The sequence below is a fragment of the Embiotoca jacksoni genome, unplaced genomic scaffold (genome assembly GCF_022577435.1).
Source record: "Embiotoca jacksoni isolate LCO1_2020_lvr unplaced genomic scaffold, fEmbJac1.0.p SCAF_11, whole genome shotgun sequence".
Classification (NCBI taxonomy): domain Eukaryota; kingdom Metazoa; phylum Chordata; class Actinopteri; family Embiotocidae; genus Embiotoca; species Embiotoca jacksoni.
The window spans coordinates 17186585-17306584 of record NW_027185241.1 but is presented as its reverse complement, the minus strand read 5'-3'; the positions used below and the strand labels follow the sequence as shown (position 1 = coordinate 17306584).

The 120000-nt window shown below is 41.3% G+C and overlaps 2 protein-coding genes across 2 annotated transcripts in view; one reads left to right on the top strand and one right to left on the bottom strand.

Moving 5' to 3' along the window:
- Nucleotides 1-20374: 20374 nt before the first annotated feature.
- On the bottom strand, nucleotides 20375-98318 carry me1 (malic enzyme 1, NADP(+)-dependent, cytosolic). Its single transcript, XM_069143397.1, has 14 exons — nucleotides 98114-98318; nucleotides 70591-70724; nucleotides 67018-67167; nucleotides 42039-42114; nucleotides 40324-40485; nucleotides 32906-33009; nucleotides 24124-24233; nucleotides 22811-22908; nucleotides 22453-22566; nucleotides 22112-22217; nucleotides 21761-21903; nucleotides 21475-21648; nucleotides 20964-21062; nucleotides 20375-20841 (listed from the first exon to the last, which is right to left on the bottom strand). Exons 1-14 carry the CDS (start codon nucleotides 98240-98242, stop codon nucleotides 20674-20676), a joined length of 1767 nt encoding a protein of 588 aa, XP_068999498.1. The 5' UTR covers nucleotides 98243-98318; the 3' UTR covers nucleotides 20375-20673.
- A 19172-nt stretch (nucleotides 98319-117490) lies between these two features.
- Nucleotides 117491-120000, top strand: part of prss35 (serine protease 35) — a 5235-nt gene continuing 2725 nt past the window's right edge. Inside the window, exon 1 of the mRNA XM_069143394.1 lies at nucleotides 117491-117626. The gene's annotated coding sequence lies outside the window, so the exon portion shown is untranslated. The remainder of the gene's footprint in view (nucleotides 117627-120000) is intronic.

Genomic DNA, 120000 nt, shown 5'->3' with positions numbered 1-120000 from the left:
GCTATAAAATGGATTTAATATCCATCAGCTGGCCGACCGGCATTCTTATCAGACTGGGGCTTGTTTACTGTAATTTTCTGATGACCTTCTCTGGTGTGCTTTTGTGTGCTACCATGAAGAGGAGAGGAGAGGAGACAGTAACAAGCCTTTGTCCAACGGGCACACCAAGCACACACAAAGACGTCCCACTCGGAGAGGTCCCGGACATATTTGCTCACATACCTCCATTATTGCTCTCTGAAACATGAATGATTTGATTATTTGATGACATCTTATTTCTTAAATCTGTTTCGGCACCATATGTGTCTAATATGCGGCTCGCCCGCCATATGAATGCCTTGCCCTGGGGTCTGTGTGAGGCCAGTGCAGTTTTCAAACCTGGAGGGAGGATTGGCTTGTGAACTCAGACAGGCATACAGCTCTCTGCAAAAGCGCAGCGGACTGGATTCAAGTGCATGTTCAAGGAAATGTCTTCCTCTTGCTATGCATCTCGTGTTCGCCCACTTTCTCCTTCTGTTTTTTTTTTATTTTTTATTATGAATTACTAATGCTGCTTAAGGCTATAAGTGCTGTTTTTGAATATCCGGGCCTTGGCAAACCAACCAAATCAAGCAGAACAGAGCGACGGAGAGCTTCTCTTTCATTATTTCCATTGCCTTCCTGAGGAAGTATTCTTGTTATCATAATTGGTCGCCCAGTTGTTGGTTTTTTTCCCCTTGCAGGAATTTTAAAACACGACAGCCCATCATGATTCAAACTAACTTTAACCTGCTTTGCAACCTGTGTGCCATCACTCTAATTGGCTGATGTGACTGGACGATAGTGATGCCCTGATGGTAGATCCTGGCAGACTGCCCATACTATTGGCATGCATGTCTGATTAATTGAATTATTTTCAACTTCTTACAGAATTTAATAACTATGCAAAGACAAAGCGGTTGATATTTTTCTATTAAAGCTGATGCCGTTTCATAGAAAGCTAAAATTTATATATTTTTTTTCCCCAAAAAGATGCAATCTTTATGTTTTAGTGCAGTGAAGCGGAAGTGTTATGACATAGCACATCTGATTTCCATTACATTAAGAAAAATATGTTCTTTTAATACTCCAAAAATAAACAACAAAAATTAATGTAATGTAATTAGTGTCTTCTATATATTTACACGTGCACCACAAAGCACCTTAAAAGAGCAGACTAATGAGAAATTTTATTTCATCATCTCTTACACATCTTATTATCATTCAAACCTTGACTGAGACTGTGTGTGGCATCAAAAAGTCAAATAATATTTGAATAATGTAATCCCTCCGATAGTAAACTGGTTTTGTGGACCGTGTCAACACCCAAGTGTTGCCTCTGGGGCGTGAAGAGTCGTGGCTGCTGAACGCGGCGCCGCAGCAGAAGGTCATGGAGGTCAGGACACGGCGGTCAGGACACGGCGGTCAGGACACGGAGGCCGCCGAGAGCTGCTCACTCTAACGAGGCCCCCATTACGAGGGTCCGTCACCGCGTCCCCACTGTCATTCACACCTCGCGCAAGGAAGAACCCAACGACTCACCATTAGAAATCACTCGACTGCAGGGATATCAAAATACTTGACAGAAATACTTGACAGAAATACAGAATCTTACTGACCTGCAAACAGACAGGATTGGCTCTGAGTAATGCAAATGACCTCAGTAGCACTCAGAATCATGTAAACACATTCATGCCTATTGAAGCCTGCCATACAGCGGAGGGAATAGTGGTATAGACAAATAGCCTTAAGAATTAAGAAATTGTAAGGTAAATGGAACATTTTGATTATTTTTTTGCTCTCCCAAAGAACATTTCCAACAATTGAAATATACTGGCCTTGCTAATTCTCTACTTTTGAATAAAATCAATTCACGAGCTATAAGGGAGGTCACACTGTGGTCTTGGGATAAAAGTCTTCCTTTATCTAACTGCAAATAAAGCGTACCACCGCTTCAAGGTTTGTGCCACAACAAAAGTTTTGAGTGGAGAAACTACAAAAAGGGCAAATTCAGATATTTTTGACCACAGCCAAAGATTTTCGCAATCAACTTCACAACGCATGCAAAAATCTAGTTTGTAGGCATCATTAAGGTGAAGGGAGCTGGAGATGGCCTGAGTAATCCTGTGTAAACATGTGTGCGTGGTGGCGGTGAGGGGTTGAGTGGGCTTGCTGTTGTGGCTGCTGAGATTCTTCCCGACCATTTAGCACTGCCAATAGCCTCGATGCCACAGCAAATCACCCTCCTCTCCAAATATTCAGACCTAAACATCCCCTCGTGGGACAGGGAGAAGCTCTTTAATTACTGTGCATCCCCAAACCTTTGAGTTGGGAGGAAGGAGGAAACTGCTGTAAATAGAAGAACAAAAGGTCACAGCACAGGAAGAAGGATTTATCTTCTTGTGTGCACTGCTGGTGACACACTCGATGTCCTTGCTGTCTCAGATCTCTGCTGAGGAGATAACGCCGGCTGTGTCCTAACAAGGCGTACAGTTATGGTTGGCTTCATTCCTCTCAGGTCTCTTCTCACCAAGGCCGAAGAAGACGACAGAAGTTACACACTTTAAACGTGATAAGGAAACGTAGCGCTTCATCTATCTGCTTCTTTTTTTGACATGTACATGATATAAACATGCCGGCAAAGAAAACTCAGACCAAAATCACCAGCAGGAATTAATACACTGCCTTTTTAAAAAAAAATTATATACAGACTTTGATTTGGATCATCGGCTTTTCTGTGACTATTTAACGTTGCTTATTACTGGGCGGTAGTGAAGCGCATGATATTCATCCCTTCAATAACCTCTGAGCCATACGAGATCTGTTATGTTTGGAACAGAGCACAGCACGAGTGCCACTATGCTCTCTCACGGCAGGTTGTTTTACTCTGTCTCTCCAGCAGAAATGAATAAGGACTTTATTTTAAAAAGAAACAAAGTGAAGGAGGGTTGTGGCAATTATTTTGATACACATAACAATTAGCTTTTCTGTGCATAGTATGGAACAGGCTAATAAGAGGAATTGCTGAATCTTGTAATAACTCCCATATAATGTGATTCAACATAATTCAAAATATGGATTAATGTTTTCCAAGGTATGTTGAGTTAAAGATTTTATTGTGTGTTTTGAAATGATTTGTGTGATGGCTACTATAATGCAGCCTGGTGATGCCAGACTACTGCTCACAGCTTCAGTTTTCTTCACAGTAAATTGTAGTCTGGAAACCCTGTTTGCATCACATTTACACAACCACTCCGAAGTAGTCTGGCTGCTCCGACTGTGGCTCACCGCTGGAGTTTTCTTCACTGTGAATACAGTTTGGTAACTCGGTCGTATTAGTGTTCGCAGTCACTTTGAAAGGCGAACACAACGCAGCGACCAGTGTCGGTGCTTAAACGAGTTTGTCCCTCCCATTCTTCACGATGATTTTACAGCTGGTGACTGAACTGTACTCAGGAAAAAACACTTTGGTGGACACGGTTGCAGTGGTGGCAGAGTGTCGGCTGGTTTCGGCGCATGCTGATTGGTTAAAATTAAACCGAGGTCTACGCCCGGAAGGATGGAACGACTGCAAACGATTCCCGACGATGGCCAGATCCATATTGGTTTGCACCAGGCTAACTTTGAAGGGTGGACCAATCAAGGACCAGTGTCAGTAGCTCAGTGCAATGACACTGAAGTGTTTCTGTCTAAATGTATTTGCTGCAGTGGTGAGTTTCGATGCACATGGTGGTCAATGCTGATCGGTTAAAGATGCTGTGAAGTAGAAATGAAAATTAGTTTTAAGTTCATCACACCACAGAAGCATGGGTTGTTAGCTACCCATCCAAATTTGAATGAAAAAAAACACAGACAAGTTTGTTAAATTGGGCTTTGAAATAGTGAGAAAATCATCAGTCTTCTCTGCTCTGAGACTGTGGGGGCGTGTCCTGAAGGAGCTGAAGCTCCGCCCCCTCGCTGGAAGGTGTTCAGTGTTCTGTATGACAGTCCTGTGGCTGCAGTTCTTTTCCCCACTAAGCAGTACGTCTGACATCCAACCTCTCGGTGACTTTATGCATGATGTCCCACTGGTACTCTGTCTCTCTGGTGGACGGAGCAGCCTGCTTTATGAAAACACAATAGAATCAGAATTTATTTGTCCAATGAGTGAGACATACAGATGCAATCAAATCCAGCTTGTCCCCCTGAACTGTAACACAGGAGTCAAACTGGACACCAGAGACAGCAGACAGTGAGTCTCCAACTACTTCTAACGCAGCTGCATTACAATAGTGGAGATATTAAGAGCGGAGGAGTTGATTTAGTTCTGTAACGACTGCAACATGAACAACGCTGCATTACATCACATGTTAATTCATTACATCACATCAATTCAAACTTTGAACCTGCTCAGGTCGAGCCGAAAGTCTTTCTCTTCCACTGATGTCCCTCCACCTTCACCTCCTCTCTGCACATGTATTTGGGCTCGTTTATCCGGACCGGTACCGGTACATGTAACCGAGAGGGTCGGTGATTGTAACGTTACACCGGAGTACAACAACAACAACCCTCATTAATCAGGAGGACTAGATCTCCTCTGGTCCATGTTTACCATCACCCCGACATGTAAAATACAGTTACATATATTATAGTTCCTTATCGGAGCTAGATGGACACGCATAAAACAATCCGCGGTTATCGGAGCATTTTCCTCTGAACTCTGCTCGGCTACGAGCAGGAGGTTCTTGCTTCCAGGAAAGATTCTCTTGCAGGTGGAGGGAGACGTCCTGTAGCAGCTCGCTGATGTACAATAACAATCTGACTACGGCAGGAGTAGCAACTGACGTCCAGTGGGATGACCTCTTATGCAAATGAGCTCCAGGCTTGTATAGCGTTTCACCGTGTGAGAGGAGGAGCCGTGCAGGAGGTTATATAAACCGTCTGTGCGGTAGCTCGGTGACGTACTGAAGCTAGCTTTTAGCCCCGCCTAAAGAAACCTGAGCTGAAGACGGATGAGAAACTGTTTAAGGGTGAAACTCCACATTTCAGTGCGACAAAGTTTTCAAACTTTGCACATGCTTTCAGCAACTCATTTCACAGTTATATAATGTACTGAGAAGCAAATCTTGGAATTTGCTTTGCAGCATCTTTAAAAGCTGCTCCAGCAGTTTCAAAATTGACCTACGGTCTACGCCCAACAGCATGCACAGACTGGACACAGTCCCCAGTGGAGGGTGGCCAGAACCAAATATCCACACCACGAATTTAGGTCTGGAACATCAGGCTAGTAGATCTGACCTTTTCTTTCAAGGTAGATTGTGGAGCCTTCCATATATTGAGTCATGATTCAATAGCTACATAACAGCCACTTCAAAACACACATTCCTGTCAATGTTTCTTTTATTACATACATTTCAAGATTATCACAGCCCACAATAAGCTTTGGAAGAATTTGATTAATGCTGATGATGTAAGCAACTGCTTGGATCAATAAACCCTGATCAGTTTTTGGGGAACAAAATGGGAACACCTTAACTGGTGGGTCTGTCTGCAGTTAGTCACCAAAGACACAAACTGTGTCCCGAAAGATAAGACTAACTTGGGTCAAGGTTTCATCGCTTGAACAAATCTCAAACGGAAATGAGGAGGTGGCTGCAGAGGTCTGGTAAATCCACATCTTTGTAACATCACCAGAGGGTTTTTGTTTATTTTCAAACTTCACCGACTCATGCACACCTGTCGAAACCTGTAAACAGATTTCCTGTTTAATATCCAATTTGACAGAGCATTCTAGATATCTTAACTTGCTGTTGTTTCTTTTATTGCCGATCTAATAATCTGTCTCCTAAAATGAGTCACCACTCAGTTGTATTTTTAGGTTTTTAGCTTATAAAGCGGTTAGAAACCTTATAGTAATTAGTAACAATGAAATTATAAAGATGTGTTTTTGTTTGCAGATGGTTCAGGATTACCACTCTGTTGTGTGTGCATTGTGATGGTGAGAAGTCGTCACCCCCCACCAACACGTTGCTCTTAAATATGTATTTGCCCCCTGAAGGCTGAAACAGGTCACAGTGTCAAAATGTTCATTTGAAGATGAAGGGCCTGCTGTATTTTTCACACTTTGACACGTGCTGGCTAATTTACCATAATTGCCAAATTAACTGGTCAATAATTTAATTTTAATTAAGGTTTTCTTTTTTACTTCTCATCCCTTCTGTTGCCTCCATATTGGTTGATATAAAGATGAGGCTTGTTTCGAGTGTCACATTCAATAAAGTGGGCCAGGATGGGACCCAATTAATACCATGTAGCTGAACCCTCAAACCGGAAAGAAAAAAAAGATCCTAACGGGGACATTTCCTCAGGACGTAATTGAGTCTGATTACATCAGCTTTAATTTGAGTGATGATGCCTGCAGGGTATAAGTTTGTCTTGAAGGTGCACACGTTAAACGAAGAAAACGTCTGAAATACTAAATATCTCTGATCCTAAACCAGGCACCTGTGAATGTTCTGCTGTGAGCGGGAAAGACTGAGAGGAACACTGAGAGACTGGAATATGGAAAATTAAAGGAAATGTTCACTGAAATCTCCAAAAGACGCATTTTCTTCCTCATTTCTGAGGTTATTTGTGATGATATTGTGAACTCCGAGCTGGAGCTTCCAGAAGCATTTTTGGATGATCCTGATTTGCAGATAGTCCCATTTCTGTAGTAGCAAAATTAAAAATTAAATCAACATACATGGCTAGACCCCACAAAGGATAACTTGATTTAGACTTATTGAAGTACGAGAGGAAATGTTTTAATATAATTGGCTTTAATATCCAATTCACTCATATTTACTTATTACTTACAAATTTACAGAAGAAAACATAAACTGATGAGATATGACTGATAAAACTACTTGACAGTATAAAATACAACAAATTTGTCCTTCTCGTGGTGGTCTAGAATTACTGCATCAGCAACACTAATTAATATAATATGGAATAGTTTTTATCGGCAATGGTTGCTTTCAAAACAGTATGATAAATTGATTGGCTTAAGTAACATTTTTAATACAGGAACTTTTCTTGTAACAGAATACTGCTATTTTGTGGTTTACTATATTTTCTAAAGAAAAGGAGAGCAACACTTCTTTCACTATTGACAAATACAAGGTTGCTCAAACAAAAGACAAAGTCTATAAAACTCACACCCACTGTGATTGTGCATGTAAGTGAACAGCATTACATACAAACAAGCACAATCATTATGAGACATGCTGAAAGGTCCCAGAGCCACATTGTGCAGAAGTTTGTATGAATGTTTCTCTGCTGTCCTTCCACTCTCAGGCCTGAAGAGTACTGTCACTCCCCAACCCGCCTGCCTCCCTCTCTGTCTGTCACTCTGATGGTCTAATAGCTCTTCTACTCCGTGCTAGTCTTACGAGTATCTCTGCACTGCGGACCTTCGGCTTGCATTACCCACGGCTAGTCCAGAATCATGAAATTGTAACCTTATGATCCTCCAGGTCAAAGTTAATGGGACACCAGAGTCCCAACCCGCCCCAACCAGCCCAGTGGATTAGTGCTACTCGGATCCGATCACATCCAGGCCTGTCACAGAGGCCCCTCACACCGACCAACTGCAAATCTGAGGCGGCAACTCTGGGCCCAAGACCTGCCTGAGTTTATCCATAGCCTGAGGTAGTGGTGCTTAGCTGACCAGCCTCGAAGGCCTCAGGGAGCTGAAACAACAGCAGCAAAGAGGGAGCGAGCGAGCGAGCGACCCAGAAAGGCCAGCATGGTCAGACACATGATGGTCACATGATCACCCCTCCTGGTCCTCTGTGGGCAAAGATCTGGACTAAAGAACATCTGGAAGGCATCGCCTCAAGCATCAAGGGGCGTGTCTACGACTTGAGTGGGAGCTGGTCAACAGAGGAAGAGGAGGGAAGGACAGAGACAGAGAAGCAGACATCAACACAGATTGTGAGCGGTATTTGGTACTCAAATATCAAATTTAACATTCGATATACGTTTGGAAAAATCTGCCCATCCACAAGATTTATTGAACGAATCCTGCAGTTTAGTTATTGTGTCAGCTGAGAAACTCTAACCCTTGTTCTTTTTAGTTAACCACGCAATGCCTGTCAAGGTCCGCTCTCCAGGCCAGTCAGAACATGTACAGTTTACAAAGCTAACAGTGATTCTTGAAACTATGAGTCCAATGGGTCACACTCACACAACAATGGTGACACAGCTTCCGTGCAAAGTGCTACTAACCTCATGACTAGTGGGAAACCCACTCTACCATCTGAGCTACAGCTGCCATGAGCTATCATTAACTTCATGAGTTGGTTGAAAAGTCCAGTTGACTCATTTTAAAACAAAAATCCCATGAGAGGGTTTTAAATATGTATTTGATAGCTATACATGATGTGGCACTAAAATAGTGAGGCAGAGAGCTAGCATCCCCACCAGCTGATGATCCAAGAAGAAGACATGGAAATAAAAGAGCATCATTGTTATTGAACTTGTATTATAAGCAGTACACGATGATATAGAGAGATTTAACAACAGGCATTACATGCACATTTATCTTGCTCTGATATAACCCTGTTTCAATGCTCACCGTACAGAAACCACAGGCTGAGGACAACTGTTAAAATTGGGGTTCGGGAAACAAAATCTCAGTTTGACCAAACTCTTACTGAACTCTGGTAGCATCCAAAGGTTCATTAATAGCACATAGTTGATACCACTAATCTTTTTTCTGACTACTGTATCTTATAATTTGTTAATAAATTGTTAAATCCATTCCTTGGACTTTTGGAAAGGCGTTAAAAATTGGTCCAGAATACCCACTTAGCATTTCCTCTTAATCCCAAATTTGAATACATTGTGCTGTTTTTTTTTAATGCTTCTTTCGTGTCACGAAAGCAACTTTAATCTCAGTAACATTTCTAGCTTTTACCTCAAAGTAAAAGAAAAATAGAAGACAATAGAAGAAGTATATCCAGGCTGTGAAACAAGAACAAATATGAACAAACGCAGGAGCCCCTGTAAGAAAGAAAAAAGATACATTTAGAGAGTATGGAGACCGAGACGGAGAGAAGGACGAGGCTTTTTATTGTGCACGAGAGGAAACAGAGGCACATATCTCAGCCTAATCGCAAAACTCACTTAAAGACAGCGTCAGAAGAATTAGGTCCACAACATCAGAGCTCAGCGTAATGGAAGCCAACGGGTTGACAGGGAACTAGTGAAGTGGTGGTGGGCGCGCAGCGGCTGAAATATCCGGCAAAACTTGTATGTTGACTAGTCTTTTATCTGATTGGATTACTGTTACTTAGACCACATGCAGTGAAGCGCGAGTAACGCCAAGCTCTTTTTTTAGATTGACTCGCTCCCTCTCTCTCTGTGTTGGAGCTCCTCGTGGGTGGAGGTGACGGATGGATGTAGACTGAGTGACCTATATGAAGGCCATGTCCACACTTGTCATTTAAAGGACCATACACGACTATTATATTTCTGATTTCAGTGCCTTGAGGCTCATATTAGGGCCACATTGTACAAAAAATATGGGGCTTAAATGCATTAGTGAGCTCATGCATACCATTTTAAAAGCCAGTAAATCAATGCTGTGTGTCATCTGATTCAATATTAGATATGATTCATATCTAATACTGCATATATGGTTATCTAAAATGAGCGGTGTCAATACATCCACTTTGAAAGTAGCAGTGATAAGAGCACCAGTAGTTTGGGAACCAGTCAAAAAATAAATAAATCAGACATGTATGAGGTTACTCACTGCGTTCACTATTCATTTCTGAAAACTACTCCCACCTTTCAACTGATAAAGCTTTTCCTTTTAAAAGCCCACCTCCCTATTCATCAGCTTTGTCATTGTCAGACAACATGGTCATGCTAGACTGTGTTTTCAATTAGCTACTGGCTGTTTACAGGTATTGTGTTCAGGGCTGTTGGGCCAGTACAGCCTGGCCTCCAGGCCATTGTGCCTGCTCACAATAGATAATGAGCTATCTACCCATATGCAGCCAGCACAAGATTGACACACTCATATACACACATGCAGCATGATTTTACGAAGACAGGGACACAAACACTCAGCCACTGTTGTCCACAGATTTCATTGATTGATCTATTCTGCTTGCTTTTATTTGCTGACATGAAATTATCTGACCTGAGCTACTTTCTCTGAGCGTTTGGATGGAGATTTGGATCTGGAGTGGAGGAAAGCACATGGAGCATTCAGCACAAGGTCAAGAGCCTGATCAGGTGCTCTTCACAGGCCGGCGAGACATTCAATGACTGGCACAACAGATTACTATTTCAAACAACCTTTGGGGTACAAAAATGGTGACCATGGCCGTACATTTGTAGACTATACTTGAGGAAGTATAGCTGCATTACGAACATGGTAATAGGACTGTCTGCTTTTATGGTGGTGGTCAATTGGTGAGACTGTCTTGACTCTGGTCTATAAGCCAAAGTCATCTTAATAACTTAAACCTGCTATACTTGACTTGTTTTGGTCACTTGGGGACTGATGAAACAAAATGTTAACACGACACTGGAATGTGTCATCTTTTAAGTTGCTATAGCGAACTTCCTCATTCATTCAACTTAGAGCCTTTAATTGAAGTCATGCTTCTGGCCACCATCCTTTCAGCTCTGTTTTGGTTGGACCACTGAGGGGAAATTTTGGCTCCGCTTTGTTCACGAGCTTGTTGCTAGTTCTGTCTTTCTGCTGTTAGTTCAATGGGTTTTCATATGGCTGACTGGTTTTGGAAAATGACACTGATGAGGACCGTAAGAGTAAACCAAACACTGAAGTTATGACCAAAACAATTCGCTGAAAGATGCTGAAGTAATTGAGCAGAATTTTTGAAATGTGTGACATTTCTCTGTGGGTAACCTTTGTAACATTAACCACACGGTCAAGGTTACAAAGAAACGTAATAAATCTTGAGGCTTGATAAACAAAAAAGGTACTATCAAAGAACAAATCAGACCTTGTGCCACGTGACTTAACCAAACTTGTTGTCTAGCTTGTTAAGTAACATGTTGTCTGCAACGTTAGTGCTCAAATTATCTGCAATAATATTCCAAATTTGAAGGAATAACAATATGTGCTTACAACATAAATTGTCAAATGCCTGAACAGCAAACATACCATAACTTAACTCGTATGAGGTTATTACTGTTTGATGACAGCACAGCAAATGGCCCAGAAAGGATCCACAGTACTGCAGGCTGCCCTAACTACACCTGACTTGGAGGGAGGGAGGGAGGGAGGGAGGGATGGAGGGATGGATGGATGGACGGCTGGACGGATGGATGGATGGATAAACAATGCAGTTACAATATCTGATGGTAGACACATGCACTTTGACACCAACAGTTGCAATCTGTACCTGCATATCCTGTCATAACATTTTGGGATTCTTGAAGACTTCTTCTGAATTAGATGGTATAGATTAGATAAATGGACCGGCAGTCGTTTGCCATCGACACCACTTGTAGAAGTTTTGTCTGTGGAAGGATCTATTTCTATTTGGCGATCTTTTAAAATCCCTTGCCACAGTTACCGGCATCCACAACCTGAATGCTGTTCTGCACAGTTCTACCTGCATACTCTCAGGAGCCTTCCAACATCAAACTGGCCTCAAACGACCAGCTTCATCAATTAAAATGAGCTTTCCAGCGTTCAACCCGAGCAACCTTTCACACTGTCAGACCAGACTGCTATTGGTGTGCTACACAACACTGTGACATATTGATCCAAAATAAGTAATTCAGCCTTTGTGGGTTCTTTAATTTCTCCATCAGGTGGACCAACTCAGGTGAACCCTTGAGCCGTTAAGGAGATAATACAGCAGGCGGATTTACATGCCGCAACTGATGCAAAAAGGAGGCCACCTCACTCATGGTGGCCACATCAAAGGCAACCCGGTTATTAATGGGCAAGGAGAGCACTAAAGGCTGCATTACCATCACATACAGCTCGCAGTCCTCATTTACAATCAGCCACACACACACACACACACACTGAACAGACCTGCGTCAGGACGGACACCCACCATCACCACACAAGCCAAGAGGGACAAACTACTTTCTATACCCATAACAACCAGAAGCTGTTGTTGCCTCTCTCAATTAATTAGGCAACTTATTGAGCTCAAGATGCAATATGCATGTTAATTTAATGGGTTATGTCTGGTTTCAGAAAAAAGGGAAAATGCTTTGATGTTTACAAAACTTGGCAGTAAATCACTGGCAGCAAACAATCGCAGAATTAATGAAGATCGAGAAAACAATAGCAAAGGCCATTGTTGCAAATACATGCATGTTAATAAGTTAAAATGCATGCATGCTAAATGTCATCTCAGCCAATAGTGTGCCTCGGAGCATATTCAGGCTCACCATCAATGCTCTCTTACTGGTCAGGAGTGCATCAAGTGTGATGGTGGGCTTAGCTTTCTTTGTTCCTGCGTTTGATTTATTATGAAAGATAGAATTCTAACTTTAAAAACATCTATTCATCACGTACAATACAATTACATAAAAAGACATAAACACATGCATTTACATTGCATTAAATTAAACAAAGCTTTAATTATAGGCGTGTTTGTCTCTACCTTGTCCAGTCTGGACACGAGTCCAGTCAGGCAGATACAAAAAATATCGCAGACTATTGCTGTTTTCCACATGGCGTCCTCACCTACTAACTTTCACTGTCCTGAGTGCATATGTGTGTTCACACTGTCAAGTATGGAAACATGCAGATACAAATACAAATACAAATACCCGGATGATGCACTGAAAACGGACCAAAAATGTTGTGTGAAATGCTGGAAACTTTTCACACTCAACGCTCACCATTTTGGAAACCTAGCAGAAAGGGAGGCACCACCGACAGAAGGATTTTCAAATTAAGCCGTCTGAAGAAGCTGCAGCTGATTCCGAACACCTCACAAACGTGTTTATTTGTTACTAACTACCACCGTACTTCAGTTGGTAAAGAAGCCATTAGCGTATTTATTGTGTGCATTAAATAAAGGACATGAAAACAGGTTAATTTATGGATAAAAGAATCAAAGCTGCAGATATGTTGGTAGGTGATACGCTCAAATGTCTTGGGTATTACAGGTAAGCGCAGAACGGCAGTGTACGGTTTGAAACAGTACGCTGGCAAAATTCAAGTACTACAAAAGTAAGAGTACTAACATGTAAGAGTACTATATTTTAGTGTACTAAAGGAAGAACGCGATTTGGAACACAGTTTAAATGTCACTTGAGAGTATCACAGGTGACTTTCACTTCCAAATGGAGTTCACGATATCTTAGTCTTGTCACAAAAGCAGTTAAATTTGAACCAACCTATTTGCTTTGAGTGTACAAGAATGTACATTTCAAACTAATTGACCGAAAGCTGCTAATTTGAATGTTGCCAAATGTGGAAAAATGTATTTTCCAACACAAACGTTCTAATCCAGGGTCGTTAAATAATGTCTTTGGACTGACTTGTTTGCATGGTGGAGCAGAAGTGAGTGATTTAGGTCACATGCAAATGTCTTGCTTATACTACTTTCAGCATGTGTTGATCCATCTGGAGCTTGCAGCAGAATAATAAGCACAAGCCTGCCCAGCATGTGCCAACATTCAAAAGGCGGCAAAGACATGCTCAAAAGCTGAAGGCGACGTGCTGTAAAAGAGCTCAACTAAACGAGGTTAAAACATGCTACCTTTCTCTACTCCTGAGTCTGTGGATAGGTGAACAGTGTCTTTGTCCTAACGACCACAAATCTGGACCCATCACTTGTTGAATTTCTCCTAAAATACAGTTTCTACACAGCAAACCTGCATGCGATGCTTCAAAATGATACAAAGTGGCCTATTTTACATGTTTATTTTTTCATTGGTGGGAGCTGCAGGGAACGATGTCTGTGCGCCCTGTGTTGCAACAAAAATTAATTAAACACGACTTTGGGTCGTGATCACGCATGTCATGTTAGATTCCAGTGCAAGAATCCCCACGCCGAGCGCGAGGCCTCGTCTAATTATGGAAAAGCTGTCAAGGCGTTGGCGCTCCTGCTTGGTATCTGTGCGTGGTACCCGCCCGAGAAACAACAGGCTGTCGGAAACCTGTGCCCACCACTGCCTCTCAGGCTAAAACCTGTGCGACGTGCAGGCCTCACGGACTGTCTGCGAAACAGAGACGTCTCCCTAAATTACACACAGAGTCCGTCAGGAGGACGGCTGGACGGCCGGACGGGAGGACGCGGCTCAGCAGGGGTTGGTTTCTCCATCACAGTACTCATTCATTCGACCACCAGCCAGGCAGGCAGGCCGCTGGATTTGCGGAGAAAAAAAAAGGTCACTGTGTAGCAACTTGTGTCGTCTCACACCACAAACAAGACAGAGACATCCATGGAGTCATTTCATTACTACACCGCTCTGTCGGTGTCATTGATCCCAGGGGGTTAAATCTCTTTTTGTTAGTGATCGATCTGTATAGAGAGGTCAGAGCCAAGGCTGATTATGTGCTGCTCAGGTGCACTTCGGCAAGGTTATTCAGATGAAACACTGTCCACATTATACCTCCCTGAATTACTAATTCAGATCTGAGATTTAAACCTGCAAATGCCAAAAGAAAGCATCGAAGAGCAAAGATACTGAAGGCAGACAGTTGGTCAAAAACCCAAAGATTTACAGTGTGTTAGAGAAAAGTAGAGAGTAGAGTGTCATTAATGTCTTTTACACACTGCTCTCTTAAAGCGAGCTGGATAACCGAATTAAAGGATACTTTAATTGTTTCTCCCTCCAAATAAACAATCAATCATTTCACAAATTGATCTGATGAGTATCTTGCAGGTCAAGGGGGAATAAAATATAATATTTTATATCACAAAAATAGCTTAAATAACCTGAATAGAAATACTTAATAAAAAATAACTACACAATAATCCCGAGTGCTTCAGAGGTTTTAACATGCACATCTTTGCAGTGTGATCTACAGTATATGACTGCTTTAGCTCAGCTGTGATTAAAGATGCTCTCCATACACAACCATCAAGATTTCTGTCAGGATTTCTCTGACATGGCAGCACTCAGCCAGAAGAAAGTTTGAGGAGGAGAATCATTTGTGAAAAGTGTAGACAACTCGTCGTTGTTTATCTTTCAGGTTTGTTTTAGTGTTCGAGCTTTTGTGCCATGATCCTTTCCTTGAGGTTGTTTCAAGCAGACCTGGAAAAGTTACACATCAGCCGCATTCCATTCATATTTACTGGTTGTACTCTGCAATCAATACGTTTGAACTTTTCAGGCGGAAGCCTTCAGCACAGATACGTGTTGGTCTTTGTGAGCGAGACCAAAGTGGGGCATACTTGGTGTGTATAAAATCCTTGAAGTGTAAACTGTAGTCCGGCGCACTGCAGCGCGGCTTTACAATTCAAAGAGCGCACGTTGGGCGGCTGAAACAAAAACAGGTTTTAGAGACCTTCTTCCAAATAGTTAAGAATTTCTTTCCTTTCCAAGGCTTGTGGCTCCCAGTGTCACCACAGCGCTTTACACAGTTTACTCGCAGTTACTTCAAGGCTTTTGGAAAAGAAAATACCAAAAGCATCTTTTAATTGATTTCTTTCTCTTTTTGTTTTGCCTTCATGTCTGGTAGATTAGGTCGAACCTTCAGGGAAGCCAACAGGTCCAAGTTATTTGCATTAATGTGCACAAATGTACAGCATCATCTGAATTCAAATTTGAATGTGAAACCTAGAAACACAAAATAATCTCGTAAAAGAGTCGAAACATACAAAATACCAAATAAATGTGGTTTCTGTTGATATAAGATATGTTGGTTTCATAAAAAAATTTCAAAAAGAGTTTAAGTCTGAATTTCAACAAAACTCTGGGAATATTTTAGAAAAATATTTCAGGAGTAAAGACCACCAAGAGGCAATAACATGCTGAAATAATGTAATGTACTCTATTTAGGCAATTATTACCCATCATGTCATCCACATGGGTTCAATTTAACCATCATGGTGTCTGGCTATATTGCAGCTATAATTCCCATCCATGTGCCCGGTCATACATACAGCCGGAACAATGCAGGAGTCCATTATATGTACATAAAGACAGAGCTGGTGAAATTAGTGCAGAGTGAATGCAGTGAGTTATAGACTGGAGTATTGATAGTAGTTGTTATCTTGTGTCATTATAAGGGTACATTAGCAGCAGGAGAGTTAGTGCAGGAGACACAAGAGGAAATGTAATGACGGGAAACAATGTGGTGGTGGTAGTAGTTGCACTACATTGGCTCCTTTTACTGATCTATGTTTAAGCAATATATTAGAGCGCCCTCTGTTGGTCTGTTAGAGGAGTGCCTCAGTGACACTCATTTCAGGACAGTACGTTTTAATTTTTTTTTTTTTTTTTTTTTAAATGTATCTGGGCCTATAATGTCAAATCCTGGTCTCAAATGTTGTAGCTTTACTATCATTTTACTGAATTACCATTATTGATTGATAGAGAAGGAGACAAAACTCAACCTAATAGCGTTTTATGAAGTCATTTAAAGGCTAACTAACATGTTGAAAGTGAACCAAGATGCAAACAAAAAGGAGGAACTGTGTGTGCTGTGAGGAGTGAGCCCTACGCTGACTGGTTGTGCGGTGTGGTGCGCCAGCAGATGGGTGAGAGGGGTTTTGGGGCAACATGTCAGACAGGCGAGCTGGAGGAGGAGGAGGGGTCAGACTCACACAGGCGACTTTCCCTCGGGGGCTTTCACTGATTGGCACTGATCAACAGGCCTTAGCAAGGTGCCGTTTAATGTGAGACTGTAAACAAGGTCAAAACGATGTCGGGTTACAGCTGCCAGGCACCCGGCCTGTCTGCGACCAGCAAGGTGCCACACAGGGCTGCAGGGGGAGGCGGAAATGTCAGAGACGCACACGGGGAAGTTCCAGTATGTTTACACAACATACTGAGAGTCAGCTTTAACAAAGGAGCATTCATAAAACAGCCCCGGTCAGGCTTACACGGGCAAAAAAAAAAAAAAAAGTCAATAGAAAATAAAATTTAGGGTTCGATTGAAAACAATATCAAGCCAACTGGAACAACTGGAACCCATGTTGTGTTTGGGAACACGTGTGAAAACAATTAAAATAGTTGATTTAAATTATAGATAAATGGCTGAAATAACTTAAATTAATCAACAAACAGGTCAAATAATGAATCGGATTAATACAGTGCATCCGGAAAGTATTCACAGCGCTTCACTTTTTCCACATTGTGTTATGTTACAGCCTTATTCCAAAATGGATTAAATTCATGTTTTTCCCTCAAAATTCTACACACAATACCCCATAATGACAACGTGAAATACATTTTTTTTTTTTTTTTTTTAGAAATGTTTGCAAATCTATTTAAAAAAATAAAAATAAAATAAAAATAAAAATTACATGTACATAAGTATTCACAGACTTTGCCATGACACTCAAAATTGAGCTCCGGTGCTTCCTGTTTCCACTGATCATCCTTGAGATGTTTCTACAACTTGATTGGAGGCCACCTGGTACATTCAGTTGATTGGACATGATTTGGAGAGACACACACACCTGTGTATATAAGGTCCCACAGTTGACAGTGCATGTCAGAGCACAAACCAAGCCATGGAGTCCAAAGAATTGTCTGTAGACCTCCGAGACAGGATTGTATTGAGTCACAGATCTGGGGAAGGATACAGAAAAATTTCTGCAGCATTGAAGGTCCCAATGAGCACAGTGGCCTCCATCATCCGTAAATGGAAGAAGTTTGGAACCACCAGGACTCTTCCTAGAGTCGGCCGCCCGGCCAAACTGAGCGATCGGGGGAGAAGATCCTTAGTCAGGGAGGTGACCAAGAACCCGATGGTCACTCTGACAGAGCTCCAACGTTGCTCTGTGAAGAGAGGAGAACCTTGCAGAAGGACAACCATCTCTGCAGCACTCCACCAAGCAGGCCTGTATGGTAGAGTGGCCAGACGGAAGCCACTCCTCAGTAAAAGGCACATGACAGCCCACCTGGAGTTTACCAAAAGGCACCTGAAGGACTGTCAGACCATGAGAAACTAAATTCTCTGGTCTGATGAAACAAAGATTGAACTCTTTGTCCTGAATGCCAAGCGTCATGTCTGGAGGAAACCAGGCACCGCTCATCACCTGGCCAATACCATCTCTACGGTGAAGCATGGTGGTGGCAGCATCATGCTGTGGGGATGTTTTTCAGCGGCAGGAACTGGGAGACTAGTCAGGATGGAGGGAAAGATGAATGCAGCAATGTACAGAGACATCCTTGATGAAAACCTGCTCCAGAGCGCTCTGGACCTCAGACTGGGGCGAAGGTTCATCTTCCAACAGGACAACGACCCGAAGCACACAGCCAAGATAACAAAGGAGTGTCTTCGGGACAACTCTGTGAATGTCTTTGAGAGGCCCAGGCAGAGCCCAGACTTGAACCCGATTGAACATCTCTGGAGAGATCTGAAAATGGCTGTGCACCGACGCTCCCCATCCAACCTGATGGAGCTTGAGAGGTCCTGCAAAGAAGAATGGGAGAAATTGCCCAAAAATAGGTGCCAAGCTTGTAGCATCATACTCAAAAAGACTTGAGGCTGTAACTGCTTCCAAAGGTGCTTCAACAAAGTATTGAGCAAAAGCTGTGAATACTTATGTACGTAGTATATTTTCATTCTTTATTATTAATAGATTTACAAAAATTTTAAACAAACTTTTTTCACTTTGTCATTATGGGATATTGTGTGTAGAATTTTGAGGAAAACAAATTATTTAATCCATTCTGGAATAAAGTTGTAATATAACAAAATGTGGAAAAGGTGAAGTGCTGTGAATACTTTCTGGATGCACTGTAGCTGAAAGTCAAAAGCAATGAGTAAACAGTTGACATAGATTCATTGAATTACAGAAACAACTAAAATAGTCACGAGTAAACAGTGGAAATAGTGAGATAAAGCAGTGAATAAACACGTTAAGTCATCTCAAAGTAACAGAGAAATGGCTGACATAGTTAGAAGTAATGAATAAAGGTGAAATAGTGAATAAACTGCTGGTTAAAGGTAATAGATAAAATATACAGATACAGCTCATTGATCCAGTCCATGAGGTGTTATGTGGACTCACAGGGAGAACCATTCTGAGTAACACGACACCCTGAGATCATCCTTCGCGTCACTTAGTCCGCCATAAAGCAGAAATATTAAGATATTCATTTTGATATTTGCAAACACAACTGATGGAAAATAATGAATGTGTTGGAATGATACACCCCTTCCAGTAAAGACAGCTAAAGTGACAGCAGGATGGTTGTTGACATTGAGACATATTGATCATCAGGGCAGAGCAGTGGCTGCCTGCGGCTGATTCAGTAATTTAAATGGAGAAAACGAGGGAATGTTGCCCGAGGTGGGACGCTCAACACTGGACGCTGACTGGTCTGGGTTCCTCTCTATTGATTTCAGACTGGGAAGGGCAGCGGGCCAGCCGAGGCCTCTGGTACTGACTGTCTGGCCAGTGATTGATTACTTAATTAATGTAAAATCATCCTCAGTTTAAATCAGACTCAGAGACACAGAATACACCGCTGGACTCCCCTGCTGCTTTTATTGTGGCTCTCCATTAATACACACCCCATAATGCATGTGTGTGACTCTGTTTTATGGGCTGTGTGTTAGTTTGCTTTGAGAACCGCAATAATTAGGACTGTTATGTCTGATAAGACTGTGGTTTAAATATAATGATAAAAATTACATTCTTAAAAACACATAAATGTGTGCATAGAGTTGATTGTAAATCTACACTACAAGCTGACTGTTGTATTACAATGACGTGACGTCGCCTCTGGAGGGAACCAGAGCACCATAAAAGAGCGAGAGAGAGAGAGAGAGAGAGAGAGAGAGAGAGAGTGTGTGTGTGTGTGTGTGTGTGTGTGTGTGTGTGTGTGTGTGTGTGTGTGTGTGTGTGTGTGAGGAACTTTTATGGTGTGTTCAGTAAAATTGTGAAGTGAATTATTCCCGTGAAGCGATTAAATGCAAAGTCAATGCAAAGACACAAATGTCCACACAAATTCGTGTCTGCGTGAGCTGAAAATATTTAACTTGAGCATCCGAACTCGCACAAGTAACACGAGGCAAACATTTGCATTGAGTTCACTCTGAACACGCTATCAGACTGGACTTCTTTGAGAGACTCAATAGACGCTACTCAAAAACATCTTTGTCAAAGGTTCCTTTTAAATCCAAATTGGTGCTTGTTTCCCGTTTGTCAGTACAGATTCAATAATAATAATAATAATCAGACACAGAAAATATTAATCAAAAGCAGGTTTTATTTGACAGAGTTTCAGGATTTTAGACGGCAGTCATAAATTAAGTGTCTATAACAATACGATTAACAGTGACCTGTGGAGGACCTTCACAACATATATTCATGCAAAAATAATAGGATAACAGCCACTGGTGCAACATTATACTGTTCACAAGTGGAGAGGGAGACAACTCTACATGTGTTGTTACCAACAGTAATGTCTGTTATGTAATTCTATACTCTATATTGCACATCAGTAGTTACACTGCCTTTCCAGGGCTCACTCTCTCTTTCCAGTGCATTAAAGTTTGCACGACTGCACTATCATACTGTCCTCAGGCCAGCGGTACGAGTCAACAGAAAACTCATCGTAATCAGTGCTGTAAGAGAGCGAGTGCACGTGTGCTTCTTTGTCAGACGGCTCAGGGCGGAGGGCGGCCATGTTGTGCTCGTAGGCGTACTCTATGATCTGTAATGCACAGGTTTTAGGGAAAATAAAGACCCAGACACGATCAGCGACATCTACTGTGCATGGTGTGTGTGTGTGTGTGTGTGTGTGTGTGTGTGTGTGTGTGTGTACGGAGCTCTCACCTTGACCGCCAGTTTGACGGAGACGCCTCTGATGGCGCTGAGAGGAGGATACAGTCTCCCCTCTGCCAGGTCCTTCTCTGTCACCAGCTCAGCAAGAGCCTGTTTAACAGTGGACACACAGCTCAGGGTGCAGCAGTAGAAAAATGAAGTGTTTACATGGCGTTACATGAGTCAGATTACTCTCAGCAGAGGTTTTTTTTCATTAACTTGTACCTCAAATCTATATTGAAAGCATTGTATCAATTGAAAATTAGAAGATACAAACAAGTAACTGATATGACTTTTTTCAGCACAACTGTCTGATTATGTATGCCTGTTCAAAGCCAAATGATATACAAGTAGTTCAAGTAAATAATGTTCATTTTTAACAAAAAATAACTATGTAGGTGTGTTTAGTTTCTTCTGAGTTTTAGCCGAAGGCCTGAGTAACATCCGAGTTCCTGGAATCCAGTTGAAACAATATAAAAGACTTGATAAGGGTGAGTATTCATTGTATGTGTCATTACGTCACCTCTGCTGCAGTGAGGAAGATCTCTTCAGTAATATGTCGCACGGTGCAAGCGGTGACGCCCAAACCCACACCGGGGAAGATGTAGGCGTTGTTTCCCTGTCCGGGGTGGAGCGTCCTCCCATCGGGCAGCGTGACGGGGTCGAACGGACTGCCGCTGGCAAAGATGCCCCGCCCCTGCAGCACAGAGGGGTTAATTCAAGTGTTTTTCACCCATGTTTTTATTACAGATGAGCTATAAAATCATACACAGCCATGTACTAGGATGTAACTGCACAATCCTGAGCACCTCTGTGAACTTGTAGCACTGCTCTGCGGTACATTCGGCTTTGCTGGTCGGGTTGCTGAGGGCGAAGATGATTGGGCGTTCATTGAAGGAAGCCATGTCCCTGATGATCCGCTCGGAGAACACGCCGGCAACGGCCGCCACACCTGAGATGGAAAACTATTACTATGCAATATGTTCCATTTTACACAGCTGCTTTACAAGTGTTTCTAACCTTTCTAGTCTCGTGACATTTAAAATTCTGTAGATCATCTTCAGATTTTCCCAAATGACCTAAAACTCTACCTAAAGTCTGCAAATCCATCTCTGTCCTCTATCTGACACAATGAGACGCATGAGTGCTTGTTGTTTTACCAATGATAGCTGTTGGTCTCAGTTCCCGCACCACATCCTCCAGTTTCTTCATCTCTGGGTGCTCATGAGCAAACCTCTCCTTCTCATGAGTCAGGTGGTCCCGACCCTAAACGAGGATTCACAGATTAAAGACCATCAACCATCAGTGGAAACACCAGAGAAAAACGTGTTGGACTTCAATATGTGGAGTTTAATTTCTGTCTGCCTTTTTTTTTTTTTTTCATTCTACTTCCTGAAATGTTTTCAAAGATTCCAAGACAATTAAAACATTCCTGGACCTTTCACTTTGACCAGATTACAGTAGATTAGTGGATTCGTGCCTGCATGCGTTCGTTCGATACCTTGACAATGAGACCCTTGGAGTCAACCATCCAGATTTTTTTCAGGCTCTCTTTCTTCGCGAGGCCCTCCTTCTCCATTGCCATGGTGATCAGCTCAGCAATCCCCATCGCTGCCTAGGAGGAAGACATAAAGGAGGGATAGAAGAGGAGAGAGGCTGCATCATGAAAACCCATGAAATACTAAATGTGGTGAAGAGAAATAAATAAATCGGGCAAAATGTTCTCTGCTTACAACAGAACTATATACTCTACGTTCGATCACCATTAATAGTCTGTGTCTTTTCTTTAAGGTGAGACATGCAGATGTTTACTTCATGTGCCTCAATGGTTTATTTTGGTGAATGAATGTCGCACCTACCTCCCCTGCTCCTTGGAACACGATGGTGTGGTCGCACATTTTGCTGTTGGTGATGCGGAGGGCGGCCAGGAGTCCAGCTACTGCGACTGCAGCGGTACCTACCGAGTGGGACGCAGCAACACCAACACGGTTAGCGCTAGAGCTTAAACCTATAGTTTTCCAATGCGCTCTTTAAAGAAGACCTTTGTGAAAGCTGGAGAGGAAGTAATGTTCCACTGACAGAAGCTGTATGTCTAATAACATAAGAAAAATCCTCTGTAATGCCAGAACTGTATATTATTCATGCTCATTCAAGGAAAATAAGACAGAGCAAAGGTTTCTTTTCAGCATTGTAGTCGGGCTGACAAAGAGCCACAGCTCTGTTGAGGCTTGTATTCCTTCAGCTCTTAGCAGTAATGACTTTGTAAGCTTCTTTACAAATATAATTGTAACTATTAGGAACAAAATTAATTAAGCTGTCACGGATGTATTGTCAAGTACAGTAGCTTTAGAAACGTCTGGAAGACTGGATGTATATTTGGATCTCTGAGCAAGCTTCACCAAAAGCTTCAACGTGTCTTTTCGCAGTAAAGAAAGCTAGCCTGACTTCGCTCAACAATTGCTCACCGCTTCAGTTTTCTTCGCTGTGACTTTAGTCTGGGAACCGTGTTCACATTAATGTTAGCACAGCTACGATAAACGCCCGACCAATCAAGCACGAGCGTCTTTTGATAAATGCGATAATGTTGAAGTCAAGTGTTGTTTTTGTTTATGTTATGTAGTTGCAGCGGTGGTATTTTCTTGGACATGGTGGTCAGTGCTGGTTGGTTAAAGGCTGCTTGAGTTGTGTGAAAAAAAACAACCAAAAACAGGTGTACGACCAGTAGGATTCAACAACTGGAAACGATTCCAGATGGAGTCTGGACACACGCATATATTCACACGGTAAATCACGGTCGGGTAACACCAGGCTGAAAGAACACCTCTGCTTGAATGTTGCCGTTGTATTATTGTCAGACCAAAATGATAAATCACTGAATATTCAATCTAATCAAGAAAAATAAATAAACGACAGCGTCGCAATGTGATAATCACAATCAGTGGTGAGTGGAAAGCGGGTCTGGCTCTGAGTTCTTTCTCTGCTTTTTAATCAGCAATACTGGTGAGATATGAGCCTCATGTACCTGTGAATGGAGATCAATGGAGAGGATGTCCATTTATGTGAGTGTGTGTGAGTTTGTGTGTAAGAGTGTGTGTGTGCATGTGTGAGAGTGTGTGTGTGTGTGTGTGTGTGTGTGTGTGTGTGTGTGTTGGTGGGGGGGGTGGAGTGTTACCTTGGATGTCATCGTTGAACGTGCAGTACTTGTTGCGGTACTTGCTCAGCAGACGGAAAGCATTAACATTTGCAAAGTCCTCAAACTGAATGAGACAGTCCATCCCGTACCTGAGAACAGAAGAGCTGCATTTAATGTGACTGAACCACCAGAGGACATGAAAAGGAGGCTCGTCATTATCTTAACAGTGAGCTCGGATTTGATCAAATCTGCCCCACATAATCAGAAAGATCAGACTCTGCTTTCAAAAATGTTATTCCAGTCCAGAGGGGGGTGCTCTCCACCTCCACGGCACAGCGCAGACTGAGATTCAGGCTTCTCAGTGCACAAAGTTCAACTGCATTCAGGTTTGTGAATATGTCCAGCTCATATCAGACAGAAAGAAATACTTCTTTTGCTGTAAATAATGTCTAAAAATAAACTTTTGTTTGATAGTCATTTGACAAGCTGACACCTGTTTCCAAACTTTACGAGCGCACCTCGCAATGAGTTTTAATGAGGGAGGTCAAACATCTAATAAAGGAGCAGAATCACACAAACACCGTATCTGAAAGGAAGGAACACAGAAGCCACCCAGTAAAACAGCAGTGTTCAATTTTACAAGAAGCTGCTCAGATCACCAATCACATCCAGCCAATTCAGCAACACAGGAGCTCCTACAAAAACATTATACAACAAAAATAAGTCCACAATTATAAGTCTGTAAATTAGATTTAGCAACGACAAGAAGGAATCCCAGAACAGATGGATCTTTTGTTGAGGAATTTACTGGATGTTTAAAGAGGGACGGCCGCTGCTCCGGCTCGAAGATGAAAGACAAGTTTTCAGCAGTAGGAAAAGGAAAGAATGAGCTGCTGTAGGTGTGCAGGATAACGAAGCTAGCGTGGATTATTAAAGATCAGTATCGAAATCCAATTTCCCAAATGGAAAATCAGTCGTTTCATTGCTTTTCAAATAGCCCCGCCCCCTTCTTTTGTCCTGTCGAACACCCCCCGCCCCATTACTGCGGGTCCCATAATGCAGTTTACAATGTGACAGATTAACAACTCAAAAGCTTCTGGATTTCAGAAAGATAAAGGCAAAAGCGGGTTTCTTCATTCCTTGTAGCTGGCAACTGTCAAGTTTGCCACCAAACTTTTGCCAACCTGATAACCGTCACAAGTAGATTTAATCAGCTCTCGCTAAATAGATATTCAGGCTAACGTTGGTTTAATTACAGTTTCAAGAAGGATGATCTCAGATTTTAACACTGCAAGCTGGTTTATTTGAAAATGAGAAACGTGTTCCCAGGCAGAAATGAAGGATTCATACCAGTGATCCCTGTACAGGAAACATAAATAAAAACAGCAGCTTTGTTTTTGTATTGCAGGTTAGTACTGCAGTAAAAGTTTCACAATTATGGAAGAACAAATGTAAGATCAGACTCTAATTTTTCAAACACAGCATTAACCTTGTTTGACTGCTTGTAATTCATAGTTGGGTAAAACAGATATTTGATGACTTTACTGTTCATGCTTTTGAACAATATTTCACCACAGAGAAGAAGCTTTGAGATGACAACTAACTGATGTTTATTGTAAACATAATGACACCAAGTATGAACAAGTTTAGCAACAGTTGGTGTAGTGTAAACAATTGAGAGCAGGACACAGCTGGTAACTTTTCTCTAAACTCTGTCAGCATTCAGAACTGGTGAGATATATAACGGAGAAAGTCCTAAATTGTCTAAAAACTGTTGCTATGGTGTTTGGCTTTAGTTTAGTTTGCTGGACAGGTTTTGCCGAGTAAAATAAAGGTTAAATACAATTTTTAAAACGATGACTGCAAGAGCTAAATATTTCTGAACTAGTGCTAACAAGAAGAGAAGTGAAGGTCATTAAACATTGAAATTTAAAAGGAAAGAGGTTAGCTAAAGCTTAGCTTAATAACACTTCCATTGGTGCTTTCAGCAGGCAGACAAAGGTGAAGGTAGAATAACAATTGTTGACAAAATGTCGCTGACGTTTGTGTCATTCTATTTTGTTTTATTAAGAGTGAATCAATCAAGACAGCAGGAATCTCCAGTGATGAGTGTGAAGCAGTAACGAAAACAAAGCGGCAGCTGATGTCCCGAGCTGTCAAAAGACATGAATGCTCGCAAGCTGTCAAGATGGGAATCACGACCTTCCCTCCCATAACGTGAATAGAGCTGTTCTGTTTGAAGAAAATGATTCTACAAGGTGAAGTGAGCTTAATAACTGACACTAGTCTTCGTTCAACACTCATTAGAATGCAGGAGAGACGAGAGAACTACGCGAGTCTACTACACAGCTCCAAACAAAGGGAGGAAAGGGCGAGGCCGTCTGAAACCTGTATTAAAAACACCAGAGCTCCTTTTTAAGTGAGTGAGTGAGGGAGGAAATTGAGGACAGGCCAAGCAAACAGAGCGAGCCGCCTCCAACACCTGCAGCCCTGCCAGCTAACAGTGAGAGGGGCCGAGGGGTTTAAAGCCTTCATCGTCACTTCTTTCTTTTCTTCTTCCCTTCACCATGTTCTAACTTTGTTGTTTTCTCTGATTCCGTTTCTTAAAACACCACCTCATGCCTCAAAAGGAAAATGACTGGTGTTTATACTGTTATTGTACAACTCACTAAAGCTGTTTCCCACTTGTTACAGTGGCTGTGAAACTGCTTAGATTTTCAGTGAGGAGGAGGTTGAAGCTGAGCGGAAGCGAGGCAAAGGAAAAACAACATCCAGGATGAGAAGCAACCCGAGTTCAGCTGTCATAAAACTTAACTTCCTGATGTGAGAGTACCATCGCCGGGTCAGTGTTTACCCTTCTCTCTGCTGCACTGCAAGACACGGATGCCTAATACAGAGACTGACAGCGTGGCTGACTTCCTGCCAACACTGCAGCAGTGTTGATGAGAGAAATGTGTTTTCTATCAAGCGGTGACCAGCACTAAAGCGCAGAGAGCCCGAGCGAAGAGGGAGAATAATGAGGCCAAGAAGGGAGCTGTAAACTTTTCATTGTGTTTGGGCTTCAGGAGACGCAGACAGGCGACAGGCGAGGATGGATGTAGCTCTGCCGGATCGCCAGCGCAGCGCCCTCTGGTAGGGTTCGGTGCAGCTCGCCACAGGAGGGGTCATGCCAGTTCACGGAAAACCAAGATGCTCATGCAGAGAGTCCAGAGAGGATTTAGGAGTGTGGTCCTCTACGAGATGAAAATCTTGCTGACATGCTGCAACTATTCTCATCATATGGCGAAAACTGAGGTGGATGTGGCCCGAAAGACTTGAATTTATTTGTTTTCTTTGATCAGACAGTCAAGAATGATCTTTTGAGAGACATTTGACATTAAGGACAGAGGATGAGCGAGCTGTGAATCTCTTTATGGAAATCTGCTGACCATAAACTACAGTCACCATCTGTGGTTGTGGTGTTGCAGAAAGAAAGGAACATCTTCCCGCTGCAGAAAGCTCTTTGGTCCGTGGCCTGTGCCAATAAAGATAGGGGGAGTGCTTTTGACAAATGTGTGTGTGTGTGTGTGTGTGTGTGTGTGTGTGTGTGTGTGTGTGTGTGTGTGTGTGTGTGCGTGTGTGCTCTGCAGGAACAAAGCTCCTGTTGGCGGCCATTTGTGTTCGCTGTCTCTATTCTGCCTGGGAGTCTGTTGTCTTTCCTTGACGAGCCGCTGAAAGGAACGCCGAAATCTGACAATGAACCTCTTTGCCAGCTGAATACAAAAAAAAAAAGGACAAAGAAGCAGGATTTGCTTTAGTCTCAATGTTAACGCATGAAGGGTGGCAACCTAAGAAAGCCAGGGCACACCCAGGAGATGAAAAACACTGACCGTATTCCTGACTATGCTGTAAAAAGTGCATTAATCTCTCACAACACGGATTATACTCACAACACAAAATGGATTGTAATTGCAAAAAAACTAAATGCAGCTGAGAATTTCTCTTGCAGATGCTGTGCCTGAGGTTGTTCTAGATTGGCCAGAGATTGAAAAAGTTACATATTGAAGTCTAGTGGTAACACAGATGTGTAATTACTAAGAATATATAAAAGAAACACACACAGTGGAGCAAATAGCCACATGGAAAGAGAACAAGATGTCAGGGATTTACTTACTGAATACCTAATATTATATACCACTATATACTGATACTGCTGTGAAAGTAGGTATAGTATCCTTTATTTCACAATTGTATGTGCGAACATAATTTGAGAAAATCCCATCTGCTTCCATCCAGTCATGATCTATACCTGCTTTTAACCTGTACAGGGTCACAGGGGCAAAGGCGGGGGTGCAGCCAGGTCAACAGTCTATCACAGTGCCAACACAGAAAAACACACAACCATTCATGCTGAATCACATAAGTACTCCATATTATAATGCACATGGCCATTTGGACCCTCGTATTCTCTGTATTACTTGTTCTGCATTTACTAATAGGGACCCTGCGATCTAATTTATGGCTGTTTAATATTTATTTGTTACTTATTTCAAAGTAACCTTTAAAATATAGATATGACCTTAAACTCAACAAACGGTTCAGAACTTGTTGAGAAGTCTTGAGAGACTTTAGAGTTACTTTGCACCATATTTCATGTCAGTTATTAAAAAGAAACAGCGGCTGTGTGACCCTGTCATCTAGATTTGGCAGTGAGATCACTTTTCGTCTCTTTGTCCTGTGTTTTGTCAACAGCAGTGTCTGTTCAGAGGGCTCCGACATCAAAAAGAGACGGGTGGGAAAGTAAGCAAAATGAGACAACGGGTGAGAAAAATCACTGCTACACCTGCGTAGGAATGTAAAACGTGAAGGTGAAAACTCATATGACCACTCAGGTTTCCCAGTTTGAAACAAAGGAGCAGAAAAAGTAGAAAAGCACAGAAGAGTAACGATACAGGATTAGGGTGAGTCTTAACTATTGCTAGAATAAGGAAACAATATCAACCTGCTGCTGATCCTTCTTTGTTCAGTGGGTGAAACGAGGGGAGCGACTCGGTAAAGAGAACCAAAAGATTTGTGGTCGGGCATCAAACGTTCACGTGGAACATGTAGGTGCTGCCAGCACAAGCACAGCTTTGCTAACATGAAAACTCAGAAGAATTCGGCTTTATCAGTCAATATAGCAACACTGAAGAACATATTGCTTAAGTTTACTACATTTACGATCAACACGTGCAAGTTAAATTTTCCCTTCAACAAACTGATTCATATCAGTGTCTTCATTTCCACTTCAGTCATTCACTCGTGTCTCCTGAGCCTCCATGTCACACTTTATCCACATACACCCTCACTCTTCCTCGGTAAAGAGAATCCTATCTGACTTCAAAGGTGCAGTTACTTCTTGAATCTTAAATCTTGATTTGTGCTCAGAAACGAGCAAACAAACTAAACTGCACACACATGAAACCAGTGAGAAGAACACAAAACAGTCCAGAAACCTCACATAAGAAATAATACAAACCGTTTGCAAACTGTCAGAAATCGATTCGTTTAAAAGAGACGACATCACTCAGTGAAAACCTGACCGAGAAAATAGGTTTTTAGGCCCCATTTGGAACTTCCATATTAGTTCTCTCGGATCATAAATTATCATTTGGAAGCAGGTGTTTTGATCGATTTGAACTCTGGAAACTTTCAGAAACGGAAAACTTCAGCCAGGCAGACAAGGCAGCAGTCGAACCTTCCTTGCTCCGGGACTGTTTAAGCTATCTGAGCCAGTCAACACAGACCTTCTTTGTGCCTAAAACTTTTATTTTCCTGTGATTTATGATTTCCCAAAATAACACAGCCAGCAGAAGAAAAGAAAAGACTCTTAGACTCGTTGTTTTCTTGGTCCAGTGCTTAAAGGATTTCTTCGCACTTACTGCTAAACCCGTCCAATATACTGTGAGTAAATGCTCGTGACATTATAGTTCATGTTTGATAGACTGAACAAAATAAAAAGCGTAGGACATGAGACGTTTTCCCATGTGGAGAATCACTCAGACGTTTGGTGTTATGTCTATGAGCTAACGAGTGCCCCGGCTCCTTCAGGAAACCCAGTCTGACTGCATCTGAGACCCGATGAAACCAGAACCTCCAGTGAAGAGAAAGTAGCTGCATGTCATATATACTTCCAGCGCTGAGGGGAAGACTAAAAGCCGAGGAAAAGGTATGAAGGAAAGGTATGAAGTGATTCTTTGAGGGCTGCAGAGAGCCAGGGAGCACCTCAGCAAAGAAGGTCACAGACAAGGGTGCTCTGTCCAAACACAGCTGTCCAACCTGTGTGCATACATGTTTGTGCGCACACACACACACACACACACACACACACACACACACACACACACACACACACACACACACACACACACACACACACACACACACACACAGGCTGCCTGTTAGCTCCCCTACGGGGCTTTGTGGCTGAGGCCTTAATAAATCCTCAGCCCCCTCTCGCCCTCCAAAGAGCCAGCATCTCTCAGCACACATTATTTCTTAAATTCCCAAACAGTCATTAAAGAGAGACGTATTCTGCATTCTTTCTCCTCTCCTCTATTACTCTGTCCGTCCGTCCGTCCATCCGTCCCTCCATCCATCCATCCTCACTTTCTCACACCCCTTTTAGGGTTAAGATTATAATTAGGTTTGGTTGGAACAGGTTGCTGTTTGCTTTTCTTTTTCTTTTCCTTTTTGATTTGTTGTGTTTAATATATTAAATGATTAATATTATATATTACATTAAAATGCTACAGACTGCATCTAAAAACACACCAACTTGCTTTACTTTTTGTAAATACATTTTCTGACTTACCAGCACTAATGAAAATTCATGAATGAATGAAATTAATTTTTATTTCCCAAATGTTTATTTAATTTTCAGATAATGTATACGGCATTCATACATATTTTCTAAAATGTCAAACTAATCTTGTAAAATATTTCAGTTTTTTTACATGTATCTGGAAAATATAAGTTTAAATCCAATTCCATCCTTTTACAACAATAAAACCTGAAGAGTTGCATTTGAGCAGGGTTGTTTAAATGTAATAAATACAAAGTGATTTGAAACGCTGCAGAGAAGCTCAGGATTACTGACCTCCAATGCTCAGTATTTAAAACTATATGCTATTTGGGCGTTAACGCGGCAGCCTAAATAGCAAATAGTTCTGCCAAATAGTTCTGACCAAATAGTTCTGCCAGTATGAGATAGTGACAGAACAGTGTTTTATTACTGTTTGATCTGAACACCGTCATGCAGAGGGATTCTTGGAGAAATCTGCACACACCAACAAAAGTACATCAGAAATGATGTGTGAGAAAAAGGTGAGTGAGTTTCTAAACCACAGCAGAGTATTAGTTCACTCTTTTTAAAGAATGATATTATTATATAATTTCTGCCTGAAGACTGGAGATGAGAGCCCGGCCTGAAATCAAACACCGGGTTGCATCACTGACCGTTTGCATTCAACTGAGAAGTATTTTTAAGTGGTGGATCAAGAAATGCCTCCAGCCTTCAGCTCATCGACGATGAGTCAATGTGGAGTATTTTAGTTCATGTTTAGTTTCTTAGAAAACTAAACATGAATATTACTTAAAAGACTGCAGAGCTGTAATCATTCGTTGAATGTCTGAGACCATAATTATTCATTTTCCGCCAATCTGGCTCCTTTGGGGAAAAAGCATAGCTGTTCCCTGCATTTGGGAAGCTACCCGGTTATTAGAGTCATGGCTTCCTGTTGCCAGCTGGAGGAGACCCAGACCCAGACTTCTCCCAACGGACTCCGGAATCTCTGGGTTAGGACGAGGTTTAACCAGGCCCGTGTGTGTGTGTGGCACAAAGACACAGAGATGTCGGCAAAGGAAAGGTTTACAAAAGTCTGAATCAAACACAGGACTGCAGTAAACACACGCAGTCCCAACAAGAAGCAACATGTCTCACCTAACGTCAGCTCAGAAAACAAAGATAAAGATCAGCTCATGTAAACCAAATACATGAAAATATTGAATATGAACTCTTCGGTGCCTTTCTGTGTCTCCAAGTCAAAGAAACCAAAGCTAACCGCTAACAAGGCTAAGCATGTCAACATGACATCGCAGCGCTGAATTACATGTTCTGTTTGATCCGGGATGATGTGACAAGATACTTTCCCTGGACTGGATTTGTGGAGTCAACACAGAAAAACATTCTTCCTCAAACCAGAGGTCTCCCACTATTTCTGTGAGCATCTCCGTTTACATGCTTAGTTATATTCCCTATGTATTCAATATAATCAGATTTCTAAATATCCTTTTACAACCAACAAAGAAGCTCTCCTATTATCCCTGGAAAAAAATAAGAATTGACCCTGTATCTGTGGATTAATAAACTAGTCTGATCATTGCAGATAGTTTCCGAATGTTGCCTACTGACAATTCAATCATCTTCCAAATATCTGGTCAGTGTCGTTCACCGTCTGTCTGGAGAAAGCCATGCCAGTAAAAATCAATAGTTCCAACGGTTACCAAAGCTCTGATCACTTTTAAATAAGACGATGCTGCCTTTAAGACAGCGAGCAGAGTTTTGATTCATAGTTCTTAGCAACCAAAAGTTCAAAGAAGGTAAAACTGAGTAAGCGGTGAATTGATCTCCAGACCCCTGAATGCCACAGAATTTGTGTGCGTCGCGCTGCATGCACTGACCATGCTGAAGTGCTTAACATATTTCTGTGAAGAGCAGGGCAGCTGTCTGGACTGAAACGACAATAGCAGACCGCAGAGAGGAAGTGGGCAAATGATGAATCGAAGGTGTGTGCGATCGTACCTGTCTGACACAGCATTCATAAATTCATCCAGCAGGTCATCGTATTCTTGGCCTCGCACTCTCTTGTGCCTCAGCCCAATGTAGAGCGGGTCCTTCAGCAGAGCCTGCAAAAACACATGGAGGCAGAAGTCAGAGAGGAGCAAAGAAAACTAATAGGAAGACTGAAGCTGCACTCTGCAACTGTACCAATCAGCAACCGTGTATCAAATGTATAAGAGGAAATGTTTAAAATAGTTAAACTAAACTGACGCAAATAACTATTATCATCATCAGTTAATCTGTTGATTATTTTCTCAATTGATCGATTAGCTGTTTGAGCTTTAAAACATCAGTAAATAGTGAAAAATGCAGACGAGTGTTTCTCAAAGCTGAAGGTGCAGCATGACGTCTCGTTCCGTCTCAAACAACTGAAAAGCAAAATATATTTCATTTAAAATCATGGAGGATTAGAGGAGCAAGAAAATATTCACATTTAAGAAGCTGGAATCAGGAAATTTTATGAATTTTGCTTCAAGAAATTTCTCAAAAGATTAAATGATTATTGAAATAATTAGCCATTCATTTTCTGTCCCTCAAGTAAACCATTAACTGACTAATCGTTGCAGCTCTAGATGCTGCAGAACCAGGGATATCATATTCTTCTTTCTAGTCAATCTTTAAACTTATTTAGAAGTACTACTCCAACATCTGAGGATCAAAAAGGGGAGTTTGGTGATGAAAACTACAAACTAATTTACCACACAAATTTAGACTTAAGTATCAACCTTTATGACTTCACTGTATCTCTCCTGCATTCAGCTTCAAGAGACACTCAGGTCAGGTACTGGAGATTGAATTAAATTAGATCAAGACTTGACAGGATTGTTTCATTGTACAGTTATTCGTGCTTTCGTGTATGAAACCAATTACAATGTATGCAGCAGAGGCAAAGATCAAAAATCTTTATTTAGTGGTACAAACCAAGCTTCAAACAAAAGATACTTCACTTCCTATAATATAGCATTATAATATTTTTTCAGCTCAGAGCAAAGATTTAAGATTTGCCAAAACTGTTTTCGAGCACCGCAGGGAAAAGTTGCTGCCGGCTGATCTGACCCGTCTCAGCTCGACTCAACGAACTCGGCCAGTGTTGTTGGCTGCGATTTAGCTGGTCACGTCGCAAGTGGGCAGTTTAAGAATGGAAAGCAGGACACACACAGAGACGGACAGACAGAGACAGACAGAGACAGACACACAGAGACAGACAGAGACGGACAGACAGAGACAGACACACAGAGACAGACACAGACAGACAGACAGACAGACACACACACACACACACACACACACACACACACACACACACACACACACACACACACACACACACACACACACACACACACACACACACACACACACACCTGTGGACCTCTGACCTCTGCTATAATGTGAACCATGTGTTATGCTACAGCGCCGAGAACCAATCTGCAGACACGTATCTGTGTACAGAACATCTTGACCCTGTGGTGTATAATTTTGCATTGATCTGAGCTCATACATTCCTACAGAAACGTTAATCTGAATGAATTTTGATGTTTAAGTTCATCAAATTCAAAACTTCCGCCATGCTATTAAAATAGAAGAAACAATACATGGCAGTTAAAGAATAAATGAGAATAAAGTATGTATACTGTAATATATGTATAAACTCTGTGGGTTACAGGAAACCAACTGCTTTTCACATTTACATCGACTAAACAATCCTTCAAAGAAAAACTCCAGCCCGAGGAGATGAAGGAGTGACCTTTGACCTCGACACCACAGTATTTTAAAGAATGAGAGGGATACGGCACTGAAGTGTGAAAATTAAGAGCGGAAGTGGAGGGGAAGGTGTGTGTGACGGAAAGACAGAGAAAGAACGGCAGACTGTGATGAATTAGGTGGACGACAACGGCGTCAAGCAGTGATAGATTGCCAACAGACTTTTGCTTTGAGGTGTCAACTCATATTTCACCTGATCTGTGACGCAGTGCACCTGCCTGACACAACATGCGGAGTCTCATCGCACGACAGCCAGTAGATTCAGAGGGAAATCTTAAATGTGCTGCACTCCGTAAACGTCAGGAGAATCTCGATCCCAAAGGTTGTGAAGTGATCCTCAGTGCTGTCACGCCCCGCCCGGACAGACGACCTTTACTTCTGGAGATGGATAATTAGAGGGTTGCCTCTGAGATGTGCGCGGCTTGGAGGAGCGAGAAGCCACCCCTCTGTGGCAGGGTCAACAGTCACCATGTCCAAGAACAGCTCCAGAAGCTTATTTGAGCCAATATTTATTTGAAGTTGACAACTCATTTCCTGGCAAGCCTTTAAATGGATTGTAATAGGCAGGAGTTGGCCAAGTTTAACTGTAACTAAAACAAGCAAAACATTTTGCAAGTGATCCCACAGGGAAGCCGGGTGATATTAGAGGGAGGTTTTTTTGGTGGTAATTTGAAACAGCGTGCGAGGAAAATAATCACAGTCGCTCTGAAGAGTGACAACATGACGCTTTGTGTCACACGGTTCTTTCAGAAACTGACAAAGCTGCTTTTCATGGTGGAAAGAGAAGAAGCCCTGAGTGACTTTTCAAGTGGTCTGACCTCGTCAGCACTGTGCTGAACTGTTGACATGAGTTGTCGTTCTGTCCCAGATTATCTGCTGCTGATTGGCTAAACTGTCCTTTGTGTTGTGCAGCGCCTCTTCTCCCAGAAGGGATTAGTCCTTGTGTATGGCTTTACAGTCACAGAAGACACAGAAGATCCATTTACGACTGTTTCCAAACTGAAGACTGCTGGACTTCAGGACAATAACATGAAGCCAGATTCAGTTGTTGTGGCGGACTGAGCATCGACAGCAGCCTCGATGAAAGAATTCATTTTAGAGAAGAGGTGGAATAAAGCCAGAGAACAGCAGCCTCGACCTGTTTGAGGTAAAAGACACCCGGCATTGAACTTGTGACAGACCACCCAGGACACACACACAAGCAGCATATTGTCCAGGATGACATCATTCTCTCATTTCAGCATGAGACAGTGTGTTGAGGTTACTTCAGGAGACAAAAGGCTAACAGATACACAGACAGACAGACAGACTGACAGATACACAGACAGACAGACAGACTGACAGATACACAGACAGACTGACAGACTGACAGATACACAGACAGACAGACAGACAGACAGACATAGTCCAGAGGGATAACAGGGCGATGCAGCAAAAACTCCTGGAGATGTTGACTTTATGATGTGTGTGTGTGTGTGTGTGTGTGTGTGTGTGTGTGTGTGTGTGTGTGTGTGTGTGTGTGTGTGTGTGTGTGCACCTCCCTTCCTGTGGATATAGCTGTGTATGTTGTGTGTGAATGTGAAAAGGAGATAAGAGCTGACCAGGTAGTCATATTTTAAAGATGCCTCTGAGATTACACAGCTACCACATTCTGCTGCAGAAAAAACATCAACTACACAGCTACCGTTTCTGCTCGTGATCTGATAAGAGATCAGAGGAATAGTTCAAAATTCTAGGAAATATGCTTTCTGCTTTCTTGGTGGAAGTTATGTGAAAAGATCGATACCACTCTCATGGCTGTACGTTAATATGAAGCTAGTCAGAGGCTGGTCAGCTTTGCACTGTGGACTGGAAACACACTGGGTAGACTTTTGTAGTGATTTACCACATATGACATGAGGTGGTAAATAGTGAACTTTAAAAGGTGCTGCTGGGTGGATTTTGTTACCTTTGGACAGAGCCAGTGCTGTTATGCTATAAGATATCCATCTGCTGGCTTTAGCTTCATATTTACAGTACAGAAATGAGAACAGTATCAATCTTCTCATCTCACTCTTGGCAAGAAGGTGAATAAGCATATGTCCCAAAAATTCTGAATTATTGGTTTAAAGAAAAAACAAAGGTATGTCTCTGTTGTGGGTCCTGCCTGCCTCTCTACCTCTGCCTCCACATCCAGTCAAGGACAAATATAATCCCATAATAACAGTCATTTTAATAATTAGCTGGAGCTACCACTCCCTCAGCCTCCCAGCCCCATCCGCTCCCATCATGCTTTCAGACTCAGCGCTGCCTCCCATACGAAGCCGGTCCAGAAGAACCACATATGCACACACACACACACACACACACACACACACACACACACACACACACACACACACACACACACACACACACACACACACACACACACACAGTCCATTTATCCCATTACATCTCATTCAGCCTGTCATCTCTTTAGAATAATAGAAAAACGGAAAGTCGTCCACGGCCAGGCAGGCTGCAGTAAAATCTATTGTATAGCTATTTGTAAGTTGCACAAGCAGCAGTATATGTGTGTATATGTATATATGTGTGTGTGTGTGTGTGTGTGTGTGTGTGTGTGTGTGTGTGTGTGTGTGTGTGTGTGTGTGTGTGTCTGAAGGTAAGTTTGCCCATGCATATGTGTATATATACTGTATAATGGTACACACATAATGTCATTTAAGTGCTGATGGACCAGTATGCCTTGTATCTAATATCACATTATAGTAATGGGTTTGGTAAATAAGCTTATTCGCTTTCTTTCCAAGGGTTAAGAAGACTGATATAATTCTCATAACCAGTGATAGGAACTCACCTAAAATATGTAAGAAATGACATAACTGCATGTTCCTCAACATGCAGCAGCACCGTCTACAAAGATGGCAGTTTCACACAGCCTCCAACCTTAAACAAAGTAGCTAAAGTTTGCAAGTCAACTAGGGAGGGAGAGTCAGTGTATAAATACAAGCGTTTGTGTTGCTGAACAACACATTTCTTCTCTTAATTGAGGGAGAATTGTGTTTCCCAACACCTGTGCAAAAGTGACATCCTGGTCCTGGACCAGTCTATCAGCTGAATACACCGAGAATAAACTAACCTAATCAACAATCCATCAAACCTGCAGTAAGACAGCAAACAAGCTGACCTCTACACCATCAACAGTAACAGAGTGTTCCTGACATTAGTAACGGTAATATAATTCAAACATTTTGAAATGTAATTCTTGGGACTAATCCTAAATATTGCATCACCGGCACAAGCTGGCTCTTTCTGAACTTCAAAAAAATATGGTAGATGGAGCTAAAAGTAACTTTTTGTCTCTTATAATAAAACAGAAATGTAAAAATACTGTGATTTTGTGGGGAGAGATGTGCTATAACTATCCGAAGTTGACCCTTCAACCAAGAACTTCATTGTAGAGACACATACTTATACAGTCAAATAAGTGTTTCTCTTGTATAAGTTTATAAAGCCAGTTTGTAATAGAGGCAAGTATGGCTTAAATAGACAGCTTGTTAAAGTTGTGTTGTGATGCCCATAAATGTCTCAAACTGATGCTGTGTGCAGATGGTATTATTATGAGAAAGAGGTCAACATGTAGAGCTATAGTAAGGAGGCTTATGAAGATAAAAATCTGAGGCTGAGAACTTGGCAGAATGAGAGAGTTTTACTCTTAATCCAGGTTTAATGGCAAGAAAAGGGCTAGTGTAGCAATGCAATATCTTTTATGAGCTTTCTGGTACACCAGCACTGTTTCTGTTGTTATCATGCTGTGAGCTGAAGCACTTTGATGAAGTGAGTATTGGGTAAATGATGTCGGGAAGTGAGCTCAGGCCATCAAAGATGCCATCACCTGCATGAACATCAAAGTTCATCTTCTCTCGGTTTCTTTTGGCAACTTAACATTTCTTGTTTAATTTTATTTGCAAACTCATCTAACCTCTGGAACATCTCATCGTTAATCCAATCGAGACATCCGCTTGGAATGAATCTGAACTCTGGGCGCTGAGTCATCTGAAGGCTGTCTTGGGAAAAGCTTCTGAAAGACGGCGCTCAGCCGTGTTGGGCACACTGGCATCCGAGGCTGCCACGCCCTTGGCCGAGGCCGGGAGCTGGGTATATATAGACATGCGCACAGACTATTCTTAGTTTGTTTCAGGCTGCAGACACACGTGCTGTCCTGCCCACAGTTTGGATCATCTTTCAGAGATGCTGACATACACAACAGGGACCATAGGTGAATGACTGCAGCTCTGTTGGCTGCTGCTGTACCTTCACAGGCTGGCGGGAGGGAAAGGTGCTTTCCCAACTGGCACCCGTCAATGGAGCTGCTTACCTCACTTATGTGAAGGGTGTTTCCTGGTTGTAAAGTGTGAGATTTGTTTTCTTTTTCTTGGCTGATTTCTCAACCAAAACCTACCTGCCTTCGGTGGATTAACCACTTCGGTCCTACGCATTGTTTTGAATTTCTGCCTGAAAAAACAGCCAAGTTCAATCAGTAACAGCTCCACAACTGTAATACCAAAACAAACAACCTGGGGTTATGGATAAAGGGCACATGGAAGAAATTTAAACTATAAAAAGCCTCCTTGTCCCCACCACTGGGCCTGAGGGAGATTAGAAAAACACTAAGTGAAATTGTTGTTTGCCTAATAAAAATAATAATCTCAAGAGTGAACAACACCCATTTAACAATGAGTCAGTGACACTGATGCTGTTGGACCAGTCCAAAAAGTTCTTAACTGCAACGCTACCAAATTAGATGCAACAGAAATGAAGCAAAACAATTCTACATCCATTTTAGTTAATACAATAAAAGGCATAATGGTCAATCTCAGAAATGGTTCAATCTGAGCAGTCAGGTTTAAAGTATAGGTACAATACAAAGGCCATAAATGAGATCCTTTTAAAACAATTAAAAAAATCTTCGTCTTGTTAAGACAGCATAAAATGCAAAATTGCTACTCTTGTTGCCCTTCAGCAAATGTTTTTTTTTTTTTTTTTAAATTCAGCTTTTTTGCTGAATGTTATATGCGAAGATGTTTGGTAAATATGAAGCTACAGCAGGTAAGCTTAGCTTAGCTCAAAGACAGCAGCAAGCCTGGCTCTCCCCAAGGTAACAAAATCCACCTGCCAGCACTTGTAAAACTCATCAATTAACATGTAATCTTCTTCATTCCATCCTCTGTTTATATCTAATTGGCAAATGTTAAATGTACGATAAAATGGTAAACAAAAGGCCTGCTAAACACCAGAATGCTGCCACTATCATTTTGAACATGTTAGCATTTAGCTCACGAGTCCTCCCCGAGCCAATAGGTCTATTGTGAACGCAGCATTGGTCCGGTTATCTTGTGGCTCGTCTACACAATCTAACTTTGCCAACTTTTTATTTTTTTGTTATTTATTTTTGTAGCGATGTAAAAAGTAAAGTACAAAAATATTTTCCTTTGAAAAAGCAGTGAAGTAGCGTGGAAGTACAGTAGACAAATAAATGTGACTTTCCACTCCTGATGGATGGAACATAAAACAAAGCATAAGCTGCTTATAGTTCTGTAAACAATCACTAATATTTAGAGATCAGCTCTTACCTCATTGTCTGTGCCCACGTCCAGCATGACAGGCAGGCACTGCTGTGGGGGCATCCCTCCACAGGCTGTGTAGAGGGCCAGCTTGCCAACTGGGATGCCCATGCCATGGCAGCCGAGGTCTCCCAGCCCCAGGATCCTCTCTCCGTCCGTCACACACACAGCCTGTCAATCGATACAGCTGTCAGCCATCAAGGATGGGAGAAACACCAGCCATCTGAACAATCATTCCATTAAAAGTCTGTGTGTGGTTCCACTACGTTATAATAAATCACAGACTTTCATATTTGAATGTCATATTTTTAAAGAATAACATTAGGTTTAATTAGAAAACAAATAAAGAAGTCGTTCCAACTACTCAATTCAATCCCTCGTCATCAAAACAAGTCCATCCTGCTACCAGGAAACATGTTTTTTCCCCTCAGTGGAAGCCAGGTACTCCCACACCCTCCTGGCTTTCCACTCACAAGTCACTTTACTGATTAAGCGATAAGTTCCTCCTCTGGGCTGATTCCACAACATGAAACAAATGGGTTGTATAACACTTAATATAAGCAGCAGGAGACTTTAATGCAAAAAAATGTCCCTAATTCTGAGTGCTTTCTTTTTCCATCGTTGGTGTGACGCAGAGAAGTCTGGCACAAAAGTTTACCAGCCGTGGTCTGCCCACAATCTGACAGGTTTAAAGAGTGCCATTAGTTTTCCCACTTGAATTTCTAAAATGCATAACGACCATACTTAATACTTTTAGCAGCTTATGTTTTTTTCAATCACTTGTTAATATTTGTCAGAGCAGCTGCCAGGGTTTATCAGTGCAGGGCTGCTTTGGCTACCTTTTGCCCTCTCTCTACTGAAATGTTAAAAGTAGGACATATTAGGTGAGCTTGTGATAAGACCACCCTGTCAATGAGAAGCAGCATGTCAGTGCTGAGGTAAATGTCCTGCTGTTGACAGCTGTGAGCAGATGGCTGAGGCTGCAGGTATATTTGACATGCCAGGAATGCCTGATGGTGTCATCATTCTGAATATGGCAGGATTATGACTTGCACATATTTTTGCCATATACAAGATTAAAGGAATAGTTCAGGTTTTTGGGATACTGGCCAATAGGTCAGGTCAGAAGAATCAACAGAAAAATCTTCCAAGTCCCAAACATTGGATTTAGTGAATTCACAATCTCAGAGACAGCCCTTTATTTAGTGTTTTATTCAGTATTAAATGAATAACTGTGCGTGTGTCATCATTCTAAACATGACCAGATTATAACCTGATTATCTTGTTTTAAAAAGTATCTTCACTACATTCAGTAACCAGTTTCTCAAGTAGGTTTTGATTACGTCTTGTTCGAAATTTCAACCACAACCAAACAAAACAACAACATCTAGTTATTAAAGTGTCAGTATGTCATTTAGGATTTACATTAGAGTCCAAACAAACATTTCATTTTTCAAAAGGCTGAATAATTGTCCTGAAACAGAGGAGGACTTTTGATATTTGCAAATATTACTCAAACAGGAGAAGGCACTTTATATGTTGGGGACTATTTTCAGTTAAGTTTGCATATGTTTGTGCAACCAGTGCCGTTTTTAGGGGATCAACTCAAAATTAACTACAGAGCCCATGTTAATTGTAATGAAGGGACATGTCATCCAGTTTAACAGTGCAGCTCACTAATGTAAAAAAGGATATATAATTGTTATATGTATTGATAAATTTACCTTGATGTCCTTTTCCGGCCAGTTCTGGAGCAACGAAGCAATATGGCCACGGTCATGGACAGTGATGAAGAGTCCCCTAGGACACAGAAAAATAGACAACACTTTTATACCCATTACATATTAGATGGTTAAAGTCTTCCTCTTTTGGACTTTTCAACTTTCATACTTTCTCTACTCAAATAAAACAAAATTTCACTAAAATAATCTTGGCAAAACAGTGGCAACACATCAACACATTGTACTTCAAATATTCTCATCTAAGATTTGGAAGAAAAACTGTTTTAAGCTGCGCCTCAATAACTGTTTAAAGTTAAGCAGCTTTTCTTTTCTGCCTTTCTTTTTTCCGACCAAAACTTGATTGAATATTGATGGCACCTGGGACTTTAATGTTGAGCCCAGGGCCTCAGCAGGGACTTCGCTTTGGACCCTTGTGGCTCCCCAAATATTCTTTCATCTAAGTATCACCCCCCTCCTACCAACCCTGCCTCTTTCCTTTCCTTGCTCACTGGCATCAACGTCCCTCGCTTCAGGACAATCCCAGGATAAAGAGATCACCTCAATGTGTGGGGTCCAGCTGCAGCATCTTTCCTACCAAAAGCACCCATCTGGTTATAGTACCGGGGTGGGAGGGGGAGGGGGGGCTGCAACAACACTTCCTCCATGTGCCAATGATAGTAAAAAATATCACTATTTGTAAGAATCCGCTCATAAAGTAAATCAAATGCAAACAGTAGGAGACGTTGTTAAACGCAAGAAGAGAATACAGAGAGATGAAGAGAAAGACATAAAAGTGTCACATTAAAATGCTCTGATAAGTCAGGGATGAGGCAGGGAACACTGTCAACATGGGTTTCCACTTAACACGAGTAACCACAGTAGAAAAATCTAAAATCAGACAAGCGGAAAACCCACATGTATACATCAAGAAATGCTTTAAAATACACTTCATAAAAGTAATATTTACAGGAGCAACTAGATCTGATTGAGCTGACAAGAAGACAATATGTAGCTTAAAATAACTTCACTATAATAGACTGGTGTAGGCCAAGAAATTTGAACTTAAACCTCCGATTTTAGGAGATATAGCTCAGCTGAGGTGCGTGATTAGTTTGTGCTACGACCAGATGACTCCAGTTAGAACCTAGAGGAGCTCCCACATGGAAACCGACATCAGTGGCCCCAGAGCTCGGCCTGTTTGTTCTCCGAGGTAAACTATGTGTCTTCTCTAATCTCGAATTGATTAGGCCGGGGCTCATGCAATGAAGATCCACTTTTAAACTTGGTTGTGCCTTTTCATCTCTGTTTTCTTCACTATGCTGGCAGCTCCAGTTTGATGTACTTTTACATAACCCCCTTGAAACAGGTGGTGTTTGTTCGTATGACAGAACACAGCAGTGCTTTACATTTTGGCTTGACAAGATCCAAAAACTCTGGACTATAACAAGGGACAAGGCTTTTTAAGACATTTATTCTGATGGTCGATTACATTTTCTGTTGTGAAGTATTTTATAAAGGTCTTCACATAAAGTGCTTCACATAAAACCATTAAAAGCTTTAAAACATAGGGCAAAAGAAAAGGAAATTTAAAAACAATTAAGAACATTGATTGAAACATTAAAAACAGTCATTAAAACATTAAACAAGCTAAAAATAGAATAAAAGTTGCAGAGCAGTTTAAGAAATAAAATACAGGAAATTGATCAACATCCTTGAATCTGGTTCAATTAAAGGCAGCAGCAAACAGAAAAGTCTTCAATCTTGATTTGAAGCCGCTGAGAGTCTCAGCAGACCTGCAGCTTTCTGGGAGTTTGTTCCAGATATGTGGAGCAGAAAAACTGAATGCTGCTTCTCCATGTTTAGTTCTGACTCTGGGGACAGAAAGGAGACTCGTCCCAGACGACCTGAGGGGTCGGGATGGTTCATGAGGTTGCAGCAGATCAGAAATATATTTTGGCCCGAAGCCATTCAGTGCTTTATAAACCAGCAGCAGGATTTGAAAGTAAATTCTTTGTTGGACAGGAAGTCAGCATAAAGACTTCAGAACTGGAGTGATGTGATCCACTTTCTTGGTCTCAGTGAGGACTCGAGCTGCAACGTTCTGAATCAGCTGCAGCGTTCTGAGTGACTTTTTAGAGAGACCTGTGAACACACCGTTACAGTAGTCGAGTCTACTGAAGATGAATGCATGGACAAGTTTTTCCAAATCCTGTTGAGACATAAATCCTCTAATCCTTGATATATTCTTCAGGTGATAGTAGGCTGATTTTGTAATTGTCTTGATATGGCTGTTCAGATCGAGGTCTGACTCCATGACAACACCCAGATTTCTGGCTCGGTTTGTGGTTTTTAACATCAGTGATTGAAGCTGAGCGCTGACTTTCAATTGTTCTTTCTTGACCCAAAAACACTTACTTCTGTTTTATCTTTGTTTAACTGAAGAAAATTCTGGCACATCCAGTTGTTGATTTGTTCAAAGCATTTACCCAACCCTTGTATGGGATTATAGTCTGGAGTTGTGTGTGTGCGTGTGTGTGTGTGGGGGCTGAAGCGTTGACCGCACAATATGACTGTTGGAAAACCACTTTATTATGACGGTTCAAAGCAAACAGGAAGGTGGGCAGTAATCCCTACTCTCTGCCAATTTAAAGGTTACCAAAAACATTTCAGGCTCCCCTTTCTATTATCCCTCTCCTCCTCCAAAACTCATTTTCTGCCACTCCATGGTGTCGGGGGAGCTGTTGACCTCGTGACCTTTGACCCTGAGGGACTCTTTAGAGCTTTCAGGAGTACTGCCGTACTGAATAATCAACAGAAACTATGATGTCTGGAGTCATGCTGTTTTAAATCTATCATCACTATCTCAAACTATTGATCTTTTCAGAGCAAGAATTTTGCAACAAAATGCAGGATACAGCAGCTGTAAAGGGGATGTGTATGATATGAAAGCATCTCTCCAAAATCCCTAAAGAGATCAGTATATGGTAGTGTGTGTGTGTGTGTGTGTGTGGTGGGGGCGGGGGTGGGGGTGGGGGGGGGGGGGGGACAGAAATAAAAGAGCCATGGAGAGAGGTGTGTTTTACATCCTCTGTTTGAACATTGTTACAAAATGAAGTCATTTTGTCTAAATTTCTTTAAGAGGTTGCTGCTAGTTTGGGGGTTGGGTTGAGGGTTATATGAGAATTCCACCCTCTGATACTTTCATGACTGCTTGGCCAACATAAAACACAAACCATGACATGTCCTGCATCATTTCTGGTCTGTAAAAGACTGCTGCTGAAGGAAACATTCATATTTCTGCATCTTTCCACAACAGTGGTTTCAGACTTCTTTTGCCAGAAGTCACCCAGAGCCCTGGCAGATCAACTCAGTATCTCCATGTGGGTAAAACCCAGACTTTACCTGGGATATTTCAAACATTGATCAGCAAACTGTTTATTCATTATTTGCAGTTGAATATTGGAACTACAGCAGATATCCAGAATATTTAGCTCGTCTGTTTTATCTATTAGCTTTAGCTTCACATTGTTTGTGTTCTGGTGTTACAGCTGAATAACTGCATATTTTTGGATTTCAAGCACAATTGCTATTTTTTTTCAAACTACTTGAGCTACTCTTTAATCTTGCTGCATAACGAAGCCTCATGATTGTTACACAATTCCCTGATTCAAATTATTTAAGCTGACTGTAATTATTTTGCATAATCATTCAGAGTCTTTTCCATTCAGTGTACAAAACAGCTGGATGACATTAACAGAAATATAATGTTTCCATTGCTATCTCCACGTCTTTTTCCGATGTGAGGTTTGATTGGTGCAGGATACAGCAGCTGCAGTTCTTCTTCTGCAGTTAAAAGGCACACGAGTGGAGAATGAGTGCCACCATATTACAATTTACGTTTGCCATTGACAGTAATTTCTATGAATGTTTTCTTGATAGTTTGTTTATTAAAGTTGATATTCATGTCATATCTGAACCTGCATAATTTTGGTTTATAGAACCTGTAAGGCAAACAGAAATGTGATTTCTATTTATATGTTCCATGTTCAATCACAATAAATGGCTCTTTGTCATAATGTGTATGTGGATTATTAAACTATGATAAGGCTCTGAATGCAAGAGTGGCATAAAAATGAACAGAAAATGACAATTAAAGTTAGCAATTTGTATGACAATTAATTATCAACTAATTTCATGATCTTGACATCATATTTTCCTCTTAATACTGATGCTGTAGATATTGTAAATGTGCATGTGTTTGTGTGTGTGCATGTGTCCGACTGCTGCTGATGAGATAACCACAATGAACAGCAGATGCCTGATTTTCTAGATGAGAGGAGGACCACAAAGCGCTGAGCCGCCGTGTCTGGCTCCTCCTGGAAGAGAGTGTGGCGAGTACACAGAGGGTAAAGAAAACAACCTGATGGCCTGAAACAGCACAACCGCTGTCCTGCAGCCAGACACAAAATGCTCCCCCGGGACGGCCGAAAGGCTGCTGGAGGCTGGCAGGAGGAAAAGCAGCTTTCCACACCGTGACCCCAAAACAAACTCTGAGCCCCACAAGGAAAGCAGCCGCCGATCGTTGACCCGTGTCCACCCAAAACACCAGCAGTCACTGTTCTTCATCCCAACTGCACAACCTTAATCTTCACTGCGCTGGACGCCCTCAACTAGCAAGCCACATAAGGTTCAACTGACACAATGGACACAAATCACTGAGAATTAGTGTGAAAATAGTGATAAAGGTCACAGTCACGCACTATGACATTTCTCCAAGTAATTAAGCTCCAAATCTGCCACGACAGACAGGTTTTTATGGATGGTCCACGTCCCCTGAGACAAACGGTGACAGGATGTTCTCCTCCATTTTTGTGAAAAGGCCTAACTGGAGCTGAAAGGAGTCAACATCTTATAGTGTTGTGTCCGCAGGGAGGAGGTAAATGTCAGCTAAGAGGAGAGGACAATTCCTGGTTTGTTACTGTGCAACTTTTTCACTTAAAAAGTAAAAGCCTGACATTTTCTAAAAGCTTCTGAAATGTCATTTGGATAGAGAGCAAATGTAATTGTAGAGGAGCAAAGCCAGAGTCACAAAACAATGGGTTACATAAAACCTACATGTCTGTCTTTGCTCTCATTTTTAGTGCCCTGCTCTGGTCAAAAACATGATTTAAAAAGGGAATTAAAGGAATGTTTCAAAGTTTAGTCAATTTATTACTGTACCTAAATATTTGGTGCAACAGAATTGTTTACTTTGAATGATTTTTTTTTTATAGGCCCAAAGAGGTGAAAGCATTCAGTGTTTCACATGAAAAAAGCAAAGTTTTGAAAGAAAGTAAAAAGAAATGTCCCTGTATTCATCTTGTGCCCTCCTGCTTGGGACACTCTGCACTCTCAGGTAAACACAAGTGGCTCGTATAATTGAGAACAAAACAATAAAATGTCATTCTGAGGCAATACTCTAGACTGTGAGTGCAAAACAACAACTCAGCATTTTCCTTTGCACACTGTATGTTCAACATTATCACATGGCTTTGTATAGACCACAAAGTAAAAATCCTTACAATAGACAACGTTTTAGAAAATCATCTTTTAGATTTTCAAGTTAAGAATATGTCAAACTGTCCAATGGCTGCACAATCTGAGAAATTTAAAAGTGCATTTCCCATTCAGCCCAGAATAACTGCATTATATATAATCACACAGTAAGTAACAATTGTCAGACATTACAATTAACTGTAAAATGATGCTGTGCTGGGCAGAAACGGCCCCAGGACGTATAGTTTATCCATTCCTGTACCTGCTCCAGCTATGATCCAGCTGGAGCTGTCAATGGGCCCAGAAGACTGTTACTGTTGGACTAATTACTTTCTCATTTACTCCAGGCTGCTTGACATTGTTCCCATGAAGAATCTTAAGGGTTATGTAATGAAAATGGTTATGCAAGTACAAATCATTGACTCATTGTGAAGCTGCATGCCTCTCAGACGGTGGTATGACAGTAACTGTACACCAACAGGGGAGACAGTGAGACACATTTAGCTCTCTGGGGGATGTCATCACACATCGCTGTCGCAGGTTGTCGCCGTGCTACACATGCACTCAATTAGCAATGACATGCGTCACACTGAGATCCTCCATGTAAAGTGGTACCTGTGCAGAATGGGCTGATGCTGTGAACATCAACTGGATATTCATTAAACTGTCGTTTCCAGCACAGTATAAAACTTATGGTATACAAAAGCAGTCTGCTTTTGACCATAAAAGAAACCAATTTATTCAACCGAAGAACTCCCTGGTGGAGATATGTGGCTTTTCAAAACAGGTTCAAACACGAGCGTCCCTCCAAAATTAACACATTGGATCCTTCTGCCAGACCAGCTGCTGGGATGCGAGGTATCATTTCATTAAAGCTGGGAAGTTCAACAGGCCTTCAGAGAAATGAAAACAGACGGTTTCCAATAATTTGATTTGATTTTTTTTTTTTTTTGATTTTATACACTTTATTAATCCCCGAGGGGAAGTTTCTTCACTACAGCAGGGGGGCTCTCAGGGGGGAGATGCTGCAGCAGGCTGCCACTAGCGCGGCGCCAGGTAACCTGACCTGAGGTGCATGTTTTTGGATAATAATAATAATAATAATAACCGTTAATATGCAGCATTTCATTAAAATAGATGATCAACTGGCAACTTCACTGGAGTTCAAATGGTCATAAACAAAGAAGAGTTAAAAACACAATAATAAACCACAGATTTGAATGTGTTGTGACTGTCTTCTTACAAACATCTGCCAGAGAGGAGATAGTTATATTTCAAATCATCATCAGTCCAGGACTAAAGTTTTGCAAATTGGATCTACAATCGGACAAAGTCTTGTACTAATGCCATGATATGGTGAGTCCAATCTACTGATGAAAAGAAATTCTTTCATGGAACACTTTCCTTACAAGTTTGCTTTTAGTGCAAACTTGGTCTCTCAGAGTTACAGACACAGTGCCAATGTTGTAGTTGTTTCCAGACTGGATTTTGGGTCACATCAGGTGAGACAACGTGGTCTTGAGGATATCATGTCGTAGAAAGATCTAGGTCAGAACTTAGATGCAAAATATAAACTGCCACGATTGTATTCTACATTTATACAACAATGAATTCCACATGAGTTGGCTGACTGGATTATATCCCATTAAAAATAAACCAAACAAAGGAAAACAGAAACAAGACTAGATGCTGAAATGCTCATAACAACAATGCTAACACGCTGATCTTGTTAGGCAGTTTTCAGTAGCATGAAGTTGTCAATACGATCTAACTACTACCACTATGACAAAATCAAAAGAACTTCAAGAAGAGATCAAAATAAAGGTGATTGAAATAAACTAGTCTAGGAAGGGATACAAATCTATTTCTAAGGCTCTGGGACTCCTTAACTCTGCAGTGGTAAATTATCTACAAATGGGGAGGTCTTGTAAATAAAGCAAACACTCCCAGAAGTGGCCAACCTTTCAAATTCCTCCAAGACCATGACAATGACTCACGGTGACACGAACAGGAAAAAACTGGAGGAAAAAGAATGGCCTTCATAGAACAGTTGCAAGCGATAACCACTGCTAACGCAGAGGAACATTACGGCTCTAAATGTTGCTGTAATACACCTTGATGCCTCTCAAACCTTTTGGGAGAATATTCTACTAAAAGTGGAACTGTTTGGAAAACAGGGGTCCCACTACATCTGCCCCAAACCAAGAATAGAATTCCAAAGGAACATCATTGTGCCTACAATTAAGCATGGACTTTGTTGTGAGGGTGCTTTTCTGCATCATGGAAACTTATATAATTGAGGGAAACATGAATTCTGTTCTCAGCCAAAATCTCCAGAAGAAGAACTTCAGGAAATCAGTTTAATGAGTCGAAGTTTAAGTACAACTGGGTCATGCAGCAAGAATATGATCCCAAGCACGAGTTTCAGTCCACTTCTGAATGTCTCAAAAGGTTTAAGATTAAAAGTTTTGAAGTGGCCTAGTCAAACTCCACTGAGTTGCTGTGGCGGGACCTCAAACCTTTCGATGTGGCTGCAGTAAAGCACTTGAGGAAGAGTGGGCCAAAGTTCCACCACGGCGATGTCAGAGACTGGCATCCACTTATCGGAGGCGTTCGGTTACAGTTGTTGCTGCCAATAATAACACAACTGGTTATTAAGTTCAGGGGGGGAGATCACCATTTTACTACAGTAATTACAATTATCATTTAAAACAAGTATTTTGAGTTGCCTCAGGTTTCCTTTGTTAATTGCAAAATTTTGTTTGAAGGTATAACACAGTAGTATGGTACCACAGAAATCAGAAGGAAGACAAATACCTTCTCATGGCATCGTATACAGTTCAGGGCCGATAAGAGTGGGACCAAGTTTGCAGGTATTGCAACATGCTGGGGAATATTGCAATTTTGACATAATGCTGATTTTAGATTTGAAAGAATCACCTCAAGACAACTTTATAGGAACACAGATATCTGTAATAAATTTCATGGCAAACCAATAGTTCCTGGCAGTTCAACAAAAACAGATTCATATCTCTACAGATTCATCCAACGTCAAGAAAATCTATCTAGTCATTGTCATTCATGAAGCGAAGCCACACACATCTGTGTCTCCCTTAATTTGGAGTTAATTTGTAGTAGTTCTTGTGTCAGTTATAGTTCTTGTGAAAGGTTGTGTGGGCCTTTGCATCTAATACAGTGAACAACACCAACCAACCCTTATTGATAGCCGAAGGAGCTTTTCATTGGCCGCATAGGAGGTAAACCAAACCTTTCAGCCGAGGCATTGATATGAGGATAAACAGTGGTTTACATTTTCTCCATTTTGAACTGAAAATCTATTTTTTGGTCATTTTACCTGACAGACATTAGTGTGGGTCTAACATTCGTCATCTTACTGTGTATGCAGCATCCTCTAAAGTGCTCCACACCAACACATGCACACAGACATTCAGAGCACTCATAAGGAGACATAGTAATTTCTAGGACTGGATGTGGTATCTAACCACGAGCAGTAGAAAAAGGACTGACAGCACAATATTTAAGCAACGAGACCACTGGTTTCTACTTTCTTGCTTCCTTTGCTGGGAGGTATTAAAAATGTTAATGGGTTCCATGGAAAGAGAAGATATAATTTTTCTTGGTCAAGTAGATTATTGTAAAGGCAGACGTTGGATTATACTTCATGATGAAACTTATTTTTTGCACTTAGATCCAAGTCAACTACTGTATCTATATACTGCAACAGGAAAGCAACTTTGTTCTTTATAACTTTGGTCGGACTGTTGGTTTCGTTCATACTTGTCATTTCCAATGTAATTAGGTAAGTGAAGCCAAAAGAAGTGCAGCCTTTGGCATTGCAAGTAACACTCATGCTGCAGCGCATGAAGCAGCCAAGCAACTGACCAAACCAATAGAGCAGAAGAAGAAAAGTCAGTGAGACCAAGGGGTCTGGCAGTGACAATCAATAACTGTGTTCCTGCCTCAGACTGAGCTGACGCAAACTCTTCCCACTTTAAAAATAACTAAATGCAATGGAAAAGATGATTGTCAAAGAAATTAAATATGCAATAGAGCTTTGGGAACAGGCAAAAGTGCTCTGTAAATACAGAAACGACAATGGGTTCCAGATAGTGGGTGAATAACATAGCATCAGCTCAACAAAAACAATTATCCAGCCCATAATCCATCACTCCATCTCTGTCTAAGCACATGTAAGCCTCCCTGTTATTTTTCAATCAGAAAAAACTTTTGCATGATGTCTGAGCGGAGAGTTATGCATGTTTCTTCAAGGAATTTATCATGGCAGTAACAGAACTGTTCATAGTCATTTTTGGTCAACACACAGCTCTCAACACTTGGAAATGAAACATGACGGGCAGGAATTCCCTTTCCTCCTTTTCCTTCTCCTTCTTCTTCTTCTTCTCCTTCTTCTTCTTCTTCTCCTTCTCCTCCTCCTCCTCCTCCTCCTCCTCCTCCTCCTCCTCCTCCTCCTCCTCTTCCTCCTCCTCCTCCTCGGCACACTCACACTTTGACAGGATTCCACCACATCACAAGTAGTCAACACATTGCCTGAATCACCCTCTCTTTATTTTTTTAACACAAGCAAGAACCAGTTCCAGGCCCTGGCCTCAGAAAAGCAGAGCGCTCCCCCATCTCATTCCACTGCAGCCCACTGAAGTCAGCCCGGGCCTCCACACAATAACTAATCTTCCCTCCAGAAGCTCATCCAGACTCTGAGAAGAGGGTTAACTCAAGAGAATTTTGAGGTAAAAGGAACACAGTTCAGCCAATCTGATCGGCCTTTCATCACTCCAGGTAACATGCTGAGGCCAAACAGAAGACATGGAATATTTGACACAGGTCAACCTGCAGATGATGGAAATAGCAACCAGACAGTGTGAGGTTCTGGGCTTTCAAAGCCTGTCGTCTACTGCAGCTGTCCAGTTGAAAGAGAGGCACTCGAGTGTGTAGACGACTGCCGTGGATGTCCAGTTTCTCTCTCTGTCAACCTTACATAAGAAACAGCAGGAGTGGAAGGCCCTGCTAAAGGAATCAGAGGCAGAGACCTGATGAACCCAGCTTTTCCATTCGTTTGCCTTTCACACACATCCTGACATTTTGAGGGATGCCAATGACGTTTTGTGTGGGATGCAAAGTCACAGTCAAAAGCAATTAGTTTTGCCTCGGCCAGAAACTGTGCAAAGACTGGTTGTACTGTACCATGTTTATTTGCAAATGCTGCTTTGTGTTAGCAACAGTGGTCGAGTCTGCATCACATGATGCATACAGTACAGCCAACAGGAAAATTTAAATCATATCAAATTCAAATTGGTAATCTTCTCATGAAAAACAGACACTGATGATGGGACACAACTAATGAGAATGTTGTAAAATCACTGAGCCCTGTATGGATGACAATGATTTATTGTATTCTCTGACATTCACAGCAAAATGTGGATTCCATTTTCAGGATGTCTGAGGTCGTGGCAGGCTAGCTGCTAGTGTCCACTATAAAACAGATGGAAAAGTGCTTTAAGACTATCCAATTCTTCATGGCTTTACAGCTGAGGAGGTAATTCATGTAGTATATGACATGAAATGAGACGTTAAAACTATTATATTTTACAATCTACTATAGGTAAATGTAAAAACAAAAAACAACAACTGTAATATCTCTACTGGTTTAAACTCTCAGGGCCATTCAAGTTGTTTGCAAGATGATCCAAGGCCTTTAAATTCACAGATATTTTCTGAATAAGCTGGAACCCTCAAGTCATCCTTAAACCTGGATAAATGTCTGGTAATGGAGAACCTAAATAAAACACCGGTGGTATTTTGTAACAGGTAACCAAGAGACAAAGCTTATTTGGTGGTTTCAATGGTGGTGTGAAATAAACAACAAAATACATCATTGTTTATATGCCCTCCAGTGCGATACATAGATCTGCTTTCTGATCTGGTGGCCCAGCCAGCGGCACAATATTATTTGTCTGTGCCTTTCAAAAGTGTCAAAATCACTGCTGCCAAATAAATCTGTTTTATGATGTGACAATATGCTGGTTGAGCTTTGGTTAGCTTCATGTGGTTAATATTTGGGGAACGTTGAGAAACAAACAGTCTTTTCCCACATTAAAGTCAGAGGTTTTGTTTAATTTGTTTTGCTGTAACCTTATGAACACATGGCTGCAGTGCTCAAACCAAGAGTAGTATTCAGGTCCCATTAGATTAAATAAACTAAAAATGAACCCTTTTGGGAAGATTTTGTCAAGATTTGCCTCAGCCATCCCTACAAGAAGACAGTGAGCTCAGTTCGGCAGAGATTGGTTAGTGACCAGGTCGCAGTCTATCTATCTATATTTTCTGCCACTTAGCCAAGGTCCTCCTGGGACATCCCAAGGTGTTTCCAGGCCAGATGAGAACTGAAATCTCTTCAGTGTGTTCTGGGTCTCCCTCCAGTCTCCTACCAGTTGGACATGCCCAGAAAACCCTCAATGTAAGGCCAAATCAGATGGCCGAACTTCCTCAACTGGTTCCTTTTGACACAAAAGAGGAGTGAATGTACTCCAAGCTCCCTCCGAATGTTGGAACTCTTTACCATAGATCTCTAAGGCTAAGACCAGCAACCCTACAGATGAAACTATCTGTGATCTCATTCACTACACAAAGCTCATTACCATTGGTGAGGTTCGAAACATAGATCAACTGATAAATAAAAAGTTTTACCTTTGGGCTCCATTCCTTAATGGTCTATACAATAATGCATAATCCATAATCGTCTTGTACAACGTCAGGTTTACTGCTGACGGTGCACCAATCTTCCTCTAAATCTTTCCCTCCATCCTTCCCTCATCCTTGAAACCAGATGACAGATGAAGTCAAGACACACAACATCAACAGTGCTAACAGTTTTACAATCATAACTGATGATATCAAATTAAAATAATTATAGACAATTTTCTAACTTCTTTGAAGAATGGTAATGGATTATTCTACAAGACGAACGTGTGCCCTGTTAACATGCAACTACCCTGAGGGGGACATTTTTCAACTCTATAACAAGGTAACTGGAGCTGCAGCTCTGACTGATGTAACGCTGCGCTCTAAATCAAAGTGAATGTTCAGGGTGCCAGAAGAAAGGTCAAGTCTCATCATGAAAACAGATCAAAGAGTCAAAAAAGGACCACCTGGGGTCAGACACCATTCCTGTAAAGGTCAGAGAGGTGCTGAAGAGTTGGTTTACATCACCTCCAAAACCAAGAATTTTACCATGACAAAATTTTGAATAACCAGAAGGTCAAAATGCCAGTTCCCTAATGATCACTTGTCCTGAAAATAGACATTAAGACCCAGTGCACTCACAGAGAGCATTAAGACACACATCAACAATCTCATGTCATAATTTCCTTCCCAGACAATATAACAAATGTTTTATATTACATAAAAGTTCATGATCATGTCATGTTTATTTACAATACATATAACGGAGTACCAACAAATTGGCTGGGATCAAATAGGTTTTAGCAAGCAAGATAGAAGTTTACTGTTATTTTATATGTAAAAATACATCTTTCAAACAGGCATCATCAACTTGCATGGAACAAACTGTGCAGGAGACTTACTGCGTCGCTTTAATACACTAAACACTGAAAAATAAGCACTTCTGGACTTCCCCTGCCAAGTAAGCCTATTGTGCATTTTTGGCTCAATGCAGAGTGATTTTGAGTGCTTACCACAATTCCTATAGAAGTCGTGTTGGATTAGTAATTAATATTTAGAAAATGACATTTTTCTAATTTAGTAAACCAATATGTGTCAGTATGAAAAGTGTTTGTTAACAGAACATAATACAGAAAAAGATACTTGGGGCAGATACAAATTTGTTGTATTTGGGTTTCTTTTTTAGTCATAATTGTTAAAATCAGTGGGAAACTTACCACTTCCGTACACTGATGTCAGTGTGGACAATAAACTGTAAAATATCCTGCCTATATTACTTATCTTTTAGTAAATGCATTTTTAGTAAATATGCTGTATTTTCATTATCAAATCAGAACTGTATGCGTAATATGCATTATGTCTATGTATTGCAAAAATTGTGCTCTTATTCTTAATGGCAGTGATAATGATAGTGCTTAACTGTTTTAAAAAAAAAATCCAATTAAACTATTGTGTTTTCAGAATCCACAATTCTGTTCAAAATCAGAAGCAGTGGATCGTCTGATTGGAAGTACCAGCAAATGTGAGAACAAGTTTTCTGCTGGCACAAGGTGCTTAAATGACATGGTTTGATTTCCCAAGAGCCTAATTCAAGGCTGTATTTATATTAATAATATGCAATACTCTCCAATATAAGCAACAGGGGAATGACCGAGGCTGCTCATAGAGGGCTGCTCATGTGCATACAATCTCACGGAGGTTTCCCATTGAACAACTAGATCACAAGAACTGATGCATTTTGGAGGCTTTAATCAAGCTAACAAACATTCAAATAAACAGTGGCTTCAACGTCTCCGCTTGAATTCAAAGTCCAATCACTAAAACTATGAAATATCTCGTACTATACCACTCAAAACTCACACGTCTTCATAACTGCATGTCAGAAGCGCGGAAAATGTTTATAGTTTGGAAGCCGTTTGACTGATTCAATAACCAATACAGCCCATGAGTGCAGATGGATTTCTTCAAGTTTTGGGTTTCTAACCTCGGGCCAAATCTCTGACAGGACAACAAGTGTTCACAGCCAAGGCTGAGCAGAGAGCTGATGGAGCTGTCAAAACAGTGAAATTAGCTTCAAGTGCTTTCTCACACATCCATAAACACAGGAGGGTTAAACTGACAAAGAAGTGGAGACATTACGAGATATTATTTTCCGAAGCTGCAAGATCTCATACTTCCAGAAGAATGATCTTATCTAAGTGCTGATATGAGAGTGGTGATTAATGAGTGATCTGTTGACTTAGCTCTTATCGGCAGTGAGGAGCGTCTTATGTCAACATGAGGCTGACCTAGTTAGAGACTCGGGTTGCACTGCTCTTTAAATAAGATTGTGAACCATCATGCCTTTTGTTCATCTGTACTGAGTCAATAGCTTTTTAAAATTTAAAAGCTTCCCATTCAAGTGTTTTCTAATCTGCCTCCACTGTGTTTAAGTTTTGGTCAGATTCAGAAAAAAAAAAAGAAAAGAAAAGAAAATTGGGTTGATGAAGGTTCAGGTCATCATAGTTCAACCTTCTTTACTAAAGGAAAGGTTTGACATTTTAAAGGAAATATGCTTGTTTGCTTGGCAGATCAGAAGGTTGATAACGGACTGTAACACCTGTAATACGATTGAGCAGGCCTAAGAAGGTGCTTAGGTTAGCACAAAGGCAGTTAGCAGTTAGCCTCACTCCTTTTTACATTGTTTTTGTTTTCATATGAACAGAACACACTGAAATGAGTGTTAGAGGTGCTGCGAGGCAGATTATGTTAACTCAGAGAGCCAGGAGACTAAATGCTTCCCCTGATTTCAGTTTTAGCCAAACTAAGCTGATCTCTTCCTAGCCTACAGCTGAATATTGCTTTGGTACAAAAACATGAAACGTGAAAAACACACAGAAGCTGATATATATATATATATATATATATATATATACACACACACACTTAAGAAATCCCAAAACGGAGATAAATATATATATAAATATATAATTTATATATAAATATATAATTATACATTTTGGCCTCCTCTCATTGTTTTAGGAGGAGTCTGCCAGTCTGTAAAACATTTTGCGCTTTCTCTGAAGAGTTTGATTTTTATTAACTTTCATAATCTAAAATAATATCAGGAGAACAATCCATACACAGGCATTGATTGGCATAGAAATGTGCAAACACAGTAACAGTCAGCTGATGCAAGCTCTGAACAGACACAGAAGATGTCCACTTTGTAAAGTACATAGAAGATATAAATATAACTTGTTTCATTTTTATATAATTCTGATCATACAAGTGATTTCAGCCTGTACTCTATGTTGGTTTGTTACATGTCATCCTATTATCTGTAATTTACCACTATATCAGTAGCCATGAAATTTGTTTTGGTCAATTTAATGCGAGGTGTCGCTCAGTGTCTAGCTGCCACACTCTTACTGTATTTCTTGGTAACAGAGAAAATAAAGTGTCATCTGTAACTGAAACTCTACCACACCTGGAAAAACAGGCATCACTGTGCACCAAACAGGCCGTCGGGCTCAGTGACCGCAAACTGTCGAGTCCGATCGACTTCACAAATCAAGTCCAAACACCTTCATCCGGCCAGGCCTGAAGTTATATTATGGCAGCATGTTTGCATCTAATGGGGTTGGTGTTTCACAATATTTGCATCATTCCATTTGGCCATAATGGGAGTTTTTATACCAGAATAGAAAGTCGATGACAAAGTGCCAATAGGGTTGGACTGGGACTCTGGGAAATTCTGGTTTGGAGTTTCCACTCAATCCAGAGGGGAACGAGGCTTGATTCAACACCCAGGTACTTTTCCACTTATGATGGCAATGGTTTATATGTCAGACCTGATATGTAACACGGATCTGTCCACTTTTGACACTTGCCTGTATACTCCATGTCCTTCAACTCCATCTATATTCTTTTTTGATTGAGAAATATTGTGCAAGGGGATACCTGATTTTGGATCTGGAAGCAGTTTGTCCAAAGTTTCTATTGCACCATTACTTTCCTTAATACGTACTGTACCTACAGAGACGATTGGATGCCATATTAATGAGGGAAATTATAATATTGATGCAGCTATCCGGCTTGTTTCCAGAAATCTGTCTACACATGCCCAAGATCTGACCTGTGACTGTATGAATGGCTCTCTAGTTACCCACATACATGCAGTATATACACCGTATTACATCACACATACCCATCTGGTCGTTACATGTCACACAAGGAATGAAGCCAGTGCAGCTTGGTGATGTGAAACGACTCTGCTGAAGCACTGGCATCCCTCCTACACTAGCTTTGGAAAAAAGCCCCCTCTAACATTTGTTACGACATCCAAGCAATACACACACATTTCGAGCATGACAGGTGTAATAAAGAAATGATATAGCTTTGTTTCAATTTGCTGTCTCCTTGTCAGTTTATAGCGATCCTGCAGCAGTACTTGTGGAGGAAAGATAACATTGTTAAAACATACAGAGCACATAACTACAGTACAGTATGCTGGAAGTTGCCAATATACGGCTATTCCATAAGGCATCGTATTTAATTCGCCAACTTCTCCACTCCACTTGACTTTTATGGTCCAACCACATTTTCTCAAGGTAGGGAGATGAAAGCTACATCCATTCTGTACTAGCGATGACTGTATGTACCCAGGTTGGGCTGTTCCGGTATTTCAGATACGTAAAGTTATGAAGAGCAGGTATATGCACAACTCTTTTGAATCGCTGTCATCAAATTTATTTCTCCAGCTTGTCCCTCTTGTCTTCATGCTCTGGGATATTCACATTAAAGCTATTAAAGAAGATCTGACCTTGTTGGCAACTTGCGTGACATATGTTGAATGCATTTTCTGCTGTACACTGTGAAGACACCTCTGGGTCGGCTCTAAAACTGCAAACCAAGCCGCGTGTGATTCACACAGAGTATCAGATAAGTTTAATGGGATGATCAGCAAGTCGTATTTTCCAATGTGGGATGGTGAAATATTTCTACTGCGCCCCAAAATGTAACCAGAGGAGATGATGTGGGGACAGCAGCCAAACAGTGCTCTGTAATTTAGTCCTTAGTGGGGATGGAGAGTTTCGCAATAATGCGTCATTCGGCAGCCCCCACTAATGCCTCACTGAAATCACATTATTCAAAGAAAAAAAGGATATGGAAAATATTAGACAAGTTCATTTTGTGTCATCTTCGGGGTGTGCAACTTTACATACTTGATGGACTGCGAGCTGTCAGATTGAATACTGGAAAAAAATAAAAATGTTCTTATAGTCATTAAAATAGAAATTAAATAAAATATTAAAATTTTATATATTAAATAAAATATATAAAAATGTATAATATATAAAATAAAATAAATATATGTATATATATATATATATATATATATATATATAAAAATCAAACTGTATCAGACCATCATCTTGTCTCATTTCCCTGGGTTTTACCTGTGCCCGGTAGGGACACTTTACTACTGCCAGGAGGTGGCGCTAATGCAGGTAAAAGCTGAAGAACGCGTTAAGACCAGGTGTCGGTAAAATATGTGGCGCTGTGAGATTAAATGTAAAAAAAGTACAAAAAAGGTGCAGTACAAACTGTGCCAGGTAAAGCAAGCATATCATAAGTCTACCACAGCTATGAAGTCATATGAGAGCGAGTCACCGTGCAGACGGTGAATCCACAGATCAACAATCAATGGCTAATTTTGTCTCCAGACGAAGTAAGGGATGTTAGACGTAAAGAGAAAAGAGCTGCCCAATTATTTCGAAGATGATAGCTAAAGACATGCTTCTCATCAGCGTTGGCAAAGCTGAGGGTTTTCCAAGTTGAATACGTTTTGTTAAGCCTGAGTTTACTGCAGGAGTGAGTGTCTCTCTCCTCCTGTGTGCACATACAGCAGCGGGGAGGGTTCCAATAATAGCAGAGAAACTATGTACATACACCTGCACTGTAGGTTACAGGTAGGCCGACAGTGTCGTGTTTGCAGTGATGCCAAGAAGGTAAGAATACAGCAGTATCTAAACAGATAGTTTACCAACAAGTCAAATAAAAATCAGTTTTTAAGCAGTTTAATGGCCTGTAGCCAACTGGGTAGCTACAAAACTTTGTGTTAATGTTTATAAGAAGGATACGAGGAGACTTTAGCCACAAATCTAATATAGCCGTTATTCAGAACCAGTGGCTCTGATGTTGTGTAGTAGGATGTGACCATCTGCCCGTGACAGAATACCAACATTACTGCTTTGAAATGAAACAATTTGAAAGGCTGTTCTAAACCAACAGCATTACGACAAATTACTGCTTAGGCAGCGGGCGCCATCATGAAACAAACAAAAAAGACTTATAAAGCAAACATATCTGCCACACCAGATTCTATTTCAATTGCAGTTGGACAGTAAAGCAATGCCACAGCACTCTGAAATAAACAGACATCAAAATGATGAGGATGTCAATTTGCTTCGTGCTCCTTCAGAAAAATAGCTTCCCTTCTGTTTTACAGTGTCATGTCTGGCATTCCTCGAGTTTACGTGGTGTTGCCCAAATTTTAAATCTTCACCTGACTGACAGTAAATTATGTGACAAAGCTGGGACCTGACAACCACTGAGTTCATAGAGCCTGGCTGGATCCAGACCAACAGAGTGCGAGCGAAGCCAAACCTGTCCGTGGTGAGGTGAGACGTGGACAAGAGCTGCCAGGTCGGCTTTTAGGCCGACAGCCAACAGTCAGAGCAAAAACCTAAATGAATGTGTTTGCAATTATTTCATGGTTGTTTCTTAGGGACACGACGGAACAAACTGGATTCTCTCCTAAACGGCTAAATCCAACCACCGGGCAGCCTGCTGCACCCTCAGTCATGGAAAGTTATGGCAGTTTGAAGTAGAAATGCAGGTCACAGACAATGCAGCCAGGTAGTCTCAGTCAAGTCGACAGTTTCTCAGAACATATATTTAGTTTGATTACTTTCCATGTTTACACAGTGAATCGTAGCAATGCTGTGGATTTAAATTGGGTATTAAATAATACTTCATTTATTTTACTGAGGGATGCTGAAAACAGGAGTTAAGTCTGCTGTGCCCTCAAATTTATTTTCTTTCACTGGCTCAAAAACCTCCTCGGACATGAGCTTTATATTGTTATACAAGTCCAGAGTGGAATTACTTCCAAATGTTTGCCACGTTCTTCATGAGGTCGGTGTAACTCCAAACCATTTCTCTCCTCCCATTCAAACAGAGTCTATTCTGCGCTGCTCTCATGGTCGACCAAAAAGTAAAAATGTGGTCAACAAATTCATCAGCAACAGTCATGCAATCAGTCATAATCAGGAAACTAATTCTCTCTGGACTCGAGTTGTGTGGGATGAGTGGTTGTTTCTTATTCACGATCATACGCTGGTCATCACGGTTCAATAATCCTGTGTGGATTAATCATCCAGAAGGAGATGGTATTTTCTACTCGCCATGGACGCTCATCAGTCCAAATGAGGTCGTTTCTCTCATACTTGAATTTGTGAGACTGCGTGTGGGCCAGGGCAGTGTGAGAGCCCCTACAGCTCGAAAGCCCCTAATCTGCAAGGTTGGAACGCTTCATCATCCAGCACGTGTCCCTTCAGAGGTGGCCGAGACACCTTCAGCTGATGCCTGTCATTAGGCCTTTATGAGCCTCCTGCAGCTCACCCTCTGGTTTCATCAAAGAACTGCCCATCAAGACTTCAGCATGGCTGTGCTCAAGTGATGGTTCAGTACCTTCTTCCTTAGAGTAATCAGGAAAAAAAACACTTTATGTCTGTATGGTTTCATAACTATCAAGCTCACACAGATATTTCAGTCTGCTGTGTACCCTGCACTCATCTGGTAATTTAGTGATATTAATCAGTAACCTGTCCATATACTGTACTTGTATTGTTGGCCAGGTGGGGCTCAACCATTTGGGTGGATTAGGAGTCTCATCAGTAAAGCATTACATATGCACACAAATACTTTGCAGCTCCGAGGTCAAATATTTTCAATACTAAGCATATTTGTACACAGCCTTTCAAACGATGTTGTCATCTAAGGCCACATGATGTCAACGTGTACATTCTTCTCAGATTTAAGAATGAATGTTCTGCAGGCAATCAGGAATCCTTCCTGGACCTGAGCAGCTGAACTCTCCACTCAACAAGCAATGATTTGAATGATCTGCAGAAAATATGGCGGATGTAGAAGGGAAATTGTCATTGCTAGAGGAATCTGAGGAGATAGATACGCTTTTCCTCAGCCAGATCATGTTTTCTACCCCTTACTTTATTAAGTAGCTCAACATCTCCATGATGGATTGGATTGAAAATGTTGTATGTACAGTATTTTCATGGTTTCCAGAGGATCCAACACACTAGGGTGATCCCCTGACTTTTCCTCCAGTGCCACCATAAGTTTACCCTTTTCTGGTTTTTTTATTGAAATAACTAAACAACTATTGGATGGACTTTAGTGAAATTTGATGCAGACATTCATGTTCACCAGAAGGTGAATTGATATTAATGCAATCATCAGGACAAAATTTCAAAGTGGTGAATACTTTGGTTTATGACCATATACTAACAAAACTAAAGACATTCACATCATTGTCAATTATAAGCGTGTTTAAAAGAGGATGTGTCTTATGTTATGTGTCTAAATGTTAGCATGCTAACATACAAAACAAAGATTTTTAATTATACTTCTGACATAATCATAGTAAACATGAGCATTTAGTCTGCAATCTTAACTGAAGAATCTTAGTCTTTCTGTTCTTATTGAACTAAATCTCATGAAAATACATCAATTAATTCATAGATCAACACCAACAAGTACCGTCAGTGTAGTCAAATCCTCTGCTACATACAGCATTGTCCAAGTACCATAACTATCATTACCATGAACACACAGTGCTTTACTTTTCCTACATACACTGTCCTGTTGACGGAAATACAAGATACACATGAATCCTTACAGTTTAAGTAATTATTCACAAGGTTTTGGGGCTTGGAAAACACAAGATGACAGTTAAAATTCAACATGTGACGCTGCTGACTGTTATCCTCATAAAAACGACTCACTACTCACCTTTTGGACTAATCGCATAGTAAAAGTTAAGCTTGTGATTTGATGGGCAAGACTATAATGTACAGTATGAAGACACACTTGATCTCCAGTTACACAGGCAGTCAGACTCATGGCTTTCACACAGTAGAAGTGGAAAGAAGAATCTGGTCTTCACCCTAAACCATCTCTCAGGAGTTTAGTATTCCCGTGTCTTACTTTCCAGCTCCTGACAGACAGCTGCAGCAGCACAGAGCGGCAGACCCTTCACGCTCAACCACGAATCCTCTAATGGGCCACCAGTGATCATCCATCAGCAAGATGGATTGGTTCGTGTCACTTACCTAGAGAGCCCCTTGAACAAGCGGACTCTTACTTTGAAAGGGCCTATTAGCAGTTTATTTAGACACTCCAGTGCACCACAGACACACTGGAAATGACTGAACTAAATATATTTGGGATCATTTTTCTGCGACAAAACATGATCATTTATCACAAGCGAGTACTTTCAGCTGTCAAACAAAGTACACAACCCACATTTACGGTGAAAACAAACAAACTGTGATGAAGACAGACCAACTTTCTCTGCTAAACACTGTGTCCGCTCATGAGTTTACAAACCAACAAAACTTCACATGTCCACTAATCTTCTGATGATGTGAATGTGTTCCTTTCTCCAGCTCTCTTTCCTGCCTCTGCCCCATCTGAACATCAGTAAATCAGCCGTGTTTTGACACTTAATGGCGCTTGACCTTTGGTCTCTGGTACAGAGCCCGGTGTCGGAGTGTTTAGTCTCCATGAGGCAGATTAGCTGGTGAAGTCAGGCAAGACAAGGAGAGGCTGCTGCTTCCACACAGAAAGTCTTTATACCTGAGAGCCAGTGATTAGAGACCTAATCTGCTGCTACGGTGGTCTGGCTGGAGGACACGCATGCACGCACATACTCATACGAGGTGGTATCAGAAATCCATTAGGAGGATTTCCAACGAGACGCTCGTGAGTAATAAGTAAAAATAGAAAGAGAGCAGTATATTACACTGCAGATAGAAATAAGAGACATTAGCTGATCCTTCAAGGGCTTACACAACACCTAAAATTACAACCATGTGTATTCAGACGTAGTGTAAAGCAAAATGTAAAGGTGATGCAAAGTGCATACAGTCAACTTAAGTCAATGGAAAGATGTAGTCAGACTTGAATTTGCCTGGGGTGTCTGAAAATGACACAAAGGACAGAGTTACAAATGTTTCAAGCAAAATAAGAGAAAGAACCAGAGTTTCTGCAGAGTTCATTCAAGACATACCACAACACATAGTCAGTGCATCCATTGCTAGCTAGCAAACAGCTGGTAGATTGATTGTTTTTGCAGGGCAAGTTGATTGGCCAGTCACTTGGATGATGTCATAATTTTTCAATTTTTGCAAGGAACTCTGAACTACTGATCAAGTGGGCCAGAGGGTAAAAAAAGGTAACATTGGCCACTGCATTAGCAGGACTAAAAACGGAGACAATTTTGAAAGCAGTAAATGCAAATTCATGCATGTCATTGGTCTTTTTCTCAGGCATGCTCAGCACAGAGAAACGACCTGGCTGGAAGCCCAAATCTGGTTGATGGTCAGCTTTGTCCCCGGTGTATTCTGCTAACTGACCCCTAATGCACATTTTCTAGAGGCCCAACTCCCAACCCAGGAGGCTTTGGCAGCAGGTCCTGGCCCACTGTGCTGTGAGATGGAGGGAATGTATAAATGAATCCTCCAGCCAGCTCAGTGTGAGAAGGGAAGCATGCTAGGAATATTTTCCACAGTTCTGCAGGGACGGGGAAACAAGAAGCTGTTGGGTAACAATACGAGTTATGTGCCAGGGAGAATTTGGATTTCCAAGCATCTTAAAAAGTACCCAAGGTAGGCGTTCATAATAAAACTGCTTGGACAAAACTGAAAAACTGCAGTTTTACAGCTAATCAAAAGCATCAAAGGAGGTTGTGTAAATGAAGCCATCACTGAATGAGACATAAATCTGGCACTTCTGCAGCACACCTCTATAGCTACCTGGCATCTATATCAAACTGGAACCTTCCTTCTAAAACTAGTTCACACTTTAGTATGAGTTTAATGCTAATTGTTTCAAATTAGCCAGTGTTATCATATTTAACTTAGTGAGTGATTGTAATTGTAACAGCCAAAAGTGAGCTTAAAAGCCCCCAGAGGACAGTTGATCAGGGTGGTCTGTCTCCTATCAGTCCTATAAGAGGGAAACAGACCCAACACGGATCCAAGTAAAACAGAGCGTGGCCCTGAATGAAGCCCCGAGAACGAAGGCACCATCAACTCAATATCTATTAGTGACTGCTCAGGGAGTTCTGCTGTCAGATAGTGAGAGTTGGACCTGATGAACCTATGAGAGGGAAAAACATACCAGCAGGGGTGCGTGTGTGCGTGTGTACATGCGTGTGTATTTGTGTGCGTGTGTCAGACAGGGTGAAAGTGTGTTTACAGAAGGGGAGGAGAGGAAACCAGTGAACATCTGTGTGCTCAGAGCAGAGCCAGATCCACTCAAGGTGAACCCTGAACTGATTTCAACAGCTTACAGCGGTTTCCTCCGAGCTGAGCTGTCTAACCAAATTTCATCTGAAAGGGCTACCGCAACCTCTAGGTTTGGTTCAGATTTTACAGCACCCAATTCCAACATACAGTAACATACACTTGCTTTAAGAGTCCCTGAGCTTCTGGTTCTGTTGTAGTACATCCGATCATTTGACACTTTGCAGCTTACAAGCTTGAAACCATCATGGTTTTTAGATATACCAGTTTAATGGAGCCTCGGGTGAAACAACAGCTCAAAGAGTTAATAAAATACCTGCATGTGAAATCAAAGCAGAACAATCTAACAAGCCAATTTGTTGCCTGTCAACCTGTATTTCCTACAGACAAATCCACTACCTAGCCATAGTAAAACCGTTTAAAAAAGCATTTTTGCAAAAGAAAATGCCAGTTAATGTCTGTTTACAGCTACCAATGTTTCCAAGTGGTACCAAATTTACTTACAGAGATTAATAATAGGTAGTGCTCATTCTCCAATGCCACTGCCAAAAGATCATTACTGAAGAAGAGGAAATTTAGCATGTTTATTTGTTTCACGAGTTAATGTGAGGATGGTTGCAATCTCATCATTGGTCCACTCAGATTTAAAATCTGCCTCCACTGTCATTTCTGTCTCTCTAAAGAACGTTTAAGTCTGTCAATCAATATAGCACCTGTCCCACCTCGTCTAAGCATAAAAACGTGTTTGTAATCAACCACTGCCCTCAATGGTATTTTATTGGCTGACACCTGTACCAGGCTTTTTTTTTTTTTTTCCAGAGGACTCTGTGTGAAAAAAAGGTGGCCTGAGGTATCGGAAGATTGATGCCACACAGCCAACATTCGAGAGAAATATTAGCTGATACCAAGATTCGGAAACAAAACCAATGAAATACACTTCATAACTGAATGATGGAAGATTGAATGAATGGAAACGAAGGGGGGGGGGGGAGAACAGGAGCAACTGTTAACCTTTTGGGTCTGTTCACAGCACTGGGGAAATAAACTGAGATTAATCTTAAGGTTAACTGGATTTATTTGCTTGGGAATGAACTGTTTCATGGTTCAGGAGGGAGAAAACCCTGAGTGTGACTTACCTCGGTCTTCTAAATACGAGGCCGTACTGCTGGCAGGCCAGGCCTACGGTGGGCGTGTAAATGGTGGGCATAAACCTCTCGATGTCTGACAGGAGCACCCGATAGAAGAGCTTCTCGTTGCGGTCCTGGAGCCCCATCAGGAAAACATATCTGGGAGTGACAGGGAGGAGCAGGCAGGAAATTACAGCAATGTTAATCTGAACCATCCCGATACCTGCTGAACTAAAGAGCAGATTATTAAAGTCAGATGTTAAATCCTTTGTGTTTGGGGGTGAAATGTACCAGGGAGATCAGAGAGGTAAAGACTTTAACATGAGAGCAGGTCCTTATGGATACTTTATTATATAGAAACAATACTGTAAACCCAGTGAGAGAAAAAGCATTGGAGTAATTATTTTTTAAAGACATTCTTTCTTATGTTCCAAATGACTGAGAAAATACACAGGATAAAAATCAGACAGCCTGCAAGAGATCTTTGTTCTGATTGTGGATTGCATGGAACTGAAAGTTTGCATATGACCCAAATTAAGCAGAGCATGCCAGGAAGGGCCCTACTCCTAATCAGAGAAGTTTCCATAGAGCCAGGAGCACAAGGTGCCTCTTGTTGAGGGGATGAAAAGCATGCGCGGCCTCTCTGCTATAGGTTAGGCCACAGCAGTTGCACAATACACAGCAGTAACAGTTGCTCCAGAAAAGAACTGTTTTCATACTGGTGACCCAAATTAGCTTCTGCCACATGGAATACATCACAGGAAGGTTTTCTGCATAGCGAAGTGAAAATAAATTTTGCCTCAAATCCATTCTTTGCTCAAGTCTCAAATATGTTGTTGTTGTTGTTCCATACTGTCCATACTTCTATTTTTCTCAACTTACTATCATTTTTTCCAGGGTTGGTTGAAACCAACCCATGTGTTGAACTCAACAGATGGTGTTTTTCTCAGTGGTCATGGAGAAAGGCTCCAAAAAACTCAAGCTCAGCTCAATGTTTTTTTTATTTTAATTTTTTTTTTTTACTTTGTTTGTTTTCTACTCTGTGGTTTTGTTGTCCAATCAGAGCGCAGTAATGTCAGCCTGTATCAGTAGCTTGCATCGCTAAGAGTAAGTGATATCAGCTGCTGATGTAATTACGTGTTCAGGCAGCTGGGTATTGGGTTTCCATTTGTGAACGTCCTTTTTCTTTGTTGAGATTGTTTATAAATAGTTAACAGTTAACTAAAGTAAGAAACAACCTCATCATCCATATAAACAAACAAGGATATTTCTACATGTTTTGATGTACTAACATTTTTAACATTCAACACACTTGCTAACTAGGTAGGCTGGGCTAACCAAGTCGGCGAATTCGGGCGAGAGTGGATTCTTCGCTTCACTCACGCTGCCATGTCAATTAACGTCAAGCCTACTTCTCAGAGAAACAACCCGTTCTCCCAGTGGGATATTTCCAGTTTGACAGATGTAGAACCGAGCAACGAACAGAACTTTCCCACTTGCTCATGAACGCATCATTAATCAGTAATAAATAGTTGATTCTAATCTACTCCTAAAAGAACAGGAAATTCCTGAAATGTCTATGAAGAAACTGAATATCTATAGACATTAAAGGTAAATTTACAATCAAAGAGAATGTGTGATTCTGTATATTTTTATGGCTGCAGGTTATTTTCACCATGGAAGCCTCTTCCTGCACCCTTAAGGTAGGTAGGTAGGTAGGTATATACTTTATTAATCCCCGAGGGGAAATTTTTTAAACAAAAAGGTTAAAAAAAAAGAAGAAAAGAGCAGATTGGAAACTTGTGTGAAACTGAACCTGAGTCAATGATCTTTATAGTCATTTTTTAAACAGCGACAGAAAACAGCCTCTCATTGTCTTACATTAATAAAGTGGTGCTTGAAGTGAGAGATACGTTCTCGCCACAGATATTTGTACAACATGCCGTCACAGGCAGCAAAACCATGTTGTGGCAAGTAAAATAATCTTCCTGTGTGAAATAAGTGGAGCGCCCCTTTAAGAATGAAGACGTAAAGAAAGATGTTACTGAATCAAAGTTTGAATTGTGTTGACAGCCGGCTTCCATGCAGCAAAATAAACATCTCACATTTTTCTTCTAAATTGTGACGCCTTCGCTCCTCATCATCAGTCATCAAACAAAACTATCATTAAATCTCCATATGTTTGATTTCATGCTGGCAAACATTATGGAAGATTTCTTTCTCGACTCTTAACCTTAAAAGATGGTGACACATCTCACACCCAGGAAACAGGAGTACTTACAGTACACACTGCTTTATAAAGCCGTATCCCTGCTGACTTACTGAGCGCAGAGCTTCCTTTAAAGTCGATCTGGTGAAGCAGCCAGGATGTCATCTATCTCCATATTAATCTATCGCAGCATGATCAACCAGCTCTGCTCTGTCAGGCTCATTTAAAACTTGCTTTCTAATAAGCTCATTGGATGTGAGGTTTCCCTTCGGCTGTACCATGTTATACACGGCAGGATTTTAGTTGGCAAAGCCTTTGAACATCCATTTCCTCTGCTGACGGCAAAGTCGCAGTCAGCGCTTCAGTCCCTCCATTATCTCAGATTGTGCGCTCGCAGTGCTGCTCTCTTTGCCATCAGTTCTCACTGAAATAAAAAAAAAAGGGGGAGTCGAGATAGTCGATTAAAATAGAGTGGGAAGTAGAGACAGTTTGGAGTTATGCTTGTAAAAAATAATAGACAGCGTCTAGCAGTAAATACCAAAGAAGGACTGAGAGTTGAGAAGCAGACTGTGTGCAAACACAGCAGGCTTCAGCAATGGCAGGAGAATAACAGTCGTTAATCCACGGGAGCAAAGCACAAAAGCTCCACTGGAGCCCCGCAGACAGAGTGTAAGTGACAGTGAGGGCATGAGAACGGCAATGACAAGCTCCTACTGACTGTTTTTAGATGCTGATGCTGCTGTGTTGCTATGGCGGAAAATAAGGCGACTGTTAAGGAGCTTACTTCCTGTTGACCCTAAATTCTGTCTCAGTACAAACTCCCTCATCCTTGACGTGAGGAGTGACAGCGGATGGAACGGTTGACTGACAGAGGGCGACTGGAATAAGAGGCAGTTTCACAAACAGATGATATTAAGCACACTGCAGATGATTTAAAACAGCAAACCAGACGATGACTTCAGCTGATCAAAGAGCCAATACTGAAGTGTTAGCATGTGGCTCGTTCATTGCATAATGCTAACAGCGTTTTCATTTGGGTGCTGTGGAGTTTATAAAAATAAGAAGAAGAGGGAGGAGATGGAGGGATGGCAGGGAAAGAAGAGAACAGTGTGCAGATTTGTTAAGTAAGATCTATGGTGTTAGGAGATGGATGGAGATCTCAGAGAGCTGATCGCTAATCTGCCTCCTGTGTTTTGAAGACTTCCAGATGTAAGATCTCTCTGCATGCACAGAGGCTGGGGAATCTCCTGGAGGATCAGATGAAATTATACTCTGCACAAGCTGCTGCTTTGAAGCTGATAGAAGATTGGATACCGAGTCATTGTAGCCGCACCGTGATGTGCTTTCTGTCCGAGTTCGTCTGTGATCCTCACCTGTCCAGCTCGTCTCTCTTCATGTCGTAGTTCTTGAGCACTCGGAGCAGCTGGACGTCCTGGCTGATGAAGCAGGGAGGCAGCAGGCCGTGGATCCCCAGCTGGAGCCGCTCCTCCAGGGAGAAGGCCATCCCCTACAAGCACACACACAAAGCACCGTCAACCTCCATTATCCACCACCATAATGACACATACAACGATGTTAAGTGGGCAAAAACCATTGACTACTAAATTTCTTGTTTGTTACATCAACCACAGATGATTCTCAATAGGTGCTCTTCAAGGGAGCCGTACTTTGACCAGCCAATGTCTGTTTAGAGTTGATTTTGTGTCTGTGGCCACAGACATGAGTATGAGGTGCCGTGTTCCTGGAGGAGCCCTAATCCAAGTTTTTATCCTATTTGCGAGCTGCTGGGAAAAGCAGGATACTGGTGCATGTACTGTATACGTTTTATGCAGGTTTCACAATTCTGTGCACAGACGCAACTTCAGCTAAGTGGCCAAAAAGAAACAGGGAACACAAACAATGGCGGCAACAACTTTAAAAGGAATGAAGACATAGTGGGAGAGAACCAGAAAAAGTTTGGACCACAATCCATAATATAAATGTACAGCTGCGTTTACAGTTTGTACTGCTCACCCAGCTCTGCACCGATCAGCACACGGTTCTCTGCCCTGATAGCAGCCACACCACCACTGCTGCCAGTCAAACACATCCCAATTAACAACTACGTCCCTTTCTGTGTGCCTACTAACTGTGCTGCTCTCCTCAGGGGCGATTGCGGATGAACTCGCGACACTAAAATACTCCAAAAAAGCATCATGAGTCAAATAATGCTGCATTCAGGGGAGGTCAGCAAGTGTTTGTTCATCTGTAAATGTCTCCTGCTGTCAGTGTGAACCCGACAGTGGCGTGAACATCTCACATATTTCCAATATGTTCCAAACCAGGATTAACCGCATAACTAATGAGCTCTAGGCCTCTGACTCCCCATGAGTGACAGGTCGATGTAGCACAGCACTGTGGAATTTACTTAAACTGACTGAACAGAGGGGTCTCATATTTCAAACTACAGTTTGTTAGATTTTGATAAAACTGTCTGTAACAAAGAATATCTTGCTGCTCTGGCTAGTGGGAGCTCCTGTTGACACTGTACAGACACCTGGATTACATTTGAAACTGAGAAATTAAATTAAATAGATTCAACCACAATTCATTAGCAATTTCTTTTTTTAAAAAGGTAAAATTATGTATTTTGGATGAAAAAGATCTAATTTCCAGCATGTAAAGCTGTATTACTCAGTCAACAGTGTTGCACTCTCGAACAAAAGACAATTTAGGAAAATATTATGCAATCCTTTCTGTTCAACCATTCCTGAGTGATGATGGAGGTGGCATGTCAAACACGTCCTCTGCTCTGTCGGGGTGTTTGCTCTCAGAGGGGCTTCCTCTCTGTGTTCAGAGCGGCTGCTGTCAGCTCACATTCTGGTGTGAAGTCCGCTTTTACCAACACATACGCTCAAAAACACACAACAAGGCCCAGACTCAGAACCTGCTTCACTCTGACCTTTATACTTTGGCTTTCATCTTGCTGACTTCTGACCTCTGAACGGGAACACTGAAAACTTGCACACGTGTAGTGTCGAGATTGTAACGCCGAGGAGTCTGACCTCCGACAGGGGCGGAGACGATGATCGCCCTGACGAGAGTTAACGCACCTTAAAGTGACATCAGAAATCAGTGGCAGTGGGGGATTGAGGCACTTCAGCTACAGTACAGTGGAGGGGAACGGAGGTAATTTTGGCTCCCTAAAATTAACAAGAACACGTATCGAGACCATATTTAAAACTGGAACAGCATTCTCCACTATTCTCCACAAGTGAGGCATGATCTGATGGGCGTTTTCAGTCCTTTCTCCGCCCATAAAAAAGCAGCGACCCGGTGAAACCTCAGCCCGAACATGCCAGCTACTGTCGATGACTAGTGAGACAGAAGTGAAGGCGGGCCGTAAACGTCTCTGTTTTGGATCCCGTCCATGGATGCTTGGCCCTCGGCCGCCACCATTTACAGCCTTTCCAAGCCACGGGCACTTTCTGTGTATCTAGTCGTGTTAAATCCGTTCCGAGGTTGTGAAGAAAATGTGCTTGATCACGCGACACGCTGCGAGATAGAAGGCATATGGACTAAAGTTTTGCGATCCTGACGTCAAACCATCAGAGCTGACCACAGACACACTTCCAAATCCTAATAGGCTGGCAGTATTTGAATACAAAAGCAGACGGCTGTTGATTATATATTCAATCTCAGTGTTTCTTCGGGGTAATGAGGGGAAGGAAACAAGCAAAAATACGCCATTTCCCTTTTGGCGGGGCATCTTAAAGAAATGACTTTTATGTTTTCATACCATCTACAAGCTAGCACGAATTACCGTTTGTCATTACATAAGTTAATAGCATGTAAATGTTAATTTACACCAACAATCTGAGTCATTTAGTTGACAGTACTAAATCTAACAGGAAAAAGTGCATCAGTTATTTGAGACACTGAAATACAATCTGTCTGCCGTCAGCTGAGGCTCGATGCAGTCTGTACTTAACGGACCTCAAATAGACAGAAGCAGCTCTGAATTACAACCTTCCCCATTTATCAAAAAAGATTTTCTATTTTTCAGAGAGCCAGCTGTTCCCATCAGACTCTGTGTGTGTGTGTTCAGAACCAGAAGCTGGCCCACGATGCACCGCTGCTCAGCTGTCTGCTGCAGCTGACCGTGAGGAATAGAAGAGAGAAGAGAGTCTTAAAATACATGCAGGCAAACTGAGCTTAATACGAGGCTATAAAATGAGATTCATTCCTCACACAGCTCTTTCATTAGCTGAGATACACTCCCAGTAACATTTACTGCGTACAAACTTTCCCTGCGGAGTGTTCCTGCAAGAGCAATATCTACTTACATTTGGAAATGAAGAAAAAAAAAAACAGATACACCCACCGAAACAGACAAACAGGAGGCAGTAATTATCTGAAACACACTTTCTTCACGTTGGCTTACACTTCTTTTGGTACAGTCCTCGTCAAACACACCCAACGTTGTGACCCACAGTATAATTGGATGCCCGGTCTGGTAAAAACACTGCATATTTTATATTATGCTGGGATGTATTTTGCTTTACATTTGTGCTGCTATAAGTAAGGAATCATAATAATATAATCCTTAAAAAAAATGCAAATAGTTCAGAAATGGGTGTGCAAACATCAATCAGTTTACTTCAAGATAGAAAAAGGACAGAAGAAGAAAACATTTAAGACAGAAATAAAAAATGGTATACATGCTGCATAATGTGACACAGCACATGAAAGAAGCAGGAATGAAAGCGTCCCACGCCTCATTAAGACAATTACCGACGTAGCTCAAAGGCTGCCAGTGTCACATGACAGATACCAGCCATAGAGTTTGATACAAAATGACCATTTAACATCAGCAAAGGAGCCGGCAGCCTGGCCGTCCAGAGGGGGAAAAGCCTGCGTCGTAATGTGACTTTATGATCGAACATACGGCTGGTTGGGTGAGAGCTGGGTGTTGGTGACAGAGGAAGAAAAAGGGAGAGGTGGGTGGATGAAGGGGTTTAATGGCAAAGCAGATCTGCAGCGCACAGTTTATTGAGTTTGATTTGGAAAGCGCGGGAACCGTTGACGCCAGCTTTGAGATCTCTGACTTTCGACTTGAATATTGGCTTTGTGACAGCGCTGTAAATAATCTCTTCAACACCAAGGTCTATTTGTCTTTCAGGCAACGTGTCCGTCGGTCGACCTTCTGAAGCATGAAGAAGGACGTTCTCTCAACACGAGCCAGGGTAAATACACTGCAAGAATGGTGATCCAAGATGGGGCTGGGAGAGCTTTTATCTTACTGCTGACAAGTAAAAACAGTCTCTACCAAGAAACTTTGAAGCAGTGGGGTTCAAACACTGGTGCGTTCTTTCCTTTAGAAAATTTGCAACAATTTCGAACCTCACCTTTCACTTATATATACTTCTGACTCCTTGTTAATTTTGTTAACAGTTCCTAGTTGGCTTGTAAGTGCGAAGTGCAAATCTAAATGAGGCAAACACCAACATGTGAACAGAAGATTCAGATATCAAAAATAGAACATTTTCTTTGGTTTAAGCTGTTCAAAACCAAAGTATGGTGACGAACATACTTACCAACACATCCAAAGCCCCAAACCTCACAAATACACACAGACCATCCCTATTTGTTTGTCTGAATACAGGTTTCCGAATGTTCGACTGCTGTAATGCTAGCTCTCTCTTTCCTTCAGGAGCCTGAAACTGGGCTGGGCAGGACAAACCCTAGAAAGCTTCCACATGGTTCCGACCACATCTGAAGTGCCCGCACCCAGTGCCAACACATGTGATGCCCACAGCGCCATGTTCCAGAAGCCACGGTAAAACCCTAAACTTGTAATCTATCCACTGGGCAGTGCCAACCCTTAACCTCGGACTGCTGCCATGCCCACCCCAAAACGCTCGGCGCACAGAGGAAACGGCTAATTAGTTCCCCAGATGGCCAAACAACAAAGATGAAAGCACAAACTGATAAAATGCCTCACTGTTCTTCCTTGTGAGATCAAAGAGGGGCTTCGCTGCAATTTTTCAGCGCAAGGATTTTTAAACTTAAACATTGTGTTCCCTCAACCTTTTAATTTCCCTCAGCCACAACCACGCAGAACGCCTATCGTCCAACAGCAAGCTCGTAAGGGGCTGACAGTAAAGCCACTCCCTTCATTACAGCTCAAATTTACCCTCATCTAGAAATTCCTTACTGCCACTGAAGGAGAGGGCTCTTATCTCAATCATAACACTGATCTGAAACCTTTCTCACTCTATTCTCCCAGGATATGCCGTACAATTTTTGTACACTTTCTGTGTGAGAAGCATGAAGTGAATCAAATGGAATTTCCGACACCATTTAGTGACATATTACAAACGTGAAACGGAGTGAAACAAATGTCAGATGCTGCACTGACAAAAGCAGTCGTCTTGGCCAGTCTGACATTCAGAGGTCACACAGTTGTCCGTGTCTGCTGGAGTATGCTTAAACAGTGAGACATGAACCCTTGATGAGGTCATCAAGGTTCATTTAGATTATCCTGCAGACCTCAAATGTATAACTTAGAAGTCTGGGATACAAATAAAGATCATGGAAGACCTGCCAAAAAAAAAAAAAAAAAAAAAAAAAAAAAAAAATGACTCGATGATAAAAATGAATATGCCATTAAATGCACCAAAAATAATAGTAAAAATAAATATAGGCATTAATCAATTGATAAAATGTGGCAAATTGATCATTTGGTTTTAATTCTGCTTCTATATTTATTCACCTTTGTATTAATTGTGCTATTCATTTACTTCCCCATTGAAGTTTTTATTTTATTTATACATTTTTGAAATTCACTTCACATTTTCCCTCCTATGTATTTCCCAAACTTATTTATTTCTGTATTTATTTAAAATTTCTTTGAGGGAGTTGTCATTCAAAGTGTGAAATGAGGTCAAGTTTATGCCTGTTGGTTGATTGTCTTCAGAGTGCAGAGATCAAATATGGAGTTTACACTATATCGCAAAGTTATGAAACAGTTGTATTCTGCAATAAATGACTCCTTTAATTGTTTTTAAGCCGGTTATTTTCATTTCATTTTGTCCATTTGCATATTTCATGTGTAGTTTTGTCTGTCTTTATATGCTGCTGTATTTGCAAAAGTGGTTTCCAATTAGGCTCCGCCGCTACAGATACTTAAGGAACCTCTGTATGAACTGTATGGTCTTGACTAATTTGACTCATCTTCAGCCTGTTTAGGTGTAAAATACATTTCCATTTTACCCAACACCATTTCCAATGCTTCAAATTGAACTAACATCGCAAGGAATATACAAGTTCACGTCACATGCAGCAGTAAAGCACAGAAGAACCTCGGTGTGGAAGTAGATTAAATATTCTTCTTCATCAACAGTCATTTTTCTCTGCTTAACAAAAATATGGTCTGGTTTCACTTTGAGACTAAATAAGTGGTCAGGTTTGACAATTTTGTCAAAGTGCTGACACTTAAAACTTAAACTGAAAACTGAAACCCTTAAAACTCTTGCACCTTCCTGGGAAAACTTGAGAATGATGTAACTCCACACAAAGCCATGATGGATTCAGCCTGGGGGGTTACAAAGATAAGATAGAAGGGGGGACCTTTAATCTCAGCCATCCACCCTCCAACACACAAATCCTATCTCCAAATAAAAATCTCTAGGACAGGTTGGATGTTGCCTCTTTCCCTGTGTTCCCTGGTTGAATGTAAATGCCCTCTGCTCCGGGAGAAACGACCTCTATTGAGAGCGACCTGAGCCTAACAAGATAGGAGGCCCTTCCCCATTGAGCCGCTCTCAACCGCAGTCGCAGATCAGACACCGAGACAAAAGCCTGCAGGCCTTCAACAGGGAGAGGGCTCAAATGTTTGGCACTGAGATACGACCTGGCAGAGATGTGTGTGGCCACAGTGCTCCTCTATTCAAAGCTGTGTGGGAGAGGGAGCGCAGTCTATTCATACGAGGGAGAGTGGAGGGGCGACACAATACGGCCCTCTTGTACAGCTTGTTTATCAGTTAAAGCACTTGATGAAAGTGATATATAGTGATAGCCAACCTAACCCCGCTTTCCTCTCATTCATCTAATGCAGCTTTCATGATGCATTTTTTCAAAATGGTTTTGAAAGTCAGACTTAATGACTCATGCTGAGTCAACAGTATTTATGAGGCAGGTAAATATAAAGTGTTCCAGACTGTTTCACAAGATATAAAACAGAACAAAGCCAAAGTAAATGGGTTTGACATTACAGTAATAACAAGCAAACCACATCAGTCACAATGGAAAGCTATAAAAGAAATGAAAAGGTTTAAAAAGGTGCTAATGCAAGTCTTTAACCAACAGGAAATTGAGACTGTAAGGCTGATACTTTTAAAAAACTACACAGTATGAGCTTGACTTGAAGGCTACGAAGCCAAGAGCCAGGAGTTAGGTCGGTCCAAGTCAAGGTTTTGCTTGCAGGGCTGAGGAACCTTAAAGATCTTGCATTATGAACTGCTTTGAATAGTTTTGTTTGATTAATACTAATTCTCTTTAACATATCAGTGACATTTAATTTGCCAAAAGTTGTTTGGAGTTCTCTAAATCCATCTTTCCTTAAAGTCCAGTTTCACCTGTGACCTCTAGCAGGCTGTTTAAGAAGCTATGAAACTCATCATGACCACCTATTCCAATGGACTGGAGGTTTGGGCCCACGTACACATCCAAACAATTGTAATAAAACTTAATGAATATATGAAAGTTTCTATACATTGCATCTTTAAGCAATGGCTTGAAGATATAAGAACATAGAAATTAGGAATGAATTGACTTTCGTGTTGTTTTTAAATAGGAAAAATATGTGTTTACTAATCTTGTTTCCTTTATGTAACTCTTACCCCTCAGTCGATTCACTCGCCTGAACCCTGATCGTATTATTGAGAGAAATATTTTGTGTCATTTCATCACATTCAGCACAAAGATTTCCTGCCAGCAGACAATCTTTGTGCCAGAAGTTAAAATAAGCACTTCTTCGATGACTGCCAATACAAAAGTTGACTTTGAGTAAACCTGAAATGAAACTGTTGGGGGGATAACTTTTGCATAACTTTTAACAGGACTGTGAACGAGTCATCTATGGCGGTCGAGTTCACCCACGCTGTTGTTATACCAGTGGATCTGGATTCACTTCTGCTGGTGAAGTCAGAGCTCCTCAGACCAACAACCTCTCTGCAGCTGACCAAACAGGGAGCAGAGGACTGCTGAGGTCGTTCCCATAAACACCATCATGAGCGCCATCTACTCTAACCCGCTATTACTGCCACATGTTCTCCCCACAATGCAACTCGGGCTGCTACAGTGCAGCGTACAGTAGCACCGCAGTTTATCATATCAATGCATGCAGTCGGCAAACAACAGACTGGTATCTATGCAAGGAGAAGAAACAATAAGGATGCGGATTTGGAATTGGCTTAAAAGTAAAGAAGTTTCTTGCCTCGAGGGTTCAAACATGCCCACGTCAACATTTCTAGTCTTAACCTGGAACACGATATGCGTCCCAGACCTGCAAAGTAAGCCCGTTTGTAAACCAAAGCACATGCAGGAGGACGGTTAATATTGAGAGTCAGCAGAAACTGAATTAGAAACTTGCTATCAGAGGAAGCCTCTAAGATGAGTTCACTGTGCTGGTTGACCCGCACTGGGAGAGACTGTGGCCAACAGCTGGAGGAAACACTGAGTCATACGCCTCCTCGCCTTCATCCCTGCTGCAGTGTTTATAAACACACACACACACACATAGCAGATTTAAGTGTTCATAAATCACAAATACACTTTTGCATGCAGACAGACACTGTACACAGGTACGTACACTCCTGGATGCTTCATAAACACACACATACACACACACCACACTAATCTTCCCTAAACCCTGATTCAGCAGGGAGTCGGGGTTTAATCCTGCCGCAGGAGAGGAACCACACTCCACGATGTCCTCATTGTCCAGCAGCGCACCGTCTCATCCTCTTGTTTTATCAATTGCGGTATGTGTGTCTAGACGCTGTAAAAACAGCTGGTGGGGGTAAGGGAGTGAATATCCCAGTGGAATGAGAGATTTATCCCACAGTTATTATAGTTGGGATTAGAGGACAGAATCCAAAAATGAGAAAAATGGCAGGATGAAGAGTGACAAAAACAAATCGAAGAGCGGGTAAAAAAAAAGAAAAAAAAAGAAAAAGTAGGGAGCAGGGACACGTTTTTATGAGGTCAAAGACAAACTGCGGACAAGCATCCGGCTGGTGGGGTGACTGCAGCTCAGAGCAGGCCAGTATTCACAGCTCCTTAAGCAGTTATATAACAACAAAACTACCAAACCACTCACCACCACCACAACACTGAGCTCAGCCTCTCTCTGGTGCTGCCACGTAGAGAAAAAGAGTCAACAACCACGCGGCACTGGAAAGTATATTAGGAGCTGTGAGCAGAAGAATCATTAAAAGCTGAACCAGGCAAGATTGTTTAGTAAAATTAAACTCGCTTTAATGGTCAGAAACTGAGAGTCACTCAAAAGGATATCACCCCACCACATACCAATACAACTGCACTACAGACGGAGGTCAGTAGCAGGGAATCATCCCAGAAGACAGGAAGCAGGGAACCAATAAACACACGACGAGCACTCGATCCGCAGAATGGGATATCCATCAGTGATGGCTGAACCTCCTTCACTACAGACGTAAGGCCCTTTATTACAGCCAGCACATGTCTACTGAACCCGCATTTAACACGGTAGATAAGAAAATGAAGCTGAGCACATCAAGTCTGGTCAGATATATATCCAAACACTGTGGTGAGCATTTCCCACATTGCCAATCCTCATATCCAAGTAGAGTTTAATGCTGCAGATATACAGCACAATGTATTATTAATCTGTTGTGGTCTATTTTGTTTTCTCAGTTGATTCAGAAGGTTTTTCAGACAACTGGTTGCGCAAGTCCACTCACACTTTAGTGAATTAAATAGATTTGGTGTCATGCTCACCGACAGCTGTTTTCACCATTAAGAGCTCAGTAGGCTGAATTAACAGTGGAGGCATCATTTACCTTCACAACAAGCTAGCTCCCTGGCAACATCAAAAAATACATGGAAAACAGAGTGTGGAAAGATTTGGATGAGATAGATGCAGCTGCACAAGTTGGGGCAGGTTTACCTGACAGAACTGACCTTGAAATAATCAAGTTGGCCGAGACATCAACTGAAATATGACGGGTGCACAAATATGTCACTGATTGGTAAAACCAAAACAAACTACCCACTACTAATTGAAAAGGTCCAGGAGAGGTTTTTTTTTACACCAACCAGATCCTGCTCCAGTTTCTTCCTCTGTAGGAGTGACGGTTCAGCTTAGTAAACTCCCACTGACTCCCCAGTAGTGGTAGGAACACTATAGTCAGCTCAGGGCTGCTGTATCACAGTTTTCACCCAGCACCAGCTGGAGGGATGACTGTGAAACATGTTGCTTCCATTGTGGCAGCTCTGGACAGGCGGGAGGTGGCAGAGTGATCAGGCATGGTGTGAAAGAGTTGGTGAGAGGAAAGGCTTAAGAGAGCATGGGAGAAAAATGAAGGGAAGATGGAGAAGAAAGGAGGGACAACTAAAAAGAAACAGAGGAGATCATTTCAACTGTTTATTTATTACTTTTAGCTTATTATTTGTCCAATACTTTAAGCAAACAATTTTAACTCCTGTATTGTTACTTAAAGATATCTACTGTATTTCAATCATTGTTAGGACTTGGCTTCGTTGCTAACTAGTTTTCATACACACTTGAAGTTTCCAGGTGTTGCAGCTGGCTCAGTATCTGGATATATTGCACATATTTGTAGAAAAATTATCATATTATTATTTCACATTTGTTGAACTGCTCAATAATCTTTACTTGTACCCCAAGAAACTGATAAAGTACCGACTGGGGCGTTCCTGATTGGGAATCGTATTTTATAACGTCGATAGTTTGATTCAGCATTTTTCTTTGTGCATGCTTTAAGACATTATTTAATCTTTCTGATTCTATAGGAGTATATTTTATGAAAAGCTTAGATTTTATATATTGGTGTTTCCCTTCAAACAGCCATTCTGTTCACACAAGCTGGAAAAAGAGAAAATGTAAGCAGGTGTTAAACCTCTATAGTGAGGTCTTTAGTGGTTTCCGGTGCACAACGGAGGCAGCCAAGCAACCCAGTTTAATGACGTATGATGTGTTCTCGTGTGCTCTCCTACATTTAACAATAGAGTAAATGGGTAAGTGTGTGTTGGATGAGTGATAAAAGGGGAGAAAGTGAGAGAGAGAAGGGAAAAATGAAAGCACTCATTCATACCAGAGTGCACACGCATGTGTGTGTTCATGCTCACTCTGCATTTGAACTGCAAAACCTACAGCGAGCATGAATCTGAATGGAGGTGAACCCTGCACTGGTGCTTGTCCAACACAAATAGTGACCCTCATACTCAAACTCATGACCCATCCCCTTTAACTCTCTCCAGGCTCCCCAGAAATATTTGTCCTCCTCGGTCATAAATTCTCTCTTAACCTTCCATCCATTCTTTCTCTCATTTCTAGAAACCACTTAGAAAGAGGAGAGTGTGTGTGCGCTCAAGATCATAGCTGTCAATCATTTAGCTGTTGCACTGAAGGATGGGATATCTCCCATGCTGTGTGTGTGTGTGTGTGTGTGTGTGTGTGTGTGTGTGTGTGTGTGTGTGTGTGTGTGTGTGTGTGTGGAGGGGGGTCTCAAAATCAGTGTCCATGTCAATCATCCAAATTGTACACCCATGTGGAGTCGCCCTGCAAATGTTCTCGGGTTTCAAAAAGGCAAATTCTGCAGGTTCCATGGTAAACCTACACCAGCTACATATTGGGCCCACACTTCACAGGGGTGCAATTCCTGATTTTGAGGAAGCACGTCGAATGGCATCACTGCACTCATTGTTCCAAATGGCCAGAGCAGAGAGCAGTCATCTTACACTATATAAATTCTATAAGCATCAGCAATCAAGTGGAAACAGCAGCAATATTAGAAGGCCATGTATCCTGAGACAGAGACATCCTGCTGGGGCGACAGAGCAGCTACCATACGCCCTCTGAGAAATGTGACCTATGATGTGTCTCAATACCATGTCTGTTTCTAATCGGACTTTAGTATATGGTGTGTTCACAATATAGCTGTGATCATCACACACAGTAGAGTAGATGCCATTATTCTCGTTTGTTCAAAATTCTTATTGTATTCTATATAGTCTAATTTCTTTTTTTCTTTTTTTCTTTTTTTTAAACTGTTAAAACAGCTGGATACTGTAGTTTTAAGTAAGCATCACTGAAACAGGATTAAACTGTTTTGTTTGTTCACCACTGCTTTTAGGGGTGGGCGAAGACGCATTTGGTTCTAGTGACAATTTATAGTGCAGAGGAGGTTTATGTAAGATTAAGTCAAAATTAACTACAGAGCCCAAGTTGATGGTGACAGAGAAACCCAGCTCTTATTCTTAATGAAAGTGAGTGTCATATTAAACACACAGAAGTACCAGAATTTTCTGAGTGGTGTTCTGGTGGGGCTCATTGGTCTTGAGGTATGAGTGTACTTCAGGGTCAGATGTCCCGGGTGGAAATCCTGGATGAGCCCATTGAGTTTTAATACAAATTTCAAATCCAGGAAATGTTGGTGTATTTTAAAAGACTGTGTCAGTGAAAGGATTGTATTCAATGCAAAAGGGTTTGTCTTTGTGATGCAACTCATGGGTTCCATGGTACAATGGTCAGCCATGTGCACATCTTCTTACTCCTCCATGTATCAAAACTGAGTAAATGTTTAAATATACACCAGAATTTGTTGTCACCTGAGAGAGAGTCAGATCTATACTTGTTTGCAGCATATAATCTACAAGATGTATTTCACTACGACACCAAATGATTTCAAAACTGTATGATATCGTATTCCACAAAAGTGAGACCATTCTGTGGCCACTGAAAGAAAAAAAAAGAAAAAAGACCTTACACATTCACTGTGTAGACATGTATGCACTGTGAATACACAAGTTACAGAACATCAAGTTAGTGATCAATTAATCCAACTTTTTAGTGTACTGGCCTTCCACATCTAACACACTATTAAAAACTTTGATCGCTCTAAGGAAAATTCCCCCTCAGCAGCCAGGCTGCGGTGCCTTCAGAGGAGGTTAAGTAGTTTCCTCAGATTACTTTAGCAGGACACCAAACTGGACCCTGCAACAAGGACCCGACCTCAACCAATCAACCAATTCTGCTGCCAACATGCCTGAACCCCATGCTCTTCAACTCGCCATCCAGCTGTGCCGACTTCTCTGAGCTACTCCCCTTTAAATAAATGCCCTCTGTCCTGGTCTTATGTCTGCAAAAAAAAGAAGCTCAATTAGTGTTTCCTCTGAAAGTGGTGCCAGGAAAGCATCTCAGATTATTTAGTGGAGCAAGCAGAACAGTTAGACTGACACACGGGTAGCACATGTTCCCTGGAAGCCTGACAGAGTGGGTCAAAAGCAAGTGGCTACTAAAACGCTTGTAAATTTCAGAGAATGCACACAATGTGTCAAAAGTCTGTTGGGTTAGACATTTGCTTAAATATATTTCCGTCAAATTGAATTTGAACATACCAAGCCAAACTCATAGTCTCAACAACCAAGAAACAGTTATAAAGTCCAAGGCAGCAATGTGACAGTGAAGGTCCGAGATGTCTGCGCTTATTTCCCATGGAGGCGAAGCACTGAGACACATCCTGAAGGAAAACAAAAAGGACTTCGAATGACCCTTTTCTCCCTGATACACTGCTCCTTTTCAGAGCTCCACACATGCCAAATAATTCTACGCTAGCTGACCTCTGTCCTCTGATCAATATGACTGCCTTTTCTGTTCAACACATGACAGGTGCAGGAGTCTTTCCCTACAAACCACATTCCTTTCCAGTTTGTCATCGTGCACCTGAACTAAAACTAACAAACCACACAGAAACAAGCTCGGCCAAGAGGTCCAACTATTTCATAAAGGCCACCCTGAGGACTACTCAAGTGTTTTCTCTTGCTGAAAAGTAAGGTTTATCAAATGGCCCTAATTGTACTCAGTGAGTGAACGGGAGGTGTATTTATGGGCTGTGGCCAGTGCTTGCAGGTGTATCATTGAAGAATGTAAAACCCTGGCCAACCTGGTGTGAATTAGTTTGAATGTGCATGCTTTTATGCATGAAAGCAAATGCACAATTTTTTTTAATATGGGTAAGACAGAGAGTGGGAATGTGTGTGTCCACCTGGCATATTAAAGGGAATCTTGAAATACTCCAGACCTACTTTGGGGCTGATCTGCACTGAATTAAAGAGGGAAGTTCCCTCTTTGGTGGAAACTCTATTATAAATGGCTCCAATCACTCTTCTGTATGGACTTTATAGCAACACAAATGTTTGCTGAAGTTCTGCTATCCAGTTACTTCTTTAACCAAATGAGGGATTTTGTAAAGTGTTGTGTTTGCGTTACTCGCCCTGAAGCCACTCAGAATAAAGCTATCCTTCATTTTATATATACAATTGTTATCTGACTGACATGTCTAAATACAGCATATCCCAATAAAAAGGCCTAACACAGACCCTAGTTTAATTTTGCTCCAGGGAATTTGGGCATTTTGAACACATGGCTTGTTGGTGTGTGTGATTTGCTTTTTTGGTGTGAGAGGTCCTGGAATCACTTTCTGGACCAGCCTAGATTGAAGATCTTCAAACCATTTGCAGGTGAGCTCAGTGTGAAACTGTTGCAAACAATCTAAAAGAATAAAGTTAAGTCGTTGGACAGGCTGGTGTTAATCAGTTTGGAGTTATATTCAGGAGAGTGATTTTCATCATGGGTGCCATTCTCCTTCTCATGTTGGTAAACGATCAGCGACAGACGGGAATCAAAACTGAGGCCAATAAACCTGCCAGAGAGAGAAACACCAGACCACCAGTATGAAACACCACACAAATGGGTCATTCAGTGCAAGACCTGAGACGACAGGGCTGAGGCTCATCATCATCATTAGAGAAGTCTGAGAGTGGACATGAAACATATCAGTTTTATAAAGTTTTTTTTACATGCAAATACAGGCCTGTGAATCCATGTGGATAAATATGGACTCCCACACACCCACAGTAAATCATACAGCAATGCTTCTACCCTCTTTCGCTGTAGCTTGCTGGTGAGAATTTATAGCCCATGTCGAATCTTTACATTCACTATTTGTCTATCATCCATAAAAGATACAGGAAAACCTGCAGGAATGTATCGGGCAACATGTCACATGGTAAATGAGATGGAGTAAAATAAAAAGTATGATAATGATGAATAGGACTCTGAATGTGAAGCTTAAGGGTAGGTTTTTTTGTGTCCCTATCAGCTCTCACTTTTGAATATGTTTGTACTCAGAGTGAAGCCATAGAGTTTCTTTATTGGGTCCAAATCCTGTAGCGTTTCTCTGCAAAGGCCAGATGCCCCCATCTGTTTTCTGCTAAAATGGCAGCCATAGCAGGGTTCAAGAGAATTGCCCTCAGAGTAAAGCCCTTTAAATCCATCTCTTCCTCTCAGGAGGAAGAGAAAGGACACACGTCAGCTCCCATCCATCTCCTCTGAGGATCTTACAGCCTGACTAAGCTTTTCCCAAAGAATACCTCCCAACAAATGTGCCATGTCAGGCCTGCATATGCACTCTAACTCCCAAACAAGTGTGGCCATTTGGAGTCCAGAGTTGTTCGGATGGCCCGAATCCGTTAATCAGAAGATAACTAGTGTTTTCTCTGTCAACATTTCTGCACCTAATGATGCTGTCAGAGGTAATGAGAAGAAGCATGCTGACAACAAAATCAGGAGTGAGGATGATAGAAATCGCACTCTCTTTTTAAACTTAAGATCATATGTTTTCAAAAATTGTCAAAATAACTTTTTTCACGTTATCCTTATGGGGTATTGTGTGTCAAATTTTGAGGAAAAAAAATAATTTAATCCATTTTGGAATAAGGCTGTAACAACAAAATGTGGAAAAAGTGAAGCGCTGTGAATACTTTCCGGATACACTGTATATATATATATGTATATGTATATGTATATATATATATAAAGGTATTTATTTATGTATGTATGTATGTATGTATATATATATATATATATATATATATATATATATATATATATATATATACATAAATAAATGTATAGATATATATATACATAAATAAATAAATTTATATTTAAATATATATATACATAAATAAATAAATGTATATATATATATATACATAAATAAATAAATTTATATATATATATATTTGTTTATATATATTTGCTATATATATATATGTATATGTGATCAAAGCTATATTATAGACACAGTAAAGCTTACTTACTTTGGCTGTATGTTCCCTGTTATTTTACCATATTTTTAACCATACCTTCAGTATGTTTTGAATATAATTTGTTTGGTGTTAAACTGTTTTCATTTACTGGGTTTATATTTCCCCGAAACCAGGCAGAAATGCTGGAGAAATTAACAGGGAAGCATCTTGGCATAACAAGAAACAAAGACCTCACAAGCAGTGTTTGAAGTTTTGTTTGTCAGCTCCCTCTTAAAATGCTCTCAAAGTTGACTACAGCAGCACTTCTCTAGTCCAAATCTGCTCTTAGTGAGCTGACAAACTCTGCCTCTGATTCACTTCTCGCTTTTATGAGTCATGATCTCCACCTAGCAACACCGAGGTCTGAGACTGACCAAAAGGATCGCCTAAAATTCCTCATCTCGAGCAAATATGCAAACGCAGGGCTCCTTAAATCATGAGGTGTCAAATTGTGAATGTACAGACACGCTTGTTGGTCAAACAGCCTTGAAAACTGAGCCGCTGTTGACTTAGGGAGGGCAGGCTTAAAGTGGGTGGAGGTAGCAGACATGTAGGGGCTCTTCAAACACATCCAGTTCCCCAGAGGCAGCCCTTTTCATGCAACACAGTCCAGGTGCCTCAGGAGCCTGAGTGCTGCCAGGAAAATGTCCGAGGTCCTTAAGAAATCAGCAACTCTGTGAAGCCCTGCATCCAAACATTCACCTAAGGCTGGTTCAGCACTCATCGGCCATGTTCAGGTGACAGTACGGGCCTCAAAAGCCATGTCTGACTTTACAGGTGTCTGTGACTCTCTTTTTATGTAAAACTAATCTGTACTGACCTTTTTTTGTAGCAACTATTAAGTACTACTCTACACCTGAGTCATGTGGAAAGAGTTGAGGAGTAAAAAGGAACATACACAATTTAATGTAACCCATGTCACTCTAACAAGTACACAAACGAGCCAAAAGCTGCAGTAAGACAAACGTTAAGTAGTGTCTTAAAATAACAAGAGGTCTCCAATTAATCTCTTTATACTTCCGCAGAGAGCTAATCCGATTTCAGAGTCTGTTTCAAAATAACAGTCTAATTCTCTCGTCAATTCCCAGAAGGAACATCAAGGATATTCTAAAATCAGCATTCACACTGCCCGTCTGTCAGAGCTACTGCAGTCAACCAGCCTCCCTCACCTGAGACTTCAGTTACAACCTCATCAATGCTAAAATGTGAACGTGTCAGGCTAATGCAAGGGCCTCACTGACGTGTGTTTTCCTGTTGTCACTGCAGGTTTGTGTGATGACAGAAATTTATGCCGGCCAGATGACCACCTACACGGCAGCCGGCCCTGTGAATGTACCTCGACAATCAAAAAAAATGTGAAAGAAAGGAAATTGTCTCTTCACTGAGCAAACAATGACTGAGTATAACAATACGTTTACTGCACTCCTGAAGGTCCGCTAAGTATTCCCGTGTTGTGGAACAAGTTACAGTGACAGAGGAGGTCAAATGAGCCTGGTTGGTGCAACAATACCAACAGCTCCATGTATTTTAAACTCACAGACTCTTTTAGTGTCTTAAACTGTAATACAGCCGAGGGCCACTAGGGGCTGGCTCCAAATAGCCCATGTAACTTCTCATGATATTCTAAGAAAATAAAGTTTTTGCGCAGATCGTTATGGTTACAGAAGTCACTCCTTCCGAATAGTTTTCTGCAGTCCATCTGAAAATAATTATTTAATTACTTGGGTATTAGGATATTAGACATTATCTTTGGGTTTGTGTCCGATTTTTTTCATGCACACGTCTGTGACCCACTCAGAATGGACCCACGAATCACTTTTGGGTCGCAACCCATCAGGTGAGAACCTCAGCTCTAATGAGAGGAAACTTTGTCCTGAGCAGTTTTGCTTCTCAGTAATCCCACTGATCGCAGCCATTCGATCGGAATGAAACTGCACAATTTCACGGCTCGAAACACAGGCATCAGCAGGCCTTCAGCCATTTGACTGAAGTCCATTAATACTAACCTCCTCCTTGTAACTTCACAGGAGCTGTCAGTATGCATAGGATCATTCTTTATGATAGCTATCTGTCCTGCCTCAAAAAAAAACATTTGCACATAATGGTCATAAATCCACATGCTGTCAAACGCTGAAACAAAATCCTACCTTTAAATTCTCTCTGATGCATCTGACAAGACCTCCAGCACTCTAATATAAGAGACAAAAGCAGCATTGAGCAGGAGAGGAGGGGAAAACAGACAGGCTGACAGAGGTGGGATGCTTGAGATGAGCTTCATAGGAAGGTGATGAGGCTCAGACAGTCTCTCTTTTTCTGTCTGGGACAAGCTAATGGCTCCTCCGTTGTACTCACATGAATGAGGACCCATTTTACAAAACAACACAATAGTGAGCTGAGGAGGCAGACGGACCTGCTGCTGAATAAACTCAGCATTAGAATTGTATGTGTGTGTGTACAGACAGTTGAACTGACAGTCTGATCATATTACACTCAGATTATTTGAGCCAACCCCGAAGAAAACAATGATAAAAGCACTTAACAGTGTGTGTGTGTGTGTGTGTGTGTGTGTGTGTGTGTGTGTGTGTGTGTGTGTGTGTGTGTGTGTGTGTGTGAGCATGTGTGTGTGTGAGCGTGTGTGTGTGTGTGAGCGTGTGTGTGTGTGAGCATGTGTGTGTGTGTGAGCATGTGTGTGTGTGAGCGTGTGTGTGAGCATGTGTGTGTGAGCATGTGTGTGTGTGTGTGTGTGTATAAAGCTCAGGTTAGCAGGTTGGCCACCAGAGGGGAACGAAGGTGCACTTTCTCTCTGTCTGGCCGATCCACTCCAGTCTATTGGAGGAATGTCTGGTCACCAGCAATGCGTGCAGTCGACCTGAAACACCTGGCCACACCTGGGACAACCCCCCCCCCCCCCGTTTTCTCCCCCCCCCTCCCCCCCACAGACAGACAGATAGACTGATAGACACACACACACACACACACACACACACACACACACACACACACACACACACACACACTGAGCTCTGTGGTCCACCTAGTGACAAGTATTGACAAGTGCAGCTGCTCTCCGTGAAGTCTGAACAGAGAACGGCTTGTCCCATTTTCACCGCTCAGTTAAACGAAGGCTTGTAATCTGACTGCCAACATCATCGAATTCAGCCTCACATAACCACTGTCTTCAACCTCCAAACAGCCTGTAATACACACACTCACTCACACACACACTGGCATTTCAGCCTGATTTCTGCCCAACCCAGAGAAACATGCAAACTGATGTCAGACTCCTGTGTGAGGTGGTCTTTGGAAAGTTGACTTTCTCACACACAAGAGAGTAAATCAACAAACAGGGGGCAGCAATGGAGCTTATGTTTCTACATACATGTAGGTCTTGGTTTAAAGTTTTAGTTGTTTGCAGCTCAATTTAAGTAATAGATTTAGGAAAATATACTTCTTTTGCTTTCTTGGTAAGATTGAGATGAGAAGACCGATACCACGATCATATCTGAACGTTAAATGCGAAGCTAGGCCGAGCAGGTAATTAGCTTAGCTTAGCATAACTTGGGCTCTGTATAAATGTATAAACAAGACTAAAGCCCATTTTCCAAAGCCGGTACCGGCTCAGCTCGGCTAAACCCCACGCACTTTTGTTTTCTTTTTTTTCCCCATTGGACAAATTGTGGATATCAGGTACTATTTTTGGTATCACCTCCGTGTCTGAGCGATACAAACAGGTGGCGTGAAAACACTGCAGACTGCTGATTGGTCAGATAGAATCATCACAATGACTGCGCAACAGATCCTGCACATATCTGCTCATGTTAATTAGTAAATCTATGACAGCGCCATCCATTTGTTTGGATTCACTAGACCACTCCGTTAATGGGAAACTCCAAAACCACACTACGGTCAATCGGGGAGGTGCAGATGTTCATCTGTTCGGTTCCCAACAAAATGATCCAGCGACTATGTGCGTCACTTTGAAGATTATTTCATGTTAGTGTCATGCAATAGTAACAACAAGGGGATCCAGTCTGCAGTGGAAATGGAATCCATGAAACTACCTGGTACCAATAAGCAAGTAGAGTTGAGAGTAGATCCAGTGCTGACAGTGGAAAAGAGGCTTCAGACAGCCATGCTAGCGGCTTCGAGAGGCTGTACTTGAGCTAAATGCTAACATCAGAAGGCTAACCGACTTTGTTTAGCTTGATACAATGCTGAAATGTATTAATTAGAACTGATGAGAATATCATTGGCTTTGGGGGTATTAAACTCATAAATGTAAGTGCAACGTATTAAGACAACATTCTTGACCCAATAATGGTAATAAAGTCCAAATCCAGCCAATATTTGTTGAGAGATTTCTCTCAAACTACAGATACCAACATTATAGAGTCACTGGAGAAAGAAAACAAGAGACCCATAAAGTCTGTAAACCTAACCCTATGGGGAATTGGATTGTATATTACTGAGGTAATTCAGTCTGGATAAAAGTGAATGACAGACAGCATCCCTACAAATCATCCCACAAGCACTATAAATATTACTAATGAACACATTATGTCTCATTCACTCAATACAAATCCCAAATATAAAGATGACAAGTTGTTTCATGGAAAGTTATGTGCATCAAGCATTTATTGGCCCGGTGCAGTTACTTCCTTGAGTCCTCTTGTCACCATTAGTGTTCCCATCAATGAGATATCACTGCTTTCAGTCTTCATGCTAAGATAGCTAGTCATCCATCCAGCCAGCTCCAGCTAATCATTTGTCATGAACACTCAAGCGCGGTATAAATCATCTCAACTGAGTCTCAGCAAGAAAGCAAATAAGTACATTTCCCATGATGTTACACCATAAATGAAGCACTCATGGGATACAACCTTTGTCAGAATTGGCTTCATTAAGCGGTCATTGTTTGTTCCTGTTTTTGTCAAGTCAAGAGACACTTGCGAAAGTGTTTACTTTAAAACCACTGTTTCATCATTACAAACATGAGCCGATGTCCCCTAAGATGTGCAATGTTTAATGTACAGTAGAACAGACAGGCCCGGGAGCTCAGTGACAAATCACCAAGGTCCATGGGAACCTTGGCTTGTAGCACAAACAAAGCATTGTTGTAATGCTTCACCAACACAAACAACTATCAGCACAAAGCTGCCCTAAGTCATGACTGTGCAGAAAAAGAACTTGGTCCTTGTTTCATGCTGACACGGTGACTCAGTAGGAATCAAAATCCCAGACTGCTTTGGCTCAAATCGCAGCCAAGTCATCATGATGTTTTCTCACTGGTACCTTTTAACTGTGGTGACATAATTCTTTTGGAGTCCATGTGGTCTAATGAAAACCTTATCAGGCCGTGATATAGACACAGACCAGCTGGAGCACATTATGTTTCACACAGAAAATACAGCCCAAGACGCACACCCAAATGAGAGCATTCAGAGTTGAAATATTTCCACTTCTGAATTAAAACCAAACCACGTTTGTTACCATGTGTTTGTTTGTTGCTATATTTATTAATGCGGGTCTCAGTTAAATGAAAATACAAACCTGGTATGGAAAACAAAAAAAAATTCTGAGAGTAAAAGTTGCCAAGAGCAGCAGCCAAACCCGAGTAAATCTAACACGAGAGCCTAATGACTTCCAGTTGCTACAGCGGGTTATCAGGACCGTCGTCATTTGCCATACCAGCACATCCTCAATGTCCAATCAGACACGCTGCTGCTCAACGCTCGGCAAAAACAGACATTCTTAATTTTAGGTCTTTCATCTGAAGGGCCATCTTGCAGTGTCGTAAGTGGAGCCTGTGGTTACAAATGAGGCATCCCATTGCAGCTCTGTCTGGATGTGGGCTCTCCAATTTATTCAGTATTCTTGGGCTCAGATGATGCATAATGCTTCTTTACGGACCTCAATAAACAAAACCTTACTGTTTAATCATGGGGATCAATTTGAGTTTTCGTAGGATTTAGCACTAATAGCATGAATGACAGCACCATTTCTCACACTGCAGTCTAATGTATTTGAATGCAGGTATTTGTCTGTCTAATATGAGGGGAAATCCAAAAGTTATAAATCCGCTCCTGTTGCACGCAAACAGAACACAGCAGCCTGACGTGCACGGAGCAGGAGAAAGCTAAAACCCTCATGAGTCAGTACATCAAGTTACACAGCTTGATGAACATCAACACCCGTGTTACACGTGTCCTTGTGACCACCGGTGCGCGTGTGTCTGCGATGTCAGCATGGACATATCACCTTCTCTTTCCAGATTTCGCTGCCTGCGACTTCTGTTCCTCAAAAATTTGACACAACATTTAATGTGCACCCTCTGCTCAATTTTCAGATTCATGGTGAAATCCCAGATGAGCTCGTACCAGTGGTCACAAAAAGGTGTGTAACTTAGGTGCTGATGTTGAACAAGTGATGTAACTTGATATATTTACTCAAAGGTTATTGCTTCCTCCTGCTTTGTGCACCACATGCTGCTGAGCACTATTCACGTGCAGCAGGAACAGTCCCAGAAGTTTTTTAATCCACCCTCGGATTCTTTATCACATGGTCTGATGTTCTCGGGCCAGCAGACAAAATGTGCAGAAAGCTGCTGCAAACGTGTAAAACAGGCCAACAAACAGGCAGAAGCTGCAGCTCTTATTTTTTCTCAAACTCTACGACTGATTGCACTTGTTACAGTCACCTTCACCTACAGTACAGATCCTGTGAATAGGCATCTGTTGGGCGCCGACACACCGGCAGCTCAGTTCAGTGTTTGAGGTGAAACAGCATCCCTGATTGGGTCCTAAGAGCGTTTTTAAGGAGGTTGTTGTTGTTGTTGTTGTTGGTTTTCAAGGCAGCGGCAGGCAGAACCAGCATCAGAGGCGTACTGAGCGCCGAGATTCACACGGATGCCTCATTAAGGCGTGATCAGGCGGAGAGATAGAGGACTTCTGTGGAGCGTGGCCAGCGCTCTCTTCACCGCCACAGAGAACCCTTTCTGCACCTCGCACCCCACTTCATCTCTTTATTGCACGGCGAGCGCACACAAAACACACCTATAATATCCGGTTCCACCTCTGGAGAGGGAGGAGGGAGCGCTAACTACAGAGTAAGGTGAAGCTGTGTGCGTCCATACATCTGCCGCGCGGCCATTCGTGCATGTGCAGAGAGATTAAAAGGATTTCGAAGCCCGTGGATGTGAGGACAGGCTGCTTTCAGCGCCGCGTCCCTCAGCATCAATTAGCATGTTGTGCAGTGACTGGCTCCTGTTAGAGGTGAAGTGGGCCAGCTGAGGGAGGTAAACACACCTCATCCCCAGGGCTTGCTGAAATCAGGAGGAGGGCAACAATGTGCCACTGCCTGAACTACAGAAGCCTGCCTGTGCCTGGCCGCTAACATGCTTTAGCAGTCATTTCCTTCCTTCTCCTCCAATTTCCTTGCCCCCGGTTCATGTGCAGGACTGGGAGTGGATGGTTCACCTGGCTGCATAAGAAACCTTTTTTCCTGCTGTTACTCTGACCTGTGCGTGTTCGAGGACGCCGGTGTTTGGGGTCACTTTATCCACCTGATGAGACGGTCGAGTTGATCAGATACAACCACTGATCACGATTATATCTGTATGGGAACGCATGTGTCCTCAAACCAAAAATAGTAGTGGGACTTTTACTTTGGTCAGAGTGGTTCTTTTTCTTTTCAAGGGGATGATTGAATAAACCTCTGTGCTGAGTGCAAGCAGTCAGAGTGGCTCAAAGTATTTGCACTTAAGTAGTGAATCTCACTAAACCGCACTTTCTTCCAAAACAATGTAACAACACAAACTGTGAGCTCATTCATTTAGGATGGCCAACTTTAAAGCGAGAAGGAAAGCCACTTTGTAAAATGCAGAACAAAGGACTGCTGCTCTCGTAACATTCACTCTTAACACCTCTCAGAGGAGAGAGTGGACAGAAGAGGAAGAAAAGGGCAGTACGTAAACAGAAGGGCAGACAAATAGTTTTAAAACGGACATTTCTGTGTTTCTGTGATGCCGCTATCCTCTATTAAAGGCTCCAGATTTGAATGTTTGAGGTCCACACCTTGATTAAAACAGACAAAACACAGTGTAAGGTCCTAAGTGGCAGACCGGTCATGCATCCACATGAATTTAGGTCAACCTATCGAGCCCTCTTTCAGAGCCCTGTTGTACACTGGGTCCATTCAGAGCCTCAAGGTGTAAATTGAGATGTAAACAAACAGTTTACTGGGCCAGGTCTCAGCGCCAGAGCTATAGGCCTCCAAACTGATCTCTATGAAAAACAGTCTTCGTCTTAGTTTAAAGAGACGGCTTGAAAAGAAACTATTTCAAATCAGGCAGTCAAATTTACTATCAACAAATTCAGATTTCTATAACAGAAAATGAAAAGAGGTTTTCAAGATGGCGGCTCTAAAGGGTATTAACCAAGCCCTGAGGCCATGTCATTTTACTGTTGACCCAAAAAACATTTTCCCATACACAAGCATTGGAAAAGAAGCGGCTGTAAAATGCTGAATATATTTTTCATAGCATCACAAACCCAGAAAAATGACACTTTTTGGCTAAATTGGGGCCGGCCCTACAATGTCTGTCACTGACTTGGTGATACAGCTACGCCATTAATCAGCCAAATGCCAAAACTTCCTGTATCCCTTTCAAATAAAAAGCACTTGTTTCAAATGAATGCCCCTACCGTTTCATACACTATCCAGCCATATAATAGGTTTTGACCTTGGTTTGTTATTCCTGGGATTTGAGGCAATCAGCCCAGTAACATTTGCAAAGTCTAGATGAGTCAGCAGGAATCTGTCTTGCTGGAGGAAGGAAACTCATATGTGTGCTATGGGCCCAAAAATTCAAGAAGTGAGAGTAAATGAGCACAAATATGACTTTTCGGTGTATGTTCCAGTAAACAACTTTTTTTTTTCTGAGTGAGTCAGGTGGCATCTTTGAACGCAGAATCCACTGTCCACTGACATAAGCAACATCTCTAACCCAAAACCTCACCCTCGTCAGGACTAATGTTGCCAGGACTGACATGAACATTAATGCCAATTTGAGCAGAAGAAAACATGATGGCCAACAGCCCTCTGCTCAGGTAGCAGGTGCATTATATCCAGTGACTACACCTGGCAGTAATAAGAAAGTGACTTCACTTCACAGATGTGAATAAGGTTTGTACCTATACAGACCTTTGGACAAACAGTGGAAGGGAATAAGTTGCAAATGCTACAATTAAATAGTGAAAATCTGGAGGAACAAAAAACGAATTACTGAGACTTAAATCGTTGTCTTCATCATGAAAGACACCAGCCATGCTTTGGAGAGTAACTTGAAAACACTGAAGAAGAGATGGACAAGATGAACATAATGACAACTGGCAAAACAAAGACAGGGGAGGGACTTCACAGACATAGATCCAGCACAACATTATATAATGCTGTCTTCATTTGGCTTTTGCAGGTAAAACATATTCAAGTTGTGCAGATTCTTCAGGATGTGTCATTCTTTAGCAAACTGTCAAATCTTGGCTTTATTTCCCCGTTGTGTCTCCAAATCAGGAAATCATCGTCTTTGTGAAAGAGGATGTTGCAATATTTATGCTGCAACAAAAGACTCCCCTACCAGTCCAACTAATGTCCTACTAAGTATGACACAGCATAAAATGTGATCTAAGGGTGCCTGTTTTCTCAGTCAAAGTCATAGATTCGTCTGTTATACACCCACAACCCAGATGTCGATACGAATGATTAAAAATGAACATGATCCACTCTTTAACTCTATCTCTCAGGACCACTGCAGAATAAAACATGACATTTGTATCGCTGGTGGGACAAAGGGTGCCCTAAATAGCTCTCATTTGTCATATTGTGTCTGTGAGTGTACACACACCTCACCTCACCCTCCAGAAAAACAAACACACAGCGTTGATGTGCAGCATGTGGTGCTTTCAGGAGCAGAGTCACTAAGCTGCCCGACAGACAGGCCTCTGTGCAGCCACCACCCCACAGACACCGGCCAGTTTCTACTCCACTATCTCACTTATCAACTCCCAGACTAGCAGCTCCTTCAACTGACTGAAACTTTTATCAGCCTGCAGCTTTTATTCTGAAAACACACAATGATCATACTCAGGGTGCATGTTATGTTGGTTGTATCTGAGAATTCTTAGTCAAATAAAGCAGGATAGCTTACATTTTAGCCCCAGATGGGCCTACAGTGTTATTATGCCGTCTTGCAACTTCCAGTAGTGAAACATATTTGGCCCCGAAGAGGGTACAAAACAGCTCAGAGGGAGAAAACAGACAGTACAAGAGATCTAAAATGAGCCTGACACTGACACTGAGCACACCGACGACACTCAGTGTTTTGGAGGACAGACTTGACACAAGAATGACCCCAAATTCAGCCAGTTGTTGTGAAGGTCAGTCAGCACCATGGACAGAGACCCCGTCACCACCGCCTGACCTCCGGGGGCCCGTCACAGCACACAAACCAGGAGAAAACACTGGAAAGGTTGAAGGGCTGCCAGATGCTCATTGTTCGGGGAAGCATTTATGTGAAACAGGGTGAATAAGGACATCAGGCGGGTGCAACAGTAAAAGGCTGGTCATGATAATCATCTTAGAAATCTCAACACTGGCGGGTGTTTTTAAACCACAAAACCATGCAAAGTCATCCCCTTGTCTCATGATCCAGAAGGAAGCTGCTCAGCATTACAGCAGGACTAAGCGATTTTCAACAGTTCCTCATTTTACTTTGAGAAAAGAAAGTAAAAACAAGCTTTAATATTAATTATTTACAGAGTTTATCTTACATGATATGATATACGCCTCTGTTACAACATGCTGAATCATGTTATAGTGGGGCCTGACGAGTCACATTATGTACATGTTGTCACTCGCGTGTCAAGCGATACGTGACAGGTCATCGTGAACAAAAGCAGCACTGTGACAGCAGCGTTTGGTCGCTTTAAATCTAAATATAACCGCGTCTAAAGCTGATATCTAAACCTCCCGGCTAATGGGATGTTCACTTGCTCCTCCTTGGCTCCGCAGGGGGGCTTTGTAAACAAACACGGCTACTAAATGAATAAATATATTTCCAATATTTTCGGTGGTTGCTGCTGGTGTAGTGCGTAGAGAAGAGAGTCACCTGTCATGCAGCAAACACTTCAGTAAGATAGGTGTGACTCTTTACATGAGCACTTCACTTAATATCATAAACATGTTGACGGCCTGTTAAAGATCTACACCTCCTGAAAGTGAGCTAAACTTCGTGAATTATTATATTTTTAAAATAAAACCGCCACTTTTCCTCAGTCGTATTGATACGTATTGATGAAATGTGCCGCTTTACATATAGTTGTAACATTTCCCACAGCGCCTGAAGGCAGCAGCTATCTTGTCAACCTTGTAGTTCACTGAAACAAACGCAAAACTCGCGCACACTCGCGTAAGTGCCCTTACCTTGTTCAGGTGGGGGTTTCGGGTAACATCGTAGCCCCTCTTCTTGGTGTAAACGAAGCTTTCTCTTTTGTCTTCGCACTTGTGCATCTCTGTTTCCACCGACTCCCGTCTGACCAGCCCGTGTGACATGTTGTTGCCTCTTTAAATAGAGCGGCTCCGGTGAACTGTTGTGAACTCAACAAGTGGATGCGCAGGTCCAGCCGCAGAGCTCCGGTCTGTCCCGGGAGTCACTGCAGTCTCCTTATCACCGAGCGAGGCTGTTTTATATTCACCGAAGGTCTTGATGTGAGCAAAGTTCCTCGGAAAGTCCTGGCAACAGTTATAAAACAGCATTTGATCCCTCACATTGTCAGCGGTTGTATCATGAGGAGGCGATTCAATGGGTTGATTTATGGGGGAGTTATGGATTAGATTGCAGGATTAATATTGTAATATTCAGTGGGAGAACAAGTATTCAGCTCTTTCAAGTAAAATGAACCTGTTCATCGGCTATTACACTGTGACAATACTCCACTACGAGTTGAAAGTATTGCATTTCAAAACTTTAAGTAAAAGTATATAAGTGTATAATGCGGCCTTCTAAAAGCACCAAAAGTAAAAGTACACACTGTACTGTTTACTGTATCTGCTCCCTATCAGTGTTTTACTGCTATAGATTATGTTTTGGATTCATATTTGTGCTAGTTAATGGGAATTGTGCTGCTGTGGTTATTTAAGATTGTGCTTATTTCAACTGCAACGTACTTAATGTCCTTTTTTAGTTTTGTTTAATTGACAGTAATAGCCTATATGCTTGTATCGTTTCTGTTATGTAAGAACCATTTAATTCTAAAAAGTTGACAAGCTCAGAAAAACAATGCATTTCTAGCTGATCCAAGTGGATTTTAAAACAGTTTATTTAGCATAAAATGTTTGGAAATGTATGTGGGAAATGTCTAAATCTTCAGTTTATATATAAAAAAAGTGAATTAAAAATCACCAAACCTGGATATACATGTTTTTTTTTATTGGACAGGAAGGGTATGAAAATTATAATCCTAAAAGCAACTACTAACTAAAACTTTCAGACAAATGTAGTGGAGTAAAAAAAGGTACACAAGATTTACCTCTGAGGTTTAGTGAAGTTAATGGAAATATTCCCTTAACACTTAGCTAAACTCCTTTTATGAATTGGTGAGTCTGAGTGCCGTGACAGGAGAGATACTTGAAGCCAAGGTTGACATGAAGCCCTCACACAGTTACAGCTGGAGAGTTATGCAACATTAGGCAACAGTGAAGGCAGAAAGTCAGGAACACCCGTTATTCTGAGAGTGAGAGAAAGGTTCTTTAACCCTGAGCTGATATTTTGCATGTTGATGGGGTGACTGACAAACTCAGAATGGTCTGGATTCAGAACCGGCTGATTGGTCCGTATCAGTGAAGCAGGCATTTTCAAATGTATGCAGAATCACATGTACTTACACGGATGTGCTATTTTACGTTTTGTCCTGCAAATAATTGACATTTTTTAAATTAGTTTTCTATCTGTTCAGCCTGTCTAACTGTCAGCGTGTGTGACAGTGAGATTAAAGCAGGTTGAACCCTCGGCGTTGCATGACTGAAGTCAGATTTCATGTCAGTGGTTTCACTTGTGCTGAGAGTGTAAAGATGGTCAGACTGATAAAGTTATCTCAAACATTTCTATAACGGAGAGGAGCGCAAGTGAAGGATGGACGGAAAAATTATCTTCCACCTCTCGGTCGTCATACACTGTTAAAGTGGATCTGAAGGTTTCCAGGTCACAGTGCATGGATTCATTGTTTTGTTTGTGGGCCTTCCTCCCTCACCTTGCTGATAAAAAGAAACTAAGTTGATCAAATATCTTTTAAGTAACTTTTGAGTAACTTATTATTTTACACAAACTCTAAATTTGTACTTCTTTTAGTTTATTCAAATAACACCAACTCAAATCTGTGAATGGTTCACTTGAAATTCCTGGTTTGCAAATAAATTAAATAGATTTCATATGTTTATTTATTTTTAATGTAAAATGTGATGTGTCAAACTTTATACCTCCTGACAGCTTATTCTGCTCAGTGAAGTCACATTATACATTGGTCCTTCTTTAGATCCATGTTGTTGGGAAGTATTGCAGGAAGTGTTCAGACCCGCCTGACTCCTCTTATAAACCATCCTCCTCTTCCTTTGAGAAAAAACAAAAAACAATGTGATTCATGCTGGGAAGCAGATGTGGATCAGCCAACAAACTGGATAAGTAACCATTGCATCTGTCCCAAATATATGGAGGGTGACTAAACCTCCTGTGCACCTAGAAGCCCAGAAGGTTAAAATAATTAAGACCTCTCACAGGTAGGTTGAGTGGTACAAACACAGGATTTCCCCCTCATGGCTGCTATTTTTTTTTATCCTGTTCTTCTTTCTTGTGAAAACAAAAGTCAACAGGAACTTATTTTACAAACATAAGCAACACTTACATAATATTTTTAAACATTTTAAAAGTTAACATTGTTCCTGATCCTAACCAATAGTTTTGATGAATCCAGTTGAATTATTTAGTTTTCTTTTCATGTGGTTTCAAAGTCTTCATCGTATTAATGCTCAGGTCACTGAGATGAATTATGTTGTGATTTGGCTATACTATATGAATAAAACTGAATTGAAGCTTAACCTAATCAAACTGCAACCATGACACAAGGTTACATATGTTTATAATTGTTACAACAAAGGTCCGGTACATCTGTCACCACTCATATATGTCATTGATTACGGCCTCCTGGAGCTACCACTAGGTTAAGTAAGCTCCTACCAGCCCATGTGTTTGGGGCAGATGTGAGAGGAAAATCGTCTATTCAATAGTCTGATAACAGTTCAACTGGGGGCTAACCATGCTTCTAATCAACTTAATTTAATGAGTTAAATGTACCATCAATTGTCATTTAGTCAGCAGAACTCATGATTTTAAGTTTAGACAATTTAAACTTATCTGATTAAATGGAATCAATGTTTAAAGAAAACTTGTCAGAGATGTTTTTTCCTGCTTAATGATGCATTAACAGTCAAAGTTATCAGAGCTCACTCACCTCTATTCAAACAAGAGACGGGTTTGATTTATTAGCGCAGCTTACATTTTTACTTTAAATGCTGATTATTTTTGTTTAAATAACAAATTGGGTTAAAGAATATAAGTTGTAGCTTCTGCAGTGCTTTACCTTCAAAGATCTGTCTGCAACGTTGCAACAGAACTGTAAGTGAAGAAAATGTCTGAACTTGCTGTATTCATCATTTCCTCACATAAATCAGTCGAGTCAACCTTGCAATTAGTGGATCTCTGTCTGCAAGTGTAAGAAAGAAGCGATCAACTCAGTGCTAACAGGCCTCTGAAGGGTTCACATGGGGTCACATGGTGTTTGTACTGCATGCTTCACTTTGGCAACGGGCTCAGTGGCGGGTTACTTTGTCCTTAATGCTCAGAGTCAACATCGAAGTAATGCTGCTGCCAAATGGAGACCTGACTGAGCTCTGCAAAACCACTCATAATAAATATTAAACATTCATAGCGAAATCACCCAAAGTTTCAGATATAGACTGAAAGTAAAAAACATCTATAGGTATTATTTTTGAATGAGTTTATCCCTACTCACTTCAGTAGGACTGCGTGGGTGTATAATTTGAATACAAGTGGGAGAGTTATGGATTAGACTGCAGGATTAATATTGTAATATTCAGTGGGAGAACAAGTATTCAGCTCTTTCAAGTAAAATGAACCTGTTCATCAGCTATTGCACTGTGACAATACTCCACTACGAGTTGAAAGTATTGCATTTCAAAACTTTAAGTAAAAGTATATAAGTGTATAATGCGGCCTTCTAAAAGCACCAAAAGTAAAAGTACACACTGTACTGTTTACTGTATCTGCTCCCTGTCAGTGTTTTACTGCTATAGATTATGTTTTGGATTCATATTTGTGCTAGTTAATGGGAATTGTGCTGCTGTGGTTATTTAAGATTGTGCTTATTTCAACTGCAACGTACTTAATGTCCTTTTTTAGTTTTGTTTAATTGACAGTAATAGCCTATATGCTTGTATCGTTTCTGTTATGTAAGAACCATTTAATTCTAAAAAGTTGACAAGCTCAGAAAAACAATGCATTTCTAGCTGATCCAAGTGGATTTTAAAACAGTTTATTTAGCATAAAATGTTGGGAAATTTATGTGGGAAATGTCTAAATCTTCAGTTTATATATAAAAAAAAAAAGTGAATTAAAAATCACCAAACCTGGATATACATGTTTTTTTTATTGGACAGGAAGGGTATGAAAATTATAATCCTAAAAGCAACTACTAACTAAAACTTTCAGACAAATGTAGTGGAGTAAAAGAAGGTACACACGATTTACCTCTGAGGTTTAGTGAAGTTAATGGAAATATTCCCTTAACACTTAGCTAAACTCCTTTTATGAATTGGTGAGTCTGAGTGCCGTGACAGGAGAGATACTTGAAGCCAAGGTTGACATGAAGCCCTCACACAGTTACAGCTGGAGAGTTATGCAACATTAGGCAACAATGAAGGCAGAAAGTCAGGAACACGCGTTATTCTGAGAGTGAGAGAAAGGTTCTTTAACCCTGAGCTGATATTTTGCATGTTGATGGGGTGACTGACAAACTCAGAATGGTCTGGATTCAGAACCGGCTGATTGGTCCGTATCAGTGAAGCAGGCATTTTCAAATGTATGCAGAATCACATGTACTTACACGGATGTGCTATTTTACGTTTTGTCCCACAAATAATTGACATTTTTTAAAATAGTTTTCTATCTGTTCAGCCTGTCTAACTGTCAGCGTGTGTGACAGTGAGATTAAAGCAGGTTGAACCCTCGGCGTTGCATGACTGAAGTCAGATTTCATGTCAGTGGTTTCACTTGTGCTGAGAGTGTAAAGATGGTCAGACTGATAAAGTTATCTCAAACATTTCTATAACGGAGAGGAGCGCAAGTGAAGGATGGACGGAAAAATTATCTTCCACCTCTCGGTCGTCATACACTGTTAAAGTGGATCTGAAGGTTTCCAGGTCACAGTGCATGGATTCATTGTTTTGTTTGTGGGCCTTCCTCCCTCACCTTGCTGATAAAAAGAAACTAAGTTGATCAAATATCTTTTAAGTAACTTTTGAGTAACTTATTATTTTACACAAACTCTAAATTTGTACTTCTTTTAGTTTATTCAAATAACACCAACTCAAATCTGTGAATGGTCCACTTGAAATTCCTGGTTTGCAAATAAATTAAATAGATTTCATTATGTTGTGATTTGGCTATACTATATGAATAAAACTGAATTGAAGCTTAACCTATGAATGAGTTTATCCCTACTCACTTCAGTAGGACTGCGTGGGTGTATAATCTGATCTGATTTTACTGATAGTGGAACACAACAATCATGAATCAAACACCCGTCAGTAATCGTATTTTGATTGGTGCATCCATTACATGATGTCACCTTTTCAGAGACACAAATGCAGATTAAAAAACATCAAAAACAGTAAAACACTGATGGAGAGAATATATTTTCAGAGCCTTTAAAAGACAGAAAAGATGAAAACAAAGAAGACATGTACAAAATCAGCTGGAATTCATGATTAAAACAATAGTAAAACAAAAATTGAATCAAGAGACTTTGGAGTTTAAGTCTTTATTGCCAAAAATAGCCACTGATAAGCTTCAATGTCTAATATTAGCTAAACAATGAAAGGCTGTGAGTCAGCTTTGGGAACGACTGGCAGCAGTTGTATCACCGTGTTTGATATTGACCAATGTGTCCCATATACAGCTGCACCGCACCGAGTCTCTCCTGATCACCTTGTTTGTCAGGCTCTAACTCTGTGTTTGAATAACTGATCTGGATGACAAACATCTGACATCTGTTTCTTTATCAGGAGCTGGAAATTATTTTTGAGGTTTAGGCAGGATGCCAGTTGGCAGTGGGAGGGCATGAGGAATGCATGAGAGTTTGGGATGCACCATCAGCCCACCCATTGAAGCTGAGCCCAGTGCCAGAGCGGCCGGATGTAGTCGAGGAGGTCGTCCACCTGGTTGTGAACTATTTATGAATAAAATGAGAGAAAAATCAGGTTCTAAAATGTTTTTACTATTCAACAGAAAACAAAACCGTGGCATTCATCAATAAGACAGTTTGTTTCCATTTGTGATGTAGCTTAGATGAAGTTTATTTAAAATCTGTAATTCATGAGCTGTACACTGTTTGTGCCCAGTTCCTTGTCTGTTCATGTCAGTACTTCCACTGTTGTGTAAAGGTGGATGATGATAATCAGTCAAAGTCGTGATCTGAGAGAGGATCTATCTGTCAAACGGACCGGCTGCACCCACACAGGCCCTGCAGATTATGCAAGACAATATAAAACTCGTTTATTACTCGTGATGTAACGATATAAAAAAAGATAGAGTCATATCTAGATGTAATATTAACAGAGTGATTACTGATTATGTAATAAATGTGCTAACTGGCGCGGCTACATGAAGTTGACCACTGATTTAACTTTCATCAACTCTTTATGACCCTGTTGAACCAGATGTTTTATACATATTATCTCCTGTTATGTCATCTTAGAATAGATAGATAGATAGATAGATAGATAGATAGATAGATAGATAGATAGATAGATAGATAGATAGATAGATAGATAGATAGATAGATAGATAGATAGATAGATAGATAGATAGATAGATAGATAGATAGATAGATAGATAGATAGATAGATAGATAGATAGATAGATAGATAGATAGATAGATAGATAGATAGATAGATAGATAGATAGATAGATAGATACTTAATTAATCCCTCAAAGGGAATTTTTTTTAATTAATAACAGGCACACACTGGATAAAGGAACCACCTTAATATACATTCTCCATCTACACAGCCTGCGTCACCCACAGTGGTTTCCTTTTGTGTGTGTTTTGACTGTGTTTATCGCTGTGGGGCTTTTCTGGTCAGGAAGAGAAGGAGGCAGACAAAGACAAATACAATTACTGAGAACCAAATGAGCCACAAACATATGGTTTTCTCACTCACCTCCATTTATTCTGCTGCACACTGTCAGCAACACCTGGCCATGCTTCCTGCACTACAGCTGATGGTAAAGGATTCACAAACGTGGTTGTTAAATGTAATTACAGCCAGACTCTATGGAGTGGGGAAACCATAGCGCCTGATTGCGTTGCCACCAGTCTGGATAAACTTTAGGGAAAAGATTTCAGTTAAGGTTTGGCAACATGGGTAGAAAGATTGTCTAATGAGCTCTTTGAGGTAGTTAAGTGAGCTGCAACCACAACAACTGTAAGTTGTTTATTTTGAAGTTAAGATTTGTGGGTTTCTACTCAGATAATTCCACTACTGCTATTTTGTCAGAAAGGAACCTCCATCGTCAGAACACTAGAAAAAGCCAGAGCTGGCTCTATGTATCTTACTAAATCTAAATCAAAGAAGATATAAACTACCACACACCATCTCTATTTTTCAGTGGGTGACATTCTATAATTTTGTCTTCTCGGTTGTCTGTACTGTATTAGCTCACCCTGGGAGAGAGATCCCTCGTCAGTTGCTCTTCTTGAAGTTTCTTTTGTTATTTTTCCAGGGTTTGAAAGAGTTTTTTGAGTGACAACAGACAGTATTGCATGCTGTACAGATTGTAAAGTTCCTTGAGGTAAATTTGTAGCCTAGTATTACCATTACAAATTTACTAAGTGAATATATGGCACTGGCAATGCTCCATTGGGATTGTTGTTGGGTCCTAATGGGCATAGACCAGTCAACGTTGAAACTACTGGAGCACCTTTTAACCAATCAGCATTCACCACCAAATACCATACGTTGTGTTGCCATTGTTGGAAATACTTCAACGTCAGCACTTAGCCACCCCCACTGGTTGCTGATTGGTGCGTCCTTCAGAGTGGCTGAACAAACGTAATGCGAACAGGGTTTCCAGACTATAATCACAGAAAAGCAACAGTGGTACTGGATATAAATAAAATTGACTTGATTTTAAGCACACTCACCAGAGACTTCTGTTATTGAGCAAATTAGTCAAAATCAAACAAAACCACCACTACATTCTTAAAGTCAGAACAGTGTGTATAAGATTACATATAATTGCTGTGACATTGGCTATGCGTTTTCTAGTAATTGCACTCAATTATATGTGCTAAAGGGGGATATGGTAGCACAACTGAAAAAAATGACCGCAGAAGAAAGATCATGATTACTGAAATAAAATTGGAGAATATGAATCAAATAGGGGAACTCTTGTATTTCAGTTGATAACTGTGGAACACCTTTGTGGAGAGACTGAAATTTGTACATCGGAGTCCCAATATTAAAACAAAATAAAGCCTTCCTCCTTGCTATGATGAACAGCACGTTTCACTTTTTAGTGTAACTGACATACCTCAGGAGAAGGTATCGTGCATCATGCATCATGTTGGTGAGGGAGAGTATTACACCAAGAACCTGCCTCAGTGTTTGAAAGAAAAGCTCCAGGTGTGGAATGTTTTCTGGATTTTGAATACGAGACACAGCTGAGTCAGCAGGTGAAAGGCACAAAGGTCAAAGTTCAAGGCAACCTGAGCGCTTCAGGTGAAGCGGTTCCTCACCTGCCTCAACCTCGGAGGCATTCTGAACTTCAGCCTCTGTAATTATCACTACCTGGGACCAATAAACTGCCTACAATGAGCTCTGTGTGGTTCGTCTGATGTACAGAACAATCTTTCCTATAGTTAACCATTCCTCAACTCCCTGAGGTTTCAACAACCACTCCACTTTTAGAATTGGCAGCATCGACATTTGATCATTGTCAGAAGGAAAATCTGAACAAGAGACACATTTCCTCTTTTTAGGAACTTTTAATAAGTCATAAGTGTAGTTGTTTGGACTCTGAACTGAACAGCTCGGAGGATTCAGGCCTGTCGTGCACCTTCAGCACCGGCGGAGGAAATGGGTGGATGTTTTGGAAGCATTCCTGCCATATACATGTACGAGAGCCCTCACTTCTTTACCTTCTCTCTCTCCTTCCTCTGAGTCCATACATGATTTTAACCCAGCCCCCCAAATCAATGGGCCCTTTCACTGATTACTCTTTATAATGACCTACTGTTGGGGCCTGCAGATATTTGGGGAGGTGGAAAAAGAGAGGCCTTTAAGCTGCAGCTTTTCTGTCTTGCATTATTAGAGAAAGCTGAGTTGACATGAGAGTACTGCAAGAAGGAGCTTGATCATAATAGCCCAGGAAGCCCTCAACACATCCTGAGGAAGGTACCATTGAGCCTTTAAGTTAACAGGCCACATGTCACGTGTGGACATGGTAGTGCCCATATATTAATTTTATGGTGAGACATGACTGTTTTTTCAGTTTATGTAATGTAAAGTTGATTTTATCTTTACTTTGTTTTCACACTTTGTTCGTTTCTACAAATTAAATAAGAGAAAAGTGAAAATCTCCAGCAATTATGACTGAAACACACATGTATGCTAGAAATGATGAGGAAGGAAATTTCAAAAAAATGGAGTGACAGAAACTACCTCACTTTGTTAAAACTTTTTTTTCCTTTGAGGCTGCTTTGATTGGTGGCTGCAAGGATGGACTGTTGACCAGGGGGAATTGGAGAAGGGGAAGACGAACATGGCGATATACATTCCAGAAAAAAAAATCAGGGCATTGTTAGATCATCAGCATGAGGAGATTTTGACAATGTGAGGACATTTTGGCCGGTCCACACTTTCTCACCCCTTTAATGGACTGTTTGAAGGTAAAGAGCTGGTTTCAGGTTCAAAGTTAGAACTAGGTTTACACTAGGGTCAAAGTAAGGGTTGGGGCTAGCGTGAGGGGCTAGAAAATGCACAGTAGCTGTACAAATGTGTGTGTGTGTCTGTGGCTTAAGTGTGTTTTGATATTTACTTGTTTTTTAAATTAAAAATATACTGTAAATGGTTAGATACAAATTCGTTTTTAAATGGATTTCATGCACTTTCATTATGTCGATTTTTTTTCAGGGGAGTTAATTAGTCGTTGTTTGTTGTATAGTGAAAGGTCTATGATGTGCACACATGTCATGCATCCGGTGTGTCCCAGGCCTTACCGTCAAAAAATATGCAATCGCTTCAAGATAATTATGTTTTTCTTTCTTTGCATCAGAAGTTTGTGTGGCTTAAATGTAATTAAGAAATGACTGTTCCTTTTTAACCTAATTTTTCCACAACGCTGTTGAACAGTGTGTATTTTGTGACACAGAGTCTGGCTGTGTGTGTGTGTGTGTGTGTGTGTGTGTGTGTGTGTGTGTATGTGTGTGTGTGTGTGTGTGTGTGTGTGTGTGTGTGTGTGTGTGTGTGTGTGTATTTTCTACTTGAAAGAACGTGTGTTTGTTTAAATCATGAGTGCACCCACACTACGAGGTGTGCCACTGAACCCAGCATGACAGCTGCATGAAACAAGCTGAACAGCAGGCAGGTCAAGGTTTGCCAAACAGAACTGAACATGGCCTTGAACATCGGCGGGTGAAGACTCAGCCTGTGAGACAGCAGCAGAGCTTCTCTGGTCAAACTACCAAATGGCATTTGGCAGGAATGAGCCAGAGAGGCGTCATCATTGCACTTCAACAAAACCCCCTTTCTTCTCCAGGAAAGAGGACAGAGATTAGTGTGTTAACCTCATCGTACAGTGTGTTTATGTAACCTTTCTGACCCTGCAGGATATGTGAGTCTCTCTGTCTTTCAACTTGCAAACACACAGATACTTTTTTACCTTACTTGCTTCATTCTTATGGCACGGAAACCAACCCAAGCTTGTGAGCATTTGTTTGCATACAAAATATACATGAAACATATGAATTGTCCAAAAATACATGAAACATATGAATTGTCAAAAACTACATTCAATGGCTTTCCTGTAATGCATTAATTTGAGTTTATTTGTAAAGTAGAGCTCACATTCTGAAATCTCTGCAACAACAGATACCTTTTCTTCTCGTATCCTCCCTCCTGTCAACTCTCTCCTGTCCTGGCAGCGTGTTGTGAAATGCAAACACGTCCTCGGTCCAAATCTCCACGATAAACAAAATGTCTGCCAGGGATAACTGTCACATTTTGCCTTGTTTGTCTCGGCGTGTCTAAACAGATCCATCTTGGAGCGGACACAATGCAGATCTGTTACCCACAGCTCAATAACAAGCATGAATTGTTCCTTCCACTTTTCCTCTGTGTTGCCAAATGATCCTCACTGATGCTGCATCTACTGTATAATCTGCTAAATATATGTTTGCTGTTAAATTTACCGCAGAGGAAACTGATTTAACGTCAGCCAACATCTTGTGCAAACTCTTGTTTGAAACATTACCGTGCCTGATGTGTACATCATATCATCATCATCATCAAAGATAGATTCCCTGTTTGTTTTTTTCTCTCTTCAAGGTCATATTTCTCAGTCGTGTTCAGTGTTTTGACAGAAGTGGGATAAATGAAAAGGAAAGACGTTCCTAAAGAACTGTTCTCGAACCAGAAATAAAAGCTTTGATCCTTTTTTTTCTTTTATACATACAGCAGCTACCCTTGAAGAATATGTGTTGTTGCATCCAGTATGCATACAACTGGGACATACTACTTTATCATAAAATACGTCTTGAACTTGACCCTTCTGATCATATCTGCTGCATTCAAGCGGCAACCAACAGAGACGTCACCAATTAGGTTGTGATGAAAGCCCGTTATGAAGCCTTGAGTTTGGATTTGGCCGTCGCCATCTTGCTCGGTCTGAGAGGTTTGGAGCCAGTAGTGACCGTATTTGGACGAGCTGGGAAGGACCAAGCGGACATAACACGGAAACACGGCTTTTTGAGGATTATTTTCTAATCAATGACGGGATTATTTTCAGATGGATCACCAGAAAACTAATAAGAAGGAGTGAGTTTAGCTAACAACACTAAGAACTTTTGGAAAAAAAATGTATTGACTCCGTATTTCATGATAAGTTGAATTGGAGTCTATGGAGCCATAGCCTTTTTGGAACCAACCTCTATACCAACTTCTTGGTGGTATTGCAGTTTATGGCACTTCAACATTGGCCACATTTTCTTGCCCCGGGGCTACATCCACTTTAATATACAGTCTATCGCCCCAATCTGTAGTGCGACATTCATGGTAAAAGGAAAAAGGATGCAGATTGGAACGAGTGCTGCACTTAACATTCCACTTATTTTTTAATGCCTTTTCTTCCTTTTGGGAATTGCAATTGGGCGTAGCATTCGCTCCACCAACTCTCTTGGCTGCTCAGTCGACGTGACATGTCTTCCGCTAAGCAGAGATTGTGGGTCAGAACAGCCATAGAAACATGTTGGTAGGTAGGTAGGTAGGTATATACTTTATTAATCCCCGAGGGGAAATTTTTTCGCCACAGCAGCATACATACAGAAGCAATAATAGAAACAATAGAATAAAATAATTGAATAGAATAATATAATAGAAAAGCAATAAAATAAAATAGCAGTAAATAGCAGTAAAAAAAATATAAATATAAAATATAAAATGCACAGTATATACAGTATATATACAGTACATTATATATCTATATATATTATATACAACAAACCAATAAACACAGTCAACATATATATATATATATATATATATATATATATATATATATATATATATATGTATATATATACATACAGTACAGTATATATCTATATATATAATATACAAGCAACCAAGAAACACAGTCAACAGTGTTATTGTACTGTGATGGATTTTGCCAGAGGTGAGTTATTGTACAGTCTTATTGCAGTGGGCAGGAATGATCTCCTGTATCTGTCCTTGTGACAGCGGAGCTGGAGGAACCTTTTAGAGAAAGTGCTCCACTGTCCCTGCAGCAGGTGGTTGAGAGGGTGGACAGGATTATCCAAGATGGACAATAGTTTGTTCAGCGTCCTCCTCTCCACCACCTTTTCCAGACGTTGGCCTGCATACTGCAAAATACAACTGGATGCAGTTGGACATCCTGGCACTTTTGGTATTCTGCATTTCACATACTATGTTTTGGGACATACTAAATCTTTTTCTTGCATACTAAATAATATGGTAGTATGGGTTTGGGAGCACACATTGATTTAAAGCTAGTTAATGTGTAGGATCTTTGAGGAGTATCTCGACAATGTTAAAACTCTGTCTTGTCCGTACAGCAGCCGTACAAGCAGATCTGTGTATGTGAAAGGGAGGTCAGTGAAAGTGCTTTCCTATTTTTTATTCTCCTCTCCAAACGATACTTGCATCCTGAATGCTGTTTCCTTCATGTGCTTTGAGGCTGCTGAACTGACCATTACTGTGCAGGAGCACAAATTACAAAATCATCAATCACAGCTGGAAACCTCACACGTTTAACTACCGTCCCGGCCGTGCAGAAGAGCAACAGGCACTCTGTTTCTTACCTGGAGGGCGGATTTTTTTTTTTTTTTTCATCAGAGAGGGGATTAAGGACATCCATGGTGGATGATTCAGGTGCATGCAGGCGTGTGATGTGGAAAGATATTTTTATGCTTTTATTGCAGGAAGAGATTATGGGCAGTCAGTGTAAACATGAGGCCACACAGAAACACTCAGAGACGGTGAGAAAGACGCCCATCTGTTTGTAACAGTTGCCGTGGCAATTTGTAGCCACACTAATGAAAGCTAAATGGGTCTGTCAGTCTTATCTTAAAGATCAGGTTCATCCGTGATTAAATGATATTAGGCTTGTGGTGCAGTCAGGTTTCTACTATAGGTGGGCCAGGCGTAGTGTCCTCGGGTTCCCAATCAGATCGAGTCAGATTCACCTCTCACTCCTCTCAGCTCGTCCAAATATGGTCACTTTTGGCTCCAAAATAGCAAGATGGCTACTTCTAAAATGCCCTAGTGTTGCCCTGACTTCTCATTGCACCACCAGCAGATTGACATTTGTGGTTATTAGTGAAATCTTTATGTAGATTACCATGCAGCTTTGTGCAGATATCCATGTTTCTTTCGTGACTGTCTTTTCAGCTCATGCCATCAGGTTCTCACGAAAGCTAAAGTCTTAAATAATAAAGACATATAATCTAAAAAACTAAATGAGTCCACAAGTGTGAAAACCTACAAATAAGAGGTAGAATCAAAAAAGTAGAACAAAAAGACAATAAACTAAACAGCCACGGGGAACAAACCACGGGACAAACAACTTGGTCTCCAAACACAACAGAAAGTCAGTTCAAGGGGTACAAAAGAAACAAGGGCAGGAACAGGAAGGACAAGAGAGGGAGGACTTCAAAATAATACAAGACCACAAGGCCCAAACTAACTGAAAAGATTACAAGATAGAAAAAAAGTTCCAACAATCACAAAACCAAGAATTTAGTTTACTGTACAATGACTATGAGACAGAGCTGAAAGCAGAGTGCACGGGAATATGCTTTCAGCAACTCCTTTTATCACAATAATGAAAATGAGGATTGGGTCTTGGAAGAGATTCTAGAAATCCATCACTCCTTCCATTTAGTCGTGGTTGCACATCGTAGCCGGGTCCTGCTTTTATCAAGGAGGTTACCATGGCGATATGGGAAGTACAATCTCACCAATATGTTCTGGGACGGCACCATTATCTCTTCCTGGAATACCTCCACAACAAGAGTTCTTACTGGAAGTCCTTCTAGATGCCCAAGATGCTCACTCTCTCTTTGCATCACACCTCTGTTATTAAGCAAAGTTTACACGGATGGGTGAGAACGGGAAGGTAGACAAAACGAGTCCAGCAAAGCAAACCGGCATGTCGATGTGACACTTCGTCTCACCTTCAGTTGTGAGCAAAACCTCTCTCGTCACCTCCTTTATTGGAGGACGGACACAATCCCACACTGAAAAAAAAAAGAAAGCATCATTTTAAATTCTTGAGCAGCACCAACATGAAAAGATAAGCTGATGTTTTTCTTTCTTACGGTGGCACTGCTGTGACCTGCCCTCACAAGCCCGTCTTTGCAGCAGGACTGTGGCTGCGTTGTTCGTCTGCACCTGAGATTTAAAGCAGCACGTGTGACTTCAGTCATCCTTTCATCATGTACAGTCTCGTCTCTGAGCGCTGGCATGCCAACCATTTACCCAAATATTTACTATTAGAAAAGCTTATAAAGTGGATGTGGATGTAAGTGAGAGCTTTAACTAGCTGTCCCTTTGCTGTTTATATGTATGTATATATTCACATATATATACTGTATTAATGTTAGTGTGTGAGAGAGAGAGAGAGAGAGAGAGAGGGCGAGTCAGTGAGGTAGAGGATCCTATCAGATCAATGGTGGTCTGTGTAGCGCAAAGCGGCGCTAAAAGAGCAGTCAGTTGTCAAAATAAAACCTTTGGAAGTGAACCGAGGGTCAGTGCGGCCCTCCGAGATGGTTTATTAGTGTGGTCTGAGCAGAGGAGTCGGCCGCCTTTAATGTGTACACCTAAATACAGTTAAAAGAGCAACAAGGTCCTTTGAGAAAGAGTTTCACTGAGGAATCACTGAGGACAGAGACGCACCGTCGCCCAGAGGGCCAATCTCCCCAAAATTTAGTGTACTTTTTTAAGAACCACACCCATACATGTACTGGTTTACTGCTGTCATCCAGCGCACCAAAACACAACGAATGAAATTCCTTCAACTCAGCCTCCACCAATAACCATCCGTCTGCAGGCGCAGAGTGCAAAGGGAGCACTTCCCGTGAGGGTGTGACACCCGACACAAAAGCTCCTCTATCCACACCGCGCTTGCCCCCATCACAAATATCACTCACTGCCTCTCTATATGGACGGCACTGGGCAGGCAGCATAGGCCTCCCTCGCTTACTCTCTCTCCTGCTCTGTGTGCTGTTTCACTCCTCCCCTGTGACCTTTGACCTTGAACTTAACTGAAAACAGGAGCATTTACTGTGTCTCTGTCTGCATGTGTTAGGATCGTGGTGAGAGCAGTTACAGTTTGTTATGGTGTCGAGTGGCCTGAGAGAGGACCGGAGCATGCTGCCAAATTCACAATAATAATTAAACATAAAGCCGTCGTACAAACAGATTTGTTTTTAAGTGGCACACATGAGAGGCTGAAGACAATATGTGGCATCAGACAGTTTTCTCTCTTTGCTTTGAATTTTCTCTTCAGTAACAAACTAACTTATGAACAAACACGTGTCTCATTTCACAATTATGATGACTTCAGTTCTAGTCATTCCTCTGACAGCCTCTTATACAGGATCAATTATAGGTCACTTTGTTGTACCTTAATTTTAGCCTGGTGCGAACCAGAACCCAATTTATGATGATAGGTCTCCCTTCAGAGTGGCTGTGTAAACGCTTATATGAGCCGAGTTACCGGACTGTACTCACTGTGAGCCTGAAGCTTTAACTCTTTATTTCCTATTAACATTTTCTAATTGCTTTTTGTTCTCTAAAACAACTATTAACACTGCTACAGTTGTCGTGTTTTCTGATTTGAAGTGCTTCAGACATTTCATCCTGAACAGGAGGTTTTCATCAGTCTGAACAGCGTGATCTATGACAGTCCATTTGGGTGAATCTGATCTGGAGCACTCAGTCGATCAAGCCTCACCGAATTCTTTTTTTAAATTTATTTATTTATTTTTTTTACAAGAATGTGAAACTTTTCTTTCATTTTTGTACAGTGCAGTGTATCATCTGCACCTGTACCAACAACTGACTCATACAAGTCATGAAGGTTGTATGAAATATATCAGTTGAGCAAATATTGAATGTCATATGCAGTGAGCACAGTTTGATATGGTTACCCTGCCCTGCATTCATACTGCTGCAGCAAAACATTTAGTCAGAGCTGATGGCGAATGTAAGCGTTTCCACAAAAACTGAATGCAGCTACGTGTTGTTTAACTCAGCAGGAAGTCACTGTTAGATAAAGCTGGAGGCTCATTAAGTGGCCTAATAAAAAGATGATCACCAGACTCACCATTCAACCTAGAGAAAAAAAAAAACAGGAAACACAAAACTGAAAGAACAGACCACAGAAGATAAATACAATCCAAATTATGGCTGATGTTTGTTTTCTTATTTGTTTGATCTCTGCAGCTCCACGTTTTTATTTTTTTCCAGTCAAAGCACAATTGAACACAACAGCTCTTCCTCTCTGTGTTTTTTTTTTTTGTCATTGTTGAGGAGAAGGTCATCTTGTTTGAATAAACTTTACTTTACTTTGCTCCACAATACCTCAGGGTGGAGGATTGTTTACTTGACTGAAAATGAGTTGAGGTTCTCAACTGTAGTGATCACAACATCCTCATTCCACCTCGGCTCCTCCCACTCATCACCTGAGTAATTTAGATACTGTGGCTTCAGTCGTTTGAGAAAGATTGTGGCGAGCGGTAACCCAACTCTAGCTTCAAAAAGTCCCTTCAGAGAGCAGCAGTGATGTCACATAAACAATGTTTTTCCACAGCCTGTGTGGCCTTCTGCATAAATTAATATGCTGAGCATGACTCTGAGCATTGTGCACCAGAGCTGATAATCTATTCTTCTTTGTGTGTTTTCATTAGTCAGTGGGTCAAGATCACAAACTTTAGGTCGGTTTGATTGATTCATTAAGTCTGAAGGATCAACAACCCAGCAGGAGGGAGAGAACATGTACCTCCAAATTCGCATCCTAATGAGAACATATTAAGCTTTGTAGCTATATGTGTGCACACACACCCGCACGAGTGTGATCACCACATCAATGAGCATCCATCGTTATCATGGCGGTCAGGTGTGTCGGCCACCCGTCTTCTCTCTCTCTCTCTCTCGCTCTCTCTCTCACACACACACACACACACACACACACACACACACACACACACACACACACACACACACACACAGAGTTTGAGTAACAGGTGTCATTTAATAAGCAGCCTGTCGAGAACTGGAGTGAAGGCTGCTGTACATCAGAGTGAGTGACAGATCAGTTTCTATTCCAATTAACATCCTGGTTGCCTCATTCCCTCCTGAGCCAGATTTGTATCATCACACTCCTTCTTTTTCCTCCTCCTTCTTCCTCCTCCTCTCTCTCTCCCTCACATTTTTTCCATGTCTTTTTTTGGCTCATTGAGATTTCAACCAGTCACCGTGGCATTCTTCCTCTATCAGCCTCTCCTTTATTCCCTGTGGTGCCACTGACTTTGTGTAATGCAAACAGGAAACATTATTTGAGTGGGTTGTTACAAAGTGAAGGCAGCAGGTCAACAAGTTAGGAGCTCAGACACACATCAGTGTCCAAATCTGCTGGAGTGCCTTTTAGCAAGTAACAGAACCTAAATTATTCCTTCACTGACCAGGTGAGAGACAAAAGCAGGAGAATTACATTTTCACATTTGATTGTTTCCTGCACACATTTGTGTATTTTAATGCACCGTGGTTTCAATATGGACAATAAATCATAAAATTCTGAACATGGAAAGATATTTTATTAAATATTTCTGCACCAAACATTCATAATAATGATTATGATGGTGGTTCTCTGAGTGTTCTCACTAACACAGTTAGTTTGAACCACTTAAAGGAATACATTTCAGTCAAGAGAGGCTTAATGGACAGAGAACTTCAAAGAAATTATGTAACTGCTTCAAAAAACACTTAAAATGTGCCAAATAGATGGTCCATTAAAGAGGCCACAAGTCTATTTAGTGGGTTTGGATGGACAAGATGAATAGAAAGATATCAATAATTTGTGTCAATAAAACGTCATCCATGTGATAAAAAAAAAAACAACATCTAAATATGACTTGCTGGTTGTTCTTTCAAATGAATGATTATGGAAAATGTTTAATGTAGGTTTTAGTAGGTCATATATTTGTTCAGGGAACTCCGTGCAACATCCGCGGTGTTTCCGCCTCACCGGACCTGCAGAATAAAAGCGCTGCAGATGTTGAGGCTCTCACGGACCACAATGGAAACGCCTCAGAAACTATTGTAGATAGTGCTGGAACTAATTCCTTCACAGTTCACTGGAAATCCCACCGATTGAGGTGCGTTTCATTTCCTCCTCCTCCTCCTCCTCCTGCCGGAGTTTATACCGACTCACCTCCCGCCCGGGCTGCTGCTGAATAGCCCAGTGACTTCACCCCAATTCAGCCTTCAGTCAGATCTATGGTCTGGTCCCACCCATATGTGAACAGCTTTTGTCACGAGTGAAAAAAAGTCCTTTTCAGATTTTTTTTTTCCTCCCCTCTCAGCCCTCCCTCCCTCCCTCCCTCCCTCCCTCCTCAGCATCAAGTGCAGCCTGAGCGCAGCGTCCCGGCTGCGACTTTCTCTCAGCCTCTTTGAAGGAGCGATGAGGAGAAGGCAGCCGTCGCCCCGCTGATAGCAGGACGTCTGGGATGCACTTTGTTTTCTAGTGGGATCATATTTGTATATATCCAGGGAAAACAAACAATACACACCGGATTTGGCATATCCATCAATCGGATGCGAGCAGGTAGGAAGCCTTTGTCATTCAGTTATCACGATCTGTCGATGGACACATGAAGGGAAATGTGCTCTATTATTCTTTTTCTTTGTTTTTGTAATAACTTGAATCTATTATCGGTATTGTTTCATTTTTAAAAATGTTTTTTTCAGTTTTGTTTTTGTTGATCTTCAAGGTGATTTATTGAGATTTTATAGTTCACTATTATTCATTTAATTATGTTTTCAATTATTATTTTTTTTTAAAAAAGAGTAATGTCATTCAATTAAGGCACAAAGAATTATAGATTTTTTTAAAAATTATTTTATAGGTTTATAATTAATAGACACATTGTCCCTCTTCTTTGCAGCTGATGCAGATGTGGATTTGCAGATGTTTTCCTTTTCACCTTTTGCTGGATATCTCATTTATTTAATTGCATCACAATGTCAGTCGTAATATTTGTAAAAATACCTGGCTCATACATTCATCAAGACATTTTCATAAGATTTAAAACAGGCTTTTTTTGGACACATTTTCTTCTTGTAAACTTTTGGCAGTGTCTGTCTGGTGAGTCTTTCAAACAATCTGGAAACTCTGCCTGACAGAGATACGTTTATTTTAAGTTGTGAAACTGGGTCAAAATGAAAGAAATCACTCCTTTTAACAAACACATTGAACGAGACAATAGACCAGCGGTTGCTGAGCTGGATATGGACTTTTTGCGCCATAGCGCCATCCTTTGGTCACTTTGTCTCCCTGGGTGCCTCCAGCACTTCCCTGTGACTCCCTCCTCTGAGGGATGAAGAGGGCACAGCCTCTTGTTCGGCTGACTGCAGTGGAAAATAGTTGAGTTGAAATGATCGCGTTCATGGCAGCATATCAGTTTCCACTCTCTCCTGAGTAATTACAGGCTTTTCTCTTTGGATTTGTGTTGTGTCTGAGTCTGGCGGTCGGAGTGTGAAGCTGAACAGAAACGAGGGGTCATTTTTGTCTTCTCATTTATTGAGAGTGTTTTACAGCTGCTGTGGGCTTGTATTTTATTGCCGTCTGTTGCAGGCTGGTTAGATGTTGGCCACTGGGTATGTTTTATTGGACGCTGCGTGGTACACTTCAGCCAAAAAGTCCCCTTCGTAGTCAGACTCAGTTCGATGACACTGAAAACCAAATCTGAATAATCTCTCAACTGCCAAGTTGAATACACAGTCTCTGCTGTGAGAGATGAAGCACTGATCTGGTCCACAGGTGATGCTGTACATGCAATGACCTCATTCTCCCTCTCAGCTGAGTCTCCTGGGAGCTTTGCCAAAAAAGGCAGCATCTCATTTTCACACTGCACTACCATCTAATTGAAAGGGAATGTGTGTCTGTGGGCCCCCCTTCTGGCCAAGCTATACTGTCCCCCTGAAGGTTGGCCCTCTCATCTGTCACACTTCATTTAAAAAACCCCAGACAGGCATCATGAAGGCGATCCCTGTGGAGTTTCACTCTGAACCGTTGGATTCACACTCCTGCTGCACTGCTCCAAAATCCAAACCACTCTGAGTGTTTGAAATCGCCTGAGTGACTTCATCCCCACAGCCATGCTGATGAAATGAAGCACTCCTCCTCCGTAGTTAAGTGATGGTCTGCTGAATCCATTAAAACGCACCCATTGTAACTTTTTTTTATGGAGTTATCGGGATTATTGGCAGCCTCACACACATACAGTAGAAGCATCAGCCTCTCTGCAGCCTGCATAGTCTCTCCATTTGATGTCATTCGTATGCTTGCAAGGAGTTCAGTGGAGCTGAGGAAACCAGATATGGTCATTACTGAAGAAGAAGGTTAACCATTGTGGCAAACCTCCAAGCCAATGTCTCAGCTCATTCAAAGGATCTGGGTTCACTCTCTCCTTCCCGCTGCCCGCAGCCTCCAGCAAGACCTATAGGACATAAATCTCTCCCGAACCACAACATCTAATGTATCAGCTCTGAAGACATGTTTTAAGATCGCAACAATACTTTAAACTGAGTGCAACTGCTTCATATAAAGAATGACACCAACCATTTTGGCAAGTGTTTACACACTGAAATATGTTGTGCTGTCAAACACTGTGCTGAACTGCCCCTGTGATTGTACAAACTAGAGCTGAATGTCTCTAATAATCTGGGCAACATCACCTCCTTGTGGCTGTAAAATAAACTGTGTATTTATTCTTCATTAAGAGGACTCAGTCCCATGAAATCATAGTTTTCCCACATGATGGACTAAAGCTGATTAAAGACTACGGTTCATTCTGTGGACCACCAAAGTTATTATGATTCACTGTCTGGGAACCATTATTAATGAAACGTTGTGCCAATCCAACTTGTGGATGTTTAAATATTTCACTGAATAACTGAAAGTCAGACCAGCTTGTGGA

Bases quoted from the DNA above. Each gene is read 5' to 3' on its own strand.
- me1 (XM_069143397.1), bottom strand. From the start codon at position 98,242: ATGTCACACGGGCTGGTCAGACGGGAGTCGGTGGAAACAGAGATGCAC. The intron at 40,486-42,038 runs GTAAATTTATCA...ATCGATTGACAG, and splicing joins GGCCGGAAAAGGACATCAAG to GCTGTGTGTGTGACGGACGG. The intron at 22,567-22,810 runs GTAGGTGCGACA...TCTTCCTCCTAG, and splicing joins TGTTCCAAGGAGCAGGGGAG to GCAGCGATGGGGATTGCTGA.